Source organism: Brachyistius frenatus, unplaced genomic scaffold (genome assembly GCF_029030835.1).
Source record: "Brachyistius frenatus isolate BFR_SWC_R1_liver_20210118 unplaced genomic scaffold, ASM2903083v1 Contig_29, whole genome shotgun sequence".
In the NCBI taxonomy this organism is placed as follows: Eukaryota; Metazoa; Chordata; class Actinopteri; family Embiotocidae; genus Brachyistius; species Brachyistius frenatus.
The window spans coordinates 4,213,773-4,333,339 of NW_027210628.1; the positions used below are offsets into that span (position 1 = coordinate 4,213,773).

Sequence of the window (119,567 nt, forward strand, 5' to 3'; positions counted from 1 at the left end):
GTCCTGTGACACATCATAACGGCCAGTAACGACTAAGCTGGTGTGTTTATGTGTGTGTGTGAAATAATGTTCGACTCCCTTTGAGTTTTGCTGAAATCTCAACATTTTCAGACCGACACTACAATATTAGTCCTTTCCTGATGCAAATACAAGCAGCTCTGGCATGAACTTATCCATTATTAAACAGGCTCTTATGCCATCATCATGAACACACACACAATGCCAGCTTTGGTTTTATACATTTTATGAACTGGCCTGCAGGACCTTTGCCAGCTGCTTTGGATATTACCTTCGTTTCTTTTATTACAGTCCTACAGAAGTCTGTCAATATTTAAAAAATATCAAGGCAAATGTCTTCATACTCACTTCACCTTCTCATATTTCTTATTGTTTTATTATAAATTCTTCATGAGGTAATATGATCAAGAGTAAACTGTGTATGTGTGGAGATAAACAGATGCTGGCAGCTCTCTTTATTCATTTCAGTGTTGACAACTTTCAACAATGAAACTTCTCATGAATATTCTGCTTTAATTTATCATATCAGCTGTTTAGTTTCTGGCTGCACTTTTCCCAATTCCAGTACAGTGTTTTACTTTAGATGTGTGTTTATCATCTAGACAGAACTTTCATTGCTACTTCAATTGTATTAGTTCTGTAATCATTGCTTTATGAGGGCTTGTCACCTGAGGGGTGTACTACGAAGTGATATTAGTGGGTTAGCGAGGTATGTTGAGACTAAAGCCAGGATTCTCAGTAGGGACGGGTGTTTAAAGCAAAACTACCATTCGAAATTTGCTCTGAACTATTTGATTTTTCTTCGAATATACTTTCTGACGGCTGTAGTTGTCTTTGCATGTTTTCCCACGTTCGCACCGGGACATCTAATACTGGGATAGTTTTACCTGCAAACCACCGGACCCCTGAAGGCATTGTGTTCTTCTTCTCCCTATGTTAATTAGATGGGAAAGGGGGGCTGTGGCTCAGACGGTAGAGTGGGTTGCCCTCTAATCAGAAGCTTGGTGGTTTGATCCCCGGCTCCTCCTGTCCACATGCGTGGACAGAATGGGTGAATGAATTTTTTTTTTTTTTTTTTGTAAAAGCACTTTGAGACTTATACAAGTTCAGAACATTTACCACATTAGAGCTCACAAAACTCCCAATGAGTTCAAAGCCTACACAAACACTACTAAAAACAAGCTAATGTTACTTCTAGCTGTGATGATGATGTAGCTGTAGATGATACATCAATGAAAGCATCGACTACGGCACTATTTTCACTCTGAACCTCTCATGTTAGCATGTAAAATGATTGTTCATTTTGAGGAGGACCTCTCTGAGGAGACTCGACGTCTTTATAATTCATCAATGAAAGAGTACAAGGACACGGATGGTGATAAACTCGTGGTGAATAGATCAACATTACTTCCATTAGCCGCAGCGTCCACTCTTGTGGATAATGTGGATAACCATTGACAGATAATGTGACTCACATGCAGCCATGAGAACAATGTATTTGGTTTTATTGTAATTGAAATGGTGCTCCCGGCTCATTTGGAGATGCTTTCTATTCATTCCAAATTCTCCAGAAATCCTGTGCTGTGTTCGTCCATTGGGCTTCAAATGGAAAGGCAACAAAGTCAAGCTTGCATGATGCACTGATTTAGTAGAAATGTAACCGTGTGCACTATCTGGTTTCAAAGTCGAAATCGGTCACAGTGGCTGGACATGAAAAACAATGAATTGGCCTTCAGTGCAGCCTCAGAGCAGCTGGACGTAGATTATTAATCTTTATTATATTTTTAGTCTATAAACATCAGAAAAGTCTCTTTCTATTTTTTATTCTTTACAGAAATTAAAAAGGTAACACTAAATTATATTGCTGATCTCAATCCATACACACACTAATGTTAAAAACTGTAATGAAACTTTGCAGAAGTTGTGCTGGTCTTGAACTCGTGAATCCTTTTATTTGGACTCTTTTTGAAGCCGAGGTCGACGTTCGATTGTGACCTTTGCTTGAGATATGGCCATGAAGATCTTATTCTTCCATTTGGCTCCCTGAAAACAAGTTCTTATCCTTTTCGTCTCCTACTGGAGCACAGCAGCACTTAATCACCCCCAGCGTGACCCTGGACTGGCACGAGTTCAAAGCTGCATTCGGCCTCCGCATCACCCAGAAGAATCGGTCCAATCACCTCTGTGTCCCCTGGCCTCCCTCGCTGGCATCTGTCTTCTTTCCATATATCAGAGGTGAGCTGTGGCCATAAAGGGGATTACTCTGCGGGGAGACTGTGCATCCATTTTCACCATTAAACCGGATTCAGGTGCTGCTTCCTCTGCTCTCCATAGGCATCCAATGAGTAATGGATACCCTTGTGCCTCTCGCTGCCCTTTCTTATCTACTGTACAGCCTGGAGATGCTCACTGAGTCACACAGACAGAAAGACACAGGCAGACACTCACTCACTCAAATAGAAACACTTAGTCACCTACAGTTCTCGTCTGGAGGCTTTTATACCGGAGATCTGTGTTCAAAAGAGGAATTTTGGATCGTGACCCGTTACGTGACGGATTGGCCTCTGCACTGTACCACGTCCTTCATTCCCTGTTCTCCGGGGACTCATACAGACGTAATGTGCTCTCCAGAATTTTACCATAAAGGTTTTAGTGCTTAATCAGTGCTTTATTTCACCGATCTCTTTTCAGAGAAAACCAATGGCGCCTGTGTGTTGAGTAGCTGTGAACTCTTAGAGCCACGCTGCACCGCCGGTAACGCTTCATTGGTCTCAGTGCTAAAAGCCCGTGTCACAGGGCTCACTCAGAACACAGGAATGATTTTCACGGCTGAGAGGACGACTCTCCTAAGGAAATTCAGTGCCGGAAGACGAGATGAAGTAACTGTTGAGTTTGTCTCACAGTGAGCAGAGGGGGGGATGGGATGAGATGCACACAGAGGAAAGGATACGGTTTCATCAGCAAACAAATAAATTATTGTGCCAAAAGAAGCATATGGACAAATTAAAGCAGATTACAGTGGAAAAATGGTATTTCCAGTAAAAACAAACAATGAATTAGTTAAAAAAAAAAAAAAAAATTTAAAAAAGCTTTTAAATATTATTTCCTCATTAAATAATAATCCTAAAAGTATTTTTTTTGTTTGTTTCTGTCTCCAAAGTTAAGCCTGTTTGTCACCTTTGCATTCAGTCTGTTTTTCTTTTTTGGAATGACTTTGAAATATCTTCAAATAAAATTATACATAACCAACTTTGTTCCATTTTGTCCCAAAAGCTTCATAAATAAAGATATTTGAAATATTTTTCCAAAATGGAAAAGTGGCACTTAATCCCAATGGAATATTTATATTCCAGCATTTTTATAAAACCTCTATTTTATTTGGTCCATAAATCAACCATTTTGGTCCAGACTGAAATATCTCAACAAGGATTGGATACAGTTGTCATGAAATATTGCATGTGTATTCACGTTTCACACAGACTTTTATGATCAGCTGACTTTTCCGTTATCCTCATGTTTACAGCAAATTGTCCTTGACACCCACTGGACGGACACGCAGTTAATCTGAGATTAAATGTAAAAATGTCAGATCGATGATCCTCTGAGTTTTACTTCAGAGTTTTTCTTTAGTGCTGACATCAGTTCAGATGTTTTGTTACCAAATGTTAGCACGGAGCTTTCAAAAAATATCATGCCAAAGTTTGTAATACACCTGTCATTCCAATAGAGGATACCGTATTAGTGTCATGTTTTTGCTCGCATTGGCATGAAAAGTATGCACACGCATGACCAGGATCGAAGAGGCAGGTATTGTGACGGAGGACATTTGACAAGGTATAAATGTGGTAAAGTCTAATCCAGTACTTTTACGCAGAAATCCAGTCTGTGAGAAAGAGACATGGAATTCTTTAAAGAAATCTTTTCCTCACCATAACCAAGTGGTTTTGTTTTCCTAAACCTAACAAAGGTTTTTTTTTTTTTACATCTAAGTGAGCTAATACGTGACACTCACACACTATGCACTAGTGGGCTAACAGGTGTATTACAAGCTATGTTGTAATACCGGGTTGCAACATTATACATCATTATGATGTCACTTTGAGCTTGTTATCATGCTAATGCTAGAATTTAGCTCCAAACATGCTGTGCCTAAAGTACAACGTCACAGAGCTGCTGGCGTGGACGTAGACTTTGTCCTGTTAAATATTTGGCTGCGGTGATTCATTGTTTTCCTGAAATGGTTTGAGGCAACATGAATGGCAGATGCTCATGTGCTTCTAAAAGCAGTTAAATGTCATGAATCATCACACTGATCAGGCTGTAATAACAGTATAGGCATGGAAAGTGCTGATGGCAACAGCATAATTGTTTAACACTAACATTTCCTCATCGTAAAACACGGAACATCTGACAGTCTTGTCTTCTAGCAACATTGCTCCAATCAAACATGCTTCCAACACGGTCTTCCTCCTTAGTTACTCATGTTGAAAACTTGATTTTAAGAAGCTGAGTTGAAGTAACCCAAATTTCAGGTAATACTTAAAGTCCTTAGTGTGATGAAATGTTGTCACGGCGGGTTGCCTGTTACATGCAGCCAGCCTGCCACATGATGTCATGTCTGTGAGCTTCAACACGGCTATGGTCCCCGGCATGGAAAAAGCTGGGACCTGCTGGTATCCTGCCAGAGCTCAATCAGGAGCATTTAAGTCTGAATGTATTCCCACAAAGGAATTTCTTGATGCCCACAGTGGAACTGAAGCTGTGATGGCAGAACTCTGAATGCAGGTACGGGCCAGTGAAATAAAACTCTGGCCTGGAGGAGCGCTGCCCAGGCCATGTGTTGGACGTGAAGTGTTCCAGAAGTGTTAAATGACTCCTGCGCGAAACTCAATCTATCCCCCTATCGTCACTCCGGTTTGGTCATATTTGATGCTGCCACCTCAGTTTAAAGCTGCTCTCTCTGATGGACTGCTGTTTCGCCCTCTGCGTACCCTCCTGGATGGCAAGTAAACAGCCATAACTTTACATCTCTGGCTGCTGGAGCACAAAATCTTTGATGGCTGAATTAAAGAGCACCAGAGATTGTCTGTAGGGGCTCCTATTATTCATCAAAGAACCATAACCCTGCTTGAACAATACACAAGCAGAGGTGAGGGAAGGACTTCTAGGAAATATTCCATATTGAAGCTTGCCTTAACACCTGAAACAGCAGGCAGCTCCCAGAAATGGGAATTTCCCATCTCGTCAGAGAGGCATGGCGACGTATCCTGAGGGATGCAGGGAGAAGCGTCGAGTGTGTAATTACTGGACTGAAATATAGAGTTCAATATAGCACTCAGACCCCACACACTGTATCAGTGTCACCGCAGAGATGAGAAAATGAGACATTTATTGTGAATGACAAACGAGGGAAGTATTTGTTAAATAGCTGCTTGCTGTGACGGCGACTGGATCAGACTGTTATATTAATGAGTGTGCCTCACTTTGTCACCACAGGGCAGCGCAGGTGTCATTCAGAGCTACACCAGGTTCAGATAATACAAACCATATGTACAGTAATCCGATTTTAACATTCGTTGACTTTTTTCTCTCTAAGACACAGCAACAGACAACAACTACTATTCAGTCACATGTAGCGTGCTAAGGTCACAGGACTATCTGATGATGTAGTCAGCAGCGCACCATGATGATGATGTCAAGTCTTCCAGCATTGACTCTTAGAACATACTGCAGCTGCCCATACAAAGTATGCGCTGGTGCACGTAGTATGTAAACAATTAGGACATACTACCGGACTAGCGATCCGTAGCGTGACGTTCCTGTGAGATGCAACTACGCTGAGCATTAGAGCCAACAACTGTCCCGCTGTGCAAAGGATTGTTGGTCAGAACTGCCAGAGTAGTATGCTGACCTGCATACTGCAAAATACGACCGGATGTAGTAAGACATCCTGGTACTTTTGGCATACTACATTTAACATACTACATGTTGGGACACACACAAAAAAAATTCTGGCATACTAAATAGTACTGTAACACGTAAATTCGATTGCAGGGAACTTTATTTAACCCCTTTCTGCAGTAGCGGTTTTGACTCTATTTCTACCTGATTTTACATTTCTCTATTCAATGCCTAATAACGTCTCATGAACTTTTGCAGAGCCGTGGTTGACGCTAAAATGGAAGAAGACAGTGTAGAATTACATGTATCCTCCATAAGATAACAAAAACAGTCCATCTACAAAATATTAGTACATGAAACTCTTTGTCGTCCACAAGTGCACCAAATTTCAGTCTCATTGGTACATTTTTATTAATGTAATGAGTAAGCAATGTGCTCAGACATCCTTTTGTGTGCTAAACTCGCCCAAAATCGCTCCAAAATAGCTCCAATCTGCCCTTTAATATCTTACTAATAGCTGTTTATAGCAGATCATCTTTTGGAGCTAAATAATAAACATGTTTGTAAGAAATAACAATCACGGTGTGAGGGAGAGCTGGATATGTATGTACTCAAACCCCTCCAAATAAAAATAAAAATATGAAGCTATTTACAACCATTCACATCATCAGCCAGACATGACAGGTCTGTCGTAGCACTACAAACTTCCATAAGTTTGCATTTTATTTTAATTTTTATGGTACAGACTTTAGTTTTGGGAAATAAACAACTTCTTTCACATGTAAATAAAACCGTCTGCGCCTGCGTCCACACAACAGGAGGTGCTGCAGAGAGGCGTTAAATGTTACGCAAGAGTTGAGTGGAAAATCAGGAAATCACCTCGTCATGTCACACTATTTTACAATATATGAGTGTGAGGAGGTTTCAGTTGTCATTCAGTTTTACACCTATATTTTCACAAAGGAGACACCTGATTCAAGGGGTCACATGTAGCCAGACCCAAACAGACCTGAGGATACTTAGATCACAATGTAAGGTGAATTGAAAGTCTCAAAAACTTAAATAATTTGCTAATATGCTTCAGATAAAAATGTATATGAAAAATTGAAAGTCCTTTTGCTGCACACAAACGCGAGGTTAGACCAGGCCCTACCTGACCTGCTTAGACTAAGTACACCCAGTCGACTCTGACCCATGAAGACATCTCCCAGGTTTCTGTGTGTTAAAATGATCAGTGAAAGAAGGAAAAACCATGAGAGAAAAAGAAGCTGCAGAGAGCAGCTTCTTTTTCTCTCATGGTAACAAGGAAAATAAGTTTAATGGGCAAAAATACAAAGTTACATTTGAGTTTGTAGACACATTTCAGTTTTAGTTTGACAACTTGAAGACCTACGGATAGTTTTCTTTCTTCCTGCATGTTTTTAGGAGATAAAAGGAAGAGATTAACTTCATGTACCACTCAAACATGTTGATATAATGATGATATAACAGAAACTTTGACAAAAGCAAACCATTTCGTGGGGTTGCTGAGTTCATAAATGCAATGTTTGAGCCACTTGTTTTTAATATAGTCAAGATTGAATAGTGACAAAAGGACTTTTTCCAGAGGAGGACAACAAGCCCACCTACCTTTAGCTGTGCAGACCGAGTGCAGTCATTAGCAGGAATAGTAAAGCAGGCCGGCACAATAGACTGAAAGAATGTAAAGTACGTACATATTGTTACTGCCTTTGACTTCAAGAGCACGTGGAAGTTTAGCTGGTGACGACAGAAGCTGTGTTTGTGTATCTTACTGACTCAGGGCCAGACGACAGGGACCCAGGGCACCTCATGACATGTATGAGAGGTGACTGGATGACAGATGCTAACGGCAGGACCTTGTTTAAACACACTCATCGAAGACAATGTCAATCAACACCCCAGATTAGAGCTCAGGCTATTAGTCAAGTCAGAAATCCTTCATCTCTCTTTCAGCAGAACTTCAGCAGAACGGCGGAATAATTGAAGTGCCGGCGGACAGAATTGACCCGCAGACAACGAAGAGATAACTCTGAATTATGACAGATGATCAGACACGCACACGGGTGATTTAAAACTGAAACACAGTTTGAGATAAAAAGTTTTAACAAGAGAGCAAGGTCAAGAAGTTTGCCTTTACACGCACAGCTATCTCTGCATGAGGTGGATGACGGAATATTTTTTGCCAGGTAAGCAGTTTGGGCTGAAACACATCACACTTCATGCCAATCAGGGCGGGTTGAAAGTCAAACGTGTAAGTATTGACGGGATGATAGATGTCCAAGCAGAAAGAAAAGGACAACCTCTTATTAGTCCAACTTTGGTTTTTCAAGAGGTTTACATCAATTTATTAATTAGGAAAAGTAGCCAAAGTAGCTACAGTTTGATTTTGATACACTTTATTAATCCCCGAGGGGAAATTTCTTCACTACAGCAGGGGGGCTCTCAGGGGGGAGCTGCTGCAGCAGGCTGCCACTAGCGCGGCGCCAGGTAACCTGACCTGAAGTGCATGTTTTTGGATGATGGGAGGAAGCCGGAGAACCCGGAGAGAACCCACGCAAGCACAGGGAGAACATGCAAACTCCGCACAGAAAGGCCCAGGACCGGATTCGAACCCGGAACCTTTTTGCTGTGAGGCGACAGTGCTAACCACTGCACCACCGTGCCGCCCAAGTTCATAGTTAAATATTTGTTGCAGTTTGTTAGGAAGTGAAACATTGGACTGTATTCAGGTGTAAATGTCAGTGATCTGGACTTGCATTTAGCCACAGGTTTATTGACATTAGTAGTTTGAGCGATATCATTAATGTTAAAAGCACCCAACATGTCCGACCTGACGGCTTCATCCCACTCATTTACTTGAAATTATAGTTTAAACGCCATAGAATGTCCACAGCTTTTTGTGCTTTGAGCTACACGCTAATGCCTGCCTGCTGACACGCTTACAGCGACAATACTAACATGCCATTGCACAGAAAGTGTATTGTTTTGCATGTTCTTAGTTTAGCATCCTAGCAACTAATATCAGCTGATTAGCACTAGCTGGGGCTGATGGGAAGGTTTTGGTTATCCATGAGCAACTAGAAAGTGGGAAAGTTCTGACCTCCCACTGGGAAAAGGGGGTTTGACGTCACATGACATGGCAGCATTGGTGGTAAAAGTTCTTCCTCTGAAAATAGAGAGACTTGGTTTGTGCTGAATGTGAGAAATGGCAGTTCCATCAAAAACGTGTAGAAATGTAGTATGCAGTTAATATTGTCCTCCTGAACTCCCCGTGTTGGCTTATCTGGATAGTGATGAAGTTGTTGGTTACTTTTCTGGATTATGACAGCAGAAATAGAGCAGATTTTCTGAGGGCTGCCATGTTGCCTGTTTGTGAACGCTCTCAACTCGGAAGTGGGACGTGCCAAGTGGGAACTTTCCCAATTCCCAGCTGCCCGAACGCACTATTATTACTCTTATAGGAAGGTATTTGGTCATAAATTGAAGGTATTTGGTCATAAATTAAAGTGTTCGTCAAAACTGCTACAATCCCAACAATAATAATTAGGTACATTGGTGTATCTATGGTCCTTTAAGGTCCTCCTCCTCTCATACAAAGCTTTTAATGGGCTCGGACCGAGTTACATTACCAACTCTCTGGTTAACTATGTGCCTTAAAGAACACTGAGATCATCTGCTGCTGGTTTATTGGAGTTTTCCAGCAACAGTCAAAAGAAAATTGGGGATTCAGCTTTTGGCAGCTACGCTCCAAAGCTGTGGAACAAAACTACCTGTTAGATATCAGGGGAGCTAGCTCAGTTCATACTTTTAAAAGAAAGCTCAAAACTTTACTTTAGCCTTTAACTGGCTACTCTTGAAGCTCTCTTGCACTTTCCTGCCCTTTGAACTACCGTGACTTTAAAATGCATATTGCTATTATATTTTAACTCTATTTGTGTTTAATTTGATCTGTTCTCATTTATTTTCTATATTATTATATGTTCCTTTATATCTGTTTTTATGTGAAACACTGCATGTAATTCTCTTACTGTAAAGCACTTTCAGCTGCATGTCTTGTATGAAAGGTGCTGTACAAATGAAGTTTATTATTATTATTATTATTATTAATATTATTATTATCTTCACCTGGGATAATATGACGACAGTGTGCTCGCTGTTTAAACCATCTGGTCTGAGCCGTGTATGAAATCTGACTGACTGTCTTCAGTTATTCTCCCGAGACTCACACTGAGATCCACACTGCCAGAGACCAGGTGTTTGTTTAGAAGTGCCAAGAGTTTCCTCTCTTTGGAGCCTGGCAGCCGTGGACAAAAAGGCTGATTGAATAAATTACCATTCAGTACCTCTGTAGAGCAGTCATGGTTGTCTGTGATACTAACACAACATAAAGCCTAAAGCTTCGAACAAAAGCACTGTCTCCTTTTTTTTTTTTACTGAATCAGATGTGTGAGAAAGAGGTTACAGGGAGGGAGGGTGAAGTCATCTGACAGAGGAGCTGATTTTCTTATCTTGTCACACATCACATCCACCAGAGTTTATAAAACCTGCATGTTTTTATTTTTCTGGGTAATCCCCCTCTGTGAGTGTAACGCCGCATTTAAACCCTTATTTTTATTTCAGTAGTTTAATTTGGCCGCTAGATTCGATCGATTGAGTTTAAGTCATGCTGGTGGATGTAGAGAATCTGCGTATGGCTTCTATCAGAGTGATGTGCTGTTCTCAACCTCTGAGTATGTTTGTTAGTAAGAGCAAAACATTTTTGTTTGAGTGCATCACAAAGCCTCTGCGTGGATGATGTCCTCAGAAACCACAACCACAAGAACCATGTTAACTTTTAACAAAGATTAAAACAAAGATAACCTGGAAACATAAACTACCAACATGTATGTAAGACGCACACGAGTACAGTGCAGCGTCAGGGAATAAAAGTGCACATGTGATTTCTATTGTGCTGAAGAGTTCTGTTTTACAGATCCTTTTTCACTTGTGAGCCTCCAGCTGGTCCTTGGGTGTATTTTTGCAGAAAGTGAAATCACCCGTTTTATGTATTTATAGGTCACACTCCTGTGACACCGGTAAATGCAACCTCTCTCTGTGGAGGGTTTTACTGTGTAACCCGATGATTTGCCAGAGTATCCGATGCCGGTTTGAGATCTTTCTTAATAGCTTCTTCTGAGACTGAAACACTCTGAAGGTGACTGAATCATAGGCTTTTGGATAGAAACAGGAACACAGTTGTTTCTACAAGTGAACACTGCATGGTTTGGTATGTATTGCTGATTTAAAAGACAGAGAGACTGCAGATGGAAGCTAACAATTGTTAAATCTGGTACAATTAATCTTTTCCGCTTTAAGACGAATGTATTTTGTACATAGACCCTGTTATTAATGAACTAAATTAACTAGAATCTGACTTTTCTTGCTTATCCCAATATGACTGTAAGGATCATTGGTCTGTCCACCTCTTTGGTCTAAACTGGAACAGCTCAACTGTTGCGGATGGATTATTGTTAAATGTGGTACAGACATTCATGTCCATTGCAACGGTCATAAGGTAAAATGTAGATATCTCAAGTAACATAGTAACCTTCCATGAATGTGTGTTGACGGGTATTTGATTGTCTACTGGAGTGCATCACTGAATGAGTTTGTGTTAACGGTCCAGCAAAATTTGAGCCAGTTGCTGGGCAACACTGTCGGTGGTTGTTTGGCTTAAGAAAGTGTAGTTGTGAACATAGACTTTAGGGGCATTTCCACATTAGATTTGATTAACTTTCACTGTACCAGAGTACAAGTGTACCCCCTGTGACCTCCCACGCTGGTTAGCATTCACATCACAACAACACGCAGTACTTCAACACCAAATGTAGGCCATATCTAATTGATACCGTTTTTACAGTTAGTGTTACAATAGAGCACTACTTCATGTTGCTGCTGCTTTTGTTTTGGATACTCACTTGTCTTCAAACCTCATCTGTCATGCAAGAAAAGATTCCCAATTTTACCCAAATTAAACAGTACTTACTTTTGTAGTATAGGAAAAAAAACTGGTGGATCCCTACGTTGCAAAAAAAAAAACGTGCTCTCCGCTGAAGTTTTAGGTGTATAGTGAAATCGCTGTGCGTCGGACCAGTTTTCACAAAAACATTTGAAACTCGGGTCCTGATGACGATCAAGTGCCAAACGTGGAATACTCACTGAAGAAGGTTAAAGCTTCCCCCTGCTCTGTGCAAATCACCGTTTGACCCTCGTGTACCAACCTTTTCCACTTCAGCCAAGTAGGAAAACATTTTCACCTTATATTGAGGTTTTTAATGTGCAAATTGAAAATATCCTTAAAAGGCAGGTGGCTGAAACCCCAACTTATGTTTCTTATGTGGCAACACTCCTCATACAGCTCAACACATTCCAGGGTGCTGTGTTGGCCAGTTGAAGGTTAAGTGCCCTGCTCAAGAGCACCTCATCAGTAGTCATTGACAGAAGGGGAGAGAGTTACTCATTGGGTTTCCACAGCCAAATTTCCCCAGCCAGGGTGGATTACAGTGCCAGCCTGAAACAGCTCCTCCGTGCAGCAGTGCTGGCATGCGACCACGCACGCTCCGACACAAACACTGACATTCCTGAGCCTCTGGAGGTTCCTCTCCCCTGCTCTACACGCTGCACTGGGATATATGATCCACCGCTTATTAAACAGAGCTTACTTGTAATTAAGCCTCCCAGATGGGTTTTACTCAAGGTTCGCTCTAAGCCTCTCTCTCCGTCTGTCTCCCTTAAAAGTGACGAGTGAAGAGTAATAGGTATCATAATGTGCCATAGAAAAATGACAGACTGTTGAAAAACGAGAGTTGGCCGTGAGAGTGTGCGCTCAAAAAAATTCAAGTAAACCAAACACTGGAAAACATCACTGTCCTAAAATTACCCCTCCAGAGGCGTCGTAAGAAGTGCTGCGAGGGAAAGTACACCCCCAACATGATTACAGAATATCCTTTTGGCACCTTCTGCTAGGGAAGGGGAAACGGAAACATTTTGAATAAATATCTTCTCCCCTTGTTTATCCATACATGCCAGTGTGCAGATGGGCTCTCCAAAGTTAAAGTCATTATGTAATACCACTGAGAATGAGATAAAGGCTCCGTTCTGACTTATTGTTGCCTTATGTTCGAGTCAACCATAAGAGCGACTCTGCATGGTATCTTTGTTTAACAATAAACAAAATCTGACAACATACAACATGATGAGGACGATGGAACAGCCTGAAGGCGATGTGGCGCAGCTGGGCAGGGCGGCAGGAAGCCACGTGTCCGGCAGGAGAGGGGTCCGGGATCCTGACGGCTCCGTCTGCTGCACGTGTAGGCCTCCGACACCTCGCCGCAGACCTGCGCCGCACTAACAGCTTTTACAGAAACATCTGGCAGGCGACAGGTCTTTTTTGCCAATTAGTGGTTCTCTGCACTCGCCGTATGTTCCCATACAGCACACACACACACACACACACACACACACACACACACACACACACACACACACACACACACACACACACACACACACACACACACACACACACACACACACACACACACACACACAGAGAGTCTATGCTCTCAACCTGCCAGCTCCTGCCAGGTTGGACACACAGGGAAGCAAAAACATGAAAAGAAACCAATTTAAAGGGCCTAATCTGCCCATTTTTAAACATGGAGTTTATTTTTACAGTCCCCAGCTGGACTTGTTTCGAGTGTGTGGAAGCAATCAGGAAACACAGAAAGAGAGAGAGAAATTATGTTCACAGATTTCGAATGTCGCTAAGCCTCGAGGATAAACCGTAGAATGTTATAAAGGCCCAATTGAAACGATCGGCCTGCTCGGGCAATTGCCTCCAAATGGATGTCGCATTTTGTCTTTATTTGCTGAAGAAGGAGGAGGGTCACATTACTAAAATAGAATCATTGGGTTTGTGAGACCAGGCAACGTGCCGATCATTAGCCCTCAAAAGCCACTTCAAAGGCTGCTGGTGTGTGGATCACTTAGTGGAGAAATGCAAGAAAAAGCGCAGACCGTTTTCATGTCTTTGTTTCCGTTTGTTTTCATTTATCGGGCTTGTAAAGTGTTGTCTCCACCATGTGCCTGGAATTACTCGGCTAAGCTGTACGCATTTATAGATTTTAATGGTGTTGTTTCTCATGCGGTAATGTTTTCATTGTACTGCTGCGTTCTGTAGTTGTGTGTGGCATCACTGGACAGAAAGAGACGTTTTGTCTGAGATATTCACAATGTACATGTATAATAGGGAATCTGCAACCACAGCAGATAATGTAAGCCTTTAATATTTGCAGGCCTGGTTTCCCATCCTTTTTGGACCACTATGACTATGAAAAAGGTGCAATATTAACACTGCAGCCCTGCAAAATCACAAACACGTTAAGCCAAATTAAATGGTCAAATTGACCTATTGAAACTTTTCGAAGACGTGACTGGTCCATCCAAGGAGACAATAACAAATATTTCAAAAGCTGAAAAATCTTATTAGGACTAAATCATTATTTTGATAAGATTACAGCATCAGATTTCATCATAACTGATCTTATAATGCTCTCAGTCTTCTCTTTGTATGCTAAGCTAACACAAAGTTACCTACCGTTGCAATAGCACACAAACAAAAAACAAGCAGCTGCTCGGTTCTTGAATGCCCATAGATCCAGAATAAGATGAAGTGTAACTAAGGAGTTCCAACAACTTGTTTACTATCAACTAGAGTTAGCTGTTGGTACTGGAGAGTTATACAGCTGCAACATGCAGAGATGTAAAATGATATGCACCCAAATTGCACTAAATTGTTGACTGACCCACAGATGTAAAGGAACCTTGTCACAGCTCTGTCGGGTCATTTCTCCCGTATTGCTCTGTCTCTTCCAGTCTGAACCAACTTCCTTTGGCCTTTTCTTAAATATGTTAATGTTTAAGATTCATTGAAAGATCCATCTACGCTTGTGGAACAACGAGTTCAGAGACTGTTCGAGTTGTGTGCACCGTGACATGAAGAGAGCAGGAGGAAGCTATAACCTTCGTGACGATGTATTTGAAGTTCCGTCACTCGATCAACATGAGAACCTATTACCCATGTTGTTGTTAGCAGTCGTCCGGGTGTGTCTGCGAGGTCACCATTGACATGAGCGAAGTGCAGCGGTAACATTAGCAGAGGCTGCAGTGTGGTGACAGAAAAGGAGATCTGAATTAATGGTGGGGAAGGTGTGAATTAACACAGATCAGCGACTATCTTATTAGCAGAAAAGGTAAAGTAGTGTAGTATTTACTGTTCAGCAGCGTGCTCACTGTCTGTAATACTTCTATTCCCTAATACTGACAGATGACTGCTGTATTTGTGTGTCAGTGTCCAACAATATGTAAAACCTTTCACTGAGGTTTTCTCTGGATAAGACTATAAAACAGGGCTGGAATCGATAAATAGTTAAATAAAGTGACTATAAATGTTATTTATTAACACACTCTGGATTGTGGCTCAAACCTTGGGTCGCTTTAATTCACTGCAAAACGCTAAAACAGAAACACATAAAAATACTGCCAACCACCGGCTCTCCAGCCGAGGTGTTTGTCAGGCTTCAGCCCTGTTTGACCGAGGCAGCACCCTTCCCCTCGTCCTGCGGATGACTCTGCGCTGCCCTCGTCGTTTGACATGTTGCTCCTCTGATGGATGTTCGCCGTCTGGACAAGGTGGCCCTGCGCTTTCATCAGGTCCTCAGCAGGCAGCGCAGATAGGCCGAGGGAGCGAGGGCAAGCATCGGGGAGATAAAACAACCGTCCCATGTCACCACGCGGGAAGATAAAACAAGGCTCCTCTTCACAGATCGTACATCAACATTATACCATCTGACGCCAGGAAGCAGCAAAGCATGCTGGGTAGATGACACACCTAGAAAGATGGATCTCTCTAATCTGAGGAGTAAACACAAATTATCCGGGGATATTTTTAAACACGTGCATGGGAAGTTGGTTTCAATTTAGCCAAAATGTAACCCAGCATTTAAGTTTGTTTTTTTCTCAAACCGATTTACGTACACTATTTTTTTATTAAATTTATTTTTATAACAGCACATGTCTTACGTTCAGTGACTGTTTTAACCTTGGTGAAATTCATTACTGTGTGTGTGTGTGTGTGTGTGTGTGTGTGTGTGTGTGTGTGTGTGTGTGTGTGTGTGTGTGTGTGTGTGTGTGTGTGTGTGTGTGTGTGTGTGTGTGTGTGTGAGTGAGCGACATGTCACTACCTCCCTATCCTGCTGGGACCAGAGAGCCTGACAAGTACATATCTAGCAGCCTCCCCGATCACACTCTTCATCTGGGAATCAGAATGTATAATCTTAACGTCCTTCCCGAGTGCTGCCTGTGCACGTCTCTTTAAAGATCGACCGTACGGCGATTTTTCAAGAGACCTTGATGATCTTGTGATGAGGAGACACAGAGGAATGACTGGGAAGGTCTTCATCCTTCACCTCAGCTCACTTTCTCTCTCTCCTGTATGCTGTATACACACACACACACACACACACACACACACACACACACACACACACACACACACACACACACACACACACACACACACACACACACACACACACACACACACACACACACACACACTCACGGCAGCTCACGCTCACAGACAGTTACACCGAGTTTGATCCTTCACCGAGCCGAGCAGTTTCCAGTTGCGGTCTGACAAACACTTGACATCAGACTCTCGCTGTATCACTCCTCGGTTCCTCCTCGTGTTCTCAACCTTTCAAACCTGATTATTCCTGATTGTTCTGTTATCCTCACAACATGCCAGAGCCACCTGTCATCCTTTTCGCCACTTAACTAAATGTGGTTTTCATCTCTCTAACATGGTTTGGATTTCCACTCCGAGCTGAGCTGCCGTCTCCTCTTTCTACGCCTGGATTATGGTGTTCAGATGCCCACACCAGCTTGCAGGGAGGGCTGCGGGGACTGTTTATTTGAAGAACCTGGCACTCACATTGTCTCAACAACCTTCCAGTCAAGTGCACCACAAGCTTTAATTACTCCGGTTTGAAATGAGGCTCCATTAAAATGAATGACCTTCATTAAAGTGGTATTAAGGGACAGATGCCTTTGCTGGTAGGGTGAACATGCAGCTAGAAGGTGGGGGGGGGGGGAACACTTGTCCAGACGTACAAGTGCTTGAATAAACAGGTCTGCAGTTTTTTTTCCCGTTTGGCCTCTTTGAGCGAAGCCCCACTGCGACTGCCATCAAGATTACAGCCACCTGGCTGTGCGTTCAGCTCGGCCCCTACCCCAAACATTTTAATCATGGATGAAATTCATTTATATGTTGCGATAATTGTGCCTAATTGTTTCTTTGAAGAGGAGCGAGGCCGGCAGCATCTGGCTGACATATGGCTCCGTGCTTGTGAGAGCGACTTTGGGCGCCCAGCAGGAAGCTGTGGGCTCCATCGGCTCTCCATCGGCCATTTAGCCGGAACGCCGCAGTACAAGCCGTGTTTCTGAGGTAATGAAGCCGACCTGGTGACTGAGTTGGACGAGGTCCCTTCTACCAGATGTGTTTGAGCCTCGTTGAATGTGTGTTCTTCTCTTTAGGAATTCAGCACCGTCAACTTCTTCAGCAGGGCTTCCTCCTTCTGGTTGTACAGTACATTGCATATGGCCCACAGGCCCAATGATGGAATGCACAGACACACATGCTGTACTTCAGTGTATCTGTGCAATATTGAACACACAAAGACATTCACCAGTCACACCTCACATCCTAGAATCCCAGAATTACCTTTATTATGGACTATTCTGCAGCTACAACCACTTTCAACAAACAGAGTCAAAACAGGAAGTAGTGAGCCATTTATGTGGAGAGGTGAAAACTAAGTGGTAACGCTTAAGTTTTGAGCCCTTGTTGTTAAAAACACAGCAGAAGAGCAACTGATGTGCTGTTATAGTTCAGCTAAACAAACCTGTTTTGTAGCAAGAGCAATCTGATTTCATCCTAAACACGTTGTGAGTACCTGTCCACACATCAGCAGGGCACAGTAGACCTGGTTATCTGGCTATACTGAGATGGAGATGTGCAGCCTGTTACTTCCAATTCTTCATCATTCTTCTTTGCATTGTTACTTCTTCACAAAAATGAAAAATGATCCACGGATGGAAAATGCAGAAGAGAATCTCTTTGTTTGGTAGCTGAATTCACATATCGCAGTGAGCGCCGACTACAGAACTAAAGACGTTCCCTGAACAATAAAAGCCACCCTGTGTTTCGCCAGTTGGAGGCTTCTAATGTGACCTTGAAGTAACTTACAGCTCTGATACGGTGTTAGAAGAGCGAGTATCTTCAGTGAGTGTTAAATCAATAACATACAACCACAAACGCTAAATTTCATAAAAGCATCATTTCAAGGCAATTTGCCACTTGAACATCGGCCTCTGCCCTTAACTTGGCGCCGCAAAGTGACATTTACTCGTCTATGCAAAAGACGTTGGGCCTTAAGTTTATTTGTGAACTGCTGTAGCTTGTGAGTTAACCACTGGCTCGCATTACACTGTCACACTAGCTTCTCTGTTTTCTCTCTGCCCTTCTGAGTGTTCGTCCCCGGCATTTCGTTAACCATTGTGCCCCATATTGTTCAAATAAAATGTTTTTGATGAGGGACGATAAAGCTCGCCAAACTAACGGCCGGTTAGAAAACTCATTAGCTTGTTAGCATAGCGCGGTCACGAAGATACGTTTGCTCAGCGTATTTAAAAGACATATTTGTACCCTCGATTCTTCGTCTCGCAACTCTGCAAACCATTGCTGTGTTGTGGAAACTTAAATAAAACATGAAATGGCTCATCAGATCCAATAGCTTCCTCAATTTATGACTTTCCAGCTCTCAAGTCCTCAAAGTTGAACTCTATGGCACATTCATGAGGATTCATTTTTCCTGCTCGAGCATAAACAGGATAAAATAAAAAAAAGCAGTTAGGTTTCAATAAAACATTTATGTTCGCATTTTTATTATCCGTAACCACAATCTTTCCCCAACCAGTTATATATATTTTTTTTGTATAACCTTAACCACGGGCGTGTTTTATTTGCTATAACAATACTTTAAATCAAACATCGGCACCGAATAGTGGTTGCTGTCTGGTGATTGGATTGGCTCTCAACGTTCACGGGCTCATAAATACACAGCTCTTCTGTGATTAAAGGATCCATACATGTATATACCAGTGACTGACACACACACACACACACACACACACACACACACACACACACACACACACACACACACACACACTCACTCTGTCATGTCAGCTCCAAAGCACATGTTGTCACTGAAACATGCACACAAACCTGCAGTCAGTCACATGTAAACATAACCTGCCGCAAAAATGTCTGCAGCTACAAACACAGGTTCCCATTGGAAAGGTGATTATTTTTCTCTCTCCTGGAGTGATACTCTCACTCACGCTGAGAGCCCGTCAGTCAGTCGGACCCCACCCCCACCCCAACCCCCACCCCCTCATCAACATCCTCACCTCGTCGCTGAGTGTCGTTGATGCTGACACGTCACATCTGGAAGCTCTTCCCGACATGTGCTGCATAGACATTTCTCTGCTCACTTTCCCTTCCCCAGGAGGCCTGATCGTGAAGCTCCTGTAACGATGTGGAAAGAGGAGACTTGAGATTTCCACATAACAGCTCTGGGCTAATGAATGCGCTCTGGACACATTCCTCCCCCTTGATATTACCGGATCAGTTTCCTCAATAGGTGAAGAATAAACGGAGATCAAAATGGTAGCAAATTGCTATGAGTTTCAGAGTCTTTAGCACCTTGTTTGTTTCGGCGGCGTTCTTTATGGAAGGTCAGACGAGTGAAACCTGTTTGTAAATTGATGTGGATGAGACGCTCTGCGGCGTGTGTGGTCGCATGCTACACTCGACTGTAAGCAAAGCATGAAATCTGAAAGATGTTCGTTGGACACTTGATGCTTGTTGGATTAGCCGGCAGAAACAGAGCCACTTCAAGCCTCGGTTTCCTGTGGAAAATCTATGCTAAGTGTGCTGCTCTGTTACAGACCAGGGTGTTTCCTTGGCAGCAGGAGAGAAAGAAATAATCATTAATATGTCTGAAGGGTGAATGATGTCATACGCACGGGATATATGTTGCTGTAAGGCCGTGCAGGACGTTTGCAGGGAAGGTGACACTTTGGGCTATAGTGTTTCACACTGGAACACACGTCTGCACACAAACAGCAAAGGTGTGCGCACGCACACACACACACACACACACACACACACACACACACACACACACACACACACACACACACACACACACACACACACACACACACACACACACACACACACATACTTGTGCAGCCAGGTCCATTGATGAAGGCTTGGATGATCTGCTTCCAGTTAGGTCGCATACTGTTCCTGTTCGGCGGGCGTACAAAGAGATGGATCCAATTTCAGGACATGCTTTTAATGAAACTCAAACTGAAACACGTTTCTGATTGGAGAACAAAGACGGGGAATCAAAAGCTGTTGCAGAGGTGACCCGGGCTGAAGCGTGCTCGCAGCTCCAAACACCAGCTCTTCACAAAAGTCCAAACAAGGCCCCACGGAAGCATCCTGTTCCCGAAACAGCGCGCAGCAGCCCGACAAATGAAGCCTGACTTTATACCGCGGCTATCTAGAGTTACAATTTGTTTTGAAAAGTCTATGGCACGTGGATAAACTACAATTTAGTTTGCTTATGACTTCCAGAGATCTACGGGCTAAAAGTTAAGGCTACTGAAACCTCAGAAAGCTTTGAGGAGTCATGAAAATTATACATCAATGATCAAATGTCCTTACTTTGATAAGATACTGTTTAACCAGATGGAGCAATACTTTGAGCTTTTTTCTGTTAGCACTCTGGAAACGGATATTTCTGTTTAAACTGGCGATGTTTGACACGGTAGTTCAGCATTTTGGAAAATATTATTTATTCGCATTCTTCTCCAGAGTTTGGTATTAAGATATAATTGTCAAAATGAGGCCAAGTATTCAGCTACATACAGCCAGTTAGCTGAGCTCAGCAACCGGGCAGCCTGGCTTACTCCCAACAAAATCTGCCTCCTCGCACCTCCAAAGCTCAGCATTTAACACCTTGTTGTTTTAATTGGTCCATGCCCCCAAAAAAATTGTCATTTCATTTCATTTTATCACAGACAACAGTTTTTTTAACGTCACATTACAATGATGCGAAGTGTGGATAATCATTCAAATACTTTGGAAAGAAATTGTGTTGGTGCTCACAGTGTGTGTCATGTCCAACATGGCGCTAACGTGAGCTTGACGACGTCTGAAATTGTTGATATGGCTTCATATTTTCAGTTATGGGAGTGGTATCAATCCTCTCATCCAACTTCTGGCAAGAAACTCAATACACATATTCCAATATTATTTTTGTCAAAAAATCCCAAGCTAATTGAACTGTCCAATGCAGCTATTTGAAGTAAATAATTTTTTTGGGTGAAAATCGTCCTTTGTTTCTCAACCTAGCACGTGAGACTACATTAAGAGTACTAATCTCTTTCAAATGGTCCGTATCTTAAATCCATTCTCCCTCTCAGACCAGGACGAAGGAGCATGACGTTCCCCACACACACTGCTGTGTGTTTGGTGGTCCGCTTCCCACCCCGCGGTCTCTGAGCTCAGCCTGCACCTGCGGCCGGTTGTGTCCAGAGCTGAGGAAAAGAAAACAAATACAGTAAATAACTGCCCCGGTGCTCAATGGAGCCTGAGAGTGGTCTCGCTCATTTGCCGCAAACCGAAGGTTCAAAACGACTTCGAGCACAATGGCTCCCAGATAGTGCTGCATAGTGTGAGCGGCCTCCACTTCTGGTGTGCATGAGTGACCTTGTGATAGTATCAGCTTGAACAGTGTGTGTGTGTGTGTGTGTGTGTGTGTGTGTGTGTGTGTGTGTGTGTGTGTGTGTGTGTGTGTGTGTGTGTGTGTGTGTGTGTGTGTGTGTGTGTGTGTGTGTGTGTGTGGGGGGGGGTGGAGGTTAAGGGAGATGTGAGAGCAGTGGCTGTAAAGGTTTGGTGCAGAGGTTAAATATACGGGTTGCCCACATTTACCAGAAGAAACAAGCGGAAAGTCCTACACAAACATCATTGTGTGTTACTGAGGCACAGAGGCTGAGGGTTGGAGCATCAAAGACTCGCTCAAGGACATGGAGGCAAACTGTCTCAGACCCGACGCAAGCTGAAACTTGAGAATGGAAATGAGGTCTTTCTTGATTTGCTATCTGGTTATTTTCATTTTAAAGATACGTTTGTCTGCCTTTTTGTGCAGGTGTTGCCTTAAAAAGTCATAAATACTGTTCTGTATCTGAAGACAACAGACTTATTCTGTGTAATATGTTCCGCCTTGGTTTTCATTGTAGTGAACAGAGGGCACATTTCACCACTCCTCCCAGTTTTTGCTCTGCAGACAGGATTTTATTTATAACAAGGGTGTAATTTATGAGAATCTGAAGGCCCTGACTACTCCATAACCCGGGTCAGACTCACTCATTCTTCAGCATGACAGGGCTGGGCTCCTGGAGTTATAGGATCAAGGCTGATGTCTTACAGAGCACCGCTTGGGGGAACAGGTATCTGCACTTCCTTATTTTATCAGCTCTCCAACAAGTGAACACGAACACAGGCCCCTATAAATCATTTGCTTCTGACGACAGCCGAGAAGCAGGAAGGCAGAGCATCGTCTGATGTTGTACATGTGTGCCGTCATTTTTTCTTTTTTCTTCGAAGAAATGTAGCATGACAGACTGAGCTCCCACCTCGCCTCTGTGTGGGTGGAGTGCACCTGCACAGTATGGCCAATAATTGACTTGCTAATTGGTTCATTGCTACTTGTGGTATGATTTTAGCAGCCATATTAGCTTTATCATCTTCCTCCTTGTTACATTAAGAGAACATAAAGAGTGTTATGCTGAACAGAAAATAGATTTTTCCGTCTTAACATAAAACTGCCACAAATTTTGTCTTTTTAAAAACACGTTTTTTTTCTCGTACGTAGGGTTTAATGAATATGAATTTAATCTACACCGAATTCTCTGCTCTAAAAACTAATTATTTTATTTTATGACTTAAAACGTTCTGTTGTGTCTTTCGTGTTACTCTACGTGACCAAACTAAAAGTTTTGTGGGTTAGCAGTAAAAATAAAAGCAGTAAAAAAAGTAGACTTTCATATTTTCACTAATATAGATATTTTCATATGTTGTACTTTATTTCATTCACTTCTGGCAGTCTTCGTAGCACTTTTATATGAAGCACCTCATGCCTAGGTCTCTCTTCTGATAGGATGTGTTCCAAATACTTCCCTTAGTACACTAAGATATTAGCACTCTTACATGTAAGGACTCTAACTTGTGTAGTACTTGAATTTTAACTGGGTAGTGTTGTGACAAATGGCACGCTGCCGTTCTGCACTTACTGGAAATAACCTTAGCACCTGAATCCATCACCTCTCCAACATGTCTGACAGCTTGGATTATTTACTCAGAAATACGCTCTGATTGGTGCACACAATAACACAATATATTATACTTACATAACATAAACCATTTTGTGCGGTTCTTCAACAGCTGTAGTTTCCTCAGACACCTTAATTTGAAAATGCTGTACGTCGGTGGTCCCTTTCTGTCCTCTATGTAGCCAAAATGGTGGCCGCTGAGTGCGGAAAGAGTTTACCATTTTCAGAACAATTATCCGGGTGCATGTAGTGCACTGCATGTTACTATACTTAAAATAGTGAGTGTGAGTGTGTAAGAAAGCCATTTAAAACACAGCATATATACAAGATTAGGAGTCATTTCAAATAGCATATTATCAAAAGCCATAAAGCACAAACTAACTCCCATTTGAGCTCTTTTCAAAATTACATTTCATAACACTGTCTGTATGTATACACACACATAGTGCATGTGTTTATACAAGCTACCGAGAGCCATTGTTGAAACCAAATGAGTGCGGGAGTGAACCGGCCTTCTTTTATTCAGGAGACCTTGATTCTTTCCACGCTACTGTTTCTGCTGAAGGGAGCGAGGAAGAGAGAGTGAATGCACAAACATGCACACGTATTATCTCGTGTATGTATATTGTGTGGGCTGAGTGGGCTGAGTGTGTGTGTGTGTGAGCAGGGGGAGACAGATATTGTCACAGTCAACAAGACAAGAACAACAGTGTCATTACATTTGTTTGACCAATAACTTCCTGTGGAAGATAGATGTGTTTTGGCCCGAGCAGCTGTTCCCTCTGACAACAGTCGCTCCCCTCACATGATGGGTCTGTATGGCGAGGGAATTATTATTCACTGCATGTGTGTGTCTGCTTGTGTGTGTGTGTGTGTGTGTGTGTGTGTGTGTGTGTGTGTGTGTGTGTGTGTGTGTGTGTGTGTGTGTGTGTGTGTGTGTGTGTGTGTGTGTGTGTGTGTGTGTGTGTGTGTGTGGTCTGGGGGGCTAATTCACAGGGCCCAGACAGAAACCCCTGATCCCACCTCACACTTTTCAGAAGGGCCACAGACACTGGAGGCCTTTTCTCCGTGAAGTTACCATCATTGTGTGTGTTTGGCTGTGTGCATACATGTGCGTGTGCATGTGTGTGTGTGTGTGTTTAACTGTTCACTGGACCGAAACCTAAATCAGCACATGAAAGGTGTGTATCTCAGTGTTGCTTCTCCTGCTGCTCTGACAGGAAACAGACCCTCGCTGCGGTGTACGGTTTCTCCGACCTCAGACGCAGGACTCGATTTCAAACATGGTGCAAAATTTGAAACAGAAATGCGGCATGAGCAGGGACAATAAGGCCAATGTTATGTCACGAGTTAAATTTAATTCCACAGATTGCTTACTGCTGTTCTGAAAGGATCACTTTTGCTTGATTTTAGAAAAAAGTCGATACTTTGCATGTATTGAAATGTGCTTTTTCTTTCTTGTAATGTTTCATATTTACTTCAAAAACTTTTAAAAGAAGAGCTTAATAATTAAATTTGGGTTTGAGTCTGTTCAAAGGGAATCTCCGTGTGTGTCCTCGCAGTCATTACCCCTGCTTCTCCAGCCCAGCAGGAGTGTGGTGTTATTTGTCTTGGGCCGTGCATGTGTGTGTGTGTGTGTGTGTGTGTGTGTGTGTGTGTGTGTGTGTGTGTGTGTGTGTGTGTGTGTGTGTGTGTGTGTGTGTGTGTGTGTGTGTGTGTGTGTGTGTGTGTGTGTGTGTGTGTGTGTGTGTGTACACAGGCCTCCCGAAACACCAAAGATTATGAGGGCTGAGACAATAAGAGCTCAGGGGAGGGGGAGGATGAGCGAAGAGAAAAGAGAAGGAATTATGAAGTATCTCTCATCACGTTCGTCCAAATGTTTTGACTAGACTGGTCGAGTCGACTCTGTCATCGCTAATCACCTAACAATAAATCCCCGAGCAGCTCTCGGTGGGGAAGCAGAGAGTCTGGCTGCAGCCTTTCACACAGCGTTTTCAAATATTCACTGATTAATGAAAAGAATGGCTTGAATTTTGGTTTCTGGCAGCTCATCACAGACATTTTATACTTGATGGTCACATTGAATCTCAATGAAATTTTATTGGATTTTCTGTTTTGCTGTTTGTTTTCTGCCAAGTTGCATTTCTGTTTCGGCAGCTGAACATGAGCGAAGCATCAGCGCCTGTCGGTTTTTGTAAGCTCTCACATGTTGCGTGATCTGCTCTGGTGCTACAGTACAATGCGTGGTCCTCTGCAACAGACATGAGACACCCGTCAGCGCGTCTGAAGCGAAGACAGCGCTGTAGTTCCTAATGAGGCCGAGGAGTGACGGCGCGCAGCAACAACGTGCTGACAGGACTGACCAACACCGAAGCTCCCGAGGTGGACCGGCACACTGACTGATGTCTTTAACGCTCCAGCCTTTCATCTCCTGTGTTTCCTAACAGTTAGACAAAGTCAACATTCATGTTAATTGGAATTAGCAGCTCTACTCGACACAGGATGAGTCATTCTTTCAGGGTTTAACCTCCCAAAGAGGACAAAACTGGGGGGAAAAAAGGAGACAATTCTCCATCATTCTTCTGGAGCACTTCCTGGACAGATTTGTGCCTCGGTGTATTGTTGAGTTCTCGTCTTTCTCACGAGCCTCTGTCCAATGCACCATTGTGCTGCAGTGCTTCAAATGTGGTTCCATTTCCTGCAGGCATTATAAACCCAAACAACCAGGATATGCTGTTTCCCCAGCACCATCCAGTACTCCAGTTTTAAACGGTCTTTCTACATGGGGAACATGGGAACTAGATTCAAAATGACAAGGCAAGATAGAGTCATGATGTCAGCATTCAAACCATTGTTGAGGGATTGCTTATGGGGGGCCTTGGAAACCAGCTGTAAACACAAAACTGACATATCAACCATAGTCTATATAAAAAATGGACGTGGTCTCATGGAAAAGTGAAGGCAATTCAGAAGTGCTGTAAAGTTCAATACCCATGATGACTACTTGGGGATGCCTGCAATAGACTCCCATTCAAATTCCCTCTTTCTAATCAGTTTAAACAATTCCATAATTGGTTGCCTGAGGAGCAGCCAGGTTTCCCGTGTAGGTGAGTAGGCGTAGTGTCCTCGGGTCCTCAGTTAGATCCACTTTGCTCCTCCCCAACTCATCCAAATATGGTCACTGCTGGCTCCAAAAAAAAATCAAGATGGCGACAGCACAAAAGATGAGACTCAAGGCTTCAAAACGAGCAGTTCACAAACCAGTGGGTTGTGTCACAATGGGTTCCAACTTGATATTAACACCTTACTATCCTGTTACAGTTACCTGTTTATTCATCTTGCAAGCAAGTGGCAACATTAGCATTCATTTGAAGTTAAGTTCTCGGCCACTTTGCAATTGTGACTCCAAATATTCATTCATATACCATCTGTAGTGTGGTCAGCATCAACTGCTGAGGGAATTAGTTGTCTCTTTAGCAGCTTAAGGCTCCACTGTGTATCTGCATGGTGCTGGAGAGGTAACATACAGTGGGTTTTTACAAGTGACAACCCCTGGGGCTGGAAAATGAAGCCAACATGGAAAGTTCCTTGAATGGCCTTTTGAGGCTGGCTTCCCATAAACCTCCATATTAAAATGCCCAATATTACAGCAGAAACAAACAATGTTTGCAGCCTGGTACAAAAGATATTTTTGTCTCTATGGCTAATTTCCCAGTTCATGACAACTGTACGGGGGCTGAGTATTTTTTATATAACTCACCCATTTAAATTTGACTAAGGTTTAAACATAATTAACGGCAGTGCTGCTTTGAATGACAGCTTGGTGCCGTCAGATGGTGAGCTGCCTGCAGGTTTCATTTGGCCCACCTCAGTTCAACCATGCACCACCTCTTAATTGATTGATTTTTGGATCAGCCAGGAGTAAGACTAAGTTAGGCCCCGACCCGGAACTGAGCTTCAGGAAACCAATGGGTGACATCACAGAGGCTGTGTCCATTTTTACATATAGTCTTCAAGAGCTGTCTTGCAGAAAACAGCTGCCTGACACTGAAGACACAGATGTGAACAGTGAGTGAGAATGGAGGGAGTAAAACCATAACAATAAGCATAAAGACATATCTCCATACTACAGAATTTAGTGATAATTCTGTCTGGGTTTGTCTTTTCACACAACACATAGTCATTTGATTCATTGTTATTAAAGAAATATTCATTACAGCAATTTAAAAAGTTAAATTGTTGAAGTAGGAACTGCATTAAATCCTCAATTTTCAGAAACAATAATGCTGAAGTTTTCTGTTGTCTCCCTTAAATGCTGAGAGAAGGGTGGAAGTGGGGAGTTGCTCTGAGCTGTTTGATTGTAGTACGTCTCACAATTTCCTCCTTATGAAATAATCCGTCTATCTGACCTGATACACATCTTTTTTTTGTTGTTGCCCCGGGTGAATTCGGAGAATTAAATTAGAACCATCTTGTAAATCACCAAGCAAGACATATCGTGGAGAATGGTGTGTGTGTGTGTGTGTGTGTGTGTGTGTGTGTGTGTGTGTGTGTGTGTGTGTGTGTGTGTGTGTGTGTGTGTGTGTGTGTGTGTGTGTGTGTGTGTGTGTGTGTGTGTGCGTGTGTGTGTCTTCAGTCAGGCAGGTTTTCGACTGAAGCCCTATGGCCTTATGTCAAGCATTTGACCTTTTGCTGGTTTTCAGTGTCAAGGCTTTTTAGGTACCCAAGAGCTGCAGTCTGTTTCCATGGAAATGTGGCTTTCAGGGAATGTCTATCACTGCTGAAAGGGTGACCCAGAATACCCAAACACACCCTGCCCAGTCATATTAAAATTCCTCTGCATGGCACTCTACGCCGGGCACACACATTCCTCATCACTCTGGCCAGTGGATGGGGACGGCTACCAGTTGCTAAGCAACGCCGGCCAAACACAGGGGTCAGACAAGCGTGTCCATGTCATTCCTAACGTGACGGCGGTTTGCCATAAACCTGGGCCGGTGTGGTAATGATACTCCTGCGCGGTGGGCGGGGCCGGCGTTCGGCTCCGTGGACGCTGGTCGGAGCCCAGTCTGGCCCGTACTCACAAACGGGGAGGCAACACAGGAAACTGGGGCTTCCAGTAAAAACATGTAATTAGAAACACATTGACTGGGAGCTTTAGCATGATACACCCATCAGGAAGGGAGACACACATGCAGGCAGGGATGCACGCGGGGTTAAAGAGGAAAAAAAAAAAAGTGATTGAAGTGGAGGACAAGATCACTGGGTCACTGGGAAAGTCCCACGAGAAAATCCAGTGTTGAGAGACTAAAATGGAAAAGCAGAGACGTGGACGGTGACATGCAGGACACATTGTTACAGACACGAGCTTTAGACAGCAGATAATGAAACGCAGGACCATCTCGACACCCAGTCTGACCTGTCAGCCACTTCAGTTTGATATGTGACAGACAATAATATTCTACTGTTGCAAATCCCTACTAGTCCCACTACTGTTTACAAGATGCAGTATAAATGCCAGCGTACTTGAGAGTGCGTCAGTATGGCCTGGAGGCCTCACCACTAAAGAGCAGGCGGCGGGTAGCACGAGCTCAGCGGGCAGCGTACGTGGGCCTCGGCGGGGCCGCGTTACTCGGGCCGCGCCCTGCACGGCCATGCGGTGAACCGAGCTCCAGAGGGAGTCGTGTGAGCGTCGTCGCTAACCAGAGCTCTTCGGGAAGCCTGACAGGAGCCCACAGACGTCCTGCAGTTTCTGATTTCCCCACCGTGAGCAACGGAGCCGAAAAGTAACCCAACATGAGCACCAGTAATTAGTTAATTGTTGAACAAACAGCACACGCTCGAAGACGTGAAGACAGACATGCTGTAATAGTTAGGTGTTCTTTAGGAAGCCAAAACCACGCGTGGCAAGATTTATTGAGTTTGAGCAGCAGCCCGAGTGATAGGAATAACTCGCAGCTCTCCCACTTCAGTCCGCCGCTTGAGAGATTCTCACAGAGTTCAATCCGGAGATACCAGAGAGCCTCTGCGGGGGACGGACGTGAGAAAGAGTCCCCGCATCCACAGAGAGAAACCATCAGAGGCACTCTTTGGTGTGTGGCTTTACAGATCAGGCGAGTGGTGACTATGGCCTCAGAAAAAGGAAAAAAAAAAAGAAGCCTTAATTAGCCTCCGCTCCCAGCAGACTGCCAACCTAAGAATAGGGGTTAGATTAACAACGAGAACTGAACGCTTTTAATCAACTCTCAAAGCCTTTTTTTTCTCTCTCGTTACCCTCCTCTATCCAGTGTCAACAGTTCACAAACACATAATTAGAGCGAGTGGAGGAAATGGATGTTTGGTAGATGATCAGGCTTTATACATTTCAAAATACTAAAGTGTGAAGTGACAATTTGCAGCCTCCAGATGCACAATAAACAGCTAGAAAACGGGCATCCATCAAACAGGCAGTAAATGAGGACGCGAATGGAAGCGGACGGAAAACAGGACAGAACTGCGCCTCTGTTGAAATACATGGAAGTCTGTATTGAACGATGATTAATAAGGAACAACGTAAACACATACTGTAATAAGGCACAACAGCCCCGGGCCATTCATATGAAAACATACTCAACGATTCATTACGAACGTCAACAGAAACAGTACTGTGGATTTTTGTCCCTAATTTGGGACACATTTGTTCACAAATTTGTGAAACAGGAACCTTAAGCACCACTGATTTCAACACAACTGGTCATAGGAAAGGACAGAACAGCTGAACTCATTCATCTTAAGCTAATGATGTAGCTGTGATATATGTCCAACAGCTATCCAAAAAAAAAAATCCCTTTTCAAAACAGAACGAAAACATGTGAAGTTTGGTCCAATTAAAGAACCTTTCATCCATGTAGTTCAAGAAATAGATGAAGAAATACTAAGTACTGGATGTTTATACTCTGAGGCTATCATGTAAACACAAACTTATATTTTATGAGCTGTTTAAGATTTTGTAGCTGATTTGGTTTCTGTTATCAGAACTTCAGCTCTCTGTCTGCTGATCCAACCTGGTATCACAACAAAGCATGTTACTACACCCGTCAGTCCACTAGAGGATACCGTGTCAGTGCCTTGGCATGAAAAGTAAAGTGTTTAAGGTTTAGGTAGGAAAAGATCACGGTTTGTGTTCAAATCAAGCAGCAACCAACAGCGAAATCATCCATTTGTTTGTGAACCGTAGTTCTGAAGCCTCGAGTTCAGATCCAGGTCGTCGCCATCTTGATATTTTGGAGCCAGAAGTGACCATATTTGGACAAACTGGATCTGACTGGGAACCCGAGGACACTACGCCCCGCCCACCTATAGACTGCGCCGTAAAGGTCTGTCAATCAAACAGACACGACCCCAAATATACCGCTTTTTGAGGCCGAACATCTAATAAACGATGGGACTATTTTCAGATTGACCATCTGAAACCTAATAAGAAGAAGTGACTTTAGCTAAGGACACCATTATGACTTGTGTAAAAAAAAAAAATTCACTTTGTATTTCATGAGAAGTTCAACAGGAGTCTATTGAGAAAGAGTGTTTTCGGGGCCAAACCCTAGTGGCCCTCGGTGATATTGGCCTCATTTTTCAGACCCAGAAGCTACGTCCACTTGTATATGCACTCTATGGTATAAAAAATAAGTGATTATACGTATACGTTATATGTTACTTAAATTTACGTAACATAGTTTAAATACGTTGTGTTATGTAAGTATCTTATTTATGTTACTTAAAATAAATCCACATTGTTGACTCAAACACTAGTCTCCTGGATGAAAGTCCAGTGTTTGTTCAGTCCAAACACCCTCAACCTCTTCATTAATAAGACTTTATCCCTTAGTGTACTTCGTCACATGACCTCCTTCTTCAACAGTTATATACGTGTGTACTTTTCACGCCTATGAGGCAAAACGTGACTCTGACACGGTATCCTCTAGTGGACTTGACAGGTGTATTCCAAACTTCAGCGTGATGCCGGGTTGACTGTTTAATAATGCTATTGTAGTACATATATAGTACGCTCTCAAACAAGAGTATAATACAGTTCAGACACACCAAATAACACATGTAAGTTGTTACAGAAAGATGTAAACATGTTGAGAGCGTCCAGGTAAAACTAAGAAAAAGTGCGCTGAAAGGTCTTTGGTTCTTCAACACTTGGCAACAGGCCACACATGTACAGTAATGTTTTCAGACCACAGTGGAGGAGGTCAGGCTCTGACAGTAACACTGGTTAGATGTCATGAAGCCGTTCTGTGAGCAGACACAGCGGCTCCGGAGGCAGATCAAACATATCTGGGATCGTGTTTGTTCAAATATCCAAAACAAGACGGGAAAAAAATGACAAATGTAGAGTCTCCGTTTCAATTCTAAACATCTCGCCTTAATGTTTTCCATATTCTACATGCATGTATGGTTAATAGCAACATTTCAGCTATCTATCCATCTGTGTATACAGTATGTATGTATAAGTCGTACTGGCAGCACGAAGCACGAGACTGAACTTTATCTGGGGAATCAGATCTCATTCGCAGCCTGTGCTTCCATAATTGGCTCCTAGCTCTCCGTCTCCCCGTGGACGTTCTCCATATGTACTTTGAGGTAGTCGTTCCTGGTGAACTTCTTATGGCACAGCTGGCACTCCGCCATGGGCCGGTTAGGGTTGTGCGTCAGCTTGTGTCTGCTGAGCATCTTCTTCAAGCTGAACGACAGGTCGCACACCTACAAAACACAAGTAAAGGCTTTTAATGGTCATAATTGCAGCAAAGAAACACTTTATTTAAATCTGGTGACCTCTGATCTTGTTTACCATATTCCTCTGCCCGCTGTAGACTTTAGGCTTATCACAGACACAGCCAGACTCATTTGGAAGTCGCATACTTGGCGACAGAAATCCCCCCTTTTTTTTCTCACCAGTAGCAGCAGGGAATGCACGCAACTTAACATCCATCCTAAATGAGCCATTTTACACTCTACAAATGACTCCACGGCTCTCGATCAATCAGGATAATCCGCCGATGGCTGGCGTTCAGCTGCAGTTTAACATACAGCTTGGAGAATCGCAGCGTGTGTCCCTCCTCGCTCCATCTGTGAAGAACCTCAGCGCTATGAATTACATTCAGAAAATCGTACAGACAGCTTACATCTGCGGCCGAGCGGCAAAAAATCGAAGCTATGAATGAAAGCAGCAGAGCGATCATACGATACCACATCAATAGTCTTTCAGGTGGACGTCTGCATTGATGTGCGATCATGTTGTTGTTGTATATGGCTCCGGCAATCCACAAATCAGATCCAGTGTCAGCAAAATATTTTCAATTTTGCAAAGTGAAACGGTGACAGGAGCTGACGAGAGAGGGGCCTCCGCGTCCCGTCCTAACCCAGATGTTACTGGATGCTTCGACAACATTTTAATGCTGTTATGACAGACGCAGCGTCCAGAGCCCCTCCAGCTCGTCTGGAAAATGTTCCTGGAAGCGTGCGATCCTTTTGTCTGACTCAAAATCCACCCGAAAATAAAATCCACATGTTATTTCTATTATCTCTAATCGTTTCGCGTCGAATTATTTACATGAAAATGTCTGTTCCAAAGTCGGGGAAGAGAATCCAGATAAATGTTGGACGGGACACTGTCCGATGATGCTTCACTGACGATAGATGGGATTCTGATTTTGTGGCATTAAACGATAACTAGGGACGATTCCCCGGCGATATGGGTGCATTCTCCGGTTTACAACTCAACACGACGCCGAGGATTGAGGCTCACTAGATGTTAAAGGCTCAAACGATAATTTGAGAATCCAGACTCTGGTTGTTTTTAATTGTCATCCAAGAATTACGAGATATTTGTGTTCTAGAGTTACAAACTAGGAGTATTGTAAACAAACAAAGAAGCTAAAGTTGTTCAAAGTCTGACACTGTTGATCACCGCACAGCAAAATCAAGACAACTCAAGCAGTTTCAAATGTTTTTTGCCTGAATATCCACATATTTTCAACACAGGGCAAATATATGAGCCTTAGTAATGTTGGGCGAAATAATGAAATTTGCGACAGTTTATTGCCATCAAATTATCTGACTTACTTAATAATTGTGCTTTAAGTTTGTAAAGCTGCCGTGGGATAGCCACAGCAAAGACTACAACTTGAGCCCCATTTGTTTAACCTGCATTTGTTTACAATTTGGTAAAAATATGCTTAATCAGCCAATAGCAGCTCCCGTTTGCGATGAATCCACACACTGTCACCAACATGTTTAGTCCTGCAGAAAACCTAAAAACCTGATAATTCTTAGGCATCTTTCTTCTATGATTTCAAGGTGGACTTCTGTACGTTAGATCATGATATATGTCAGAGATAATAAGATTGTTGGGAAGTGTTAATCACACTGAATCTAAAAATATGTGAATCAAGTCAGTGTTGCTCAGATTTTACTGTATTATGACTCCAAGATGAAGTACTTTACTTGCATGACTGTGCTGTTGACCAGACTAGATCAGGGGGACTGCAATAATTAAGTTCCTGTTGCTGTCCCCCATCGCTGTCCCCCCCTTCAACTCCGTCAATGCTCCCCTGCAGAGTTTGAAAACCTCTATTTTTGTATAATACAAAAAATATCATGTTAATTGTGTTTGAAAGGTGTCACATCTCTGGATCCTTTGTAGTAGCTTGTAAAGAATTTATATTTATCCATCTTATTAAAAGGTTTTGTGAGTTTGACAGAATTTCATTAGATTTTCAGTTTAATAGTTCCCCATGAAAGAGTTGTGGCTTTCTTAATTAAAAACAGAAAATATAGAATCAGTTGCACCATGTTTCCAATTTCTACGAATGGAAATATAAGCACAGCATTAAAAAAAAGTTTGTTCTGAACACTGACAGCAAATTGTGTTGCATGTTCCCTCCCCAGTCTCTGAGAATAATTATTACCCCTTCAGTATTATAAGCAGAGGGTAATTTCTGCCTGTGATCTTCTCAATGTGTTTACGTGAGATCAGCCCGCTCGGCCCCTCCAGAGAACCCAGATCACTATCTGCCTCTGACTGAGCCCCAACTCTTCCACACATCTGGTCTGGTGCCAGAGCACCATCTCACTCACACACACACACACACACACGCGCACGCACACACATACAGACACACACAGACAAAAACAAGAATCGGTGAAGGACATTGGCTGGTGTAGAGGGATACTCACATCACATTGGAAAGGCTTCTCTCCTGTGTGGGTCCTCATGTGCTCGTCCAGTCCTCTTTTCTGGCTGAAGGCCTTGTTGCACTCGCTGCATTTATACGGCTTCTCCTGTGGCGACACACACACACACACACACACACACACACACACACACACACACACACACACACACACACACACACATAGACCAGATTTAAAGAGGGCACTTCATCTGGCAGTGTGCAGCAGAACGATATGTAAAACAATAATTCCCCCAGTTTTGCTCACATATGGACAAAACCTGGAGGAACAAAGTATGATGACACATGTGCACATGCACGCACACGCACACACACACACACACACACACACACACACACACACACACACAGAAAAACAAACAGGCAGAGTGGAAAATACAAGAAGATGTGGAAATATCCCTGTAACACACATTCACCTTCACACACTCCTTTCTCACCCCGGTGTTCTCCCTGTGAGTCTATGAAGATATTAAATGAAAGATTGTGCAGCCCCTGCAGTAGGGAGGAAATGACCGGCATAGGGGCCATCAAAAACACATGGATTCCTCAAAAGAGTAAGAAAAATACGGAGCAGAAAATCCCTTTGAACGTGTATCAGTGCGCTGGCACTGTGGGGCTGTAGAATATCACTCTTCTGTCTCCACACTTCATCAGTTTACCAAAGAACATTTCCTCTGCGCCTTGTGGAGGCCAGTCTCTGTGTCAGTCAAAGCAAGCTATCTCACTGTGGGTGTGTTAGCACAGAGTACGCATGTGTGTTCGTTTGCATGTACAGTGTTGAAGAGGGTGGACAGTAGGCGTGTGCTGCCCGGTCGGAGAGGAAACGGTGGTGACACCTAAAAGACTGGAGGAGAAATGAGAAGCGTGGAGATAGCGAGGTCCTGGTTCCCAGTGTCACTCCTTTGGGAAGCTGTTTTTGACAGGTCTGGCTGATAGCGAAGGCTCTACCCATTTAAAGGTTAGTTGTCATGGGAACAGGGTGAATGCAGGAAGTAAGGGTCCTGGGAAAGGCGCTATCATGTGGGCGGGGCAAGGAGTGCCCAGTGACACCGGATACAAAAGGAGGTAAAGATCAGGTTCACCGCATGCGCGCCTTGAAAGTATTCAACTGTGTGTGCATGTGACAGAATACAGGGAAACAATGGAGAGAAAGCGCTGTGTGTGTGTGTGTGTGTGTGTGTGTGTGTGTGTGTGTGTGTGTGTGTGTGTGTGTGTGTGTGTGTGTGTGTGTGTGTGTGTGTGTGTGTGTGTGTGTGTGTGTGTGTGTGTGTGTGTGTGAGAGAGAGAGAGAGAGAGAGAGAGAGAGAGAGAAACCCGCCTCGAGGAAACACACTTTGATCAGTGTAATGCAGATTTCAGCTTTAACAAGGATCTTTTTCCATCAGGGAGGATGGTTCTAATATGAAAGAAAGAAAAAACTATGATGGGGTCAAAGTTCAAAGGTCCAGAAACACATGGATGGACTTAGGTGATGTACCCAGAATGCATCATTGTGACCCCGGTAACATCGAACATCTGTACCTGGCGACCTTCACTCCTCGGCAGCTGTTCAGCCTCTGACCTTTGACCTGACCTTTCCTCTGAATCCGACCACTCTCATCTATAAATGTGAGGACGGAGTCGTGTTTACTTTCTCCTGCAGAGACGATCTTCTCGTATGACATATGTAAAGCAGCATGCTAACAGGAAGTCATTTGGCTCCATTAGGCCTCAGGCTGCAGTTAAAAATCAACAAACAGCTTGTAGTGGGTTTGGATGGTTTTTTAGACGAGCTGGCAGCATGGCTCTAGGCCGTGTCAGTCTGTCTGCTTCTCCGCTTTGATCGAGACCACAAGATCTCAACAACTACTGGATGGACTGCCATGGTGCAGACTATACTAGTTCAAAGGGAAATGTCTCAACAACAAGAAATTTGGCTCGGGCACTCATGGCCCCCTTCAGTGCTCCTCTGACTTTTCATCCAGCACCACATGTCAAAATATTAGTTTATTCAATACTTTGATTTATGACCAAATTCTTGCAGAGCTACTGACACACCCATCAACATCAGCACTACTTTGTGTTTAGTGTCAATTAGCAATTGTTAGCATGCCAACATGCTAAAATGGAGATTGCTATCAGAACACATGACTATTATTGTTCTCTTTGATACTATAAATCAGGGCTGAATGAATAATTCAGTGGATTTGACACCACATATGTTGCAGATAAAAGTCAGACTGTTCGCACTCTTTTGAAAATGCCAATGTATTACCATAGCATTACCACAACAACACATCTGAGTCTAGCTGTCAGCTGTTAGCTCGTCACCTGATCAGAACTTTTTGTAGACTTATGTAGAAGGGTACATTATTATTACATATTAGTTTAGGATTGAAGTGTTGATTGTTAATTCTATGGTTTTAAAGTGGTCTGGCTTGATGATTCCCAACCTTTATTGCCATACATACCCCCAACAGGCCTGTCAGATGAGCTCCAGTACTTCATCAACACCACCTGTTATTACCTCCGCAAAGGATATTATGTTTTCGGTGTCCATTTGTCAGCAGGATTAATTCATTTCAACCATTCATGACTTTAAGTTAATGTGTTTGGCCTTCTTTGCTAATGTGCTACAGAGTTTCCATGCATTCTTAATCATCACAGCTTTTTCTTTTTAATTAAATAGGAATTTGTGTTGTTGTTGTTGTTGTTTTTTTGTCAAATCTGTTGAGCTCGTGTCTTCATGTATGCCTTAGAAAACCCCAAAAGTACCCACTGAAGTGCAAGAACCAATTCATGGGAATCACTGTCCGAAAGCCCAAAATATGTACCAACCTTATGGTCCAAGAAGCAAAGATGACAATCAAGAGCGTTTGTAATCTGAGAACATAAAGGCACACCCGTTTACAATGGAGAACATTATCAAAATATCCTTTAATATCCAAATGGTCAGCAGTTCATATCTACATCAAATGTTTCCCATTTTGTTTTGATGATGATGTGGTTTGAGGCACAAACTCCAATCGCCTCCATCTCAAATCGCCTGTACATTAACAGTGAGCTGCGGCTCATTCGGCCAAATGACATTAGTTTTTCTCAGCACTGACTTCATCTGGCTCTGCTGTTTGTAACTGTTCAGCCCATATTTCAGGGCTGTGAGTAAAGGCAGGTCTGGGAACATTAGGACCAAAACATCAGTCAGTTTAATCAGCCAGAAAATGATACCTGCCAGTTTCTACTGAGCCAACTGGGCAGGATACCTCTGTTATGGACACACTGTACCAGCAGAGCGCCGAGCTCTGGACAGCATTAAAACACAACAAATCACAAAAGTGAACTATGTCGACAGACCCGACTGTCACAGTCATAGCTGTAGAAACTGATGATGGACATCCATGATGAAACACTTATTAAGTCTCATTCGTCATAAGTGACACAAACACGTGTCCAGACATGGAAAATGTCACTATGGCTACAGTGAGCCGAGAAGTGACGCAGCTCAGGAAACGACCTCATGACGTCCGGTGAGAAACCTACCTTTTCCTTTCTCCACCCCGAATGCTGCTTTACTTTATGTTTACATGTTCAGGCCAACAAAACAGAGTTAGCTATGAATATTCTGCAAGTGTGGGAGTGCCCTCAGAAATAAATGTGAAGGGAGTGTCGCATATGTTAGCCACAGAGAAGTCAGACTTTTTTTTCACTTGGCCAACTAAATTTTTTCTTTATGCACACTCTGCATTTCAAACAATGGCAAAACAAAACCTGAAGCGTAGCACTTCAGACTGTATGATAAAAATCAGTGGGACATCTGGGACTGTGTTGGCATCCCTTTCACTCTTTCTCTGTCTCTTCCTATTCACTGTCTTATCAGTTTTTATCTAATTTTACATGGAAGCTCATATAACTGTTAAACAGACATCCGGGCTGCTGCTCTATTTAGTTTTTGAGGTCAAAGAGAATTTTATAAAGGCCGGCTGGTTGGCTCGTTAATAATGTCAGTCACTGCTCCTCCTTCTCCTCCTCCTCCTTCTCCTCTTCCTCACTGTCAATCCTGCACATGGAAGGTTCTAGTCACTGATTCAAATCTGAATCAAGCAAAGATGGCTTGCATGGCATAGACCAAAGATCCCCTTCAGAGGGCCAATTAGAGGAAGAAGAGCAGAGATGTTCTTAACAGAGACTGAAGCCGGAAAATAGAATCAGACCAACATTTATTGTATTTTTTACATCTTTGCTTTTCCAACCATTATGTGTAAAAAATATCCTGTTTCTTTAGCAGGATCATTGCCTTCATCACTTTACTACATCAGGTGCAGTACAAAAAGTTCAGAGACTGTCCCTGCTGCACAGAAACAAACACGTACTGTGCTCTGAGCAGGGGAAACAAATAACTTTCATGAGTAAGTATTTCAGATTACATCGTCTGATCAACATCAGCACAGACTTTTTTGTGACCACTGGTACGTATCTGTTATTTCACAGTAGAACTCAAATGTGAAAAAAGGGCGCACGTCAAATTTTATGTTAAAATTTTGAGGAACAGAAAGGAGTCGCAGGGAGCCATATATGGTGATTAGGGTTGGTGGTGACAATTGTGTTGAAACTTCTGCATTTTCAATTAACCAAATGCCATTGCGCCACAGTACAGATCGTTTGCGGCGAATGTTTTCCCTCAAACGTCTCTTAACATCACAGTAGAACTCAGTGTTGACGGTCTGACCCTGAGGGATGAATTCACGGTGCACAACCCTGCAAATGTGAAAGAAACCCCACCTGGTTGCTTCGGACCTGACGCACCTTCCTCCATCTTGGACAGTGACATTCTGCCTTGAAATGTGAATGCAACTCAGAACACCTCGCTCAGCTCATGGCTTCATTGTCATAGCCTGTCTGAAGCATTTCAAGGGTCTCTTTTCGTGGTTTGACATAACATTTAATGTGCACTCTCTGCTCATGTTTCAGGTCCTTGGTGAAATAGCAAATGCACACGTACGAGTGGGCACAAAAATCTCTTTAATAAAGGTGCTGATTTTGTTCAAGCAATGTAACTTGGAATACTCACTGAGGTTACTGCTTCCCTCCGCTCCAAGCGCATTACTGTCCTGCGCTCTGTTTGTGCACTTGGATCTATTTGATCGCACCTTGTATAATACCACCACAACCAGTTACCAAAATAAAAAGGATTCATCCACAGAGAAAAAAACATTACAGATGTACAGTGGATTTTACTCTTTACATCAAAACCATTCATAATCCGATCAAGACTAACCGATTAAATTGTGACTGTGAGCCGATAAACTGCAATATGAAAAAAATAACTATGTGAACAGAGCAGAATGGTGGTTTGTACAAATGGAAAATACAAAATAATTGATACACAGACAATAATAACAATATAAGAAACGGGAGGACTCACCCGGGTGTGTGTGCGGATGTGCATTTTAAGCCCATCGTTCTTGCTGAATGCTTTGTCGCAGTAGGGGCACTGGTACGGGCGCTCACCTAGAGAAGGAAAAACATCAGTGTGCATTAGACATTGTTCATGTATGAAAGCCATACTGGACCATACAGGTGTGAACTACTGTTGAAACTCAAATGAAGATCTTCCTTTAATCCATACAGAAGCCCATCCAAACAACATGTGTGCCACACACATATGTGTATTTGTGTATCATCACCTATCCTGTACATGCTGCTCCCTCTGTCCCCTCCTGTAAGAGGTGTCTTTGACCTGCTCCAAACTCAGATCTGACTACTGGAGAAGCACGAATCATTCAGTCGGAGCAGCTCATTTCTGATGCACACTGACTTTCTGCTGCAGAGAGAAAGCTTGTGTTGGCTCCACTTCATGGCTCGCTATCTGAGCTTCAACTGGCCAACAGCTTAGGAGCACATGAGAGGCAATGTGGCTTCTCCCGGTTGGATCAAAAGCAGTCCAGCGAAACTCCTACAGATCCTATCTGAGCACACAGCAGTGATGACAAAGAGAAAGTGACAGGCTGTCAGTCAAACGCCCCACTGACACATGGATCTGCTTACAGTGCGCTGATCTGCTGGCCAGATAAGAGCCACCCGGTTGATTACTAATCTATAGACGGGATGTGAGGTAATTTATAGAAGCTGGAATTAAAGATTCAGACAGGAAAGTAAAGTAGAAAACCAATAATGGCCTCTTTTATTTCATACGGTGGAAACTAAATTCACTTGTGTGCCCAGCAAACTGGATCTATATTTTCTTTCTCCTTCCTGCTGAATTTATACACACAGTATGCCTGCAAGTGTACTCAGTAAGATTTAATGAAACACTGCCAGAAATAGACACCTACAGCTACACATTTGTTGTTCATTCCTTCAGTACAACTATCTAATTTCTTATCTGCCTCACAGTAGCCTAATCTCTCTTCAGTGACTAATTGTTGAGCAGGCAAGCAAGGAATTTTATTGATGGGGGAGATGTTTTGCCCCTTTAAGTAATAAGGTTAATTAGCTGTGTTTCCTTGGGATTCAAAATGCAAAGATGCTTATTAAATCAGAAAATCCATTCAGGGAATATATGAGAAGGGTAATATTATCCTGCTGCTATAAACACGACTGTGTTGGAGGAATACTTCCGATCTGTTTATCACATTAAGCCTTAGTCTGCAGAACAGCCAAGATGTGAAGGCTTTTTGTGGAGATGTTTGAATATTCTGCACTGAAATGGTTTGCATCACATGAAGCTTGTGTCTCTCGGCAGAAAAGCTACGACAGCTGTCATGTAGCAGGTCGACAAGTTGCCATAAAGCCCCCACAAGAGGGCTTCAGAGGAGCGCTGTGACACAAAGTTATAAAACATGTACCCTCAGGTCAGTGTGGAAAGGGTTAACGTGACATATGTGGACTGATTATGCTTACTGAAACATGTGCACGAGGGCAGCTCGGGCCCAAAATCCCCCTCCTGTGCAATTTCAGCCTCTAGGAGGCCTTTTGTTGACAAACAGGAAAAGCTGAATCCCAGATGTGTTTTGAGACAGCGGAGAGCAAATCCTATGTCTTATGTAGCATGTGTGGTATCGGGTTCAGGCCCAACGCTGGCCTTGGGGAGTCCTGGGGAAGGCATTAGTGTGCTAATAGCGCCGGGGCACAGTGTGCTAGTGTACTCTGCGGCTTGGACCGCGTCCCTCCCAGGAGCTGGCTATTGTCGGTCCATACACAGCACAGGCAGCCCCACCCTGCTAACACCGAGCCTCGCACTAAGTGCACACCAATTCACCTACTTAACCTATACACTCTTCAACATGTGTGTCTCATCTGGAAAAGGCAAACAGGGAAAATGATGGTGTTCGATATTCTAAAGAGGTCATTCATAAATATGGTTACTAAGACTTCATGTGTCCCACTCAAAGCTACTTTTGTTCACCAGTCGTGGCTTTTTTTTCAGCCCGCTTGGACTAAAACGAGCAACTGGATCCCGTAGCGAAACAGGAAATAAACAAATGCTACTTGGAAACCTAAGTGGTAACAGTCTTGCAACATCGGTCTCTGTTATTCATGCGAGAGGCTCCGTGTCTGTTCTACTGAGTGTTACTGTAACTAGAAACCCTCCACTTATTCTCCAGATTGGGCCAGATTGTTTGGGGATTATGAGGGGTGGCTGTAGCACTGAGCCGGGGCTTTATGTGTGTGGAGATGGTAACTGATTTAGCATGTGCTGAAACAGTACACCATCTCTTTGACCCTGGGTGTCTCAACCCGCCCCCCGCTGTGGCCCTCACACTCCTCGTCTGCTAATCGATCCGTTTGGCACCCCTTGTGTGTTGTGTATGTGTGCGCGTACGGCCCACGTGTCTGGTTAGCAGATGGTCGGCTTTGTCGTTTTTGCGGGCCGCGCGGCGTTCGTGTTATGGAGAGCGCTTTGTAGCTTCGGGGCTCCGGTCTGAAAGACATTAGTGCTGTCCGTCAGAAATTAATTCCCGGTTTCCTCCAGTTCAGGCAGACAGTGGACCTCCACTGTCCTTCCCTGAGCCCGGTGCCACATGCCGACAGGGGCCACGGAGGTAATGTGATATCAGCGTGTTAATGATGATAAGAGATCGCCTTTGATGAGCCGTAGGAACGCCCAACAACTTTTACACTTGACCTTTCCATTATAGTAGATCTCAGTAGATTTCTCCACTTCCTCAAACAATTCGCTCAAAGTCGCCCTGTGTGAAGGTTCCTCCATCAGACGAGATCGTGGCCGAGCCTCGCCACACATGCAGCAGATCTGAACCTGACACGTGTCTCAAAGCCCGGTCCTCAATCCCAATCAAGCATCTCACAAAGTCTGCAATAACACCGCTCTATAGCGACAGACAATAATTCAGTACACTGTGATTTTGCTTTACGAGATTGTAACCATGACCACAGTCAAGACAAACAAAGTTGTCTGTACGTAAATAGGTTCATTGATTTCCAAGTTCTGCCAGATGTGAGTTTAGAGGACAGCTGGTCTGTCGTGAGATCCCTTAAAGCTGCAACGTGTTGCTTTATGTAACAGCAAAATATGGCTGAATATAATTACCAAATTGATCAAGATCCTCTGTGCTGTGTCAGCTGAATGGCTATTGTGGATTCAAACTCAGAATCTTGTACTTTGTATTGTTTTTAATATAATTTGTTGTCTGGTTGAGAAACTCGTACTTACACAGAGAACAGCTTGTGCCACAGAGCTATTTATCTTACAGTGTACCATGTAAAATTAACAACAGAAAATGCAGATTAAATATAAATTTGCTGGCAAAGTCCTTTGTAAAATCATACAAATGTTTCAAAGTTAAGAGGACAGTCATCTAATGAAGTTATAAATCTTCACTCTTGCACAAAATTGGAAAGCCTTTAGCTTGTTGAAGCAGATCTCAGAGAAGAAGCAGACACTGGAGTCTGGCCTGTAAGTTTATTATCTACAGTATACAACCTGTTAAAAATAGAATATAGGCTTTGACAAGAATGATTACTTCGAGATCTGGACCAGTGAGAACTCTGCCTGTCAGTGTGTGTAAACCATACACGACCTAACATAAATGTAATGTTTACATTAAGTAACACAGCCTGGTTCATCTCACTGTGTCCCTCATTCAGACCTACTGCAGATTATGTGCGTCGGCGCTTTATTAGATACGACAGGACCTTTAAGGTAAGAGACACTTGTGGTGGTGGTGCTGCAGAAACACAGCAGGAAGATGAAAGATTTGAATGATCACTGCTGGATTCTGAAATTCAATTTATCATTGAGGCTTTATTTAATGATCGTCGTGAGCGCAGGATGCTGGATCTCATGTTCGTCAAGTGAATTATTGTTCATTTTCTCATTAGTTTCATCGTCTATTTGACAGTGAATTCTGCTGCCTAATGCATGAAGTCCAACAGTTCGAGGTGTGATCGAAAAGTTTAGAAGATTGTTCCTGTTGCACACGAATAGAGCGCAGCACAGTGATGTCCTTGCAGCAGAGGGAGACAATAACTGTTGTGAGTAATGAGTAGTATTGCCAGTTAGTAGTAGTCTAAATTATGTCACTTGATCAACATCAGTACCTGTGATACACATGTTTATGTGAGCAGTTGTGATTTCACCATGCTGAAACATAAGCAGAGAGCGCACATCAAATTTTGTCTCAAATTTTTGGAAAACAGAAAGAAGACATGGTGAGCCCTCTGGTGAGTCGGGGTGGTGGGAAGCTACGATTGTGTTGTTGTGGGAAAGAAACTCGCCTCTTTTCAACGCGCTGTGAGCGGGCATGTTGTCATGTTCAAGAACTGAAGTGCCATCCCGCCACAGGTTAAGCCATTTGCACCGAATGTTTTCCTCAGAGAGAGAGAGACAGAGAGTCACAGTAGAACTCTGTGTTGAGAGTCTGACACTGGGAGAAATTCATGGTGCACAAAAAACGTGAATATCCACCTGGTTGCTCCTGACCTGAAACACCTTTCTTGGTCTTGGACAGCAACGTTCTGAACGTCCCAAACGCAAATGCAACTCAAAACACATTGCTCAGCTCACAGGTTCATTACTATTGGGTCCATGGTGCACACATGCCAGTGGTCACAAAAACATGTCAGCTGATATTAATCAAGCGATGTATCTTGGATTCATTACTGAAGGAAGTTCCTGCTTCCCTCTGCTCCATGTGTGTCACTGCTGTGCTGCATTCGTGCGCAACAGGAACAGTCTCGAAACATTTTGGTTGCACCTTGTTCAAGCACTAAAAATGTATCACTGGATATTCACATATTCATTCACTGCAGTTGTCATAGACCAAAGCTGAAAGGAGGGAGAGAATCGGTGAGACAATGATTGAGATCATCTGATGTTTTTTTCACGTCAATCGACCCGATCACACCGCAAGGCGAGAATGATTTTATAGTGTTCTAAAATATATCCCTCTCAATCTCTCTAAAAAGGGGCTCATTTACAAAGTTTCACAGTTTATTATACAGATTTTATTTTCATCAAGAATACAAAACTAAAAATTTGATGACAGTAATCTTCTCTCTAATTTCTGTGTATTTAACCTTTACATGAATCATTCGTATCAAATATCTGCTGTGTTGAGGCTCAACCCGTTCGTACTTGGTGCCACAAAGTGTCTTTGATACACCTCATCCCAGACAGCTGTTAAGAGTTGACGCATCATTGTTTCACTTTCTTCGGTCTGATGTTTCTGCTTGTTAAATTTACAGGAAACAATGACTTCATTTGTTGGTTATGAGATTGATTATGAACTTCAATTAATAACAAGTGTTCCTTTTTGGACTGAACATGTGCAGACTCACTGGAGACCTGCATGTGAAAAAAAAGTTCATTTTTGAAGGGCTTAAATGCACACAGCAGTCTGTTGTAACGCAGCTCATGGGCTCACACTGATCATTGTTGCCAGCATGACATGTCCTATGATGTCAGCATGACAGCCAGTCACTGGGACCTGTCAATGTTTCCCCTGGCGTAAATAATTTTCATGACCCCACGACGGTTGTTCGCCACATCATGGCACGCATGGTGGGAAAATTTGCTCTCACTGAGCTGTGATGTAGAGAAGAACATATTAGCTCCATCACGGGGCCAAAAAGAATCATTTAGAAAATGATAGAAACATTCATCATGACTACTGAGTTCCACGCGGTTCGCGTCCAGTGATTTGACAGCTCACATTTTATGGGTTGTCCGTGATCTCATAAAGGCTGCTCTCCGAGAAGACGCCTGCCTCTGTGGCACCTCAACTAATTTGCTTGAGCTCAACATGGTGTTTGAACCAAATTCAATTTAAACTAAACCCAAGCCAAATATACAGCACGTCTTCTCAACTGCTTAATACCATCAGGTTGATTTTCTTTCAAATTTCTCTTTAAGCTGTTTCACACCTTTCTCGCCCGTTTCTCTCATAATACACCACAGTGTTGGAGGGTAAAATGAGAGGGGAAGGAAATCTCTGAGGAATCCTTACAAAGTCTTCTGTGTTTAACAGGTAAATAATCAATGCTGACTTGTTCCTGTGAAGCAGGAAGACAAACAAGATCAAGCTTTCCTGTCTGCCAACCAGCGGAGCTGCCGATTTAAAGGCCTCTGCCTCAGCTGGTGGGCTTCTTTAAGAGATCATCGGCTGGAAAACAAGAAGGCTTTGATATTTTACTTACATTAACGGGCTCTTTTTATGATTTTGGAGAATCTACATATCAACAGATGGGTTACATGAGCAGTGTGTGTGTGTGAGAAAAAGATGATTCTTGTCGCACAGGGAACAACTCACACTGTTCATCAAGGCTTATTTTTTTCCCCCTCACACAAAAACACAACAAACAGGGGAAAAAAAGCCCAAGTCTATAGAATGAAGGGACAGATTTACAGCCAGTCAGGGTCAAGGGTCATCCGGCTGGATGCTTTCTTGGAGTGGTCTTTTCTCTCTTTGCTCCTTTCTTTCTTTGAGGTGTCCCCTCAGCTCCCACCCCTCCCCCAGCATTCCTCTCTTTTGTTTATTCTATATAAATACAATCAGACCAGGCCAGGGACCACACTGGTATACATTCTCTCTTTCTGTTGGTTTGTCCTTCACACATATGCATGTACGAGAAAACACACACACACACACACACACACACACACACACACACACACACACACACACACACACACACACACACACACACACACACACACACACACACACACACACACACACACACACACACACACACACACACACACACACACACACACACACAGGGATACAAAGGGAGCTGTTGACAAAATGTGGTCGGCTTGTCAGTGGACCACCACTCAAACATACAAGCACATTTTGACACACTGCTCCTATAAACAGTGTTGGAAAGGCTACTTTTCTAACGTAATAGGTTACAGACTACTAGTTTCCCTTTTCAAAATGTAATAACTATTTTAATTACTTCATCAAAGTAATGTAACTTATTACAATTTAGTAATGTTCTAACAAAAGTTTTCAACTGGGCAATAAAGCTAAAAAGTCCTAAAAATAAATTAAACTCAGTTATGTCAACTTGTATTTATGTTACTTAAATATATATCTTACTGGATGGGCAGAAAATAAAGAGCTAAATTACATCCTGAACACATAAATAACATAGTGGGGCGGGACTTTATTTTAGGTGACTGAGTTACATGAACTTACTTGTTTACGAAGATTTGACATCGAGCACTTTGATCGTGACATAATTTCAATGGCTGGTAAACCAGCTTTACACTGTACAGTAATGTTAGAGCCTTTTTCTGATTTCAGAATAAAAATATTATCAAATTTCCAGCAGTTAAAGATGTCCTTGTTTGATGACATGGCTGTGTGGTTGATTAGAGCAATGCACATTGATCTGATTGGCAGAGGAAAGGTGGCGTGAACTCAAACAAGAGAACCAATCAAAAACCAGGCTCAATATTTACACAAATACCATCGAAAAACTGAAGCCTGTCTGGACGTAGACAGAAGGACTTCCTCTGCAGCAAAAATACGCAAAGCAACAGAATGAATGTCATATTCTACATATAAGCTTTTACCAAAAATAATATATTGGAAGTAACACCGTTGCAATCACCAACGTTTTGAATTGTAACTGTAATTAAAAAAAAAAAAAAAATTAGATTAAATTCCATTTAATGAGGTAACATGTCAGTTACATGTAAGTGGTCACTCTCCAACACTGCTTTTAAACAGCTGGAGAGAAGGTTTGATAGGCTTTCGTAAACACTGCTGAACTCATTTCTATATTAATGTGTACCTTTAGATCCAAAGATACACAGAGGATGGAGTGACAACTGACCGATGACTTTAATACCAACTATATTAGGTGGGCTGTATAATAAGCTACATGAGTTTAAACAGACTTACAGCAGGTGAGAGTGTTGTGATAAATCTCCAAAAAACAACTGGACAACAAAAAGAGAACATGACAGAGAAAAGGACGAGAAAGGAGCGATGATGTTTAAGTGGGAGTGATGAAAAGATTGGAGATAGCCAGGAGCAGCCCGGAGACAGACAGAGAGAGAAAAAGGAGAGGGAGTGAGGCCAAGGAGTGTGTGTGTGGCCGTGCCAGGTCTCTGCACCAGTCTGTTGGTAAGGAAACGCACAGGAATGTGTAGCTTTCCAGTTTAAGGCTGTTTAATGAACATCCAGGGCTCTATTTCTGTGGCGGCGGAAAGGCTGGCGCAAGCGGTGTTGCAATTTTCTAAAGTTAAAATGTGCTTCATCCATGTTTTGGGGATAGTCTTCATCTGTGCAGAGTGTGAAGGTGGAAGGAGAGGTGCACTCAGATAGGTGTGGTATCAGGTCTGTTTGTGATGCAACATCAAGCTGATGATTGTTCACCATGTTGCTTAGTAAAAACACTTATTTGAGAAGATAGATGCCTCTCTCATGTCTGTTTGAAAAAGCTACAGCGAGCAGATGATTAGCTCAGCAGAGCTATATTTCCTTTGTATAATTTGCACACACAAAAAAAAAGGTGTGGTTTTATGATGTGCTGGACTGTTTCTTGGATGCAAACATAGATGATATAACCGGATATAACATCTTCCATCAGGGAGCTTTGCAGGTGCTGGCGGGCAGACTTTGCTACTTTTAGACCAAGAGGCAATCAACCATGATGTCACCCACTGGTTTGTCCACCGCCATTCTGAAGCCTCAAGTTCGGCATTTCGGTCATCGCCATCTTGCTATTCTGAAGCACGAAGTGAGTGTGTGGATGAGCTGGGGAGGAGCGAGCGTGAATCCGACTCAGTCTGATTGGAAACCCGAGGACACTACGCCCACCAACCCATAGCGGGGAAACTGACCACAGGTCTGCCAATCAAACAGACACACCCCATAAAATACAGCTTCTTGAGGCCTTACATCTCATTAATGATGAGATTCTTTTCAGATGGACTGCCAGAAAACTAATAAGAAGGAGTGACTTTAGCAAAAGACACCATTATGACTTGTAGAAAAAATTTATTGACTTTGTATTTCATGAGAGAAGTTGAATGTGAGTCTAAGCAGCCGGCGCCTTTGGAAGGCAGCCCCCAGGCTCTTTCGCACCAGCCTGATCTCACATACCCGAAAGCTAAGTCCACTTAATATGCAGTCTATGTAAAAAAAAAATTAAAAAAAGACCAGCGAGCTGTTTCCCTTCCAGTCTTTATGCTAAGCTAAGCTAACAAGCTGCCGGCTGTAGATTCACATTACGATACAGACATGAGACATGAGAGTGGTATTGATCTTCTTATGTAGGAAGCAATTATTTACCAAAGGTTGACAAGGGCAAAAAGTTGAAATCAAAAATAAACACATTTTGAATCATGTCATAAATAAAGTGAGAAGTAAAGCTGAATTTGATTAAAGCAAGAATGCCACTTTGGACTGATCAGAGGATTCAAGTGTCATCGCTCGAAGGACATTTGCTGTTATGATACTCCACATCTTTCGCTTTACTGCTGCAGGTGACGCTAACAGCAGCCGATTTAAAAAATAAAACCAACTCTGACCTGTGTAGGTCACTGACCTGTATGGCTGCGGATGTGGACCCTCAGCGTGCCGTTGCTGGCAAACTTTTGTCCGCAGTACGGGCAGATCTTCTCCTTCTCCCCCGTGTGTGTCTGTCAGATCAACGATAAAACGGACATATTGAGGATGTTAAGAAAAGCATTTGTAACATTCATCCTCACATCCGTCCTACATTACGAAGTAAAAAGTGATGTACTGTGATAGCTGGATTTCAATGTCACAACATGTACTTGACAGATACATCAGAAAGAGAGAAAATTAAGCTTTTTCAAACTGTATCTTCAAACAAGCACTCATCCAAACACGAGCCACAGAATCTACACTCCGCTTTAAATGTCATGCTGTTAACTGAACTATGAGTTTAGGTCAAGGACAAACAACATTTCAGCCCCCATAATGCAATAACTAACTAGTGGTAGACTCAGTGAATGGAGATGCACATGTTCACATGACAGTGGATTTTGTGAGCTGCCCTGGAAGCGGGATCAAAGCAAGCAGACCATGCAGATTTGCCAGGGTCCAAAGCCCCGAGGGAACCTAAAAGGCCAGGGTGCACGTATGTATTCATCTCCTCCTCCTCCTCCTCCCTCTTCTTCCTCTCCCTTCACCTCCCTGTAGTCCTCGGTGTTGAGCTGTGCGGACCCATACGGGCTGCACATGCCAACAAGGAAGAGGAACATGTGGAAAGAGTGTACTGCCTCCTCTACCTTCACCCCCCCTCCCCCCCTCCAAACACCGCTCCTCTCCTTGTTGAAAAGTGCGCTCTGAATTCCTCCTCCTGGCCTGTTGTAAATTCCCCGAGCATAATCGTGAGTATGAAAGGCTCAAACTCGGAGCGACAGTTTCAACAGCAGTACAACAATACAGGAACACCTCCTCTCCGGGCCCCCGTCCTGCCCTCCATCACCCCACTGTGTCCCTCTGACACCTCGGGTGTTTCGTTACAAAGGGCTCCATCCACACTCACACACTCGCACAGAAACACACACACACACACACACACACACACACACACACACACACACACACACACACACACACACACACACACACACACACACACACACACACACACACACACACACACACACACACACACACACACACACACACACACACACACACATTTACAAACACACACAATCGCACACAAACAAATCCACTTCTATGAACACATGTGTCCCAGATGGAGAAATGATGCGTTATTTAGTATGTTGTTTGTACAACACAGAAAACATCACTGTTATCATACCTTCACAAACACTGCAACAACACTGGCAGATCCACATGGGAACGTCACATTTTAAACCACTAGAGTGGACTCTACTGTTGGTTGTGTGTTATTATTAAAGCTTTTTATGTGTATAAATGTTCTGTATGTCTGTGACCAACCCAGAAATTTTCTTTCATATGTGCATTCTTCCAGCCGAGCTCTGACAAGAAGTGAGACTGTCTTGCACGAAGCATTACAATGCATGCACATACATGCTGCGCACACACACACACACACACACACACACACACACACACACACACACACACACACACACACACACACACACACACACACACACACACACACACACACACACACACACACACCCTCTCGTATATCATGAATCCAGGCTCACAGAGGAGAAAGCATTTACTGTAACACAAGAGCGCTCCATGAATAACTCGGGCCTGTTCTGCCAGATATGTGCAGCGTTACTGTTCATTTACACAAGCAAACTGCTGCTACGCCGCACATCCACACACGACTCACAAAATTTAACATCCACTCTGTTCTGTTCTGTTCTGTTCTGTTCCATTGACTTCTGCTTTTCATAACAAATGTGTAAAATCAGACATGCAGCCCTGAGCTCCGGTTAGAACAAGGCCGTGATAATTACTTGGGATTATTTGGGATAGCAGTTGCAGAGTATCAAAGTGCACATGAAGTAAGATTTAAAGAACAACAGTGTGGCAGAAAGCCGGGCTCCTCCACACATGTACACACAGCCAGCGAGTTGTCCTCTCCCCGGCAACCTGACTTTGATCAAGGCCAGATCTCTCAGCAGCCTCCAGACACCGTGAGACACCGAGACAGTTCAACATGCCTGTCTTCAGCCCTACTGTTCCGAGACAACCTCCGAGACATTTCCTTTTGCCGTGTGCCAAGAAGCTGTTTGGTTTCAATCTTGATCCATAACCACACCGGACGTTGTCAGGTTCGGGGCTCATAATCTGCAGCAAGATCTGTTCGGGGTTTTGAAACCCTGCGGAGCTAATGGACTAACTGCCATTTCTAATCAACGCAGGAATTGATTTCCGAGCCTTCATGGGCAGCAACGGTCAGGATAGATGTCTCCAGCAGGTTTGATCGTCCGAGACATTAGTACAGTCACATCACTTTCATGAGATGAAGAGTGAGATGCAACACAATGGAAACAACTCGGTAAAGTAGATGATTGGTCTGTCATTTCTTACTTTTGTAAATTTTGTTATGAGACTGATGAGGGAAAATTCTTCCACTGCTTTTGCTTTAACTGAAGATAGAGTCTAATCTTAGAATTTTTTTGAAGGTTACATAAGTTATTTTCTCTGTGCGTTTCAAATAAATACAAACACAATTTAGTTTGAACTGAATTTCAGGACAAAGTGGCGGCTCCACGGCTTCAATCACGGCGTGTGATTGAGGCCGTCTGCTTCGAGCGCCTCTCGCTCACCTTCTTGTGGCTCTTGAGGACAGACGGAGTGACAAAGGCCTTCTCGCACAGGTCGCACTTGTACTTCTTGTGGCCGTCGTGCACCACCTGGATGTGGACGTTGAGCGTGTCCTTCCTCTTGAAGGTGGCGTCGCACTGGTCACACTTGAATGTCCTCTCACCTGCAGAGCACACGGGAACGTTTGTGAGAGCCATTTCCAGTGGGGCTATTGTTGGGCTTTGTAAACACACAGTCATCACGCACAGCAAGAGGGGACCCAATTTCACCGGGGCGATTGTGTGGGAAGAAAACCACAAAGAGAGGGTGTTTCATTGCACCAGACAACTCCAAACAATGCTCTTTAGAACTGTCTGGTCCAGCTTTATTTTTTTTATTTTCTATAAAAGTCCTCTTTTATTGTAGCTGAAAGGGAAACAGTAAAACAAACTGCTCTGCCATATGTTTGGTCCGAATGTCAAAAGGCTGTTTTTTTTTTTTTTTTATGTGTAAAAAAACATGCCCTACTTTATTAATTCCACAGAACAGCTTTAAAACTAGACAGTCCGCAATCAGACGTCGGGTTACAATCTCAGCTGTTGCCTGATGTTTTCCTTCACGCCTCTGCTCTCTGCCTCCACACAACAGCCTCTATTGTTGGAGAGTAGATGTTTCCATTATATGGAGATCATTCAATTTCCACAGAGTAGCACAGATTGGAGGGAGCGAGTGGTTACAAGCTTGTGCTCTTTCTCCTATTACTGAGGCGGATGATGGTCAGCTCAATAAAAAGGAACAACAGCAGAAGCTGAGCTTCACTGTGTTTTTAATCAGACCCAAACATTCACTGGGTAATAATGAATGTCAACGACACCCTCACATAAAAATTCCATTAATACACAGAGCGGGGCCTCAGTCTGACATTAAACTACTCGTAATACTACACAAACAGTAATTTAAACACACACAGGATTATTTTCAGCGTCTTAAAAACAACCGACACATAAATGTGCTGAGCCTCGTACAAGAACCACATCGACCGGTTTGTGTTTAAGCTGCACTTACGTCGCAACTTGTCCCATTCAATAGTTTTCTCATATTTAGAATTTAGAAAGTCGTGCACACAAAAGTATTAAAACACTGACAGTGAGAATTATGACGTGAGTGGATTTAAAATTTAAATGTGCCAGCAAAAATCAACAAAGATAATTACAGGAAATTTCATTCAAAACAATTTTTCTGACCCTAATAATATTAACCTGACGGGTAACTTTTTTTTTTGGCACACTTGACCCAGCAGTTCAGCAATCGTGAGCACAATTGTGAGTCACTTTCTCAGCTGCCTGAGGGTCGACACGCAGGTCACTTTCCAGGGATTATCGTCATTGTAACATCTGACAGTGAAACATCATGGACTGTATAATATTCTTCAGTGTTACACCATTCCCTCTTTATTTCTGTCACTGCACAGCGCTGCTCTAATGACACGTCTTTGGCCAGCGGAAGAATATTTTCCACTTGTTTCAGGTATTCAAACTGACACGGTGACATATAACTTTTCATCTGTTGATTCCAACAGCAAGACCAGAAACTCTGCAGTGTAAAATTATTATTTTTACGGCTTTTTTACTGGTTTTGTGCATGATATTTGCACATAAATAGAACAGGACTGGTAGCTTTATACAGAAATTTCAATTCCAACCATGAAAAGGTGGTTTTCATCAAATTCCAACCAGCAACGTGTTGAATCCCACCTGCATCTGAGCAAACACACCGCCCAGAAAAAAGTCCAAAGTTTAGTATAAGTGTATGACAATGACGCCTGTTGAGTTTCATCTGAAAATGCTACGACAGCTGTGCTTCATTTTCTCACTGTGGGCCAAGTGCTGCTTTAGTTTTAACCCATGAAGACAGACAAATTTATTCAATGTCACTCTTCTTCTTTCACCTACAGTACAGTGAAATCACACACTCGATCCTCCAGCCCTACATACTCCCCAGAACTTGATACATAATACAAGTCATGGTATTAAGTTGCCTGCCGCCTGAGACAGCAGCAGGAAATGCCTTGAGCTTTACAATCTCTTTGTTATCTGGCTCAGTTAGAGGACCAACGCTGCATCCTGCCAAGGCTCTACTGCAGCTCAACTGTCCAGGGAGAAGGTTTTCTGTCAGACGAGACCAGACAATCAGAAAACTGATGTCTTAGCAGGGAGACATCTGATGGGGTCACAGCATCTGGTGCTAATGGAAATAGCCACAGGGGTAAGGATGAGATGACAGCTAATAAAAAATATAGGACTATCAGCAATGAAACTCGCTAGGCTGGTTTTAAAGGTTACCCTTCTAGATCATTTCATCTAAGTACAGGGACACAATGCTTTACACCAAGGAACTGGGTTTACTTTGTTGTTGCACTTTATGTACAAATTATTAGAATAACACTTTTGTTTTATCAAATTTCTTCCACATCAGAGAAGCTTAGAAGCTCTGGAATTGAGACGACATAAATTTTAAGAGATGTGCCACATTCTTCATCTTACAAGTGAACATTTAAATTCAAAGCAACTGCACACATCATTTCTCCTTTAAGTACAGTCAGGAGCTTTGCAGCTACAGCTTTACTTGGTCTGGTATGACCAGTAGCACATGGAGGCTAATGGAGGCTAATGCTGGCAAAACATGGCTTAATTTTAAGCACGATTGCATGATTGTGTGTGTGTACCATCATGTTTAGCTTAAACATTATAGCGTTGTAAACCATTAATGCTCGCATTCATAGTTGAGTCAGTTTGTGCAGTGACCTCTGGCAGCGACAGATCCCCTTGTTACTGCAGACTGCAGATGTAACACTAAGATCACAGTCAATTTTAACCTTAAATCTACACTCATATGATTGGTCGAAAAGGGAGGAGACACCTGATTGGATACAAATATTTCCCTGTTGAAACAGATGCATTTGTGAATAGAGTAAGAGCAAAGAAGTTAACAAATGACAAGCAGTTTGTAAATACAACTAAATATGTTTTTGATGAAAACTCCAAATACATATATCTGTGGATTTCTGTTACATATATTTAAAACTAGAAATACATTTAAAATGCTGACTTTTCCATACTTTTATATTTCCTATTGTATTTGTGGATTATTTTTACATTTATATACAACGATAAATATTTTTGTGTGCAATTAGGTTTTTGTCACGTGTGGTTATAAACCACATGTGACAAATACAAGTAATGGAGGCAGGCTATTAGTTTCATTTCATTTTCATTCCATAGCACCTGACACTTTTTTCCATTCATCCCAAACTGTATTTATTTATTTATTTTTATTTAATTTTATTTGTTTTGTTTTTGTGTATATAGTCTCTGTGTGTGTTCCTCTTATTTTTTTTCTATAATAATTATTTTGTATCTATCTTATTTCTTATATCGTATATGTATTTGTAAAGTTTTTCATATTAGGTGCACCTTTTAGTTTTTTCTGTGCTGCTGTGACGACCGAATTTCCCCACTGTGGGATTAATAAAGAAAAAAATATATATATTTTACGGTTTACTAATAACCTTTATGTACCAAAATGACATCATTAAATTCCATTTTGGACGATAAAATCATAAAAAAAATAATAATTTCTTCATTATGTTCTGAGAACAAGTTTCCATATTGAACAACATATACACCAATATGTCGAGATCAGTGGCCAATAAAATCAGACAACTGATAAATCAATAGATCTAAATTGACAGCGGTCAAATTTCATTTCTTTTTCTCGTACGTTTCCTCAAAGTGTCAGCCTCTCAGATAGATTTACAAAATACACAATATGTGAGTAGAAAACACCAACAATCAACAGAACAACATTAGCGAAACCTTAGCAACAAAGGCTAAAGAGTGGATGGTTGTTTGTGGGCATATGAAAATCAAGGTAACATTGCAAACGAGGTGTTCAGAGCATTTTTACAAGTTAACCTCAAGTTGTATATGCTAACATTTTAACAATATATAAATGACAGAAAATCACAAGTCCATACTTACTATTGTGGATGAGTAGGTGGCGCTGTAGAGAGAAGGGGGTTCGAAACAGCGCTTTACACTCCTCACACTGAAAAGGTCTTTCCTCCGAGTGCGTCTGTAGAGAGAAGCGAGCAGCGTGTTTGTAAAGTGCGAGTCGAGAGGCCTCCTTCCTCACAGCGTGGACGTCGAGGACGCTTCTTAAATTAATGTGAGAGGATCATGTGCGAGGCTCCGTGGCCAATTTGGTTTGTTGACTTGATGAAGACAAGCAGCTTGAGGGGCTTTGATTTCAAAGTGCTTCTGTTTTTCTGCCGCCCTCCTCCTCCACCTGTCTGTCCGCCAGCCTATCTATCTGAGTGACACCTCAATCCCAAAAGTAAACATGGGGAACACGGGGCAGGGAGTGCCAGAGACCCCACAGATAACAGCCACCAACGAGACCCTGATGGATTACAGCCTCACTAATAATTCTAGCTTTGAAGTAACTCTGCCTTTCAAATAAAATCTGTTGGAATAATCAGCTGGATATTGTGCTATAAAGAAATTAATAACTATACCTACCTAATTACAGTAAAAAAAATTTTTTTTTTTAAAGTAATGGATTATTTCCTCACCTTCTTGTGATTCTTGTAGACGTTGCGGTGAGCAAACTCTTTCCCACACAGCTTACATTTGTAGGGTTTGTCCTCGCTGTGGATGATCTTATGAGCCGTCACCTGGTCCAAACGCTTGAAGGACCGACTGCAGATCTCACAGGTGTACGGTCGCTTCTCTGTTCAGTGACACATTAACACAGATTCTTTCAGGTAAACGGAGATGTTACACAAAGTAAATAACTCACCTGTTTACTGCAGCTTTTTCTTACCTGAGTGTGTGATCATGTGGCGCTTCAGCTGATTGGTGGAGATGAACTTTTTGTCACAGGCGTGACATTCAAATATTTCATGTACCTTCAACACAAGAGCAAAAAAAAAAAGAGTTTAAGTTTTGGTCTTGCTGGTCATTTTTAAAGACTCAGGGTGAAGGGCCCGTAAAGTTCAAGAATCACGGCCTGCGATGGTCAGCTGAAGCAAAATCTTGTCCGTTTTCATTAAACTGATGTCTACAGACAGAAAAGCAATTAAAATGATGAAAAGTTTCAATCCCTGTTCTGCTTCAGAGCATAGTTCCAATAATTGCACATTCAATAGTTCCCCAGTGAACAGCTACAAAAGCATATGCTAATGCCACAAGGCTCCTCTTGTCACGGCTGCTCCTGCAAAAGCTTGTTCAGCTAAATGATGACAATGGCAGTTTTAATCTGCTTTGGAGCTAAATTGTCATTATGGAAAGTTTGATTGCTCTTCTGCAAGAATAATACTTAACGCCCCAATGGTTTTGATGGAATCTATAAGGACACGGCAGAAATCTGACATATTATTAATAACACTTAGTGTTTCTGAACATCTTCATTGGATGTTTTTACTGGAAAAAGTCATTTATCAAAACCTGATGTGATGCTGACCTAAATTTATAGAATGACATTCTGCCTTTCTGATCTGTATTTTCCAACAAGAGTGTGTGATTAGACAACACTTCTATTATCATGAGCCATATAACAGTAAAAAGTGGCACACAGACACATTAGGAGGCCTCAGAGGAATATCACATACTCCTATTTTAAACCACCCCAGAGATCTGAAACTGGAGAGCACTGACTCGGAGTCAGGGGAAGTAGGTTAGAAGATTCTCTGCAGGGCTCAGACACAACTTCCAGGTGACTTTAAATGTTTCCAAGTGGCCTGATGATGAATAAGCTGACAGCGATAAATTAATGTCTGCTGATTAATCTGGATGATACATGTTGACAGCACAAAATTAAATTACCAGCTGAGATAATTGATGAAGGAATGGTGGTTAATGAATGATAACCAAAATTTTTTTTAAAAATGTAGGGAACTGGTGTACTAATCTAACGCCATAGTATGCTTGAAAGTGAAGTCATGACCTGAAGGTTAAAACAGCTGAAAGTACACTAAATTATCGCCGCACACAAGGAATCAGCAGGACCAAACAAAAAGCAGCAAGAATGGAGAGACCCTTGATTCGGTGCTATATATTAAATGCATTTGATATGGATCATAGAGAGTGTCTAATCAACACATTTTTATGTTTACATAAAGAAACACAGTTTGGTCAACGGAAAGTATTGAAGCAGCTTTAAATTGTTGACAGTAGTAAAGACCACGTTTCTGTCTCTGGACTTTTCTAAACCAGTTACATACTGATTGGATGCCCGTGTGAGAAACATGGCTTCCCTTTCATTCATTTGAATGGCGCACGGACACCGAGGGCCCCAACGCAGGGGGGTCCAGGAAAACAGTGCAGAGTCGTCCGGCCAAAAACAAGCTCATCACCAGAGCAATGCTTTAAGTTGGAAAATCAGATACAGTCCTGGTGGTTTGAGGAATGATCCCTTTATGTTTCTATTGAAACTGACCTGAACAAGACACGATGTGTCATGTTTCTGAGAAACATATATTTACACAGATTTATTGTGTAAATATGCAGAGACTGACTGAGCGAATGTTAATGCGAACGGGGTTTCCAGACTGTAATCACAGCGGATCACAGCAATCTGACGGAGCCCCGCTTGTGATAATGTACTAAATATAGTCATTTAGACACATGAAATATTAGCATCTACATTTAGGCTCCCTGTTTCTAATGACTGAAGGAGCACATCCGCCAATCAAAGTTAAACAAGGGTCAACTCTGACCTGTGAACCTGCCAGACGCACCTGAGGATCGCAGCCCTCGAGCTTCAGTATGATGGGAACTGAAGCGAGCTGTTGCAAAGCGTAATGCAGCCTTTCCTTTGAGACACAAACGGCCTCTTTCTACTGTTTGCCCCATGATCATCATAGCACAAGTTGTATCACCAATCATGCATGTCAGCTACATTAATAATAATAATTTAATGCAATTAAATTAATAGCATGTAATTGCAGTGAAATCAAATCTTTAAATGGAAGAATGTGGCCTGCAAAGAACCACCTAATCATAAGTGCCTATAACATCTAAAGTATGAACTGAAAATAGGAGGATACACAAAGTATAAAAACACATTTATATCTGAATGGAAACATTTTAACAGCCGTGTTCAAATCTGTAATCCATCAATAAGAGCGAGAGAGAATCCTGACGCCGAGGTTAAAACCTTATAGTCTGCCAATAGAGCCTCTTAAATTTCACAAGACCTGTGGGATGAGCTCGTGAAAAACAATCCTTCCCTCTGCTCAGTGTCACCCGGAATAAAATTGCAACAACTTGATCATAAAGAGGGAATGAGTGAACTCAGCAGCATGAGAAGCAAATGTGAGATTAAGAGGTTAGACTGGGTTGTAGAGAAGACAGTGGAGTGGGATGGATACCACTGTACAGAAAGAGACAGCACCAAAGACCCATCACTGTAAAAATGGATCATGCAAAACTAAGTAAGTTGAGAAAATCCTCTCAGATCCAATGCAAAGTATCTGGTTGGGATGAACTGAGCTGTTTGGAAGTTACAGAGTCTCACCTTTCTGTGTTCCTGCAGATTCAGAGAGGAGGAGCATTTCCTGTTGCATATGGTGCATGTGAGTTTCCGTCGTGAACTCCCTAAAAAAATAAAAGCATTACAAATCTCCATCTACAGAACTGATAACATCAAGCAAGAACTTCATGACACATCATTACACATTAAAGGGAAAACACCAAACTCTTAATCATAGGTCAGTGATCCCAACGTTTTGGGCCCAGTGACACCCTCCCTTTATCCCCCTCTGAATTACATGACCCACATCTGTTGCGTCTGATCCACTTCCCCCTTCGCCCACACTATCTCACACACTCACACACCCAATGTCCTGACCACATTGGGGAAAAGAAAAAAAAACCCATAAAGGCTCAGATCTGAGCTCCATCAGCCTCTCAGATGAATGTCTTAATTTCGGGTTGATACTTGATTCACATGTAAGACTATAAGAGATTCCCGCTGCCCTACATCCCATCATAAATAGCTATGGAAGTCCAATTATCTGAAAGCGCCAGCCGCCCCAGAACACACAGGTCAGCAATTATGGAGCGCAAGTAATTAGAGATGTGTCTCAACATCGCAGAGATCTGAACTGATCGAGGTCATCAACTGTTAATGCAGATCCTTGAGAGCTGAGGCTGCTAATGGACAATTATCGTCATTCCATCTTGGGGAGAAATAGCTATGCATGTGAATGCATGTGTGCAACAGCGAGAAAGGGAACAACATCACAGAGAAACAGAAGGAAAGAAAGAGACGCCAACCTGTGTGAACATTTCCTTTGTGCTTCTTCAGAGCGTCCTTGCTCTTGAATCTTTTGCCGCAGCTCTCTGCTTTACATATAAACCTGGCATCTCCTTTACAGGCTTCCTTATGCTGTTCAAAACTGTGCACACCGGAGGAAGAAACAGCATTACCACTTACAGAATAATAGATATTTATTAAATACTACGACCCTGTGCCTTAAGGAACGAATTCCCTGTGTGATTGTACATTTTTCTGTGTGCATGTTTGGACAATGTGTTACCTGGACTCTGAGCTGAATGTGTTGTGGCAGAGGGAGCACTGGTGAGCTTTAGAGTCAGCTGATGGATCCAGTGACTCAGAACAATGCAAAACACTGTGGAAGGATGCAAAAAACAAAAACAAATTAGGTGGCAAATAGGACGTGAATCACATAAGGTTGAGAAAATAAATTGTCCAGAACAAAAATACAACATAAATTTATTTGAATTCTTCTTATTTACTTATTTTAACTTATCGTGAGATTATTAACCAATTTTGTACAGAAAAAAAAATGTATAGTTACATGAGAAGATACACCTTTTGAGGTCTATATACAACTACATCTTAGAGCAAGTTATCTCAGTTTAGCATTAATACTTGAAAAAGGGGAAAACAGTGAGTAAAATAAATTCCTACAATCACCATTAAAAGTCCCCTAATTAATACATTTGATCTTCTTTCTTTAATTGTACAAAAACTAAATGTTAAAACTGCTGCGTCTGTTTTTATGGGGGTTTATGTGCAGGACTATCTCTTGGCTGTGCACAGTGACACCACTTCTCAACGGTTCTGTGTTATCTGAGAAAATCTGAATGTTAAATAAAGCTACAGTACAGCTGGTTAAGTGATGGAGCAGTAAACCCACTGGCGCTGCAGAGCCTGTTTGATGGGGAACTTCTTGCCACAGTTCCTGCATTTGAACTCCTTCTCCTCCGTGCTGGGCCTCTGGTGCAGACTCTGGAGGTGGGCGGCCAGGATCTCCTCACTGGGAAAGCTGCTCTCACACAGCAAGCAGGGGTGGTCCTCCTTCTTTATTACCAGCTCTGTGGAGATGTGGTACACACACAATGAACAGGGTAAATCAAACTGCAGAAATCCAAGACGTAAATATACCCAGTGAGTTTTCTTTCATGTGTATCATAAATTGATTTGCTATGCTCGAGAATATTTAAAATAAAAACAAATAAGGAAATTAAATAGTACCCATTTCTACAAGATGCTTGGCGTCTTTACTGTTCTCCTCTTCATCTTTAATGACTTCTTCCTCTTCCTCCTCCTCCTCCTCCATATCACTGTCCAGATAGCCAATGAGGAGCTCCGTGTCCGTCTCTATGTCATCCACAGCCAGGTAGAAGATGTTCTCTCCATCCTAACAAACAAAAACACGCTTATTGTTGAGTAATCACACAATAATAACAATGACAGAACATGGCTCGACATATCTGAGAGGAGCGTAAAGACAAAACACTCTCATTGGTTGCTAAATCAGTTTTATCTTTTTATGGTAATGCACACTGAGTAACTATTGAGGCCTGGTGAGGGCTGAACTCATTACACCCAGACAGCAGTCTGTTAAGGGCTGATTGAGGCCACAGGTCAAAGGCTCAAACCCTCAGAAATGTTGTCATTAACTCCCCTGTTCTTAAAGGTCACGTTAATAAAATCAAACCGTCATTTTGTTTTAACTATGGGATTCGAAATATACATAAATACTGATTAAGAAGAGGAAAGCCGCGCAATAAATGTCATTGTTGATGAAACACAGAGATTTAACACACACGCATGACCTTTAAACGACCAATCACTTCGGGCGTTCGAGTATTAATGGCAGGAACTTGGCCCCAAGACCTGAAATGTTCATCTTCTCTTCCTTCCACTTCTATTTTTCTTCCACCCTGAGAGAACAACGTAGGTTTTAGCTTTCACACAGAAGTGCAGGAGGTGAAATTACCCAGATCCAGTGTGCTGTTCACAAGTGTGTATGAGTGTGTGTTTCTTTGCTTTAAGAGTTTGTGTTTTGAAAATTCTTCAGATTATTAGGTAGTCATGGGCCTGGCTACTGTTGTTGACACTTTATTTGTCAATATAATCTTGAAAAAAAAAATCTTGGGTCTTTTGGAATTAACAAATTGAGGAAAGAAATTTGGTGGCTATTCACAAAAATATTCCCTCTACAAAATCCTGATAAATTTATGAATCCTAAAAAAAAAAGACAAAAAGAGAGAACCGAATCAAATATGTTTCTCTACTCCTCCAATTCTACATCCAATTTACACCCATTTTTAATAGTTTATAAAAGGCGTCTGGCTACAAAGTGATATATCCTTTGACATGCAATTTTATTGAATGCATTTTAACTGGAAAACAAAAGCAGGGACACAAAAACACAAAAAATATAATGTGTCACTGACTCACTGACACCATTGGTCCAACGAATGCTTTGATTTCAAATTAAAAGCTCTCTCGCTGTTAGAAATGCTGATGTTATGTATGTTGATGACTTAGCTTCGTTTTGAGCGTCACAAGCTTAAGCAGAGTTCAGTGAGTGTTGAGTTGCAAAACATTGCTGAATTTGTAAAAATGAACAAACTAGTTCTGCGTTACCAATACTAAATGTAACTAACTAACTCCACTGCACTCAGCTTGTTTATAGGTGGGATATTTCTCGAGTAGATTACTGATTGTTTAGGTAGATAATGGAACGTGACATCAAAAGTAGATTTTCTTTCAAAAAGCCCCTAAAACAAAATCTGATGAATCTCACATCCTGTGGTTTTTGTTGTCTTTGAACTTTTGATAGTTACTGTGTATATGTGACAATTTAATCTTTGTTTTTAGTGAAGGTTACTATGCAGTCATTTTTTTACTCATATTCTGAGTCTTGGTTATTTATTTATATTTTCAGTTTTACTGATACAGTGTTCAGTTTTGTTTGTTCGTTGTTTTCGTGTGGACCCCAGGAAGACGAGTGACCATTTTGTGGAAGCAAATGGCGAACCAAAATTTGTAGACTGAATGCTATACACACTGTGTTTACTTAAACTCACAAGGTCATTTGGGAAGTTTTACAGAACAAACACAATGAAAAATTGTTTGTTTTCCTGACTTACACTTCTAGGGGGAAAAAATGTTTGGGAGGTCTTTCAGGCTAAAAAAAATAAACGTCTTTATTTTCTGAATTTAGAATTTAAAGAATTTTACTAATGCCTGTCAAATGCTCTGCCCGTAGTCAAAAGCTGTATCTCTTTGAGGTCTCTCTATTTGTCTGTCCTAACAGATGCCTGTAATATTTATCATTTTCTTTCTTGTATGTAAGTCTGAGGGATTCATTGTCCACTGAGTAGAAATGTACCTGAATGGCTGCCAAGTTCTTCTGCTCCTGTGAAGGCGCCTGATGGACAAACCGCAGCCAGTTGGCATGGCGAGGATTACTCGCATCCAGAATATACAGCACGTCTCCTTTACTGCCACGGACCTGAGAAAAAAAACAAAAAAACAGCAACTGCATGAGTCGTCAGAAGTGTACAACTGATTCTTCTTCTTCTCTCGTTGCTTTGATGGTTTGTGTTGTGTACATCGGAGTGTGTTGGCCGAACAGACACGTACTAGCGTGCACAGCTGTGTATTTCACAATGTGGCAGCTACAGATAAATACATCACAGCGTTTATTTTGGTGTTTATCATCAGTGGCTCCTCCACAACGTGAGATGAAAGTCAGTTTAAATTGACCAATACACTCAATTGATCTGCAACATAAACAAAAACAAAGAACATGTTTGAACAGACCTCCTGTGTCATGTGATAAAGGATGTGTTTGGTACTGATACAAGTTCCAATGAGACTATTTACTGTGTTTACTCTCCTATTTATAGTTACTATTTTGATAAAAGTTCATAAGTGCTTTAAGACTCATTTTACGGTACAACATTGCTTGTAACTGGTTTCTGATTGTAGACGTTGTTAATGTTCATGCATCATCTGTTGTACCTGTTCACGTTGGAGTTTGTTTTAACCACCTTCTCCAGTGAGTTAGTTTAGTACAGTGGTTTCCAACCTCGAGTCGGGGTCAGATGCCTCACAGGATAAATCTAGAGGGTCCTGAGATTATTAATGAGCAAGAGAGGAAGTCTAATCAAAGTCTCCCTGCATTTCATACTTCATTTTCTGGACTTTAATATGTGATCCTTTTTTGAGGCGGTTAAATTGTGGTTAGATTGATCACTTCAGGGTTCAAACAGCAATTTAAATGAAAGCATGAGAGAATTTAAGAGGGGAAATGTCTCTTTGGAGGAACTGCTAACAACTCAGATATCTGAAACCCAACAACTACACACTGATTTTTTTTTTTTTTTTAAAGAGGTCACAAATGTTGTAAAACACTGACTTCATCTTGGACTGTGTATTTTATAATCTCATCAAAAACAAATTGTGTAAGGTCTTAATCTGAAAAGTATCTTGTAACTACAGCTGTCAGGTATAGAAATGTAGTGGACTTAACATTTCCCTTTTAAATGTAGTGGACTAGAGGCAGATGTACTTAGTACTGATTAAAATATCACTTCACATGTTTGATGCAGCTTTTACAGGTGTGATGTTGCACTGCTATAAGGAAAACTCTCAACTAAAGGCTATTTAAAGTCATATTTTGCCTTGTGTCATATTGTGCCTGCCAAGCTGACTCGAAAATCAACATTGCTATGTATTTTAATGTGTGCCTTGAAATGTGTAAACATAATGTGCGCAATCACCTCCCACATCAGCCTGGTGTCCGAGCTTTCATCCAGCTCGCTAGGCAGCTTTTTCTCACCTGCAAAAGGGCCAAACTTTTCCCCCTTTAAAACAAACACAGGGATCACTTGTCAAACAGGATGGCTTTATAAAACACAGTGGCAGCCAATATGAATTCAAACATAATAACAAAGTCAAAGATGTGATTTCTACACTTGTAATAAATGTCTGTTGTTTAATGTGACACATCTGGACACATCTGGACATTGTTCCTTCTGACCTTCCAGGGGGCGTGGTCAAAGATGTGTTCTACATGGAGTATATTCATGTTCATCCTCAGCTTGTTTTTATCACACATTTACACGACAATGACGTAACATCACTCCTGACACACAAAACCACTCATCCTCTGTAACATTCCGCAGCCTCACGCGCTTTCTCGACATGTCTGACAACATTGCGTGGAAAAGTGTACAATTGTGTAAAAACGGCGTGAAAAATGCTTTCTAACGTTAATGAAGCTCCACGAGACCTCCGCCGCGCGACCCTTCTGTGCCGACATGATCACTTGAAGTGAGCTCCGAGAAACAACTGGAGTTACTGTAGCTACGTGGCACTTCACGTCAGAGGAGCCATGGGGCTGAGCTGAGATTTTGACAGCGACTATAAGGAACAAGGCGAACAAAAAAAAAACAAAAAAAAATGCAACTACAACGCTGAGTCTTTAAAAAAAGAAAAACACAACACAAAACGCTTCCTGCGTGTAACCTCGGTTACAAAGTTGCCCCAGTCAGAAACAACAAACCTTTTTGACTCGCCTCGCCGTGTAAAGACCGATTCCATCCTGGACCTTTGACGATTTCAGAGAAAATCTGTCAGGCACGTACATACCCAACATTGTCATCACTCGGAAATGTTTCCTTCAGTGACAATTAGTTGGCTATAAGATATGTCGGCGTAAGTGAAAAAGCATTGTCGGTTCTAATTTAAAACAGATAGTTTCTTCGTGAAGCGGTCCAGGTTGAACTTCTGCTGCTCCTGCTGCGAGAAAGCAAAGCGGCGTCCTGATTGGTCCAAAGTTTGTAACCAGAAGCTACCTTTGCTGTCGTGCACACACACGCTGCAGCTGCACCAGCCTGCTCAGGAGGAGGATGGTTGTCCTGTAGGTAAAACACAATCACTTTTACTTGTCGAGGATTCAGATCTTAAACATTACTTAAAAAACGCCATAGTGCAAGTCCTGCCTTCATAGATTTACCATTAGCAGCATGTAGCTACTTAAAATCTCAACAATGAAAGTACTTCTAGATGACGAAATCGCAGTCTTACTTTATATCAGTAGATTATTGTTCATAATGTATGCAATAGGGTGAATTTTAAAATGTTCTGAAATTGTAGCTCACTGAGGTGGAGAAACATACTGTTAATCTACCGTATCATATTTTTTAACATAAAAAGTACAGTAACATAAAAATGTCCCTCTGAGGGATTAATAAAGTATCTATCTATCTATCTATCTATCTATCTATCTATCTATCTATCTATCTATCTATCTATCTATCTATCTATCTATCTATCTATCTATCTATCTATCTATCTATCTATCTATCTATCTATCTTTTTATGTAAAATCGTATTTGTCAAATTAACTTCAGTCAGATTATCGTTGAGGGGTAAAGACATACAATATTTTGCACCTAAAATGAGTGGAGTAGAAAAATAAAGCAACAGAAAATGGAAAGTAATGTGCAAGTACCTCTGAATTGTACTTTACCAGGTTACAATACTTGAGTAAATGCACCTAGTTGCATTACACTACTAAGTTTTCCCTATATACTGTGTACACAAACACTGTATCTTATAGTCGTCTTTAGATTTGTTTTCGTGGGTGGAAATGATTCTGTGAAATTGTTATCTTCACCCATTCAATGCAGTAGTCATTGTGTGACAAACTGGTTTGAATTGGTTAAACATGGCGAAATTAAACACTGACTGTCCACTTCAGTAATATTGAAATTACTAAATAATATTTGGGAAAGTTATTCCCATTGAGTCCTATGAGAATACGTGTTGCTGTAAGATTTCCATTGCAGAAGCTCTCATGCAGCTCTGTGTAGAGTGTATAAAATGGTAGGCCAGATTGATTATCATTGCAGATACTGACCCATTACTAGCTGCAAGTTATTACACAGGAAATTGTTGCACTACACTACACGCATGCATTTCAGATAAGTCAGGAAAAACACTCAGCATCAATTTCCTCATTCATCATTAACCTCAAAACCTCAAAACAATGTGATGTTCTGTGTGTTTTGGCTTGAATTCATCTGCTTTATAATTCAGAAGCCACACTGTATCAACAAGCAGCAGACCAGAGGTCTGACAGACCCTTTCAGCCTGAAACGGTCCTCTCAGCAGGCCAGAAACCACAATTTACCAACAATCAGAGGCTGCTGGGCCAGATGGATCTTCTGGCCTGAAGCAGCAACCACGTGAAACAAACCCTGCCAGATGATACATAAACCGTGACTTGCAAAAAAAAAAAAAAAGGAAGTAGATGGCATCATTCCAGTAATGATAATTGTCACATGACTATTAGCTTGTTGATTTTTTTTGTTAATACTTTCACGATGGTAGTAAAATTAAAAAAATGTCAATATTTTACAGTCTCAAACTCTTCAAATCTAAATCAAAGGCTTCCCAACGATAAAGCAACCGCTGAGAGTTGAAAGGCATGAAGACGGATGCAGAGGCTGCTGTTTCTGCTTAACAGTTGGGTGACATTTTTTTGCCAAAATTTGCAGAACGAATAGGTCAGTAATGTTTTGTCCTATTTGCTAATGTCTGTGTAGCTAATCCCACCTCGCTGTCTGGAGCTGATGTTTTGCAGTAGAGACTGTAGCAACAGGTTGTTCACCTACAACCGATTCAACATTAGTTACATTGCTTGCTGTGTCATTGTTCACTTTAATGGTGCCTTTATGAGCAACATGGAGTTGTGAAAGTTTGGACCTTTCAAGTGGGAAATACAGTTGAACCCCGGTTGAGCTCAGAGGATCCCACAAGGGGAGTGTTAGCTTTTTGAGAGCTCCGACTAGGTTTGACATCACATGACACGGCAGCACTGGTGGTGAAAGGAAGGAGAAATAGCCCGTCTTGGTATGCCTAGTTTGCCAACTGTGTTAAACAGCAGTTCATGAAAACGTGTAGAAATGTAGAGTACAAATAATATTGACATCCTGAGCTACATTTCATCCCCATGTTGGTTTATATGGATGGTGACAGGATTTTTTTTTTGTGTCACTTTTTTGTATTCTGATAGCAGAAATATAAAACACATTTTCTGGGGGCTTCTATATTGTCTATTTGTGAAGTGGCAAATGGGATATTTCCCAATTTCCAGCTCAATAAGTCACGGTATTCATCTGTACACCATTTCGAAGGGTTTTATGGCAATGAAGACCTAAAGAACCCGAGTTTCTATTATTATTTGGATTAATGCATATTTTGAAATGCTATGCTTGGTATTGTTCCCCTCCTTAGCTACAAACCTACGGTCTAGTCTTCGGGCACAGTAGTTTTGTGAAAACAATTTAAACAACTGACTCATGTTTTATTCCGTTTTGTTTTGGATGCTGTGTTTGTGTGCTTGCTTGTGAGAAAGAGATGTGATGACGTTTTATATTATAATGTTTACTTTGCTTCAGCTAGGAGAAAGAGACACCAACTTTTACGCTGGAAGGCTGAAAAATCTTTCTCTCTCAGGTGTTACTCTTGGCAATATGTTTCCTTGAATTTGAGAGGTCCAGCTTCGACATGTTTGGCTGTTGAGTTCAAATATCAACAATATTACAAAAGCATTGCTGAGTCCACCTTTAAATAGTATTTAGTCTCTTTAATTTATAGCTTGTCTTTTCAATATAAAATTGACATGTTGAGAATTTTATTTCTAACGGGTAAACATGGACATATTTTTATATTAGTTATTATATTAGTGTGTTATTCAAGTAGTTTAACTGCACAACTTGAGAAATGCTAATTTGTAAAAAACTACATATTCATTTAAAAAAAAGGAACATTATTGAATTTTTATTTTTATATCAGAAGGTTCCAAGAGTCCAAATGAGATTGTCTTGAAAGAGAAAACATGACATTTAAAATTAAAAGCGTATAAAGTAATGCCAGATGACTTCTGTTTTTTTGAGGTGACTTTCTGTTTACTCCAAACACTCAGCAGTGGATGTGGTTTCACAACAACCACAACTTATGAATATTCTGGTGTAAAAATGCTGAAACTATCAGGCCACAAACAGACCTCACATCATGTCCATTATATTATTTTTATCTCCACTCACCTTGATTTGTTGACTTTCACCCTGCAGAGAGATTAGCATCATCTCTAATCACTGACTGTGTATATTCTGTTTTTGTACACCTCTTTAGCAAACGTCTGACCCCTTTAATCAGCGGTGTGTCAGTGTTCTACGGGTTTTGTTTACTGTGTTTATAGCTCGTGTTTATGCCAATGGCTTCCTGTTGTGTTATGGCTCTATGCCCAACTGCTGCGTGATTGGTCCAAACGACGAGCGTTGGTTGACAATTAGACTGCATCATGATGTACATGTTTACATCAGAGTCAACGAGCTGGTGGGCTCGAGTGTCCCAAATGCTGTTTTTAAAGGGTTTACGGTTCAAAATGGAGGTAAACATGTCCGTCAATGGGGATTTTTTTTTCTCACTGTTGTAGTTGAGATGTTGTCATCGGTGGCCTGGAGTCATATTCCTGGTGTGTTTTTTAGGGAGTTAAGCCACAGGAGAGGGTTACACTTGGGTGACAGGCCTGATTACTGCACTGAGAGGGTCTTTGTGTGTATCTGCCGCACCCACGTCCTTCTTGGTCCATTCCTGCCCCGCATGACCTCTCTGTCAGTGCCTTGGCCTGTCGGGGCAGAGCGATTAAATGTCATGACCCCTTTTTTCCTGTGCCCTCCGAGGACCCTCCGACCCATTAACTTTCACTCAGATTTCCGGGTTATCCCCACCAGCTCTGATCTCCGACACCTGCATAAAAGACACACAGAAACACACACTGAGGTCTTCTCTTAAAGCAGGGAACCCATCACAATACTAGCCAAGCTCTGACAGATTATTGCTCACAGCTTCAGTTTTCTTTACTCTTATTATAGTCTGGAAACCTTGGTAACACCAGGCTATTACAGGAAAATATAATCATCCAAATTTAGTCATTTTAAAATCATGGAGACTCTTTGCTGGTCTGTCCAAATAATTCACGTTCTCTGGTGTTGTTGAGACCTGGGTTGAGTTTAGATAAATTTGGAACATCACATGACCGGAACAATCCTTTGTTTGAGCTGGAAACTGAGAAAGTTAGCTTTTTGATAGAAAATATTTTGATTTGGATCAAATTCAAACAACACTAAGAGTCTACAGACATGCTAGCAGCTCTGAAATGCTTTACTTGGTTACAGTAGTGATTGGAGCTGAACGCTAACATCAGTAAACCTCATGATTATGATTCTAGCTGTTGATAATGTTTTTATGATGATGGAAATATTCACCATCTCAATTTAGCATGTTAGAGTGCCAATTAGTTGCTAATTAGAACAAACTGAGGGTTGCGTCCTGAGGGTAGCATGAATGTCTGAATCAAAACCCAGGACAAACGCTCTATAATGGAGATAATTTGCACAAAACTACAAATGTGAACTTTATGGTGTCAGCAAGATCAAACCTAGTAAGATTCCTCCTCTGGGCACCATCACAGACTTTACATGCTTTTATAATCCATCCGATGATCCAGTCTGGATTTCAGTATTGGACCAAACAATCAACTTGGCCTTGCATACACAAAGTCAAAGCAAAACCAGCAGACATGATGCAACAATCAGGACTTAAAAATCTGACATGATTTTTTGAACCAAACAAAGACATTTGGATGATCATCCCCACAGGACCAAGACTTTCAACCCGAACCCACTGGGTCCTGGAACTGAACTGCCAGTTGAGTCTCTGTGGGCCAAAAACTACATAAACCACATTTAGGACATGGTGAAGGAAAGGATTGCATTGAAATAAATACGTTCGGAGTTTCTTTTTTTCTAAGCAAATATTTTCACTGGGGGAAAACCTCAGTTTGGCAAACATACAAATGGTTCCATACAAGATTTTCCAAATGGATGTGTGCATTTTTCTGAAATCTCCCAAACCTGATACTGTAGATTGAGGGGCCAGACCACCTTTTGTTTCATGTTTCACAAACCCCCGCAGTCCCTCACCACAGCTCCCTATTTCAAGGCTGTCGCTGAATAGCCAGCAAACCATTTCCTGAAGCTCCGAGGTCACTGGATAAATGATGTTTTCATTTGACAACCCCGGGTCGCCACTAAAGGAGGGTCTTCAGAGGGAGCCTTTTGAAATTACAGTACTGATGAAGCTTGAGAAATTACAGGCACTTAGAAGTGATTTCATGATCGCAAGAGAGCAGAAGGGACCACCCCTATGCAGCTCGGGTCAGAGGGAGCGATGGCAGTGAGTACACAAACACACAAACACGCACGGCCCTGCATGTGCATACGGCTGACATGCTAGATACTGTGCACACATTAACAACCACCACACACAGAAATCAAGTGCAGACCCATCAGCAACATCTATATCCTCAAATGTGTATCATGTGTACAGGATTGTTGTATGATAATAAAAATGACCTTACACTTAAATATACAGCAGAATTAAATCAAATATTCAGGAGCCAGTCGTTGTTTTTTTCACTGCTGGAGTTATCCTAATGGAGATCGGCTGAGACGACCAATGCCCTGGGGCCACTAGTCCCTCTCCACCCTTCCTGGGAATGGGTTCTTGGACAGGATGGCTTTGGAAGGAAGCCTCCAACTTTTTGCCTGGCCCTCTGCTAAATCACAGCTATGTAGAGCTGGTTTGGACCTGAGCCCTAATAATGATCTATCCCCAGAGCCGCTGAAGTGGAATCATTTTCATCATGGTCTACTCCTCTTCGCTTCCCAGTCGGGGCTTCCTCCCCGTGTGCATGTGTGAGATTTCAAAGCGTCATAATTTCATTTCACACTGTTTACTTTGGAGATTTCTAACACACTGCACCAGTGTGGGGCTGAATCATTTAATTTCACCGCCCTTGAGTGTAGCACCAACCCCAGAGATGGCAGGAGCCCTTCATTCAGCACTGAGCCTTTTACACGCAACAGTGTTTCCCTGCTTTTCTCTGCCACAGGAGTCCCACTCAAAGCCCTCCCAGCGCGTCCGTCTGTTTGCTGTCTGTCTCTGTTTGGATTCTATTTGAGCCTCCGCTCTCTCTTCACCATCTCCGTCCAAAAGTGTCACTCAGTTCTAAGTTGAGCAGCAAGTGCATTGACGCACACATACACAAAACACGCTCACAAATGCCAACTCCTAAAGCCCTCCGTAAAGAGAGGGTGGTGGTGAAACTCCTGCTACAAATGAACTGCTATAAGTCTATGAAGCACATCTGTGACATTACATAGTTTCTGTAAAGCTTGTTCTGTTTCACTTTTTTTTTTTCTGTCTACTTAAATGCATTAATAATAATTCAACATTTTGGGAAATTCCCTATTTTCCTTTGCTTGTTGAGAAACATTATTGTTCTCATATCTGCCCATTAAATATGAAGCTACAGCTGGGACACAGTGCTTTTAGCTTAGCATAAGGACTGGACGCAAAGAGAAACAGTCTGGCTAGGCTTAAGATAAAACGAGATAACATGTTAATTGGTGAGCTGTAGAAGAGCTGGTAGACAGAGTTTGGACTGAGTCACCCTCAGTTTCTACTATGCATGCCGAGCTTGGCTAACAGCTGGCGAATAAACGAGGCAAATTATGTTCACGATGGCTCATTTCCATGAATCGTCCCAATAAGCCATGAAAGTGAGCCAGACTCCATAATTAAAAGGCTCTTTTTAATGTTATAAATGTCTCCTATGCTTTTTGTGCAATGAAAATGTCTGCTGTGAAAAAGGTCCGTAGTATTTAGCTCACAGACATGGTATCAATCTTTTTACAAAACTGTCTGCAAGAAGGCAAATAAACTTATTTCCCAAAATGTTGAACTCTAGTTCAATAATGATATGATAAAAAGGAATTTCCAAATGAAGAATTACATAACAAGTGAATCAAATAAAAGAGTGCAGTTAAACTGAATTCTCCAGTGCCGGCTCAGTGCAGTAACCTGCTCCACCACACTATCACACCTTTAGTTTTTCCGCTGTGATTACAGTCTGGATATTCTGTTCGCATTAACGTTTGCACAGCCACTCTAAAGGGCGAACAAATCAACAACCAGTGTTGGTGGTTAAGAGCAGAGATGTTGAAGTCAAACTTTTTTTTTTCTAAATGTAACAGCCGTGGTTGCGTTTTGGCACATAGGATGGTTAATGCCAATTGATTAAAGGCTGCTCCAAGAGTTTAAAATTTGCTCCACGCCCAATTGGATGCAATGACTGGAAACAATTCTGTATGGCGTATGACCAGATCTAAATGTTTACACAGTGAATTAGTCTGGTAACACCAGCTTGGTGGAGATATGTACGCCAGACTAGGAGCAGAAGGGCTAGCAGGACTCTATCCAAGGTAGCAAAATTCAGCTGTAAGCATCTCTAAAGGTAACTCATTGAAATGTGTATCTTGTTTGTTAAATCTGTACAAAAGCAGTCAATGAAAACACAGTTTTTTAAACAGCTTTAAAAGTTATGTTTTGCAGCTTTTGTTACCTTTGGATACAACCAGTCGATTTGTTTCCGTTTCTATCCTCAGTTAAGCAGCGAGTAAGTGTTTTTCCTCAAAGTGACAAAGTAGTTCTTTAAAGTGTTTAATGTCGACGAAGGATTTGAGCTCAGACATCTGGTACTCCACAATAGAGGGTTTATTATGTGTATAAATCACAACTTATTTTTGGACTTGTTAAGTCAGTCAACAACAACATTAACAACATCAGTTGAATTGAGGAGTTATAAACAGCTTACGTTTGTTTCATTACGTTCGCTCACCAGTTCACATCCACCTAAAACTAATCTGGTGTCGAATAAAAAGAACCAAAGCAGGAATCAGAGCTCTTCCGTGCACTGCTGTGATTACTCCACCACTTACCCAGGCCCTACATGTCTGTCTCCACTCCTTTCCCTGCTCCATGTACACACATATATACAAAACTCATACATCAAAGGCCTCCACTCATTTCCACGTAGAAGATAAACACGGAGAGCCCTGCAGATGGTTAGCTCTCGGATAGAGGTCTCTCTGTCCGTTCATGTTTGCAGGAGTGTTTGTGAAGAGATCTCCTGAAGCATGTTAGAAAAATCCAAGTCTGTACGTGCTTTCCATCCTTCACCTCTTGAGCTGACCAGAGAGCAGGATGTTCTTTAAAGCTTCACAGCAGATATAATTCACGCGTGCAGGATTACATTTGAGCAGAGCAGCCCAGCTTTATAAGTGGCTGTTTACGGGGACATCCATGACTCTTCCACAGCTCCGTGGAAGCTCCTCCACATTGTTCCAGGGGAACAGCAGGTTAATGGGAGCCAGGTTGAGCCTTCCTGCATTTCCTCCGAGCAGGAGCGCTTGATTGACAGCGAGTTGTGCCGATGAATTGGAGCGCGGCTACCCAGAATCAGGGTTGGGATGGAAACATGGCAATTCTCGAGCAACAGCTGCTTTTCTCGGCCACAACAGAGAGAGTATTTCCATCCACCTGAGACTGCTCAGTACGTGTGGACATGTGCACTGATGTGCGTCTGGCTTTTCTCTTTGCTTGTTTGTGGTTACATGTGTCTAATGGCTAAATAGTATTGCAAGTTAACCAATTCTCCCAAATTTAGAGCCTGTTTTATAAAGTGAGGAACTTCAAAAAATAAGTGTGGGTGAAGAAAGACTGTATCACAGACGATGGCCTGTTCAGTCTCACCTTTTCTTGTTTTGTTTTTCAATAAAAAAAAATTAAATCAACAACAAAAAGTTAAACCATCGAAAAAAAAAACATCTTTCTTTCTCATTTCGATACTTGGTTTAGTGACTAATGTTAGCAAACTTAAGGCATAAGCTGATTCTACTGGATCGGTTATTGACTTTATTACTCTTGAGTTTCTTTTCAAATATTCTTAACATTGTGTTTATTGTGACATCCTAAAACAGCAGTCGTGTCAGTTACACAGCTAGCAACAACTGTTTGTTTGCATAAATGTAGTCAGACTGAACTGACTTAAACAATAGTAGGTTTTACTGCTTAAACGTTTAATTTGTGAAAAGCGGGTTCCGTTATGTTTTCCTCTTTTTATTTTGTTTTATTTAATTTATTAAATGCATTATTTATGTTTTGTTTTAGTAATTCATTTATTTGTACTATACAGTATTTCATTCAAACTGGTTTTAGGACCGTATGTTAATGTGCTAACAGAGCAACAGTACTTATTAAGTAGGAGTAATAAGTAAGTTATTTAACTCTCATTTGGCAAAAAAAGACTCAAAAATAACAGAGGTTGGCGTCATTTGTGGTTGACTGAACATGCTGTTGTTAATGCCGGTGTCAGACTGCCACCCATTTGTTTGAGATGCAAATGATTAACTATTAGAAGTGACAAGGTCATAAATGTTGGGATTTTCACAAGTCTTTAGATTTATAAGAAACTGTGTAAATGTTTTGATGGTAACTGCAGGAAAACAGCTGAAGCCAAATATTTCTGTGTAAGGCCCAGATTTGGTCCGTGGTCTGAAATGTGCCTCTTACAGTGTAACACTACGACTCTTTAACAATCATAAAGATGATTAAAAAAAAAAAGCAACATTATTTGTTATGTTTGACAACAGATTTTGGCAAAAATTTATATCAGTATTGTTAATATCTGTGTCCTAAATCAAACACAACTGACTTTTCTCAGACCTGTTCCTCCATCCATTATGAAACTGACATCATCCATCATTTTATGTGTGAAATGCCCAACTTTCCTGATCAATAATATGCAGCCAAAGTAGCATATTTAATCTTCATTGAAGAAATCTGTGCAGGTTTACACAGCAGTAACACTGTGTGACTGCTTTTATACAAAAACACAGATTAGAGAGTGGACCATGTGAAACAAGATGGTCAGTTCTCCCAGAGCTAAAAACAAGCTTTCTGGACTTTCTGGAGCATTGAACCGTAATAATTAGGCTTTTGTAGATCATCAGCATATAAAACATGAATGGCTCGTTGGGAAAAACAAAGAGAGAACTCAAAAGTATGCAAAGACGTCCTTCCTGGAAATCTATCAGAGTGTACGTTGATGAGACACAGATTTTATTGCAAATGATGGCACCACGAGTTAATATTTTTCTGGTGGAGCTGCAGGCACCACTTCTTAATTAAACTTATTTCCAGCGGATAATCCATCTCCTGTCGGTCTTTTCTAGTCACTAATCATTTATGGGATCAAGTTATTTTAAAATCCCTCTGCGCATCAAGTTCTGCCTACGCAACCGTAACTTAGGTGTCTGAGTCTATAAACACAATACGCAGTGTGGTCTGTCATCTCGGAGCCATGATTGTGAGGTTAACTGCTTGGCAAAAGAATATGACACCCAGGGTGACACAGGGATTACTTGTTCTATATTTAGTCTTTATGTACATGAATATTGGCAGGACAGCTCTGTACATGTGACACACACACACACACACACAGCGATACAGTGATAATAACACAGATCTCCAGCACAGAACACATTTACAAGATGGGCTCTAGAGCAAACACTGGCTGAGATACATCAGGGAATGTCTGAACTACGACAACTTCCTCATAAAACTGGAATTTTCTTGCAACAGTTATTATTGTCATCAAAAAAAAAAAAAAATAGAAAACCAGACAATCAAAAAGAGAGACAAAAAGTATAAAATAATTTAAATTGCTCCTAAAACATGTAGTGAATATGCAGTGAGAGATCTATACAAAGCAGGCAGCTACTGTGTCTCCACCAGGTCAACGTGATTTAGAAACTGCAGGATGAGACAAATATGACAGACAAAAGCAAATGTCATGCAGCAACAAGATGAAAGATGATCTTCTTTGAAGTTCTGCCTCCCCAGTAGCAACATGATGTCGAGACAACAAGCCTGGAAACGAAGCACCTCACACTATGGGCCACCCAGACGTGCCACAATGAAATGTAAACATAAATATACAGGTTGATATCTCTCTCTACAAACAGTTCGGTCACTGCCACAGGCCCATCAGCTGTGTGAGTAGTCAGTCTGTATACACTCCTTAGTAGAATATCACTTAGAGTTAAATAAACTTATTTAATATATATATATATTTATAATAGATTTCTTCTTTGCAGAGTCATTTAGCAGTATTTCCTTGTTTTCACCAGTTTGCTCTGGTATTTCACTGAGTGACCGCTGTGTCCCACCACGTAAACGTCCAGCAGGTAGGTCTTGCCTTGCTCCAGACCCGTGATGGTCTCTGTAGTCACAGCTTTCTGCAGGTTCGGGCTGTGGAAGTACTTGCACAGGACCTTTTCTGACTTCCTGCGGGTCTCTGGCCCGGCACACTGATTCTGTTCCCGGCGTCGCTGCTCCTCGCCATAATTGTCGGCCACCTCCTTGCGGTAAATGCAGAATTTGTTGCGGTCCTGTGTTCCCAGCCAGGCCACGGTGACGGAGGAGCAGGTGCGCAGCTTGTCGAAGGCCTTGATGCGTGTGTCCTCCGGAAGCGAAGGGAAGGGCTGCTTGCTGCTGGGTCGTGTGGTGGCGAGCACCTTCAGAGTGGAGGCTCCTTTCCTGCTGCCTCGCAGGCGGATCAGGTACTTGGCTTTTGGCTTTCCCCGCAGCTGGAACTGCCGTACGCCCTCCACGTTCTGGGAGAGCAGCAGCTTGCCATCGCGCCTCACCTGCACCTGCACGGCATCCAGACAAGTGTGGACAAACAGAGTGACCCTCTGGTGGGAAGACACGGGAGCGAAGCGCAGAAACTTGCTGCCCTTTCTCTTGATGAAAACATCCGATACTTTGCCGTCCTTCAGCTCCACTGTCTTCTGACGAGCCTCCTCTTTAGTGCGGGCGAAAGTTCCAACGTACGCTGTGCTGGTGTTGGTCGCAGAATTCACAGCAAACACATCAAAGTAGTACTGTGTGTCTGGTTTCAGGTCTGACACAGTAAAAATGTTTTTATTGCCGATGCACACCTTCTGAATGTCTGATACTTTGGGCTTGGCCGTGTACGCCCGTGAGATCTTGTTGCTTGTTAGGCCTCGGTCTTTGCCAAAACCATTGTCAGAGGGAACAAAGCCAAAGTGCACAAAGTCAAACGGGCTAAAGTCTCTGCCGGGCTTTGGAGCCATCATGAAGGCATCATCGGTGCTCATTTTAGCCTCAGCAGCACACATACTCTTAAAGTTGTGCTCCTTGTTGATCACCACGCAGTACTGGACAGGCTGCCCCATCAGAGAGCCTGTCGGTGTCGGCTTCCAAGCCAGTGTGATGGTGGTGCGGCCCAGTGCGGTCACGTCCACGCGGGGGTCGTAGGGCAGCTCCGGGTAGGGCTGGTCAGATTCTGGAGTCGTGGTGGCGTACACCTTGAAGTTGCTGTCTTTCTCAGTGGACAGCAGCTCCAGCTGATAGAGGCCGGAGGGCGTGCTGGTGGCCACGTAAGACTCCACATCGTTACCCTTGTAGGTGAAAAGCTCCGTCCCCTCATCTACTGTCACCTGCTGTTTCTGCTGGTCCAGAGGTTCGGGCTGCCCTGGAGAAATAAAGCAAACACGCACAACATGAGCCTTTTTGCTTGATACTAGCTCCAAACTAGTATTAGCCATTTAGCAGTCATGACCTTTAAAACATTTGTCTTTTTTGTCTTTGATGTAAGAAAATTTCCACCCCAAACTAAAGATGTTTAATGTTATGAGGTCATGATGAAGCTCTGCAAGCCACATGGACGATTAGCTGCCTCACATGTTTTCACTCCAAACATCCCCAAAGATCACAGGCCAGCATTCACTCGGCCTTTTCAGTGGAAGCTGGGCTACAAAGAGACTCCTTGTAGCTTTTATGTAGGAGAGAGACAGTCGGAGCTCTTACTCCGGTTTGAGCAAGGAACCATAATATTATGTTTGTCAACCAGAGAGTGTGCTCAGTGGTGTACTAAACATTTATGCTCAAAGATCTACTCCCATTAGAGACATTTGACAAAAAAAAGGTCTGCAAAGACAGGAAGAAGTTCTTCGGCTGGCCTGTTGCTGCACCACTTCTTGTGAAGTCAGACTTCTACCAAGTTTGTCATTTTTCTACCCATTCAGGATCAATTATTTTCTCTTGAGGCAAGGTACAAGTCTTCAACTACCCAATAAATCATTTTGGTATATTTGATCTGACAAGCGCATAGACACACACACAGGTGCTCATGATATTGACATTCAAATATATGCTCACATCACACATCTATGCTCTAAACCGCTGCTTTAGTCATCTGGCAAGATCCCCTGTGCTGAAAGGACACCCTCCAGATGGAGAAAGTTTTAATGTGAGGCAGGAGGGGGAAAAAAAGCAAAGTAAAAGAGGAAGGAAGACAGACAGACAGAGTGCAGCAGGATTTACCTTAAGAAGACCAAGGCATCTTAAGTAAAGGGATGTAATGGCTTTGATTCAGTGGGCTGACTGGAGTAGAGCCCTGCTCTGAAATTATAGACGTCAGCTTGGGCCGAGTCAGACCTCATAAGTGGTCAGACTAGACACCACGACTGGGACTTAATTAAAACCCACCAAAACACAAAGTCTAACATCACTATGTAGGTTAATTGTGTGTGGGTGGGTAGTGATATTTCCACGTAACGTCTCATTAACCTATTCCACTGCAGCCTGATGTCAATTATACCTGATCCCTCTCCGCTGGCCTCTTCTGGTAGCTCCTGCAGCGTGAGTTTCCACTCCAGAGGAGCATCACAAGGTGTCACGGTCACAGACAGGGGTGTGTTGTCTTCTTCCACCACAAAGTAGTACCTGTGAAAATAATAGGCCTGATATGAGCACCAGCATTCATCATAATTTGACATTATCCTAAATAATGTGTCAGAGTAAATGCAGGAGCAGACAGAGACTGTAATGCTCAAGCACGTTATTGTACCACTGACCTTGGTCTCTCTCCTTCTGAGCTGACAGACTTTCTCATCTATTATTTAGTTTTTGCATCAACATAATAGATCATGTTACAGAGCAACTTCTGAGGTTTCCTCTCTATTTACAGTAAACGGCCATCCACTAGTTTAATGCTTTCCTCAACGATTGTTATGAGCAGCAAAAGGTGGAATTGGTTTGTTTTTTGCAATCTTGACAGCATGTAGACAGCTTTGATCTCCGGGATTATGTCATTCATACCTTTTGGGCGTGTCCCTGAAAAGGTAGCCACTGATCTCAGCGCCGTCTGGTATGACGGACGAGTCGTGGAACAGCGACTTGTCTCTGATCTGCATCTGAAAGAGCCCTTCATCTCTCGTCGGCAGCTTCTGGGCCACAGATCCCAACCCCAAGAGCACCAGCAGCACCACGCTCCAACCTTTACACTGTCTCATTCTGAAAGACACGGAGAAATGACTTCAGGTTAATTCAGAGTGGCATGTGCAGTATGTCCTACAAACACAAGCAAAATGTTTCATCGTAGAGTTACATTTATAAATGCTGTAAAGGAATAGTTTTTTTTTTTTTTTACAAGTTATTTTCTTGCTGAAAAGATTGATACCCCTCTCATGTCTTTGCAGTAACTATGAAGCTCCAGCCAGCAGCCAGTTGCCTTGTTTCCAGTGCTTATGGTATGAGAGCTAAGCTGATCAACTCCTGCTTGTAGTTTATAGCATGCAAATATGAGAGCAGTGTCAATTTTCTCAGCTAATTCTCAATAAATTAAAACCCTAAAAGGTCTGATAATACAACAAAACACAACTATTGATACTTTTGGAAGTAGCAACAGATGAACTATGATGGATTTTTTTTTTGCCAATATCCTTGATGCTGATATTTTCTAACTTTTTATCTGATTGCTGTTACCGACATATGCACGTATTTTGCCATCTAATTGCAGAGACCATCAAGTCTCTCCTCTAGTGGAATTAATAGCTATATTATTATGCCCACAAGCAGAATACAATGCCTTCCAAAATGTACACATTCATTCCGCAAAGTAAGAAAACTACTTCAACTATCAGCTAAATAGGACCATACGTCATATTTATTTTCATGGAACGTTTTCTTTCAACCAAATCTGAAAAATTCATTCTCCTTGAAAGGCTTGAATGATGTGACACTTTAAAAGCCACAGAAACTTTAACATCGCGGACACGCTGTTGCACCGTTGCAAGCAAGACACATAATGTTTTCGCACTGCATGTACACCCTCATACGGGGGACTTGACATCTGCCGTTCAGTCAAGCATTGAGCATTTAGACAAAATCAATGTGTCATTTTACCAGCTTCAGCAGAAAGAGTCTGATGCCAATATTTCATTTTAAAACCTTTATCGGCCGATACCAACGGCGTACCGATATATCGTGTGTCACTAGTTGTAGCTTAATATTTTGTGTACTGACATGAGAGTGGTTGTAATTTTCTCAGCAATCTCTCACCAAAACCAAACACGGCTCTGAGATAGAAAAAAAATCATTTAAGAGGTGGTGGTGGACACATTTTTTTGTTTTTTTTCCTTGCGAACATTGCCAGGCTGCCTGCTTTTGTTTGCTCTCTTGTTATGCTAAGCTAAGTTAAACAACTAGTTGAAGCTTGATATTCAGCACACTTTCATGAGAGACATCTCAAGCCTCCTATCGTCTTAGAAATATATTGAATATCAAAATTGACCAAACACTGGCTCCAGGTTGGGTTTTTTTGCATTATTTGTGGGTTTCGTGGCCACCATAGATTTCACACAGAGGGATGAGGCGAGGGGTATTCAGTTGGTTGCAATAGATATATGCCACCACATCATGCACACTGCTCCTTTATATTGGTGACTCATTTCAATTACAATGTCTACAAAATGTCTATTTTTGTCATGGACGTTGTGAATTTTCCTTTCTCTTCATCATTCTGGCATCGGCTAAAAACAGTAAACTCGTCCTAATAAGTGACAGCTATTTGGCATCACACGGTTTTGGCACCATGCTTACGTTGTTTTAGCTCGGTTCTGCTTTAATTTCTTTCCACAACATATTGTATTTGTTCCTGAAAAAATTTATAACTATTTTTTCCTTTTAGTTTTATCTTTAATTACCATTAAACATAAAGTCCTGATGACAACACAGTCTCCATCTGTGAGTGAATAAGAGAGTAGGGGACAAAGAGAGTGAATGAGCACCCCAGGTCGCAGAGAGCAACGGGGGATTAGATTTTAACAGGAATGTGTGAAGGAAAAGACATTGCCTGGCGCCCCGGGGAACCACACAGTTTCATAAAACTCTTAATATGAAAATCCACAAATCCATGTCGTTCAACTTTTATTGATGCTAATATAAAAATGTTTGGTGGTGCAGGCCACAGTTGGAGCTGTGGCTCAGGACGAGGTGCAGCTGACTGTGGCTCAGAGCCTCTCACGTATCCCCTGTCTATTGATTTTGCCCCATTGATTGCAGCTGATGGGAAAGCCAAATCCCTGGTGATTTAATCAGTGTAATGATGGCAGATTAGCTAGATACTTAACTGCCATTTACTGCAAGCGAGATGGTGTCCTTTTAATGACCCCTCTCCCTCTCCCTTTCTCTGCTCACCCTCCCTTGTCTGTCTCTTCCCCTTGATCAGTTTTTTCATCAACCAAATAATCTCATTCACACTTGTGCTCACATATTCTTCTCTTTTGGTTCTTCTTTACAATTTCTCCTCTCTAACCTGATCCTTAAACAGAGGCGGATAAGTAAAACCAGAGGGCTCAGGCCCGGCCGGGCCTCCACACCACAAATGTGGCTTCATTTCTGTATTACGGTCGTTTAAAAACACAAGAAGCGGGAAAAGGCCCTTGACAGCGCCTGTCAGTGTCTCTGCTGTTCTGTGAGCCCATGCAGCCTCCCGTCGTGCCGCCAGACTTCAGAGAGCAAAAGGAAAGCCGCCTAAGTGGTACTTTGAGGTTTGACTCACACAGAGAGTGGAGATCCTTATCGCCTCAGCTTGTCTCATTCCACTTCAGAAACGTGTCAGTCGGAACAAAGACATGTCTATTAATACTCAAGACAGCGCTGAGGTGGCATGTACAGAGCTGCTCAGAGCTGTCTTTCATACCTACATCCCCAAACACATCGCAGACACAACGAGGGCCCCGTCCCCCCGGCCAGCTCCGTCCACCACACTGATGTCATTACACATAATGCCAGCTCGCACTCATACAGTCAGGGTTTTATCACCACCGTCATTAGCACATTTGAAGTTTGCCTTCAATGCGTTCCTCACATGTGACACTTCTGATTTAAACCCTATGAGCTCTCTACTTTTCCCACACGCACTGAAGCACTCAGTCCCTCACAGCACACTGCATGCTGCAGAGATGACATCTGAATATCACAGCAGTTGTGTCGGGTCACCGCGGTTTCACGAACCAGCACAGAGTCAACATGGTCGCACAGCCCGCGCTGAATCTGCTTCTACATGCAGGCCTGTACCACTCTCATGCCACAGAGTTCCCTTACCAAAATAACACAAAAAAAAGCTGCATCTGGAACAAATGAAGTCACATGTTTAATTAGAACGGGGAAGAATGTATGATCGCAATTTGAGGAAAGGATAATTTTATGGCAAGGTCATGTCGTGTCGACTTTGTTTTGCTGTTGCATTTTATCTGTTTATTCATCTATTTATAGGTTTTTGTTTCACTTTTTGTGGAATTTGCGGAGTATTTTAGGGTGAAAAACATTGTATATGTTCTAATTGGCAGGCTGTGGAATGTAGAAAGCTGTGTAATGGGATTAAAGGACAAATGCAGCAGTTTACAATAGGTGGAAATAGTCATGATCCTCTTTCCCATGGCTGTCTTTGACACATCTACAGTGTCAGTTTTGAGGAGAAAACTGAAGAAAAATGACCCCCACCTCCTTTCCATTCCTGTGTAATCTCAGGAATGGCATCCCATCAGCTGAATTTCTACTCTAACAGCTTTGACCCAGCTCTAATTTGGGGCCATTACAAGAAAATCATGTGCAAAGCCAAAACACAATGTTCACACTTTGTATTTACATCTTCCAGATGCATGCAATCAGCCAATCCACTGCAAAATGAAAATCATTCACGATCCACTGAAGATGAAAGCAGGAAAATATCCATTACATGCAACAACTTTCATCCACCTGATCGACTCTGCGTGCACGTGTGTGTACTTCCAGCGGGAGAACACTGACTATAAGCACACGATTTCCATGTATGGGGTTTTTTTCTGGCCACAAGACAGACTACATCCTTGCATCCCCAGGCCTGTCATGCGTTCGCACACGTATGTGCTCGAGCACCAAACTGCCCCTGACCTCCCCTCACTTTGTTTAACCAGCCTCTCTCTCTCTCTCTCTCTCTCTCTCTCTCGCCCTCTCTCCTTCCCTCCAGCTCCTTGTCAAGATGGATAAGCCTCCTGCCTGCTGCCACATGGAGCTCATTAACAGAACGCGAGGGAATAAAAGACAGTTTAATTTCAACACAAATAAAGAGACATTTCGGATTCCACCCAACAAGACGCCTGGCATGGGCTCGCAGGACCTGAAGCCTCTGTGTGTTTTCTTTAGGGGAGTCTGGAGGCAGATTTATGGTGGGTCCTCGGTAGCGAGCTCCATCACCGCTGTCACTTCAGGGCCAACGTGGGGATTGGAGTGAGTGGAGAATATGGAGGGGGGGTAATGGGAGGGGGGCTGGGAGCCAGGGATGGAACCACACAGGACCTGGACCTGTTCTATAGGCAGGCCAAACCAAATCAGGTCTGGTGCTCTTGGACAGTTAAACAGCTCATTAATGAATTGGTAGAGACTGTGGTAAGGGCTCAGGTCCAAGAACGGAGACTTATATCTCTCTGTGTGTGTGTGTGTGTGTGTGTGTGTGTGTGTGTGTGTGTGTGTGTGTGTGTGTGTGTGTGTGTGTGTGTGCGCGCGCGCGTCCAAACCCTCACATTCCTCTGTTCCACTCTGTATATGAGTCTAAATCATCACTCAGGTTCTGTCTGCTCGCCATCCACAACATCACTCACAGTTTTGATTTTCTGAGCTCTCCACATCATCAGAACCACGAAGGCATGGCACAAAAGCATCATGGAAAGGGGAGCCCAGTTTCCTTCCCCTCTCCTCCTCCCCTCCCCTCCCCTCCCCTCATTGCTTCTTTATAGTTCATCTCTGGAGCTCGCGTTTAGCATTGCATCCAGGAATGCCTCCGTGAGGAGGTCGCAGGGCCGCGCTCTGCGTAAAAAAACATTCAGATAGCAGTGAGGGTGGGGGGAGTGGCGGTGGTGGCTCTGACTGATGTGCTGGCATTGTGGCTTCGACGGTGATTATAGATTACAAGAGAAAATGCCCCCCCAATGGGAAAGTCATCCACCCACTTGCCCATCATCCGGGGCACACTCGGACAGGGCTGGCCGCCTCGTGGGAAATGAGTCAATCATGATCCGTTGTGTTGTGCTTCTCCAAGCACAACACAGAAAGCCTGTTCAGCAGCTAGTGCGAGCAGGCTCTGCCTCTTCTTGTGTCCATCTGAGGGAGCATAATGAGGGGCTTTGCAAAGCGAGTGTACCCGGAGGGGGAGAGCGGGAGCGCACGGGGTGTGGGATATGATGAATAATGTAACAAGGAAATAAAAACTTGCGCCCTTAATCTTCCACCACTGACTCTGGATGGGTGACAAAAGGCATCGCGGAGGAGACTGTATATACACCGCTGAAGCCTGTCACTTCTCTGGACGCACACGGCTATAGCAACACTGGCGGAATTCTTTCAGCCGGAGAGTTTTCATATGCAAATCACGGTTTAGTTACGGTATGCGACGCAGACCTTCCCATTTTAAGACTTTTTTTTTGTTCATGATTCATTCTCCTGAGAAAATAGAAGGGAGGCAGTGTGGCTTCACCCTGCTGCTAAATACAGTTATTCAAATCCCCACTCCGGGTATGTCTCCCATTAAACACCGACTGAGAGGCTCTCACATGGACCGGATGAGGAAAACAACTTCCAACACGAGCTAAACTGCCATTAATCTACCTCCAACCGATTTAATTAAAACAACAGAGACCACGGCAAGTCCAATTTATCCCAATTTTGACTTATATTAAAAAGTAAATCTTCGTGAAAACGCTCCTTTACAGTCTGTTAGGCTCGTACAGGTGCGTAAAAGCACCCATGGGTGACACAGTCAAACTAATATTTATGAAAATATGTACTCGGTGTATAAAAAAAAAAAAAAAAACACTTTGTGAGTTAAAGTGTGTGTGAAGAGAATAACACACATTGCGCACAGGCAGCTAGAAATACTGCGCGTATTGATAAATCGCCTTTATTGGGTGCTGTGTCACCCCTGGGAGCATGGGAACTGTCGCGAGGCACAAAAGCAGGAGGATTTTCTAAAGTTGCTGAAGAACAGTGATATACAGCCCAAAACAAAATGAGCTGATTTTTTTTTACAAAAGCATGCAGTTGTGGCTTGATTGAAACGTGTTTGAAACTTTTAACTTCCCGGAGTTTTAACCGCAAAACCTTTCAGTCCCCTCTCTCTCTCTCTCTCTCTCTCTCTCTCTCTCTCTCTCTGGCAGACATTTCAAAGGCACTACTTTACATGGAGAGTCCGGCTCTGAATTTATTTGGAGCTTTTATGCACATTTTTAAATAATAATAAAAGCCTCAGAAAAGTTAAAGACAGCAAAGAAGTTTTTTTTTTCTGCTCTCGTAATTTCCTAGAAGCTCCGGACCAGACGCACCGCTACACGCCAGAAGCAAATCATGCGAAAGAAAAATAAATTTAAAAAAAAAATCTTTACAGGAGACAAGTCTTACCTCTCGGAATATGAAACGAAGAAGTTGTGTGAAGGATAGTGCCTCTTGTTCCTAAAACCACTGATTTTTTTTGTTTTTGTTTGAAAAAAGTGCCTTTAAACTAAAGCGATTTAAAAGAAGAAAAAAAAACCACGTTGTCCTCTGCAGTGTCCAGTTAGTTCCTTCAGTTTTCACCTCTATTGTTGGTGCCTATCAATCGGATTAGGCGACTGCTCTGGTGCGTGTTTGCAGTTTTCTTGCGGATTTAACTGGTCTCTAGTGGGCAGGAGTGTGTGTGTGTGTGTGTGTGTGAGTGTGTGTGTCAGTGGGTATCCCGAGTGCTGGCAGTGCGTCCCTCCCCTGCCGCGCCGCTGCTATTGAAACCTCCACTGGATTGGAGGCAAAACTGGTGCGAACTTCTTCTTCTTCTTCTTCTTCTTTCTTGCGCTCTACACTCCACAGAACCTCCCCACTCCTTCAGCAGCACGCCACAGAAAAACCAACAGGGACCAGTAAGAGTGATACTCCCAGATTTCACTGGCCCTCAAAGACTTTAAATGTGCCTATTTTTTTGTAGGCACATTTAAACTCCTCACGGCTGTCAAAATAAAAGTAAAATAAGTAAAATAGGAGCAGAGTGTATTCCTGAAAGCAGACAGTCAGATGTCACATAAATCTAACACCTCGTGGTTTCTGGAGAGCGGGGTTCCCCCTCATACTTTTTTATTTCCATGCTGTTTACTCTGATGCTCCCCGGAAATTATTAGTTTGGGCAATAGCGCCCTGCCGAAGTCACGCAACCCCTGGGGCTATAGTGTTCAGGCAAGTTTTATCATGGGCCCTGATACCTGGGTGGGTGTGCAAAGCATGATCATGATAGGCTCATCTGCAGAGCAAATTTGGTTGTGGAAAGAAATTTCTCCTGAAGTGGAATGTGGCTCACACAACCGATACCAAGTTTTACTCATCAGCTGTGGACATTCCCACAGAGGCATTAGTGCTGTTGTCTGTTCCCAATTTGAAGCACCAGGGAAACAAATATTTATCCAAGATAAGAGCCATTGACTGAATTGCCCCCAAATTTACGGCTTGATGGGGGTCCGTGTCTGATGAGCAGGCAATCTAGATTTTTGAGGATGCTGCCGTTTCCTGCTGTTTCCTCCCCAGGAGGACCGTCTTTCGTGTTGTGTTGAGGTGCAGATTTTTATGCATGAGCGGCTTTCGGGTTGCATAGAGCTTCCTGCAGGAGCATTTACAACTCGTTCATCTAAAGGTTAGACCAGACTCACTTGTTTTGTACTTTATGTTTGCAGAGGCACCAATAGCAAGTTGTGTTCTGAGAATAATAAACATGTGGGGAACATCCACAATTAAAAAACGAGTCATGACATGTTTGCAGGGTAGAACTTGTAAAACAAGAAAAAAATAAAGACATACTGACTCACATTCAGCTCTATTGTTTCTGAATATGGTAAATTTCTCTCTCTCAAAAAAAAGTATTTCTAAATATATTATTGACCATTCATCACCAGTATAGATCTGTTAGGTTGCAGACTGTTGCTAGTGGGAAGATGGACAACGTGTTGGTACAACAGCGTCATCTAGCGTTTGCTAGAGGAAGACCACAGAGGACAGAGACAGCAGGGAGCACTTTGGGAAATGGAGATTTTTATTCTTTGTTATAAAATTAACAAAAATGACAAATGAGGCTAAAATGACTGCAAAGAAAACAGCAGTTTCAATAACATACACTGTCCAGTGTTACAAACAGTTCTTACAAACAGTTCGGTTGCACTCATGAACTTTTTTGTTTTTATTTTTTCTGTAGCCTATAATAAACAGGGACTGCGCTTATATTTGCACACGTAACCTACACACACATGCACGTGTGTGTGTGTGTGTGTGTGTGTGTGTGTGTGTGTGTGTGTGTGTGTGTGTGTGTGTGTGTGTGTGTGTGTGTGTGTGTGTGTGTGTGTGTGTTATCATGCCTGGGTTTATGATTAGTGCCGCTGTGACTTGCACATCCTTGGGATTAAAATAGATGCCAAATTGAATCTGCTATTAGCCACACCACCAAGCTGTGAAAACGAATCCACTCTGGGGACATGTATATTCACAATGACCCAGACACACACACTCACACACACACACACACACACACACACACACACACACACACACACACACACACACACACACACACACACACACACACACACACACACACACACACACACACACACACACACACACACACACACACACACACACACACACACACACACACACACACACACATGTATGCATGCGCTGACCCAGCTACATGCCAGAATCTTGAAAATGTATCCACACCAGGGACAGTTTAGTGCAAAGGGAGGGAGGAGGTGGAAAACGCTCCTGTGATGCTAATCCCTCTGCACCGCTCTGATTCAGAGACTCAAAATATCATTTAAACAGATTTACTGAAACAATTTGCACACAACACACATTTTTGACCTTTTACTCTTTTGGAGGAATTCCACTGCGTCCGCTCATGCTCTGTTGTGACGACGCCCTGTTTGACGCTTACACAGCATATAAACTACAGTTCATACACATTTGGTCACTGAAACTCTGGTGGAGTTAACATCTCATCTGCACATGTTATATTTGAAACTGATTTCCAAGAGACTACAGCCAGGCTAATGCTAACATGCTGATGCACTGTAAATTATGTTCACACTGTTTTATTCTGACATGTGCAATTTGTGTTTATCACTAAACACATGAGGTTTTTTTTTTATTTTTACTTGTACAGCTTCGTAGGTATGTCATCGCAAAGCTAAGTGTTGGACAAATTTGAATGTTGGCCTGTTGATGTTAGAGGAGAAACTACAGTGGGTCAGCAACGTCAGAATGATTAGTCCTCTGAGGACCGTGAATGTCTTTACAAAATTTCATAGCAAGTAGTTGTTGAGATATTTTCAGCCCAGTTTCACAGCAAAGAGAAACTGTGTCAGTGTCACGCTTTCCCTCGCCTATAGGCATGAAAAGTACACGCATGTATGACCAGGTTCACCGAGGGACCATAGGTCCAAGTCAGTAGTAGGTGACATAGCAATGTGGATTTCTCTTAAGTAAGTTACTCTAATAAGGAAATCGTAATGTTTTGGAAAGACAAAACATGACACTGACACGGTATCCTGTAGTGGGCTGGTGGGTGTATTACACACTTTGGTGTGATACGGAGATATTTTAAGAACAAGTAGGGTGTGACCGTGTGAGAAGCCATTTTTTTCCCATCTTTGAAGCCACATGGAGTATCCAGAGAAACTGGAATAATGTTTCTGGAAAGATATGTCATTTTTCAGTACCATGAAATAATCATCATTTACCTTTATTAGTTGGCAGCAGAAATGTTAGATATCTGAAAACCTGGACAAATAAAATTTGTCAAGATTTATACTTTCTTCTGTCACGGGTGGTGGTAGGTGATAAACATGTTTTTTTTGAATAATTGGGTTGAACCAACCCTTTATCAAAGTAAGCTTAACCTGGTGAACTTCAGCAATGATTAATGGTTCATTATCAGTGTGAAACCTTGTTGGTATAACTTGTTTGCTTTTGGATATCGAGTCATCCATTGAACCAAAATAGTTTTCCTTCCCAATTGTGTCAATTAAAATGTCAGCAGTAGGATTCTCCTACATTTAAGGGTAATATATCAGACTGAGGTAAAATGAAAACCATGGTCATGATTTCATGCTTTAAGAGAAAGTCTGCAGTATGTTGTGGCTTCAAGATGTTTACAGGTCAGTCCTGAACAACAGACGCACGTTGGGAGTCCTGACACGCTGGTCTCAGTCTGTTTGCTTTGGGGGTTGAGTCTGTCACTGACTGCTGCTTCACCTAACTGATCTCCTTACACTTCCCCAGCGGCTCAGGTAATCCATTAATGCAGGGAGGTTGGAAAGTAATATCTTATTGGACTTAAATGCATTCATATGATGCTGAGCAGAGGCTGGATGTTGTAATCTGCATCACTCAACCCCCCCACATCCGTTTAAAGTTGCCTGAGAGGCTTTCAGTCACAGCTGCAGAAAAAGGAGGACTGAGTCTTGCCTTTTAGCACTACTTAATACTGAGTTCATCATTAACTCAACAGAGCTGAGAGCCTTCTCCAGACAAACATCCTCTCTGTAAACACCTCTCCCCATCATGTTTTCCCTCTCATCTCTCCTTGAGGGGTGCAGGGAGGACAAACAACGTGTGAACTCTGACCTGACTAAAGGCAGTAAGACATCTCGCCTTTTTATTTAATAGCTACACTGGACGAAGCATGCGGTTGTGTGCACACTGGGTGATATTAAAGGCATCATCCCTGTGGAGAAGAGCAAGATGGCGTGGGAGGAGAGACAGGAGGTTACAGTTCAAGGGAAAGAATGAAGGGAGGGAGGGATGGTGACGGGAAACCGGGCAGTGCAAGCTTTACCCGGTCGTGTACCCACCTGGCCTTCAGCAGATATCAGCTCAAAACTAAATGAGGAGTTGATAAGGCCTGAAGGGTTCATTACTTGAGGAGGGATTTTGCTGTTTTGTTGAGTTTGTTTGGCTGAAAGATCCATGATGCTGCAGAGATAAACACAGAGGGTATTTAGGTTTTATGAGTGGTTCAGCATTTCTAAATTAGTCTATAGGCCATCCTCTTACTCACTCATTCACTCTCCCTCTCTTCTTCTTCAAAAAGCTCTTTTGGCTCTTGATAGGAGGAAGAAAAAAAGAGGCTAAAAAGCCACAATTGAAACCAGATGAAAGAAGACACGAGTGAAGAGCGCATGTCGTGTCAGCGTCTAACTTCCTCTCATTATCCAATAAGAGGGTAGTAGTTGTCAGCATCCAACTTCATCCTATTACCCAATGAGGGAGCAGCATGTCGGCAGTGCCTGAAATACTCAGGGGACAGGGGAGAAATAAACAAAGAGCAATGTTTTAGTCTCCCAATCACTCACTCACTGAGGCAGATTCAAGCAGGAGTCTGTCCCGGGCCTTTTTAGTGAAACTCTAGAGCGCAGCAGCTCCAGGCATGGTATGCCTATTGTAAACACAGCCGTGAGGAGGAAGAGACAAGTGGAGGAGGCTCTGTTCTCCACACTCTGTCTTCTGTCTACAGATGGAAGGAGGACAAACCAGAAGAGGCATTACGTCATGTGTAACAGATTACACAAGTGATATTCACATGTTTAGCAAGCAGAAAGAGATTTAAATTGATCATCTTTAAGATTTCTGACACCATTTATGGTCATTATTTTGCTGCATTAGCCACTCAGTGTATTTAAATTAACTTTTTATAGTGTAGATTTTGATGTTAGAGGCAAAAACTGGAGAAACTCTCTTTTAACAGGAAGAAAACCTCTGATAACTGGAAGGAAAAAGTTTCTTTTAACAGGAAGAAAACCTCCGACAGCTTGAAGGAAAAAGTCTCTTTTCATGTCATGTGAACCGTTAAGTCCGTACAGAGCACCGTATTAAACACAGCAGCTTTATGTTTATGTCCATCTGTCTCTGTTGGCTGGTTTTAGCTCCACCGACCTGTACATTTGAATGTGAGGACATTGAGAGCCACTGTGTCCAAACATACTGATTCTGATATGTGGTCACATACTCTATTACAGATATTTTGAAGTAATATCATCATTTTTTTCAAATCACGTTCCCACATCACAATTTAATAAAATTATACAAACAGTACAAAAAAATTTGAGAATTAAGGGATAACATTCCTGGACCCACTTTTTCTATAATGTAGCCGGATTGCAATTTATCAACCCACATTATAATCCATCACTCTGTCTAACATCTATCATGTAAATTCAGTTAAATATGTTCCCTTCAGATGTAACATTATTTGTTTTCCATTATTGCATGTATAATAGAAGTTAGAGGAATATAAAGAAAATAACTTCTGTCTGTCACTACACAAAGTGTATGTCATTTATTGTTTTACAGCTAAACTCCAACACATAACATTGCCATAGTAACACAGCGATGCTAAGGGACCGTTAACAACTGTCACTGTCAGTGTGAACAACACAAAACAACATAGTAAAAAGCACATAACACAACTAGTTGTTTTGAACCACAGATAATGATGAATTATGTCCATACAATCCAGTGCAGTATTATAATTTTCATTTTTCTCAGTTTATTTTTGCAGTAATGACATCACATGACACATGACACTGCTAAATCTAAAGTTGTAAATTATGTTACTTTTAAATGTTTCCATTCACTAAGGACCAGACTAATCCTCATAATAACAAGGCTCATCCTGTGCATAATTTTTTTTTTTTTTTTTTAATTACACAGTAAACAATATAATTTAGACCTGCTTCCATTTCAGGTTGTTTTTTTCTATAAAAACAATGTCATCATAACTAGGGCCTTATTTTACACACACAAAAAAGTCTGAGGTAATTCACCAAACTACAACTTTTATGCACATGTAGAGTATGTAAAAGCATAACTCTGGCATGAAATACTTACCAGTGCACCTATATGCACATATTAAGTTGTTGCACTATTTACATATAAATGCATGTGCAAATATTAGGAATTGGTTGCAGGTTTTTCATTTCAACTTTGATTTTCTCAGATAATCTGGCAAACAAATAGACAGCCCTTTTGTGGCATTGCTGCGTAGATCCTGTGTTTCTCATTTCTCCACCAAGGGTTCAAAGACATAGGATTTACTGTCATATTTTGTGGTGCAGCAAAAACAGAAAGCAAACTGGAAACTTACATCACATGTAACTCATGCGTTGCACGAGTGCATACATTCGTAGTATAACAAAAGTACTATAATTCAGAGCCGAATCATCAACTTGCCCCCATAAACACATCAATATGTGGAGCAAATAACTATGATGATGCCAAAAAAAAAAAAGGTCCGTTAATGCACACAGCACGGTGTCATACAGATTTAGAGTTTATATCGTGCAGGGAGAGAATGCAGCAGCCATCGCAGAGACCTGAGAGAGCCCAGCGAGGTGCTCAGACTTTATTAGATTTGTTCTGTGGTTGTCAGGAGGGACTTTCTCCAAAAATCCTGAACCTCCTGACTCTGTTGAGGAGGATTTTCAGTCGGTCCCAGAAGAGACTTCACAGGAAAAGACCATAAAATCCTTTCAGGGAACATTCCTGCAACAATATCACAGTCTGCTGGAGCAAGCCAAGTTTATAGCTCTGACATGAATTGCTAGAGATGAACGAATTTACCCACACACACACACACACACATTCACGTTTACAGCCCTGGGGGGAAATTTATGGACATGAAAAATCCAGATTACTGGAGTAAAAAACATATAAATTAAATTGGTTATAAAAAGATGTTTCATTGACTTGAAAGTGTGGCACATTAGGAGCTGAAGTGGGATTAGTGAGGTTTGGGAAATCTAGTCCTTCACTCCCAAGTGTCAAGTCTGTTCAGGCAATATGTGACTCTCACGTGTGAAGCATTAGGAATGGAAACACTGAACCCTGCTGGACAGAGATACACACTGCAGCTATTTCTGCACGATAAAAAGTGTTTCATGTATAGATTTTATTTTAAGAAATTTAAATGAATCCACAAACCAAAACAGTGTGTAACCACCAACATACAGCCCCATATAAAGGACATGTCCCAGGAGATATCCAGTAATGGAATTTAGATGAATATACTGTATACATACGCCCTCGTGGTTTAACATAATGTCAGTCAAAGCTGTGTATATCTGATCCGTTTACATTCATCTTTTTTCCTCCTCCTATTTGATGCTACATGAAGGACTTTGTCCAAAAGATGCTTAATTCTAACCATATTGATCTGGAACTTGAGCTTTTTAAAACAATGTTTGTAATAAATAATCATTTAAGGACTGAAGAGAATAAAAACTTTGTTTCCCACATCATTCACTTCACAGTATTCACTGATCCTCTCATCTCAATCCACACCATTGCAGTGTCCACTTTCAGCATGTAGTTGTCTGGATTCTTGTCTGTCTTAAAATGATTGCTAATGTTCACCCAAAGCAACTTTAACAGTCTGCACCAGACAAATCAAGGGCTCATAATCTAAAGATGGAGATTTTTTTTTACTGTGAATTTTTTTTTTCTTTTCACTGGGCAGCATCAAAAAGAGGGAAAAAAATTGTGCTAAAAATACTTTGTAGTATTAACACTTATAGGAGCTCTCCTTTTTACAGCTAGTGTTGTTGAAAAAGGATTACAGTGACCAAATATTCTTTATAGGCACATTGTTTTTTAAAACACACTTAACCTTTCTTACTTGCAATGGATGCAGCTTGGTTTAGAAGGCTTTATTGTGTTTGAGAGGTTTATTCTTGTTTTATAATCTTTCAAATCAAAGTTGCAATGTGGCGTTGAGCCAGAGCTGGCTGTGATCGCCATTAACTACCTGCCGGTTCAACATATGGCCGAAATCACACCAGATCAAAAGTAAAAACCAGTGTTATGAGAGATGGATCAAATAAAACCAGCCGCAACTTTGATTTATCTTATGTTGTTTTTGAATAAAGTGGCACGTGATTATTGATGATACAGTGGCCTAATTTAGCTACTTAAAAAAGTGCTGTTTGTGTCTGCACAATAGCCAAACCTCAAAACCACATAATTTGCCCACCACGTGATGGCTGCTAGTTTTCACTGACTTTATCGAGGCATCTCATCCAGACCTGCTCAGGACACCATCTGTCCCAGCTGCTCTCCTCCATTCACCTTCCCAACCTCCTCTGAGCTCTCAGTTAATAAACTGTCAAACTGAGACGCAGACGAGCCAACAAAGCCAGAGGAGGGTCGTCGGGGGAAGGGGCTGTTTAGTGGTATATAGCAGATAAAGCCTGTTACTTTTATGTACTCTTTCATTACTGTCACCTGCACTGAGGATATTCATGGGTGTGCAGGTGCTTTGGAAATTTTAGACATCTTAAAAAATATATCAAATTCAAGAGAGCTCGTTAGTCTCCAAGTGAATCTTGTGTTCTTAAAGGGACGACTGCTGCCTCAGAGCATATTAATGTATCAATGTGCACGTGATCATATATTAGATGTGCTGGAGCTAAAACTTACTGTGAAGCCTTTTTACATGACATTACATCTTTAATCATGAAAGATTAAATACCTTCTGATTTAAAGTGCAGGTGCCACTTTCACCACTGAGGGGCAGTAATGTGCAAGACTTTCTGTTCCACAGCAGCTCAAATAAGGAAGACACTGTTGTGTTGTCCCCTGGGTGTAAAAGAGGTGGAGTGGAGGGCTCCACAGAAGTCTGTGTTCACACACTCAGGTGGAGCTCCTCAGGGTCTCAAGGGCTAAAATTTGTTGTTGGCCCCTTACTGATTAATCCATGATCAGAATTCCCATTTTGCTGTGATAAAAAACTATAGATATTTGTGACTGTTGTTTAGCTAAACAAAAAACCCAATTTAAATTTGTTAACATTTCCACCATTTTCTTATATTTCATACATTGAACAATTGATTAAAGAAAATACTGTCAGATGTATTTAAAATGATGGAATGAAATTAGGTTTTCTGTCCACTAATTAAAAAAAAAAGATATAATATAGATATAATATTACATATGATATAAAATAAAAGGAACTGGATTTGACACATCTTTTTGAAATTAAAATTTCTTATAAATTTAACTCAAATATTGTTGTTCATTTGAATCCATTTTAAAAGCATCTGATGTGCAGGCTAAACTAAAAGAATTACACAATCATATAAACACTGTTATGTAATTTAAGGAGGTATTTTACAGAATAGAAGTGACCATCTTGTTTTCAGTGACCTCCACCACACCTGCTGGCTCTCCACCAGGCATCTGGAGGCCGGAGACACCTGTCGTCCATGACCTCTGACCCCCAGCTGCAGCTCTGCTTCGGGGACACTTGAGATGCTCTTTTACAATGTATGCTGGACATGCAGACACGCACACAAACAGCCACACACACACACACACACACACACACACACACACACACACACACACACACACACACACACACACACACACACACACACACACACACACACACACACACACACACACACACACACACACACACACACACACACACACGCCTAATTGCATTACCTGCAATAATGCAATACAGTGACTACCAGGTGCTTTCATAGATTTAATCAGAAAACACACTGCCTCTGTGTGTGTCCTCTTTGTTTCTCCTTTAAACAGAATTACCGTCATCCCCATATGTCTGAGTTCCCTGTTGAGACCTGACATTACTCGCCCCATTCATGTATTTGTGTGCAAATAAACGGACGATAGGAAGCAGAAGGCTGCAGGCTGTTATCTGTCCATGTGAATGTTTGCTGTTACAACAGATCTCTGGCTTCTGTGCAACAAACCAAGGGAAATGTACTCTGACGTTAAGATAACACACACACACACACACACACACACACACACACACACACACACACACACACACACACACACACACACACACACACACACACACACACACACACACACACACACACACACGAGTGAAAGCCAAGAGAGCGCACACAGATGTACAGATGTGAATCACTGGAGAGCACTCATGGGAATATTGGGAATAGGATTAGAGACGAGAGTCGAGAGAGCGCTAAGACAAAGGAAAGTGGATGAAGCTGATCAAACATGATGAAACCGGAGCGGGATTGATCTTTTGAGTTCGCTGCATCGCTGTTAGCTGGTACACCCGAGCCCAGTCTGATGAATCAGGATCTCATCCTGCTTTGTAAAGCATGACAGATGTGCCTGCTAAGTCTCAGTCCTCCAGCCTCCGAGAAACCAGCCACCTCGTCAGTCTCACAAGCCTCCTGAAACGGGCCGTAAAATGCAAATATGTGCCACTCCTAATACCAACCTCCTGCTCGTTCAATCTCAGAGAATATTACTATTCATACATAGGGAGTTTTTTTTTTAATTAATTCTGAAGAAATAGTGGCTCGGGGTGATCGTTGGGGTTGAGATGATCTTATCTACGCTCACACACAAACACAAGTTTGTGATCTGACGTGGATGTAACATCGTTACCGACACCTCTGACCCTGTGTCAGTGTTTCTGCGTGTGTGTGTGTGTGTGTGTGTGTGTGTGTGTGTGTGTGTGTGTGTGTGTGTGTGTGTGTGTGTGTGTGTGTGTGTGTGTGTGTGTGTGTGTGTGTGTGTGTGTGTGTGTGTGTGTGTGTCTGTGTGTGTGTGTGTGTGTGTGTGTGTGTGTGTGTGTGTGTGTGTGTGTGTGTGTGTGTGTGTGTGTGTGTGTGTGTGTGTGTGTGTGTGTGTGTGTGTGTGTGTGTGTGTGTGTGTGTGTGTGTGTGTGTGTGTGTGTGTGTGTGTGTGTGTGTGTCAGTGAGAGGCTGTTTGCAGAAGCTTTATCAGTCAGCAAACACAAAGAGCTATTCAGTGCCCAGAGAGACACAGCATAGGGACATTTTGCTGCAACAAAGACACCTCCGTCCTGGAGGCCATGCTGGGTGCATTAAAAATGAAATCTACAACGCAAAATTAAAACCACAGGTAGAACAAGACTCTGAGTACATCAGTCTTGATAAATAGGGGAAAAAGGGGACAAGTTAAAGGGCCAGTGCACCAAAATTCTAAAAGAAAATTATTGATTGATCCAGCCATGCAGGGACGTGATTGCTGTTTGGAGATATCAGCTGACAAATCACACTTAATAACTCATTATTACACAATCAGCGCAACCCATTAGCTTGGATAATTCACCAACCTCTCTGTCTAAGGTTGTACCAGTGGAGTAGTACCAGTGAAAACTGCTCACTGCAAGGTCTTTTGGTTAGCAAGATAATTGGAAGTATTTATCCTGGAAAGAGATGTAGCTGTTTAATTTTCTATTATTGAAGTGTAATACTGTGATTAATTAACAAATCTCAGAGACAGATATCTCAAAAACTTTGTTAAATTAAACCAAAACTATAGATTCCACTCAAGCTAAATGAGGATTTTGAATCTCAAGGTTCCCACTGAGAAAGTAGGTCGATGGCACCTCTGCCATCAGCAAGTCCAATTGGTACACAGGTGGCACACTTCCTGTGTGCTGAGACGGGATTATAAGAACATACACACCCCATCAATCCCAGAATAGAGTCGTCTCTGCTGATGGATAGGTCTGTCAGACGGGAAGAGCTGATCAATGCCATCAGCACAGCCCTTGAAAACATACAGAGCAAGCCCAGAGTCAAACAGACTAATCAAGCACACAAAAGGAAATGCAGATTACCTGTTGCTATGACGACTGCAGCTGCAGCATGACAGCCATCCACTCTGACGGAGAGACCTAAATAGACCTAGCTTTACAAACATGGTGAAATCTGATATTGTTTGGCAGGCCAGGTGCTTCCTAACAACCAACGACGTGACCAGTAAACTGGTTCAAATCAGTGTAGCTGCTTAATATCAGTTACTCAACTTCACATGATGCATCCTCATGATCAGATGGTAATATTTCTGTTCTAATGCTTATATTTGTTCCCCATGTATACTGCATACTCAGGTGTACAGTTAAATTCTGGTAAATATAAAAGTGGATACAGATATGCAGAACTATATAGTTATTTGATGTGTCAAAGTCTGTATGTGGCAGAGCAGCTGGGAGTCAGCGAATGGACCCCCCCACAGAGCCCCTCCTCCTCACCCCTGGCTCCACCCCACCCACCCTGGCTGACCCCCTCCCCCAGCCCATCATCATCAGACACCAGCAGCTGGCAGCCTGCCCCATTTTACTCCCTCTAGCACTTACCGGGCCTGGCTAATCACTGGTGCTCAGCACCAACCATGGCCATCACACCTGCCCCCTCACTGGTGGGACTGTCCCATCTGGGACCTTATGATAGGGAATTTATTTCCAGGGGGGTGTCTTCTTACTGCCCAAAACAGCTCAAGGTGCAGTGAGAAGAAAAACAAGACATCAGTGATTGGAGGCTGACATTTAAGTGTTCAGACTGTGGAATTGTAAAGTTCCCATTGCTAAAACTTTTGTACATGCAGGAAATGCTTTGCTGCAGCACTGAATAACAACACAACAATGCTAATGATAATGCATGTGATCCCAAACCTTCCTGTGTACACACTTGGCAGACTTACAGCAGCCATAACAATAAACTTTATGGCATTTTGTCGAAAAATATTCCCACACTTTTAGGTGAGGTTATGAAATTGTGATTGCTTTTGTAATCAAGTGCTTTTGATTTTATAAGAAACATTGTATAGGTGACAATGCAGGGCGGAAGGCTGCGTTGAGTTTGTGCTGAGATAAGCTGTGATCATTAGCAGGGACCAGATGGTGGGTTGATCATGCACATTGCTTTGCAACTCCTGTATCTGTCCTCTTCATTAGAAACCACATTCACAGAGAGATACTGCAGTGATTTATTCAGGCTCAATCTGGAAAAAAAAAATGATCCTGTGGTGTCGTAAAACAAATGAGCTGCTGTGTTCACACAGAAAAGGCTCTGGACTAAGACTGGAAAACTGGGCCTTGCTGTCAAAACAAGAAAGTGAAGTGTTACTCATTTGCATCTCGCCAATTCCCAGCTGATATTAGTTTTGTATTTTAAAGTAAATAAAAGGAATCTGCTGAGGGGAGAGTGAGCCTGGAACCCTCTGTTCTTTTTCTCTTTTAGTCCTAAAACGCAGTCAGTCAGATGGTGACATACTCAGGATTCACAAACACACACACACTCACTCTTTCATGTACAAAAAAAAACACTATTTGCCAACACAGTGCTGCTGCTGCTGCTGCTACAGCTGCTGCTGGCCATTTAGGAGGCAGATCTTACGGTAGGCTTGCCTGTCAGCTTTGCGCTCAGAACAGGCGATAGAGATTCATCTCCCCTGACACGCGCTGACATAGAAAACTATATTTAGCTTTTGGCGTCCGTGCGTAAAGTGACGCATGGCGCAGACGCACGCACAATGATTGTGGGCTGAATACTGATGGGCACGAGTCGAAGGGAAACTGTACCAAATGTAGTCTGGTGATGTTTGAGCTTTTGTCAAGGTACTTTTGAGGAGACAGAGGGAATAGAGGGGCGTAAGTGGCATGAGCATCCTCATACGTCATGGCAGCTTAAATTCACTGTGAGTTTAGTGATGTAGATATTGTCTGAGGATGAATGAAACATTTAATTAAAGATATGTCTGTGGGATTCGGCTTATGTCACGTCACTTAATTCGAATTAAATATTTTACATGAACTATATGGGCATTATCATATAAGTATGGCGATGCCTATTGATGCTACAATAGGCCAGACGTCGACACATGATGCTCCAGACTCGATACAAACTCCTGTCGCTGTAATTAGGCCCTCGGTGTAACTCACCCCACAGTAGGCTGCTCTCCGGGCTCTGCTGAGGGTGTAGGCCTACTGCACTTTATGAATAATGAAGAGGTGACGTAAACAATGCGGTCCTCTTTGCAGCTCGGGCTCCGGGCTCGCGAGGCGGGCGCAACAGAGGCGTGATGCGGTCGTGACGTAGGTTCAGTCGGGGATCTTTAATCCTCTGCCGCAGCAGCACAGCCGGTAACCGGAGGAGGGGGTAGCACGGTCGGATAGGAATGGACCGCACAGGCTAGGCTAGCGTACAAGGCCCAAATAGCTCGGTCTTTAGGTAGACGAGAATATCACCGAGTAAAAACAAGAGACTGCGACTGGAGCGAGCCGACTATTTGCATAGGCCAGACCCCCTCCTCTCTGTGCTTTAGCCTGCAGCCTCCTCTCAGACATTTGCCTGTTCAATAGACCTCATTGAGAATATCTTTAAAACGCATATTTGTTTCATTTAAACCCTGAATTTGGTGGTTTTAGTCGGCTCACGGATACGACGCCTCGTCCTGCCGGTTTCCTGCGGCCAGTCGGCTCCCCGGTTCGCCCTTCAGCAGCGCCGCCGCGTCCCTGCTGTTCCTGTCAGCTGCTGCGCATCAGCAAAACATGCAGGATGAGCCTGTGGGGGTGACAACCACGCAGTTCCCCCCGTTGACCGAGGAAAAGGACCGCAGCGGCAGCACTGTCAGCAAATCCGGAAAACAGCCGAACCAAGCCGACGACGGCCAGCTGAGCCCGTTCACGGCGGATTATCACCGACTGAAGCAGAAGCCAGCGTTCCCCGATTTCGACCGAGATCCTTTCTGCCCGCCGCAGTCTGTCTGTGACCTTCAGCACAGCCGAAAAATACATCAGCAGTTAAGTCAGCACACCGAGTTTAGCCCCCCAGAGTCGCCCCCACCCCAGGGACATTTCAGTCACCTGCCGCAGAGGCAGCCCTTCACCAAAGCCGACCCCAGCGCCTCTCCAGTGGAAGAGGCTGAAGCCGATGCTGCGTCGCCATCGCCCACTTCCGTAAATCTAAACAAGATCCAAATGGACTCCCCTATCGCCCACCATATAAATAACGGCAATGGCAGCAGCAGCACCGGCAACATGTTGTCCGGAGGTCTCGGCGCCGCGTTCCCGAACCTCCCCACCCAGGAGATGCAGAGTGCCAGCGGGGGCTCGTCATCACCTTCCCTCCCGGGGTTCGGCACCCCTTGGTCCGTCCAGACCAGCTCGTCGCCCCCGCCCCCGCCCAACTCCATCAACCCCATCCACGCGAACGCCATTAACCAGATGCCCAACACGGACTCTGACAACAGCTTCTACCCGGGCATCCCCTCCTCCATCAACCCAGCCTTCTTCCAGGGTTTTTCACCGGTGTCCGCTAATCCGTGCGCCGGGATTAATGTGCAGGGCTTCAGCGGCCCTTTCTCGCCCCAGATAAACGTCCCGCATCAGCCGCAGAGTCGCAGGTCCCCGGTCAGTCCTCAGATGCACCCCCAGCAGGGCGCCTTCCTGCAGCAGAGGAACAACTACAACCAACACCAGGTGAGCCAGCAGGACATGAGTCACGTGAAGGTAACACGGGTTGGTAGGCAGCTCTCCCATCGTGTTCATATCTTCATCTTTAGTGAGCAAAAATAGACGTTGCTTTTGAAACAGCATAGAGTCGTTATAATTACATGTAAAGGCCAACACTGGGATGTCCTTAGGTGCTCCTTGTGGCACTGCAGAGACAGCCTCAACAGGTGTGTGTGTGTGTGTGTGTGTGTGTGTGTGTGTGTGTGTGTATATATATATATATATATATATAATCTACAGCTATGGTGTGTCTCGGATAAACAGTTTTGTGGGGGAAAAAAACTGCATAATGCATTATGCAAGGACTCAAGTCACTACTCTTGAGGCAAAAGGGAGGGAGGGGTGAACGAGGGAGCATCTCTGAATCTAGCTGTTGTTCTGTCCTGGAAGCTGGCAGTGGGATGTGGTCACATGCCACCGGACCATCCCTGTCCTGTGGTTTGCTCAGTGGGAATGAAAAGCCTGTTTTTTTTTGATGGTATCCTAAATGTGGTTGTGGTGAAATGAAAACATCCAGTGTGTCTCGGTGGTGTGATGGCAGACAGCAAAGGACCCCCGAGGACAGACAGCGACAGCAGAGGCAGGCAGTTATGCAGCAGTGGAAGGCTTGTGTGTGTGTGTTCGTGGCCTTCGGCTTCAGGTTTCTCATGTGATTTGCAGAGAGTGTGTGTGTGTGTGTGTGTGTGTGTGTGTGCTCGGAAGCATGTGCGTGATTGGGTGGGCCGATGGTGCATCCGCAGGGTTGCTGTTTCAGTGACCTTTAACCCCTGAGTTTGATTATAAGTCCCATGTAAATATATAAAACATAAAGGTAATCTCACCAACCAAAGGATCAACACATTAAAGGAGAAAAAAAACAAGAAAAAACAGCATTGACAACAAAAAATACCTGTTTTTCTTCCTGTTTTATTGTTTGTTAAAATGCTTTTTTTTTTTTTCTATAGATCTAATGTACCAGAGACAGTTTTACAGTTTTGACATTCTTTTCCATCAGGGCTACAAACCGATCCCTCCTGCATTTCTATTTTCTCTAAAAGCACTTGCGTCCTTCTTTTTTTTTTTTGAGATTATAAAAACTACTTTTCAAGTGCAGTACGGTCTGGTATAAGAGAAAAGGATTTGAGACAGCACAAGAAACGGTCTGATTTCCCCGTGAGATTAAGCCCAATGTGATTCAGTGTATGATGCTTAAGAGGCGACACAAGGTCCAGGTGGAGAGAGAGTGTGTGTATTAGTTACAGTGGTGGTGTTGCAGCGCACGGGATACTTAGTATTAGTCTTAAAGCCCTAAATCTTCTTATCTACCCACCCGTTACAGGAGCAGATCAAGCTTGGCTGTGGCCAACAGGGAGAAAAGAAAGGCTAGAAATACAGGGGAGCATCAAATGGAATATGTTTGAACAAGAGAAATGTACTAAAATGTGCTCTGTCTGACCCCCGATGTGTTTTTTTTTCCCCTTAATGTGTGTGCAGCCCATGGTGAAGCCATCTCCGTGGGGCAGTCACCAGGGGAACGGCTGGGGGTCTGGTGGGATGTCCTGGGGCCGGGACCACCGCAGAGGGACCGGCATGGGCGTGCCGGGCTCGGTCAGTCACGTCTCGCCCATGAAGAAGCCCTTCTCGAGCAACATCATCGCCCCACCCAAGTTCCCACGCTCCGGAGGATCACTGGGGCCCAAATCCTGGATCGAGGAGAACATGTTCCGCACAGACAGCAACAGCAACACCCTGCTGCCTCTGCAGGTACGTGTCCTGGGTGGTTGTTGGATTTGGCTGATGTAGGTGATATTGTAGGATTATTGTGTGTGTGTGTGTGTGTGTGTGTGTGTGTGTGTGTGTGTGTGTGTGTGTGTGTGTGTGTGTGTGTGGATAACAGGAGGGATTTCTTTTACAGTGTGAGAATCAGTGACTTCAAAGGTGGGAAAGAACTGGTGACAGACTCATACTCAGTTAGACAAAGGGGCCGATGAAAGTCTGTGTGCAAAAGAAACTAAAAAGGAACGAGAATCCTTTTTATCGACGGAGAAACTTAAAGTGAAGGAGTCTTTAAATGTACCAGTGTGTGGATATAAATGAGCACAATGGAGCCAGCAGCCAGCTTTGCATTTCAGCCTGATGGGGAGAGTTGGAGCTCTGCAGGTTTCACCAAAGGTAACAAAGTCGGGGCTCAGCTGCACTCATGTTCAGGAAACTAGCATCACGTACTGTAGGTGAGATCTATTTCAGGTACCGAGGCTGTGATAGCTCATTGTGTGCACGTTTAAATGAACCACAGTTTTAGAAAAGTGTCGGAGGTGGCCATTTGAATGCTGCATTGTATTCTGACTGATGGGACTGTGATTTCTGCCTCTGCTCTGCTCTGTTCGTGCAGCAGGAGGGTCTTTGGTCACATTTTCATCCGATCTCTCTGATTTTATGCTAACATCAAATTTTCCACTTGTTTTCTGAGACAAGTGAATAATTATCTGTTTTCAGGCCAGATTTTCTTCCTTGATTTAAATTACATCTGATGTATAGCCCCTGGTGACATCAACTGGTTTATTTGCCGATTTTATATTTACTCCATGTATTAAATGTTCCTTACATCTTCGGAATCACTGCTTCATCATATATAAGTAACTTGCTGTTTGGAAATGCACATTCAAACAACATTACATGTATTTCATTTTAAAAAGTTACACTCAATACACCACACCTGCAAACATTGTATAGTATAGATGCTTACAAAGAACTGTATTTTGCTTGTTTTGTATTAATCTGACTGGATTATTATTATTAATATTATGATATACTGATATAGCGACTGGACGATTTAATTGGTCTATCACAGATCAGTGTTTATTTGGGATGATATGCAACAATATGATTTTTCTTTTTTCAAGACATAATTCAGGAAAAGATGTTTGGGGTAAATTCACCGTTTCATTGCATACAGTATATATACTTTATTTTTTTTACTCTCTACTATTGGTATCGGTATCGTCACCAAAAATCCAGTATCAGTCGGACTCTATTAAATTCTAATTGCATCTACAGATTCAGGCCTTATATCATTATATCAGTAACTTACTGTTTTGATATGAACATTTAATGCACACAAAACTGCATGTATTCATTTATGTATTTTTATAAGTAACACTCAATATGCATCATTTGCCAACCATGTAAAACGTATAGATACTTAGAAACAACAGTATTTTACTTGTATTTCACTGGATTCTAGACTCACATTTCTAAGACAGCATTGTTCCTTGAAACTCCACACATATTGTCAAGAGCTTAAAAATGCATCATTTCCAATATTATCTTCAGAGCTCAATGTTGATAGTTTCATTTTCCTCTAAAAGCATCCAGACACAGGCTGAATATAAGTGACTCGTATAAGGAAAACTGCATTAATTGGCTATTACTGCACTGAAAAGTACATTTCTTGATTAAAAGGCACCATAATAAAGTAGTTTATAGTTCAGCGTGTCTCTTAAGGACCTCTACACATAATTAATACTCCATCAAATTGCAAACTCGGGTTATAAATGACTGCATGTGCTTCTTATATTAAATACATAAATCAAATCTAAGCATAATGACACTGTGAATGTGACTCATTCAAACTAAACCAATGATATCACCTAAATGATGGTGTCGCCAAATGGTATGACTTGCTATGAGCTCAAATTATTGGTGGTATCAGTGCCAAGAAGTACAACGCTTTCTATTCCAGGAAACAGGCCTGACTCCGAGGATTGTTCATTTCCATAAACAGTGTCAGACCAGGAATTTTTCAGATTCCAAGTCTTTTCCTTCCTTCCTTCCTTTCTGTTTAATGTTGGGCAGTCAGTGACAGACTGTATCTCTGCTGTGTCATGGTTTTAACATCACACAGAGAGTCAGTACATCTGGTGTCAGGCTGCTCACTTGATATTTCTTAAAAATGGGCCGCGGTTTCCTGCTGTTAATGCGTGCTATCGTCCTAAAACACAATGTTGTCAAAGTGAAAAAGAACATCCACCCAACGTCATAATTCTCGTTGCTCTTCCTCATCCATTAAGTCAGACAAGTAAAGTCCTTTCGTGAGCACAAATCCTTTGTGAAAAGTTAGATCTTGGTTTAAAGGATCAGTTCAATCAAATGACGTCAAAGGGCATATCAAAACATATGTAGGTTTATGCATCATATGCTGGTATCCCATCACAATGGAATAAACTGCCCCTGTTTACATTGTGTAAAAAGAGGTTGCTGCTGTGCACCACAGATGAGATTCCATTTAGTCCGACTTTATCGCCAAAGATGGAATAATTCCACCAAAAATAATCTGCATGGTTAGATTGTATGAGAGGTGAATGAGAAAATATACAGGATGCCAAAAGTACCAATTGTAGACATACTACATGCAACAGCATATCCTTTTTAAAGGTAGCTACATTATGTTCTAACAGTAAAAAAAAAAAATAGTGTGCTATTCCTAATAGGTTAAATCTGTTTGTGATTTTAGTTAACTCGCCCTTTAAAGATGACAATTCTTTAACAAAGTGAAGCCAGTCTGTGTCAGGCAGCCTGTTTGTTAATAAATCATTCTGCCATCAAGATATTTGTTATACTACTTTCAAGTTAAAAGCTCTCCATCATCAGAGCATTTCAGCTTTATCTCCACTCTCCATTTTCTGAATTATGTTCGGTTTCATTCAAAATAAACATGAAAACAACACAGAGGCGACATCTGACCAGTCACTATGAAAGCATAAGCAGTTGGCCTTTGACCTGCCATTATGTTGGGTGTGGTAACGTAGCTCTGTGGTATGCTAGTCACCATATATTATCATACGAGTCTGTAATAGAAGGTCATTAAAGAGGAACTATCTCAGTGACCTGCTGATGACCTCATTACCTTACATGTCAGCTCTGCAGCTAAATGCCCCTCCTGGGTTTCTATTCTCTCTCCGTCTGCCTCTAGGCACCGGGCCAAAGATCCCAGGGAAGCCGATGTAAAGGCCGCCCACAAACTTACCTTCAGCCTCCTGGAGCGAATAAATACGGAAAGAATGTTAATCCAAGCGTGAGGCGCTCGCACCCTTAAATCGCTTACATGTTAAGACAAATATGCGTGCTTCAGAGGATTTATTGTTCATAAGCCAAAATCCCGGAAGTGTGTTAGAAACGTGAGGATGAAGACGTGCTCCGTGACGTGTGTTTGTTTGGTTCCACTCTGGATGACAGAAAACCTCACATCTGTGTTTTTGCAGGACCGATCCAGAATGTACGACAGTCTGAACATGCACTCCCTAGAGAGCTCCCTGATCGACATCATGCGAGCCGAGCAGGATCCGATGAAAGGTAAGATGGCCTTTCCCTTTCGGTCTCCGTTTGCGGGGTCAGAGGGAGGGTGATCGTGTTCGGGGAGGCGACCCGACAGCGTGCAGAGTGACTCGGTGCAGGCGACTGACAGACCCACTGCTCCCAGCGCTGTGTTGTTTTTCCACACACCAGCTTATTTTCTCCCCGCTGAGAGCTTAATACTTGTTCCACCAGCTGCACATTTGCTGTACGTGACCTTCCAGCTCTGATCCTGTTGCTACTTAACCTGAGCAGCACACCGATCTGAGTAAGACGTGGAGGACAAGGAGGAGAGAAGCCGGGGCGTTTATCTTTGCTGTGAATAGCTTAACAGATGTTTTCTGACAGATCAGGCCTGCGTGCATCACACATTATTGAACTTAAAGATATATAAATGATCCTGGTTTTCTTTTGAAAATATTCCTGTCGGCTCGACAGCAGCCAGCAGACACTGTGCTGTAGCGTGACACTGCCCGGGCCTCCTGTGCTCAGCTGCTGGACATCAGAGGAGCAGTGTCAAATAACTGCACCGTTCTTACCCTCCTTTCCTACTGACGGCTGCTCGGAGCTCATTTACAGCCTCGCGAGTCAGATACACTCTCACTTTCAAATATCACAGAGAGAACATCACCGGTAACGACCAGACCGTGCACTCGCTTTGGTATTGATTTGGATATATGTACAAGCATCAGGCTGCAAAGTACTCAAAGCAGGTTTGCTAAAATTATGGCTCCACCTGTGCCCTCCTTCCTTGGGCGAGTTTCTTGTTATTTCCCCTTTCTGGAGCAGATGGAGAGGACATGGGCCAGTGTGCACAGCAGAGAGGGAGGGCAGGGGCGTGTGGGGGTGTGGGGGGGTCGAGACTAATTTTAGACGTGATCACACTTTCACACACTGTGTATGACAGCCAAGAGAGCAGATGAGGGGGAGGGGGGCTGCAAGGGTCTGCTCTGCCATTTATAGCACTGCCTCGGCTAACACAACATCCAGGCTAACGGCTCCGACAAACAAGAGCACCAACAGAGAAACATTAACAGCAACCAAAACCATAATTATATGCCATCAGAATGATTTAAATGATCACATACAAAATCCACACATATTTTAGCATAAAGAAAAAATTGTGTCTGTATAGGTATGACATACTGATGTAATAAAAGAGTAATTTAAAAACTGAGAAATTAGAGATCATGAGAAAATTCCAGAAACAGATTTTTTTTTTTTTGTAATGGTGAGCAAATTATGGACACAAGTCCGAATGTTTCTACCTGTTTAACCACTTAAAATTGATAGACAAAAAATATAACCTGACTAAAATATGATTGAAATCAGTGCAACCACTGATGCTGTTTTTGCTTATTGTTTACAGTGCTGACTATTTTCTCCACCATTTACTTCATAAAGTGGAAACAAATAAATGTTTTACTCGGCCAATAGTCGAAAACCTGATGGATATTATTTAGAAAACAACAAAACAAAAACAAATATTGACATCTGAGAAGCATAACTAAAATTGTTGTCATTTTTGCGTACAAGCCAATTCGTTACTCAACAAATGATTTCAGCCACAATCGTGGGTCGGTGTGAATTCTGACAGTAGTGGTCATTTTTGGGGGGGATAGAAAGAGCTTTTGTTCCTCCTTGTGCCGGCCGTAGTTCTCTCTGTAGACATGTGACACGGCTGCTGTAACACACTCACAGTCAGGCATTGTAGTGGTTTTTGTGTGCGTGCATTTGTTTGTGTGCGTTTATTCCCATGTACACGCATTGGCCTCGCCCTGTCCTCTCCATCTGCTCTGTGTCTCATCCCTATTTGTGTCTGTCTGTGTGTGTGCGTGTGTGTGTGCGCGGGTGTGTGTGTGTTTCTCATGTCAGGCCGTGTGGGATGCCCTAACCCCGGGGCAGACGGCCTACTCATGCTCAATGGTAATTATCTTTTAGCACCATCTCCCTCTGTGTCTGCAGCTCTCACGATGCTTCCACTGTTACTGTTTAGCCTCATTAGACACTCACCGGACTCACAGTGCTACAACAAGGCTATGCGAGTATTTGTCGGGACTTGTTAAAATAGTTTCACTTTTTTTTTTTTAACAATTAACGCAGAATATTTGCATAAAGTGTCACCTGTCATCAATATTTCTGTGGTGCCACCCTTTGACTCCATTAGCGTCATTGGATTTGTTGTGCTTTGTTATCTTTAAAGGTTCAAGCTGCCATTGATGGCTTTTTTTTTTAATGAGTTTTCTTAATTCAAACCCAAGATCTACCATAGTCGTAATAGTGCTCACATGACTAGTATTGTTTCCATTGTTATGCTAGGTCACATTAGGTCTTTGAATGCACCACCAGCAGTACTTGGTTTCGTTCTCCCATTACATTTTCCGTGCCTCTGAGAATTATTATTTTTTTTACCCGCACATGTGGACACACATCATGTTGGTGTCAAAAATAAAATCTCGTTTTATAACGGTCTCAGCAGGACATAAATCGGGGTCAGACAGCATTTCCAAATAATTACAAGCGTGATTTTTATTTTTTTATTTCTTTTCACCGTTTCTGATGTTTGCTATTACCCAGCAATCAGAAATTAATTTTTGTCCTCTTTTGGAGGCAGTTTTTGGGTCACGCCTCTGTGGCCGTACACGTGTGTGACGAGACTTGTTGTCTCCGATAGAGGACGTCCAGGGCTTTTCGGTGATGCAACACGTGGAGTTGACTCTGAACAAGTTAATTTTTCTGCTTTTCCAAATAGCTTCTAGCAGATCTGGAACCTTTTACAGAAACAAGAAAATGAATACAAATACAGCCTTAGATTTTTATTTCTTTGTGTCCTCAACAAAGGACACGCAGAAGGCTGTTTTTAGTGCTATAATCTTCATCTTATCTCAAAATGTTTTTGGAAAAAGATGTAGAAATAATGTAGGCAATGTACCAAAATTTTTTATTATGAACAAAAAGTCAAATCTTGTTGTGGATCTCTAAGCCATTTAAAGTATCCGAGTCATTAATTTGATAAAGACCTAATTGATACGTGGTTGGACAAAGAGGTCATGAGATATATCTGCAGATTAAAGTCTAAAGTTACCAATACCCTCTGAGAAATGTCTGCACAGCTGAAACTTGCACTCTTGTACTTTTCTACATGCAGCCAGGAGCTATGGGAGGCGTCGAGGTAAATTCAGCTTTCTACGATGTGTCTGTTTCCATACGGCATATTCCTTTGTGGCATGTTTTGTTCTTTAAATGAATACCAAACTGAGGCCTTAATTGTGGAGTGAGACTTCATTGTCTCTCTGCTTCTAAATTTGAGAACATATTCATTTTTTTCATTGTTAGCTAACATCAAATAAACATTTTGCCCAGTAAATTATAATTGGCCACAAAAAAATATACCAGAAATACTTTACAACTGTAATGTCTCTATTATCCAGACATACATGATGTCAAGGGTTTCAGGTTTGGTCACGTTTATCTGAAATATGGCTGTGCCTCTGACATGGAACCCCAAAAGTGTAAATACATTAATATTCATTATTATTATTTTGTGAAACTGTACAAATATTTATACAAGTTTATTTCATCATTCATTTACGTGATAACGCTGTTTTTAGATATCTTTTTTTTTTTTTTTTGGTCTGTTTTAGACATTTATATTTCTAAATGGCATTTTTCACAAGTATGTTTTTATTTCATTATATTTAAAAAAAAAAATGAAGCATTTCATTTCATATCCTTTTTCAGCCAATTATATGCTCTCTGCTTTTGAAACAAGCAAGCTCAACACCTGCTACCAGATTTAGCCAGTTAGCCTCTGTTAGCTAGAGTAACAACAATACAAAATATTGTGAATCTACCAACTAAAACATGTTGTGTAAAAAAAAAAAAAAAAAACATTTTACACAGACACAGAAACTACATTTCTGCACCTTTAAACATCAGCCTCATGTGGCCAACTAACCAGGCGGGTTGTGAGCTTTGAACATGTGTTATTAAAGCCAGCGTCAGCCGGCTCGTGTCCGCTCTGCAGCCAAAGAGCAAGACTGCCTGTTTTGATTTTTTTTGCTCACAAGTCGTGGTGAGGTAACTCTGAATCACACAGTGGCTGCCAATGCTGCGTTACTTAGGTAGGTAGCATTTGTAAAGCTAAATAACATCAGTATCTGTCTACACCAGCGGGATAGTTAGCAGCTGGCTGGCTGGCGTGTGACAGGAAATAAAAAGTACCATAAAATTACATTTTTCACTGTAAGATGCCATCATTAAATTCAATATGCATAAAATTACAATATTTTTTTTTCTAATGCTCTGTTATTATGATAATATATGAAAAACAACAAAAAGTTCAGCTTTAATCATTTCTATAATAATATCATTTATCTTTCTTTATATAAGAGTAATAATCTTATGATTACTTTTGTAATGATTTTAGTATTGAAGACTTTGGGGCTCCATACTGCTCAGCCATTACGTTAACAGCTTCGCTCCAGTCAGCCTGCTGATCCGCACCTGCTTTATCTGCCACACTGCTCAGAGTGGAGCACACATGATGACGTGTCCCGATCTCAGATCTGTAAAAACTAAATTGTACATAATCCTCACTGTAAGCTGGTGCTTTGTGCCATAACCATTCAGCGATGAACTGCCATAAAAGCAGAAACATTATTTTATAGACAGCCTCTTGTTTGAATGTGTCCTTATCATATAGCGGAGATATAAGATAACCTGAAGGAGAGGCAGGTCGTGTGATTGGCTCACGCATGTTTGGTATTTACCGTAGTCTTACCTGCCTTCTTTTCTCCACCAGGCCGCTCCTCCCTCTTCCCTATTGATGACAATCTCCTTGATGATGGCCACGGCAACCAGGGCGTCCCTGGAGTCCTCGGCTCCCCCAACTGTTACCCTCACCAGAACGGGGAGCGCATCGAGCGCTTCTCCCGTAAGGTGTTCGTGGGAGGTTTGCCTCCTGACATAGACGAAGGTGAGACCGACTTCAAGTATTTATTTTCCCTTTCCCCTGTTCTCAACTGTCTGTCTCTCTCTTTATCGATTTATTGTTAATTTTTTTTCACATTCCCTCAGATGAAATAACCTCCAGCTTCCGTCGTTTTGGTCACCTGGTGGTGGACTGGCCTCACAAAGCAGAGAGCAAATCCTACTTTCCACCTAAAGGTATCAGCAAAAGCAGCAAGCTGCTTATATTATACGTGTTTTTATGGCTACTAAAACCAGGCACCATTGAGCTTGGGGGGAAGCCATGATGCGAATAGCTATTATTTGAATACTGAAAACCCAGCTGAGAACCGATGAATTAATGTATTTTTCAAAGTGTTTGATGCACACACTGATGCCCTCTATGTGTGTGTGTTTCCTAGGATACGCCTTCCTGCTGTTCCAGGAGGAGAGCTCAGTGCAGGCTCTGATTGAAGCCTGCATGGAGGAGGATGGGAAGCTCTACCTGTGTGTCTCCAGCCCCACCATCAAGGACAAACCTGTGAGTTCAGCAGCAGCAGCTCGCAGAGAAAAGACACATTTACCCTGAATAATAAGAGAAGTGATCTAATCCTGAGTTTGATTTTGACTCCAGGTGCAAATTCGCCCTTGGAACCTGAGCGACAGTGATTTTGTGATGGATGGCTCTCAGCCCCTCGATCCCCGCAAGACCATCTTTGTGGGAGGTGTCCCCCGTCCCCTGAGAGCAAGTAATTACGCGCACTTTGTTTTTTTCACAACTAATGTAACATCTTGACAGACAGGAACATATTGTGTGACATGAGATCTGAGACTCCTCCGCTCTGTCTCACCCTGTTATTTCCTGTCTTTTCCCCCTGTGACTAGTCGAGCTGGCCATGATCATGGATCGTCTCTATGGTGGAGTGTGCTACGCAGGAATCGACACAGATCCAGAGCTCAAGTACCCGAAGGGGGCGGGACGAGTGGCCTTCTCCAATCAGCAGAGTTACATCGCTGCCATCAGCGCGAGATTTGTCCAGCTGCAGCACGGCGACATTGATAAGCGGGTACGGCCACCTTGTTTTTATTACCAACTCCCACGCTCTCTACTTTCCTCTGACTCAGTCATCACTGGGATGTGTCATCCACCATTTTTTTAACGTGTGTGTGTGTGTGTGCCATCGCTACAGAATAGCAGCAGCTTGTTACTATGGTGAGCAAAAGCTTATTAGGGTTGATTGAATCCGCTGTCTCTGCTGCATTAAGCCTTTCATGAACATATTAACTGTTTGTATTGATGCCCCTTCAATGTCTCCTACCTAAATGTGTGTACGCAGGTGGAGGTGAAGCCCTACGTCCTGGATGACCAGCTGTGTGATGAGTGCCAGGGTGCCCGCTGTGGAGGCAAGTTTGCTCCCTTTTTCTGCGCTAATGTCACCTGTCTTCAGTACTACTGTGAGTTCTGCTGGGCCAACATCCACTCCCGCGCCGGACGAGAGTTTCACAAGCCCCTGGTGAAAGAGGGCGCCGACCGCCCCCGCCAGATTCACTTCCGCTGGAACTAGAGATGCCCCCCCACATCCATGGTGACGCAGTTGGGGGGGGGAGGGAAAGGGAAATGAAACACTGGCTAACAGGAAAAAAAAAAAAAAGAGCATCGCTCTGCCTCTCCTGGTCTCCTAAGCTATCAGTATAATCGAGTACGTAACACTATACAGTATATACTATATATATCTATATATCTTTTGTAGCAGCCAAACACCACAAGCCTCAGTTTTTCACCAAAACCCCCCTCACATCTCAGGCTCTGACAACTCTACAACTCTTTTGTGGTACTTTCATCTTTTCTAAGAGGAGATTTAAAAAGAGATTGATTTTTGTAGCTTTTTTTATTATTATTATTTTTGTATGTGAGATTTAAAGTAGATACAGGAATGTTTTTTGCATGGGGGCAGCTTGTCTGTCTGTTTGTCTGCTGCTACCCACCCCGCAGTGTGTTCAGTGCACACTTGTTTCTGGGAAGAAAAAAAAACCTTGATTCTCTAACGTTTGACGCCTGCCCCGGGTCATTAACCAAAGGTAGCAAAATGATAGGAGGCTTCAAATTGACACGTTTTCTGCCGCAAAACAAAACGGTTGTTTTTTAATGTTGCCATGGGCTCTTTCTTCTTGTTAGAGAATTTATAAACAAAACAAAAAAGAAGAAGAAGAAGAAGAAGAAAATAGGGTTATTTTTGCGCTCATACTGACCCATAGAGTGATACCTCAAAACACGAAATCTGGTTTCTGCTAACTGTATTCAACATTTATACTTAACAAGCTATTTTAGAAGCTTTGCTGCTATATATATATACATATATATGAATAGATGTGTAGGTATTATATCTAATGCCATTTATAAACCTGAATCATGTAAAATGAAATGCAGTATGCACTCAAACACTTATGGCCCCCATTGCCATAGAAAGAGTGCATGTCATGACAATAGGCTTAGCTACACTACTAGCATGCAGGATAGATGAGAGAAAAAAACACTGAGGAAAAAAACCAACAAAAAAAACAACCACTGAAACCATAATTAAAGACAATAGGTAAAAAAATTCTATAGTGAGTAGCATGATTCTCAATTACAGATGCAGAAGAGGGAAAAAAAAATCAGATGAAGCTGAATAAGTAAAAAAAAAAAAAAAAAAACTATTTAAACTTGCATGCATTGATGTTTCTCTGTTGTTTGATCCGTTTACATACTAACAATACAAAAAGTGATATTGGTTCTACTGTAGACTTAGTGGACGCCATCATCTTGTGACATGGTGGCTTGTGTGGCTTAAAAAAAGAAAAAAAAACTCCTGTTGAGAAGCAGAGTGGTGTTCAGTGGTTTGTGTCTGTGTGTCGTCCCTGTGCTGTGTCGTTTAGTGTAGACTGAGGCTCTAGTTTAGTTCCCGACCGGCTCCCTAAAGGAGAGTTCACCATCAGAACGACTCTCTGCCTTCACCTTTCCTGTCCCGTATCTCCGTTGGTTCCAAAGGTGAACCTGACATTGTGTCGGTCTTGCAGACCAGATGCAAACAAAAGACTAAACTGGGTCGCATTAATAAGCATCACTTCACCGAACTGCTGATTTTGTAATGAAACAGTCAGGCTTTTGTGCTGTGTGGCTGCAGCATCATAAATCCAAGGAGGCTCTGGCCCAGTTACTGGAAGATGAAGCATCTCCACATCTCCTCGCCACACTTTTTACAATGAGGACGATGACCCTTTGGGCTGTCGGCGTGTTAAAGATGAAACTCTCTTCTCTTTTGTTTCTTTAATTTCCACCTCGACCCTTGAAAGGCTCTTTAAAAAACGAAAAAAACAATTTAGGGACAATCTCTCTGTGAGGACGGCGGCCCAGCTGTCCGTCCGGTACTGTACAAATCACGTGTCGTCATGGTTTTAGTGTTTCACGCCCCCCCGGTGTGTGCTCCTCGGTATCAGTGTTCAGGCGTCAAGTGTGTACTGTTACTTCAAGAAACTGAGACTATATAGCTGAGCGTCTAATTTAATTTCCACTACTCCCCCATCACTGGCCCTTCGATATGTTTTTTATGATATATATTAAGCACTACTTTTCTGTATCCCCGCTTTTTTTTCTTCTTCTTCACCCCCTTAAGTGCAGATGTTGACACTCTGAAACCTATTTATAATTCTACAGATGATTTATGAAATTTTTATTTTTTCATGATTACTTATTTAAGCTGTAGCGTGAAGCAGTGGTCTTAAGTTACCTGTGTTCTGTGAGTAGAGCGAGAACCCCAGATATTTTATCGGATATATTCTAACGTAGTCTGGACGTTGCGAGGACTCCCGAGTGATTATAGGCGTAAAAGCTAAAGAAGGAGCTACTGCCGCATCCACCCCACCCCCACCCCCGCCCCACCCCTCCACCTTACACCCCTCCACCCCCACCACCACCACCACCACCTTGTAGCTTTAGTTCTCATGGCGTCTGATGATGTTTTGAATATTGTCACCTGTAACACTTGATTCGTGCTGTTTTTGTGAGGTTCTATTTTCTATGTTAAACACTGTTACTTTGTTCTGTATGTGTCCTTTGGTTTTGTAAAGAATTCTATTTATTTCACTATTTTTGTAGACAAAAAAAAAACCTATTTGATTTTGATTGTATTTTTCTATTTAAATAGGACTAATATTACAATTTATTTCCCCCCTCCTTATAATTATGTCCAAAAGTTCTGTTCAAAGACAAAGAATCCTGTCATTAGTAACAACATCAAAGGTTTTGATATACAGTTGATTCTTCTTTTGATACACATGACACGTTTCATTTGAAGGAAGGAAACATGAAGGTTTTATTATATTCTGGGAAGACACTTGAGATTCTCCCCTGTTGCATCGAGGCGCCAGCTGCCTGTCCTCGTAGATGCTCTGAAACTTGAATATAACACATTTTGAAAGGCTGACTAACCTCGAATCTGTGTTGTGATGTGCAATACTGTTTCTAATGTTTGTATAAAAGTAAGAACTACAGTGTAAACCTTTTTAATGCAGATTTATTTTTTTCATTGCATATTTTGCAGATTTCTGATCCACAGTGTCATTTTTTACTGTCAGAAAAATAAACCCCTGTTTTTTCATTGCAAGTATTTTTAAATCCAGATATCTTTGTACTGATGTAAATGATTGTAGTTATTTTGGATAGTGTTTTGCTAACAAAAGGAGAGACTTTTTCATGCATATTTCTATTTCATTTCATCTTGTTTTATCCCACATTTTAATTTTAATAGTAGCAGAATTCTTGGAATAATTTTTCATATTTAAATGTCATTGGTATTATTTTGTATTTTTATGTGGAAATACACTATATATAATTTTAAGATGCTAATTGCTAAGATATTATTTTGAGTTTAATTATTTTCAAAGCTAAATATTTGTAATTTTATTGTTAAAGTGACTAATTTCTAAATCAGAGTTTGTGTATAGATTCACAAAAGTGGTTTATGAGGTGTTTGGATTGTAATTATCACTGAATGGTTCTTTGATATGCAAAATTAATATCATGTTTATTTTTATTTTTGTTGGTTTTGTATTTAAATGGGGTGTTGATTACAATCTTTTTTTTTTTTCTTTCACTTCCTGAATAAAGACCCATTCTGTTTGGACACAATCTGACTGGCTTTATTTCTTCACTGAGCTGCAGCTTCTTTGTGTGCTAAGCAGGGAGACTTTAAAAGTCCAAAAGGAAATACTGTGTTTCATTTCATCTGACTGGTTCATGCATACACATGGCATGTCCAGTACTGTGCTCTAAAACTCACATGGGATAATGGTTCAAAGGCAGTGCTTTAAGTTAAAGGGTGAGAATGCTAACATCCTCACTAGGACAATGTTTACATGCTGATATTTAGCGGCTATAATGTTCACCATCTGGGTTAAGTGTGTTAGCATCTATGGTTAGCATGCTAACCTGAGCCAATTAGAACTAAATACAAAGCACGGCCGAGGCTGAGGTGAATGTCATCGATTTTGCAGGTCATAAATCAAAGTATTGGACAAATATGAATTTTGATCTAATGACGTGGTGAAGCGGTTAACAATGTTACAACACAACAAATTGGCATGTTTTCTTCCTCCCACTGACCAAAGACATGCATGTTAGGTTAATTGGTGATTTTAAATTGGCTGTAAATCATCAGTCTGTCTGTGTTGGCCTTGTGATTAGCCGGCAATCTGTCCAGGGTAAATCCCACCTCGACCCAAAGTCAGCTGGGATGGACTCCAGCCCCCTTGTGA

The 119,567-nt window shown here is 42.3% G+C and overlaps 3 protein-coding genes across 7 annotated transcripts; 1 reads left to right on the forward strand and 2 right to left on the reverse strand.

Moving 5' to 3' along the window:
* Nucleotides 1-31,509: 31,509 nt before the first annotated feature.
* prdm5 (PR domain containing 5) lies at nt 31,510-66,527 on the reverse strand. 2 transcript variants are annotated; one of them, XM_069699291.1, is made up of 16 exons: nt 66,333-66,527; nt 65,548-65,631; nt 64,152-64,274; nt 62,003-62,168; nt 61,665-61,842; nt 61,041-61,133; nt 60,778-60,899; nt 60,017-60,096; nt 57,323-57,407; nt 57,072-57,229; nt 56,479-56,572; nt 52,462-52,622; nt 49,752-49,845; nt 40,150-40,235; nt 34,732-34,836; nt 31,510-32,256 (listed from the first exon to the last, which is right to left on the reverse strand). In XM_069699291.1, exons 1-16 carry the CDS (start codon nt 66,429-66,431, stop codon nt 32,092-32,094), a joined length of 1,893 nt encoding a protein of 630 aa, XP_069555392.1. In that variant the 5' UTR covers nt 66,432-66,527; the 3' UTR covers nt 31,510-32,091. The 2 variants fall into 2 exon arrangements, with proteins under 2 accessions (XP_069555392.1, XP_069555390.1); XM_069699289.1 differs by lacking the exon at nt 31,510-32,256 and having other exon boundaries at nt 33,835-34,836.
* Nucleotides 66,528-77,162: 10,635 nt separating this feature from the next.
* Nucleotides 77,163-88,129, reverse strand: ndnf (neuron-derived neurotrophic factor). The gene is made up of 4 exons (XM_069699292.1): nt 87,548-88,129; nt 80,933-81,127; nt 80,433-80,557; nt 77,163-79,304 (listed from the first exon to the last, which is right to left on the reverse strand). The coding sequence occupies exons 2-4, from the start codon at nt 81,124-81,126 to the stop codon at nt 77,908-77,910; spliced, it is 1,716 nt and encodes a 571-aa protein (XP_069555393.1). The 5' UTR covers nt 81,127; nt 87,548-88,129; the 3' UTR covers nt 77,163-77,907.
* A 13,904-nt stretch (nt 88,130-102,033) lies between these two features.
* cpeb2 (cytoplasmic polyadenylation element binding protein 2) lies at nt 102,034-118,941 on the forward strand. Of its 4 annotated transcripts, XM_069699293.1 has the most exons (11): nt 102,035-103,460; nt 104,967-105,236; nt 108,734-108,824; nt 110,700-110,750; nt 111,973-111,996; nt 113,629-113,802; nt 113,904-113,993; nt 114,197-114,315; nt 114,409-114,523; nt 114,660-114,841; nt 115,112-118,941. In XM_069699293.1, exons 1-11 carry the CDS (start codon nt 102,531-102,533, stop codon nt 115,337-115,339), a joined length of 2,274 nt encoding a protein of 757 aa, XP_069555394.1. In that variant the 5' UTR covers nt 102,035-102,530; the 3' UTR covers nt 115,340-118,941. The 4 variants fall into 4 exon arrangements, with proteins under 4 accessions (XP_069555395.1, XP_069555394.1, XP_069555396.1 ...); XM_069699294.1 differs by lacking the exon at nt 111,973-111,996 and having other exon boundaries at nt 102,034-103,460; XM_069699295.1 differs by lacking the exon at nt 110,700-110,750.
* Nucleotides 118,942-119,567: the final 626 nt, after the last annotated feature.

What these genes read in the sequence shown, in the direction of transcription:
- prdm5 (XM_069699289.1), bottom strand. Translation starts at nt 66,431, where the DNA reads ATGACAATGTTGGGTATGTACGTGCCTGACAGATTTTCTCTGAAATCG. An exon ending in ATCTGCAGGAACACAGAAAG is followed by an intron (nt 57,408 to 60,016) that starts GTGAGACTCTGT and finishes CTTGTGTTGAAG; the next exon opens with GTACATGAAATATTTGAATG. An exon ending in ACATCCGCACACACACCCGG is followed by an intron (nt 34,837 to 40,149) that starts GTGAGTCCTCCC and finishes GTGTCGCCACAG; the next exon opens with GAGAAGCCGTATAAATGCAG.
- ndnf (XM_069699292.1), bottom strand. Translation starts at nt 81,126, where the DNA reads ATGAGACAGTGTAAAGGTTGGAGCGTGGTGCTGCTGGTGCTCTTGGGG. An exon ending in TTCAGGGACACGCCCAAAAG is followed by an intron (nt 80,558 to 80,932) that starts GTATGAATGACA and finishes TTATTTTCACAG; the next exon opens with GTACTACTTTGTGGTGGAAG. An exon ending in GGCCAGCGGAGAGGGATCAG is followed by an intron (nt 79,305 to 80,432) that starts GTATAATTGACA and finishes TTATTTCTCCAG; the next exon opens with GGCAGCCCGAACCTCTGGAC.
- cpeb2 (XM_069699293.1), top strand. Translation starts at nt 102,531, where the DNA reads ATGCAGGATGAGCCTGTGGGGGTGACAACCACGCAGTTCCCCCCGTTG. An exon ending in ACACCCTGCTGCCTCTGCAG is followed by an intron (nt 105,237 to 108,733) that starts GTACGTGTCCTG and finishes GTGTTTTTGCAG; the next exon opens with GACCGATCCAGAATGTACGA. An exon ending in GAGCTATGGGAGGCGTCGAG is followed by an intron (nt 111,997 to 113,628) that starts GTAAATTCAGCT and finishes TTTCTCCACCAG; the next exon opens with GCCGCTCCTCCCTCTTCCCT.